This window comes from Panicum virgatum, chromosome 5N (genome assembly GCF_016808335.1).
Source record: "Panicum virgatum strain AP13 chromosome 5N, P.virgatum_v5, whole genome shotgun sequence".
NCBI lineage: Eukaryota > Viridiplantae > Streptophyta > Magnoliopsida > Poales > Poaceae > Panicum > Panicum virgatum.
In genome coordinates, this window is record NC_053149.1 from 53,134,107 (window position 1) to 53,275,000 (window position 140,894).

A 140,894-nucleotide genomic window follows, 5' to 3' on the forward strand; every position below is an offset into this window, starting at 1 on the left:
GTAGTGAGAGCATCACAATCTTGATCAGGCTTGATTCTTTGGTAGTGCTCTGAATTCTTCATCCAACATGAGCAGGAATGTGGACAACTGGTACAATTTTCCAATCGCTTTGACATGACTCCTCATGATGAACTAGTAGCTCCATTCTTCAGATGGCTTGGATAGGCATTAGGACACGTGGCACGAATCATCTAAATAACTTTGAATCAGAAGATATACTTTGAAATCCAAGTCAAGAGATGAATTCAAAGTGATATTTATTTGGAGACAAAGGAGAGTGAGTCATGAATCAGGGAAAAGGAGTAGTTGACCTAGGGTCGGGCATCAAACAGAAAACTGTCAAGGAGAAACTAGGTTAATATACAAAGACTGAGAATTTTACATTTGCAAAAATAAAGAGGTGCAAATGAAAAGAGGGTCAGGTGGAACAAGTGAATTGTCAAGGCTGATTAAGAAAATGAAATGGTTAAGGAGAGAGAGTATCCAATGGAGAGGGTTGAGGAATAAGTAAGAAATAAATTTTTATATCAAAGGAAACCTTAGAACACGGCCATTGCTAATTAGGCTTACGTCCTACAGTCGATACAGCTCTGATACTACTTCTGTCACATCCAGTTTTAAGGAGAAAACCGAATGCATATCTATATGTATGCCAGGACCAAGTTTCATACATATAGAGACATCATAAGTGAATAATCAGTAACAGTATCACGTAAAAGAGAATTACAACAAATAGAAGATTATCAGAGTTATACAGCTTATCCTGGAAATGGAGACTCCAAACTTCACAGGCAATCGACTGGGGGTTGCGTACGCCTAGAACTCAGCAACATCTTCAACAGACTTCATACATCTTTCCTTCTGAGCAGCAGTAAGCAAGGGTGAGTACACTTATGGTTGGTACTCAGCAAGGCCGCAAGAAATAACCAGAAAATAATTTAAATCCATCTTTAAGTTTATTAATCATGTGAGGGTCCAAGCCGCTCTTGACCGTGAGCACGGCTAACCGGTTAGTTTTAACTCTGCAGAGGTTGTACACTTTCACCACAATTCGCGTAAAAGTTCCGAAGAACTTTGAACCCAACCACGCAATGTGCTAGCTAGGCACAATACCACACTTCCGAGGTGTGATTGCATAGGGACGCTACGAGGCCTTTACAAAGATTCACTAACCCGTGACAATCCGCTAAGATTTCAAGCCAAAGTGGTCATAACACTGTCCTAATGAGGTGGTACCTTGCCAAAGGACCATTAAACAATACCAATTGCCCCAAGAGGACCGAGCTATACCCCATCGATGCATCCCCTCTTGCCCTTTCGGTAAGATTGTCACAAGCTAGAGTCTCTAATTAATCAGCCAAGACCAGAGCCATGTAGTATTGTGGTTGTACGGTTTTCTTGGGTGGTTCTCCATGTTCCAATTAAATCATCATAATACTCTTGTAAATAAGCATAGGCAGAAAGATGGTTAGGGTCACTTGCCTTTTTTCAACGATAAGCTACTCTTACTGTTCTTCACTGCTCTTTAGCTTTTGCTCACTTGCAATTCTTGATTCTTCAAGCTTCAACAACGATCCTTCTACTCGAAGCAATCATCAGGCAAACATACAAAGCAACAACAAGCACAGCTAAGAATAATACACCAAAACAAAAGAAAGGCACGCACTAAAAGATAGGGCTCGTTGCTACGATTACGAGGATGCAAGAAACGCGGAAAACGGAGCTACAGTTGAAAAGATACAACTATCGTAATATTTGTGTTATAGTAGAAAAAAAAACTAAAAGATTTATTTATTTCAATTAAAAACCACATGTAAAGAACATTTAAAAGAAATATGTTTGATTATAATTAACTCACATTATATTTGCATTTTATAAAATTGAAGTAAAACTTAGTCAATTTTTATATATAATTGTCTATGTAGAAATTAAACTAATTTAAACAATTAATTAGAGAACAAATATGTGAGAGCATCTAAACACACAACTTTAGAATTTGGTTGAACTAAGAAAATTAATAACATATTTAAGTTGTCATTAATTAAATTATCATTATCATTAATTATAAAAACGGGAGTAAACATCTAATTAGTTTTTTTTAATCAGAAAAATTAGATGAGAGATTATTAATCAAATTAAATCTATATTTAATTTTATAAAAGGAACTAGGGTACAACAACACTACTAAACCGAAGCTTACGCTAAAACAAAACTAACGCAACAAGAACGAACTGAAACCGATCTAAAACGGCGAATCTATGGGCAAAATGGTGATCTAGGGACTTATTCACGATTAAACGTAGACGTGAAGGGCTAGCATATAGCTTTTGCAAGGCACATGCAACAGTGCTCGTCAAAAGATTAAAGGCTAGGGTCAAATCTGCAAAAGAGATGGGCTTGAGCTGAACCGCAGGGACCTAATCTTCAGAGGGGTTAACTGAGAACTCGCCAAGACACAAAGAATACAAGCCTAATTACCTTGTCTCGTAGGGGCCTCCTGGCAAAAGCTTGAAGACACAGGCATGGCGGACGGAGATTGTGGCCTTCCTGCTCGCCGGCGTTCTGGTGCAAGGGAAGCTCCGGTGAGAGGGGGAAAACAGAGAGGAGGCGGAGGAGGTCTCGTGGAGGCGCTCACCCGCGTACGAAGAGGCCGGACTTCGGCCGGAATCCGGTCAGCGGCGACCGGTCCAGGAGCTGCACGCGACGGCGGTGATTTCTGCAGGGGGCGATGGGGGCCGGCCAAACAGGATTGGCCAGATGTGGGGAAACTCGTGGCGGCATCAAATTCATCCGACGGGCGACAAGCACAGGTACACAGAGGTGGCGGCGCTCAGCAACTCTGCTGCAGCGGCGATGACTCGCGAGTGGCCTTCTCCAGGGAAGGAGACGGCTCGTCGTGGTGCAGTGCAGGGCCGGTGCGTGACAGCCTGAAGGTGAGGCGCGGCGGGAGGCTTGGGCGCGCGGCTCTCCCTGGTGACATCGCTAGGTAGGGGCGGCGTGCAGGCGTAGAGGGCGGAACACGGCAGCAGAGGGACGCGCGGGGCACGCAGGCTCGGCCGAAAGGGCGATGACGCCGACTGTGCAGGAGGAACGGGGGCTCGTCTCGTGGAGGCCTAGGGCCGGCGATGCCAGGGGAGGTCGCAGGGGGTTTTGGCCTCGGGATTTATAGGGCGCAGTGCCCTGGCTCGGGATGGCATGCACGCCAAGGAGGCGGTGACGCCGTGCAGCACACAGACTCTATCGAAGCTGGCTGCTGATGGGCTGAGCAGGTTCGTTTGGTGCTGGGCTGGATCTCCGAGGTGGGCCGCGGAGAGAAGAAACGATGGAGAGATAAGGCTCGAGCGGGCTACACCTTTTATAAGACACGGATGGTTGGGCTCGTGTGACGTGCAAACCGAGGATCATAATGTCGATCAGCTATCTTCGACAAGAAAGCAAACTTCTTGAAGGAAGGAATAAGGCAAACGACGAAAACAAGAGTGTTTGCTTTGGTAGATCACGAGAAGCTTCGGATGCACTTTTTGTGGTGGAAACACGATGGATGATGAGATCGTGGCCATGGCCAAGCTCAAGCTTGTGCGCGGCACGATTCTGGAATTTAGGGTGGATTGAGCCAAAAACAGATTGCCTGAGGTAAAAAAAATGAATTTGTTTTTCAGGACATATTTTCAGGCTTAACATAAATCTAGAACAGTCTAGATAACTATTTTAAATTAAACCCCGAAAAAATATAATCCGAAGATCCGAAAATTTTCCAACAATTGCTGAAGATAGTTCGGGACACAAGAGTCCAAATAAAATATTTGAAACTCTTGAAAAAGATTTTAGAGCCATTCAAATAAATGAAATTAGCTCACAGGAAAAATGAGAATAATTTTAAGAAAAAACTGAAAAATTCTTGAAAAACCCTAAAGATGGCAGAACATATTCTAAAAGATACTCACAATCCAAAATTAAATATTTTGGAGTGTGACATTTGCTGAGTGCAAAAGGATCTTTGCCGAGTGTATTTGGCACTCGGCAAAGCACGCGAGTCGGATAGTGATAAGATCTTAGCCAAGGTGGGGGAACATTAATTATCATTGCTCTCTCATTTGTCAGCTTCAAGGTTATCTCCTGGTGCATGATGATATCATGGACAACTCCCAGACACGACGTGGAAAGCCTTGCTGGTTCAGGGTGCCTCTGGTCAGATGAGAATACATTAGCTCTATTTGGTGTACCAAATCATTTCGGGAACGTAATTTTTACGATGCCTGTATCAGGGCTTTAATTACCTGAGAAGGATTCAACAATGTCGACTGCATCTGTTAAAAATTGACTTTCATGCCACATGTTTCTATTTGATCTCTCTTTAAGAAACTTATTTTATGATGCCAGTATTGTATCAAGGCTTTTATTGCCGGAGAAGGATTCAATGTCGACTGCATCCGTTAAAAATTGACTTCCATGCCACATGTTTCAATTTGATTTCTCTCTTAAGAAACCATGCATCCAACTAGGTAGCAAGCTCTTACTTTAATACATTAGAAACTATAAGAATGTATAACTGTTTGAAGTGTGTTATCAATTTTAGATAGAAGATAAAGGTTGACAAAAGTAAGCAAAATTGGATTCACAATTTCAGAGGCACATATGTATTTATTGTGCAATATATATTTAACTAGGTTTAAACAAATATAGATTAAACTGTACCAATCTAGAAACAATTAATGCCAACAACATCTCTAATGGATATTACACATCATAAGAAATCTTGCAATATTGGTTTCATAATTTTTGGATTAACAGAGAATTAATTATGCAATTAACAAGATAAAACACATTTAATAAACTAGAAAATAATATAGTTATTTTTGGAGTAAACATATTTTTAACAGGAACAGAACATCAAGACAAAATGAACAAATTTGTTTCACATCAGTCGGAGCTATATTCAATTTTATATAAATTATGCAATATAGGATATGCTTATGCACTGAAACAAACTAGTCTGCTACTGTGCTGCTACAGTACTTGCGGATCGTCTGCAGTATAAGTTTGGGATGGGCTCTAGAAACAACTTGGTTCTGTGTAAAATTTGGAAGTGAAGCGTGGACCCTCCGTGTGGAGGGGTGGACCGTCCGGCTCTAAAAGGCGAACAAGATTTATGGGTTCGGAGCTCCGATCAATGGACTACGGACCGTCCGCTGGCCAACAGCAAACCATCCATGGTTCGGAGGTCCGATCTAAGGACTTGGGTACGCGGTTCGGAGGTCCGATCTAAGGACTTGGGTTCGGAGGTCCGGTCGGCGGATAGCGGACCGTCCACTGGCCAACCGTGGACCGTCCAGAGATTTGGAGGTCTGATCAACGGACTTAGGTTCGGTCGATGAACTGCGGACCGTCCGCTGGCCAACCGTAGACCGTCCGCCTCACATTTTCCAGGAAGGTCTAAGAATGTACAGAAACATTGTTGATTGGGTCGTGTGACTAGCGGACCGTCCGGCCATGGTGGGCGAACCGTCCGTGCCACGGCCGAGGCTCACCGGCATGTTCGCCGCCGCCGATTCGAGCCATGGTTTGGGATGGGGTTTGTTCCTAGAGGTTCCTGGGAGTGTGGGGACTTCATTTTGGCAACTAAATCTCACATGCTTTAAGGTTTCAAAGCTCTAGGTCAACAACGATGAAAGTGCTCTAGGTGTCTTCATGGCTTCCAAACCTTGGGCAATGGGAATAGATCAGGGATTGGGTGAGCTCACTGGCGACAAGTGAAACATCGGCAAGGGCTTCAAGATGGTAGAGAGATCTTGGTGAAGCTCGAGCTCGTCCTTCTTGCTTGAAGCTTGAGGAAGAAGAACAAGTTGGGGAAGATCTTGGGGAAACTCCTTGCTCCAAGGAAGAAGATGAAGTAGAGGTGGTGCAGCTCGTCGACGTCGTACTCCGACGTCCTCCGACGAAGCTCCGGCGAGGTGAAAGTTCTTTAATGGTGGAGAATGCAGTGAAGCTCCTCCAAGACTTGAGAGAGAGAGAGAGAGAGTGAAGTTTGAGTGAATGGGGAGGGAGGGAGAGAGCAATGGTGGGAAGAGAAAGTTGGGCTGACGTGTGGGGCCTGAGGGGGGGTACGTGGCGCACAAGTTCTGCGCGCAAGACACGCACCAGGGCGCACTAGCGGACCGTCCGCGAGTGAGGCGTGGACCATCATGGGGTGTTGACGTGGCAAGGAATTGACTCGGTTGTGGTTGACCAAAGGCAGTCGTGCTAATGAACTGCAGACAGTCAGCCATATAGGAGCGGACAATCCGCCTCTATAATTTTGAAAGGGACTTAGCCTTACAGTTTTATCAATCCTAAGTGCAATCTAATCATGTTTAATGCTTGATGATGCTTATGATGATATGTTTAATCTTTTAATTAACCTAGGGCTGTTACAGTTAAGATGGTGAACAAATGTCGAAAATGTGGCAATACTTCATTTATATGTGATGGCACCTGACACCCTATTTTTGCATACATATTTTGTTTGCTAACGTCGTCCTTTTGACAATGGTATGAGTCCAGGAGGTGTTCCGTGCCGTGAGTACGAGAGTGAGAGGTACAACAAACTGATTGCTGACATCAAGGCCCAGCCAAACAAGGCTGTTCAGAATGTTTTGAAGTCCTTCCTCCACAAGATCCACAAGAGGGATAAGTAGACCCAGCTCATTAAGAAGCTGCTCCATCGATGCTTGCATATATAAAGTTACTATAAGATTGATGCTGTACTTGTACTATGTTGCTATATATGTGTTACACTTCCTTATTGTAACTACTAGAAAACGGCTCATTCGTCCGTGGCCTTTAGTACCGGGCATATTTTGGTCCGGTACTAACGTTGCCCCGGGATCATTTTAGTACCGGGTATAAATTTGAACGTCCCCTGAGTCATTTTAGTACCGGCCCAAGACACCGGCCGGTACTAAATGTCGTCTTTTAGTACCGGTCGGTATTTTGAGCCGGTACTAAAATGGCGCGGTCATTTAGTACCGGCCCAAGACACCGGCCGGTACTAAACATTTAGTACCGGCCGGTGTCTTGGGCCGGTACTAAATGATCCTCTACTTACTTCAAAAGGAATGTATCTTCTACCCAATCACATGTGGTGCATAGATAGGATGGTAAGGAAGCTACGCGCGAGGCTAGAGGTCGAGGGTTCGAATCCTCGCGCACGCGCATTTACGCGTGAAAAATTCGCGTGACTTGTGAGTGGAGAGTGATTGGCATGAAGAGCATTATACTCAAGTTTTCTCAGTTAAGTAGAGCATTGATCTGTTGATATTCCGAAATTGTGCTCTTCTACTATCTACTCTATCATTATCTATTATGTTCTAAGAACTGCTTTGCTTTTGTTGTATATTTAGTTTCAGGTGTTTTTGAGCCACAAATTTTGGTTTCGGCATAAGAATGCATCACAATTTTACTTTTGGTTTCGGCATAAGAATGCATCACAATTTTCTATCTTCTGGAATCGATTCTGAATTTGTAATTCAGCTTTCTGCAGTGAAATATTTGATAAGTTCATTAAATTTTGTGAATGGTACGACAATATTTGAGGGCGAGCACGATATTGTCACTGAGGAGGACCTAGAACATCTGCTTCAACTTTTAGATAACAAGGAGAGTGGGGATACAGCGTGGCAGAATTTGATGGAGCGCACAACCTCCAACATGACCTACAAAGCCTGGCGGCATGAGCCTGAGGTTTGTTTTGCCTGTGGGATTTTTGAAAAAGAGAAATAGATACTAAGAATTTAGAATATTATAAAACGTACAGCTATTATGAATATGAGGTGGCATATTCAGCAATGCAGCATTATACACACCGTGTGTCTGTTTTAAGTGTTTACTGTGTTCTTTGTTAGATTCCTAGAATTTTCCTTAATGAATCTGCATAATCTGAAAGAAGAGCAGATGAAGAAGTAGAAATGAGAGGCAATACATCAGCTTTTCAACTGAAACTGGAATGCAGAATGCTGAGACTACATAGTTTGATCACTTTTTTTCCCTGTTACTTAATGTACATAAATTGGCATGAAATAATTAGAAATTCGCAGTAAAACCTGTATCATGACTAAATCTGTTATCATAATACCTTCATGCATACCTAATGAGTTTATCTTAAATGTATTTAGGAGGGACCTATAATGTATTGCAGTCGAACTATTTTTGAGGATGCTACTCCTGAACTGGTTAGAGATTTCTTCTGGGATGGTGATTTTCGTCTTAAGTGGGATCCCATGCTTGCATATTCAAAAACTTTGGGTGAGTTCCCTCAGAATGGAACCACGATTGTCCACTGGATAGAAAAGGTTGTGCCTTGGGTACCTTCATGTTAAGCTTCACAGTTACAGCTTGTTGTTTGTTTTCCAGTTCCCGTTTCTTTTGCAGTGACCTACGCCTAGGCGTTCGGGGTGGATCCGGAGAAGGTGCTTCAAGCCGAGAAGCAAGCGGCAGCTGACCGTGTTTTGATACCCAGTAGTTACGCTATTAACTGTGCTTTTTTTGCGATATACTTGAATTCAATGTCTACTTGGCTAGACATTGTTACCGAGCTCAATATTTTTGTTGTATAATTTTGGGGCTTAACTCTGTAAATTGAAGGATGCTTGTATATATGTTATCTAGATTCCTTGATGAGTAATAAATAACTGAAGGGCAATTCTCAAATGCTCTTGGAATTCCTTTTTTTCAAAAGAGTTAATTTTGGTGTAGTGAACAACTTTTGGGTTTCAGGTGTTTTTGAAACTTGGAATTCCTTTTCTCAAATGTTCTTGGAATTCCTATTTCTCAGATGTGAAGCAGACTATCTGCTCCCTCAGGGCGGACCGTCCGCTGTTCAAGACTTTCGGACTTCCAAACGTCTTGAACAGCGAACTGTCCGTCGCAAGGAAGCGGACGGTCCGCTACTTGACCTTGCCACCAAGGCTTATCTTTCTGACTTGTATTTTTTTATCCATAGCGTTAGCACGGACATCCTTACTAGTATGCGGATAACATCATGAACTGTAATGCTACTTATTACTATTATTATTATTATAGCACCGCATGGTGGCGGTAGAATCTTGCACGCAGGATCGGTACACGTTGAGCCCCCTCTTATTTTTTTTTTGTTTCGTGACGCGCTTAATTAATTTGCCGCACTAATTTTGACAGCTGCGTGCAACAACTCTCGGAGTGGTACAGCGCCAGACGTGTCACGGTGTCAGGCGTACGGAGGAAACGTCAGAGGCGTCAAGGAGCATCGGTTGATTACATCCGCGTACAGTACAACGACGCGTCAGCTACTACCGTTATTACAAGCAAGGGATGGATCATTGAAGCGATTAGGAGAGTGATCGATGAGTTGGGAGAAAAAAGGAGGGCGAAGAAACAACAGCTTACCAGCACGCGGTATTCTAGTCGTTGCTTGAATGAAACTAACAACACGTCAACACCAGCCTGAAAAAGCAGAAACTGCCGCTGGAGCTGGATGTCGATCCCTCGCCGAATCATTCGTCCGTGGTCTTTAATACCGGGCATATTTTGGTCCGATACTAATGTTGTCTCGGAGTCATTTTAGTACCAGGTACAAATTTGAACGTCTCCTGAGCCATTTTAGTACCGGCCCAAGACACCGACTGGTACTAAATGTCGCCTTTTAGTGCCGGTCGGTGTTTTGAGCCGGTACTAAAATAGCACGGTCATCTAATAACTCTGCAAGCTACTAATACTTTGCACGCGACGCGTGAATCGGCCAGGCTGAGGCCATGCAAACGACAGATTTTAAGCTCTGGTGGGGTGGAGAGGGGTGAGAAGCTAGTTCTCTCTGCTTCCAACTCTTCTTCTCGTTCCATTTCTTCTACTCGACTCCTCTCTCGTCTCCTCCCGCACCCACACGACGTGAGGTGAGCAAGAGCTCCGCGAACTCCAAGGGCACAATAATGGCGACGGCGGGGGCGGTGGATGGCAAAGGCACCGGCGGCACCGATAAGATGGCTGCGTTGAAGGTGATATACAACAAGCTCCAGGCGGAGGTGCTCGAGGACCACGCCATCGAGGTCACTCACGAGTCAGCCATCCAGTGGATCGACCGCGTAATGCTCGATTCCTCTCCCTTGACTTTACATTTTTATCTATATATACGGGTGTTTGCTTGATTTGACATAGTGGATGAGGGATCGAAACTGGCGACCAAGGGGGTGAATGGGAGCCGATCAAAATTTCTCTCGAAATCGATCCGTCGACCTATATCCCAAAATTCACCGCAAGTCCTCAAACTAGGGTATGAAATAATAGCTATGGACTAGCTTTCTCCTTGCGAAAAGCCCTAGGAAGCTACGCGGAAGCAAAAAAGTCAATACGATGCAAATCGCAGAACTCGACTGCCTGGACCGGTCTGACCGGTGCAACGGACCGGTCTGACCGGTCGTGGCCTGAACAGGTCTTGACCGGTCTGACCGGTCTTGCCGTCCGGTCTGACCGGTGCCACCCAAAAAAACCCGTGAACAAGACTTAAAAAGAGGAATCTCGAGCAAACGAAGTCCAAATCCAGTGAAACATGGAGGGTACCTCCGCAACTAACCTGCGAACATATCTCCAAGAGATCTTTCACAAAAGATCAATGAAACTTGAGAATTTGAGGGAAGATCAAGAAGGATTGGGGTTTTCTCAAGAACTCAAAAACTTCAATTCGTAGGAACTCGTGATTCCAGAGGGTTTGGCACGAGGATAAGGGCACGGGAATCACTACAATGAGCTCTACGAACCGTCGCGATCAAGTGCATAAAAAACGAAACAAAAATCCATTACAAAAGAGCACAAGAGGGACGAGATTGAATTGATTCAAAAGCGCAGAGGGCCCAAGGAGGATGGGCCTCCTTTCCCAATCAAATCCAATACAAAGTCTCATAAATCCATAATCAAATCCTACTCTAAAGAGAAGAACGGGGGGAGAGAGACACAGGAGCGGCGGCCTGGAGGAACAAGCAATCCATGGACAAGTTACAAAAGCCGCACTAACCTAATACAAGTGAAGGGGTATTTATACCCGCGGAGACCGGTCAAACCGGTTCCATGGACCGGTCAGACCGGTTGGTTAGACCGGTCAGACCGGTGCCAGGGACCGGTCAGACCGGTTGGTCTGCAGATTCTCCCTGTACACGATCTCATCTGACGGTTGAGGTTCTTTCTTCGCAATGAAGTCTTCTCCACGATGCCGTCATCTTGATGAAGATCTGGTCCACGGTTTTGGAAGGTCCTTGAAACCCGGGTAGATGGCCGGTTTTGAGAAAACCGTCAAAACTCCTCGCGCGGGAAGATTCCCGCCTCCACGCCGTGGCCCTAGACGCCGTTCCCGCCTCGGTCTTCTGACGGCCCTAGACGCCGCCCGACGCCCGTCACCTCCTCGCCCGCAGCGAGGCCCTAGACGACGTCGACGCCCGTCGCCTCCGTCAGTCCCGAGACCGGCGCCCGTGCCTCCACGACTTGGCGTCTTCAACCGCCGTTTGCCTGCTTGGTTTTGTGGCGCAAACCAAGAAACCCGCCTTCCGTCGCCGCTTGCGCCCTTGATTCAGGAGTGGACGCCACAGCTGCCGCCCGGCCCGAGCTCCTGTCCCGGCTGCCCTTCACCGCCGTCCACCGCATGGTCCATCGGCCACAGCACCTCCACGGCAGCTCTCCGTCGACACTTGACGCCCGTGTACCTGCAACCAAAGACCAAGCACACGGCGCAATCTCTACAGAGTCGCGACTACACCACGGTTAGTCCACTCCACGTGTTGACCACCCGTCAACACCTAACGCTCCACACGGGCACTGAAGAAGGAAACACAAGAACATAAACAAAACGCACACATAGCGGTTAGCCTGACACAAACACGAGCCAAAATCAAACTAACACGCCAAAACCTCCATGTCATCACGACAATCACTCATCACAATATATGAGGTCAAGGTACTTGTCAACTTGACCTCTCAATCTCACCCTTGATGAGTGCATTGTCGAAAAGATGACATGAAAGCAAGAACAACCCAAGCGAGTGCCCAAAAGCCAGATAAAATCCAAGAACAAGGCCACTCGACATGAGTAAGGATCCAGAAGACTCCACAGAAAAACTGCTTGGCTCCCAAAGAAAAGGATCACAGCTCAATGTCGCCAAGGAGTCAAAGGACATCTTCGAAAGACCTAAGAAGTAAAACACTCAAACCAATTTCGACAAGCGTTGTCAATCACTCATCACCAAACAAACCAAAGTATTTATTGACATGGTTTGGAACATTTCTCCCCCTTGATGAGTGACTTGACACGAATCAAGCACAAAGAAATGGTTTGAAGTGCAAAAACCCAAAAATCTCATCCAAATGATCAAAAGCCAAAGAAAGGTCAAGAAGGATCACACAGAATGAGACAAACCAAAGCCAAAAATCGGTCCCCAAAGACATGGGCAACGGCTTTACGCAACCGATCAACAAAGCATGACCCCTCAAGAAAGAAGCAGAGCTCAACACAGTCATGCAATGGCAAAACACTGGTTCCTCCAGAAAGAGGCAAAGGCTCAACACAACCAATGCGAGAGCATGCAAAAGCTCAAACTCCCCCAAAATGCTCAACCTCTCACAATATGCACAACTCCCCATGAGTGCAGCACTCAATCTGTCAACTCCCCCTGGATAAATGCTCAACCTGAATGCCTACTCCCCCTCAAAACATGCTATGCAATGAATGCTGTAAAGAGGGTGTACGTGAAACATTCAGGCATACAAAGATATGATCATCGAGTGATAGGCATGTGTGCTTCATAAACAGGAACTGAATCAAGCTCAACAGGATATATCAATCAAGTCTAGAGCTAGCAAGTTCAGTTCAGCAAAAAATAAAAGCATCACCCATGATGTAGCAACAACAAGTAGGAGAAAGAAAGCGGTGCTAGTCAAACTCATACAAGGTGATCCAAAGCAACCATTATATTTTATCACGAATTAATTTTGCATATCAAAACTTATCAAGTAAGTGATTTTGCCAGGGGTTGAAAGCTTGTCATACTTTACTTAGCAACGAGGCCAAGGCTATGCCAAAGGCAGTCAGAAGCTTAAGGCACTCGCTTCAGTCATGCACAGCCTTGCCCGGGTTCTCACTAGTGCTATGTGAGCCGTCCCGAAAGCTCGATCAGTGGGACAAGCAATCCCACCTGGATCTTTTCATTCCATTTCAGACATATTTTGAACAAATTTAACAATTTTAGCTCATGTCAAAGAATACAAGCCACACTAGCATGAATGAGATAGCAAAGCACATCAATACATCCTATCATGCTAGTAGCCAAGACAGGGTGACCATATTTTCAGATTTTCAAATCAAAAAGCTTATGTCAGATGATATGACATATACTGTGGAGCAAGCTATACATGATCGAGTCTAAGAAGCTACACTAGCAAGCACTAGAAGATCATAACAGTGTATACAAGAATGACAGTGCAGTGAAGCAATGCAAAATGCAAACATATACAATACATATGCGCAATGCAACTAACCAAGCTAAAACTACGAGAAAGATAAAGACAAGCCAAAAGCTAAGCAAATGAAGCACTCAGCAAAAACATAGACTCAAAGACACACAGGACTAGACCAAAATAGATCCAACTGAGTACCATGAAAAGGTAACAATCAGAAAACCACAAGTCTATCCTGGGAAGAAATCGTACAAGTCAAACACTTATATACCTCGATGAAGATCCCGATGGACCTAGAGCATAGCAAGCTCGAGGTCACCTCCCATGCGTCCTCAGCGGGTCCACCTCCTGTTCGACCAAATCCATATAGTCGAAGTAGGAAGTGGATGGAGCCTGCAGCCTGCGCAGTAACTCCAGACCATCATCAGCACCTGAGGTAGAGCTCCCCCTCACCAGACTGGGACCTATGTGACAGAACCGCCCAAATTAAACCGGCTTAAGTGCGCTAACTATCATCTTAATTGTTAATCCAGTTGCCGCGCACTTAAAACGGTGTAATCCGGCAGCCTGCTGGGTTAAGGATCGAAAAACACTGGAAGTCTCGCACGAAGACGAGCACAGATGATTACAAGCAGACAAAAATTCTCAAATTTAATTTACAAAGCAGAGCTTTACAAAATGAGTTTTAAACAAATTATCAGAGTTCAACACGCAGCGGAATTTAAATAAAAGTTTAGTTTAAAAACCACCATAACTACGATGACGTGAGGACGTCGCATCGAGCCCACCAATGTAAATCCTGGTTAGCTCCAACCAGCAGCAGCTACCTGAAAACAGGGTAACAACAAACCCTGAGTATACTAATACTCAGCAAGGCTTACCCGACTAGTGGTATATACTTAGCCGACTCCTAGAAATGCAAAGCTTTTTGGCTCTGGAGTTATTTTGCTCAAAAGCTACTAATAGTGGATCATTACTTTCAATATTTTAGCTCAAATTTATCATACAAATACCAACTAGGTTTGTCTGAATATCTAGAGCACGCATGGTTGATCACATTATCTTTTTAGAGTATCACACTCATATCTCATAATCTCAACTTTCCAATCTCATTTCAATCTTTTACTACGATGTGACGCAGTGACCAAGGTTCTCTTAACCGAGAGAGACGGCGAATCGATCCGATTTGACCTTGCAAGGTGGACCTAACTCACACGACACATGCAGACCACGCCGGGCCACACGCGTCAACTAACCCCATCATTACCCCGATGTCTGAATCACGCCTGCCAAAACCCGGGTGAAGGGTCCCTCATAGCGAACTCCCAGAGAACTAGGAGGCGACATACACTCCAACACCCGCCATCATTCCACTCCCAGAGTAGCAGGTTGCGATTCAAAGTATCGTTGCAAATCAGGTATTTAGCTTACCGGTTTCGACTACCTCCTACTTCCGGCATGTGGTTAGTACTGTTCAAACTCGGTCAGCAGGGCTAACAACGGTACGGTCCTCAATCGACCCAGGCGGAGGCTTACTTTCCATCCATTCCATATCCAAAACCAAAATCATCTCCGCCCAGTCTCCATTTCTCTTTCCTCATTGATTCATTCTCAAGCCACATTGCCATAAGTAACAAGATCTTAAATCTCGCGAGTGACAGGAATCACTCGACTTCTACCGAGATCCTACTTAGCAGAGCATTTTTAACGACATCTGCATACTAGTATAGACCCTCAGGTACCTAGGGAGAACATGCATACTAGAGTTCCATACAACTCCTAGAACGTAAATGCGCAAATACTTAAATAAACATTGAATACTCAAATTAGGGGTTATGCTCCGGGGCTTGCCTGGGTTTGACACAAAGTCAGTTAGTTAGCTTGTAGTCTTACACCGGCTTGACATCATCCCAGTCCAAGCATGCACTCCAGTCGGTCCTTCCGTCTTCTGGATTGGTCCACCCGGGCACCATCTTCTGGCTCGGCTTCAACATTGCCCTCCGGTTCCACGTGTCGCACATCTAGTGTACCTAGATGATATGCAACGATGCAAATGCAATGCGATTAAAGGAAAGACATGACTGGGCAATCATTTATCGAGTAAACACAACAAACAAACTCAAAATGCAAAAGAGTTGGTGCTGCAACACGAGAGTTCACTCAAGTATTTTAGCCTGAAGTGTTTCCTACTAAAAAGCATTGCTAGCTTGCTTATAAAAAGCTAAGCAAGGATATAAAGCAAGAAAGAACAATTTATTTAACCAACAAGGCATAAAAGTAAAATAAATACAAGCAACCCATGAACTAGTTCTCGCGAGGTTTACATAACTTATACAGGACTAACTTATATTGTTGGAATTAACAAGCAACCATGATTTTCCAGCATTTATTGATAACATGAGGTAATTAAATTTAACCATAACATGACATACAAGTTAACTTAACTCAAATCATTGCAAGCACTCACCAATAAGAATTTGCCAAACATGTCTAGTCAAACAAGAGTTAATATACTTCACCCAGAAATGAAATAACTTGATGGATTGAAACATGCAGAAAAGAATGGCTTAGCAATACTTTTGGAAAGTGAAAGATATAGCTAGAAATTAAACAAATGCAAAAACTTAAATTGAGGACATGATCTAGCAACCAAAATTTACCAGCATGATGAGCTATTGATAAAGCATGCAACAATATTTTGCCAACATTTATTGACAAAAGAAAACATTTAATTTAGCCCTAGCAAGACAAACTGAACAAAAATAGATTTACACACATGTGCATAGCTTTTGAACATGAAATTTTTACAGCGAACTAAGCATGCCAAGAGTAAACTACTGCATAAATTTCATAATTTTTCGACTTCAAAACTGTAGATATTAAATAAACAAGCTAAAACAAGCATTATTCATGATTAAATCAAAAAATCACAGAAACATTAAACAACCAGCATGTTAAATATTTTTCCTAAGTTATACATGCCAAAACAAAACTAACCCAACTGGTTTTACATTTTTACCATTTTTCTACTATTTACTATGCATTTTCAAAGCTTGCAACCACTTAAATTAACATTTAAACTAGAGCAAAAACTATTTAGAAACTGAAGATCAACCTGTAAGGAAAGTTGTAGATCTTAGAACAAGGAATCCAACAAATTTTAGTTTACATTTTTTTATTTTTTTATGATTTACTACGATTTTCCAAAGTTTCAGCCAAAGATTTCAAAAAGGTCCAGCGCGACACTATTCACCTGAGTCTTGGTTTGTGCAGTTAGCCCCCTGAAAAAGTTTCAATTGTTGCGTGGAGCCCCTGGTCGCCATTACAGTGAGCATGAGCTCACAGAGCTCCACGGGAATGGCGCTCTCGGCCTCCATTCTCGAAGCCGAGGGCATGGGGAGAGAGAGTGGAGAGTGAGGAGGTTCCATTTAGGTGACTCGGAGCACGGGGAAAGGGGTGGAAGATGGTCGGCCATGAGCGGCCATTATTGCCTCCACGGGAGCTCATGGGGATGTCTGCTCCGGCAGAGAAATGGAAGGGCGCCTGTTGGGGTGGGTAGAGGAGGGAGTGTGGGTGCTTACCAAGGCCTCGAATCCGGCGGGGAATGGCCGGAGGAAGGAGCTTGATGTTGGGGGCGGAGCAGTAGCTCTAGCGGCCCACAGATTGCCGATTCCGGTCAGGGTAGAGCACGGCCGGGCCTGCTGCTGCGCGGTGGAGGTGGAGGATGATGTTGGGGAGGCACCCGCGGAAAGAACCGGAGGGGGACGCGATTGGGGATGGCCGGCACAGCAGCAGCTCTGCTCGGCTCTCGTCTGCGCGAGGAGGAGACGACGCCGTGGACGACTTGAACACGAAACATGCTGGCTGGTTCGGGAGACTTCGGAAAGAAATATCTGGACCCATAAACTGTACCCGATTAGCACTAATGATCAAGTTAAGCTCCCAATTAATCCTAATTAAGGTAAATAACACACGGGGTGTTACAACCTAGCACAAGACAAAGCTAGACACCAACAAGAGGAAGCCAAGTACTAAGAGAAAACAAGCTCAAGCATATGGTTAGGCGTTAGTCAGGCTACACAAGCATAGAGATACCAATAGAAAATCTAGGTGGATACCAAGACAAAAGATACCCCTAGAACAATCCTAAGGCACTCAACAGTATGAACCACTGTAGCAAGACGATATGAAGGAGATACTTGAGCTAGCCACTAGAACTAAGGAGCAAAAGCTACACAAATAGAGAATGTACAAAGAACTCAAAGGATAAACTCAAATATACATAGGATACAAAAGCCACCATGGGCTATCCATCAGCCTTGGAGAACCATCAAGTCTTGATCAAACCTGCATAAGACTAAGATCCATGGAGCACTTGTTCTCCAAGCCACCAACCTGCATCACCAACGAGACATAGGGGGAGCAAACGTCTCGACACTGGGGTTAGCAAAGTGAGAAGCAAACCAGTGACGAGCCATTTTCTCTACAGAAGGGTAAGCAAAGTCAGGCAAAGCATATCCCCTGCCCCGTCTACCGCGAGGCTGACGAACACCACCGCGAGGAAAGCGTGGTGCATCGTAACCTCCTCCAAAGCCTCGGTCCCGTGGTCCATAGCCGTACTGAAAACGACCAGGAGCATGACCGGCAAAGCGACCACCCGCTGGAGCACGGTAACCACCACCGTCTCCCTGACCTCCACCTACACGGCACGCCCTAGCATCTTGCCTACCACCACGCCGAGGAGGACCATGCACCCGAGCAGAGTACATGTCCGCGTTCCGTCTCTCCTGCTCACGCCTCACAGCCCGCTTTCTTCTGAAGCAAAACTCCTCCAGGTGACCTTTCCTGTCACAGTACTCGCAGTGGTACCTCACCTCACGCTTGGGAGGTGGAGTCCTAGCCTGCGGACGGGGAGGAGCAGCCCCCTTCTTCTGAGCAACATGGGCTGCGGCAGCAGGGAGCGTATCGAGGGAATTCTTCAGCTCATTGGGCTTTGGAACCCAAACTTGCTTCTACGGAGGTGCTTTCAGTGGTTCTTTAAGCACACCATCCGCGGGGTCAACAAGCGAAGGCTGTGTGCTCGTACTAGCAGTATTTCCAGCAGCCTTGCCGATTTTACCATACAACTTGTCAAAGTCTGACTTCGTGTATGTGTAACCGACCCCAAACCCATCACCACGCTTGAACTGCTTGATCATCATGCCCAACTGCGGCTCACTAGCAGAAACCCAACTAAGAATCGCCCTAAGATAGGTATTCTCATTCTCCAAGTTGGCTTTCTCTACCGCAAGATTATCCAAATCAGAGATCAAACCAGGGCAAACAGAGCAGTCAATAGGTGGGCTAGACTCCACGACCTTAGTCTTCCCCAAAGACTTAATCAAGGCGTTCTTCTCATCTAACTCCGACCTAAGCATGGGACAAAACTTACAAGCACCAAGCAGAACTGGCCTAGACTTCATCTCCTCAAGCTCGCACACAACAGTAGCAAACTTGGACTGCAACGAAGCTAGATCGGACTTAAAGATAGGACACTCATCACATTCAAGCACATCACTAACAATGGGAGCGTCCTTAACCAGTTCAAGTTTATGCTTGGCCTCAGCAAGCTCATGAGACACGTCAGCAAGCGAAATCTTAGCAACATCTAAGTTCGCAATGTTCTCATCATGCTTGGCACGGAGAGCAACAAGATCGTTCATGTGAGATATGCAGCCAGCGCACTCATCCTCACTAGATTTCTCCCTAGCACAAGCCAGCTCAGCCCTAAGCTTTCTACGCTCTCTAGCTGCTTCCTTAAGCAGCCTTTTCTGGTTGTCGAGAGCAGCATACAACTCCCTAACCTCTGTATCTAGCAGGTCGATCGTGGAGTTTACCTCTGAATTGCTCTCGGATCCAGGAGAAGATTCGGCGTGCGTCAGTGTAGCATGTCCACCAGAAGACTCGAGCACCATCTGCTTCGTCCGCCATGGTGCAGAAACCTTTGCGCCGACCAGCCGCCAAGCACAGGCTGATGAAGCCGGTGGCTTCCTTGTCCCGCTTCTTCTTCTTCTTGACGTCGTCGTCGGAGGTCGGTGAAGAAGAGCGGTCGGTGTCGGAGCTCTTGTCGAGGTCGCTGAGCTGTGCCAGAAAAGCCTTCTCCTGCTTCTTGGCCTTGTACTAGAAGCGCTTCTTGAGTGACTCCTTGTCGAAGCGTCCTCCCCGGTCACGACTGCGGTGCTTGTGGCACCGACGCTCCTTGTTGGAGCCTCCCTCATCGCGGTCGCGGTGGCGGTAGTAGTCGAAGTGGTTGTTCTGGCCACCGCCGAACTTCTTGGGGCAATCGGCGATGAAGTGGTTCAAATCGCCGCAGTTGTAGCACCCGGGGTTCTTCTTCCTCTGCCTGTTGTAGTAGACGCGCTGGAACTTGCTGATGAGGAGGCACAAGTCGTCATCGCCCAGCGTCTCCAGCTGCTCATCTGTAACAGAAGGCAAAGAGGCAAGAGAAAAGCCAAGAGCAGAGTTAGCGTTAGAGTTCGATCCACCTGGGCCTGTCCCAAGAGCGATGCTCTTGGAAGGAGGGGCACCATTGAGCTTGGCTCGTGTCTGGTTATACACCTCCGTGGCCTTGAGCTTGCTGAACAGCTCGTTCACGGTCAGAGTCTCATAACCAGCAGACTCAATGATCGTATTCACCTTGAGATCCCACACAGAGCGGTCAAGTGCATAGAGTAGCTTGAGGGCCTTCTCATGCTCTGTGTACTCAAGGGCGTCAGCAGATCTGTTCGCATTGACTTTGTTCACAATCGATTGAAACCGACTGAACATATCGCCAATGCTCTCACCCGGCCCCTGTGTGAAGTTCTCGTATTCATGCCGGTGAGTCTCAAACAGTCTGGCCTTCACCTGAGGTGTGCCCTCGTGGTAGTTCTCAAGGCACGTCCAAACTTTGTGGGCTTCCTGAAAACCCTGGACGCGTGAGAACTCCGCACGAGAAATGCCAGCGATCAAGGCATTGACAGCTTTGGTGTTAGCCTCGTGCTCGGACACCTGAAGAGGTGTGGTCCGAATGGCAAGCACCTCGTAAGCCTGGTTCCTGGTAATATCCCAGACCTCGGCTCCCATGCTCTGCAAGAATACTTTCATGCGAACCTTCCAGTAGGCATAGTCCTCGCATGCAAACACGGGAATCTTACCAAGACTCGCCATGGTCGCCAAGTGGTTTTCGAGCCGGTTAAGGTACTGAAAACCTCAACCTTGCTCTGATACCAATTGAGGGACCGAAACTGGCGACCAGAGGGGGGGGGTGAATGGGAGCCGATCAAAATTTCTCTCGAAATCGATCTGTCGGCCTATATCCCAAAATTCACTGCAAGCCCTCAACCTAGGGTATGAAATAATAGCTATGGACTAGCTTTCTCCTTGCGAAAAGACCTAGGAAGTCAATACGATGCAAATCGCAGAACTCGACTGCCTGGACCGGTCTGACCGGTGCAACGGACCGGTCTGACTAGTCGTGGCCTGAACAGGTCTTGACCGGTCTGACCGGTCTTGCCGTCCGGTCTGACTGGTGCCACCCAGAAAAACCCGTGAACAAGACTTCAAAAGAGGAATCTCGAGCAAATGAAGTCCAAATCCAGTGAAACTTGGAGGGTACCTCCACAACTAACCTGCGAACATATCCCCAAGAGATCTTTCCCAAAAGATCAATGAAACTTGAGAATTTGAGGGAAGATCAAGAAGGATTGGGGTTTTCTCAAGAACTCAATAACTTCAATTCGTAGGAACTCGTGATTCCAGAGGGTTTGGCACGAGGCTAGGAGCACGGGAATCACTACAAAGAGCTCTACGAACCGTCGCGATCAAGTGCATAAAAAATGAAACGAAAATCCATTACAAAAGAGCACAAGAGGGACGGGATTGGATTGATTCAAAAGCCCAGAGGGCACAAGGAGGATGGGGCCTCATTTTCCAATCAAATCCAATACAAAGTCTCACAAATCCATAATCAAATCATACTCTAAAGAGAAGAACGGGGGGGGAGAGACACAGGGGCGGCGGCCTGGAGGAACAAGCAATCCACGGACAAGTTACAAAAGCGGCACTAACCTAATACAAGTGAAGGGGTATTTATACCCGCGGAGACCGGTCAGACCAGTTCCATGGACCGGTCAGACCGGTTGGTTAGACCGGTCAGACCGGTGCCAGGGACCGGTTGGTCTGCAGATTCTCCATGTACACGATCTCATCTGACGGCTGAGGTTCTTTCTTCGCAACGAAGTCTTCTCCACGATGCCGCCATATTGATGAAGATTTGTTCCACGGTTTTGGAAGGTCCTTGAAACCCGGGTAGATGGCCGGTTTTGAGAAAACCACCAAAACTCCTCGCGCGGGAAGATTCCCGCCTGCACGACATGGCCCTAGACGCCGTTCCCGCCTCGGCCTTCTGACGGCCCTAGACGCCGCCCGACGCCCGTCACCTCCTCGCCCACAGCGAGGCCCTAGACGCCGTCGACGCCCATCGCCTCCATCAGTCCCGAGACCGACGCCCGTGCCTCCACGACTTGGCGTCTTCAACCGCCATCTGCCTGCTTGGTTTTGTGGCGCAAACCAAGAAACCCGCCTTCTATCGCCGCTTGCGCCCTTGATTCAGGAGTGGACGCCACAGCTGCCGCCCGGCCCGAGCTCCTGTCCCGGCTGCCCTTCACCGCCGTCCACCGCACGGTCCATCGGCCACAGCACCTCCACGGCAGCTCTCCGTCGACACTTGATGCCCGTGTACCTGCAACCAAAGACCAAGCACACGACGCAATCTCCACAGAGTCGCGACTACACCACGGTTAGTCCACTCCACGTGTTGACCACCCGTCAACACCTAACGCTCCACACGGGCACTGAAGAAGGAAACACAAGAACATAAACAAAACGCACACACATCGGTTAGCCTGACACAAACACGAGCCAAAATCAAGCTAACACGCCAAAACCTCTAAGTCATCACGACAATCACTCATCACAATATATGAGGTCAAGGTACTTGTCAACTTGACCTCTCAGTGGACGAGACCACGAGAGCTACATTCTTACTTTATCTTACTATTATTAATTGGAGACATCTTTAGAGTCTCCACATAAAGCCACCTAGAATCCTAAATGAACAATCTAAAAAAATAGAGAAATTCTATAAATTCTCACAAAAATCAGAAACATCCTATCCAACAACTCTAATTATAATAACCATCGGATTTGTTATCTTTTCTAATAAATTACCCACCTCTGTCATTATAAAGATAGACTAAAATAACCTCCCTAAACATGTATCTAAATTACCCACATCTGCCATTACAAAAAATCTAAAGTAATCCTCTAATCTTTGTGTAAATTACCCACCTATGCCATTGTAAAAATAATACAAATACCCCCTATATTTTGTACATAAATTATCCAATTATGTCATTATTATTACAAGTTAAATTACTCCTAAATCTGAATCTAAATTATATAATTATAATAAAATATTAAATTGCACCAATATAAAATTCTAAATTACTATTTCTATCATTATTAATATATTATTTATATTATTGTTTTATAAAAATACTACCCAAGATATATGTCACTATATATTCATGTACGATGGAAGAGGTAAGAATATCAATTCACAAACAAATAGATAATATATATCGAATGCTTATGGAGGTGTGATGTAAAATGAAAATCTATTATAATTAGATAATGATAAATTTATATTTTAGAGTATATGTTAGAATATTTAATAGATGAAAAAAAGATGTGAGATAGATAATTATAATTATTGACCTTATTCTTATATTAATTCTAATTAGTTCGTGCGGGAGCACGGGTTGATAGACTAGTAAGCTAAAAAAAATTCGACTGGAGGGTACGATGATGGTCCCATCATATTTTTATTAAGAGAAAGCAACTAGCTTTCCGGTCGAGAAAACCTCCGAAACCTTAGCCGCACTAGTGAGGGGGATTTTTTTTAACCACAGCCTGAAATTCGCTCCTACAGGGAGTCAAACCCAAGATCTAAGGAGTGCTACTAGAACTACCTAACCAATTCAGCTACAGGCCCATTCGCAGAGCTACAATAAGCTTGTGTTAATGCTTTAGTTTATCTTTATTTGTGATGATGTCCTACTTGTAGCTTATTTTCTTCAATCTGAGAATAATGGGTTACTAGCTTTGGTAACAATTTTTTGACTTATTTACGCCAACTGGACCAGATGATGGATTATAATGTGCTCGGAGGAAAGTGCAACCGACTGCTCTCTGTCATTGATACCTATAATATACTGAAGGGTGCTGATGTTATCAGCCAAGAAGAGACATTTCTTGCTTGCACCCTTGGTTGGTGTATGGAATGGGTATTATTACTTCCCGATGGTTTTATTTTCAAGCTTGTTTGTCGAATGGTACGTAATAGCTCAATCTAAACTGCTAGGTGGGGCCTTTAATTATTATATTTCGTGTTTGCAGCTTCAAGCTGTTTATCTTATGCTCGATGATATTATGGACAACTCCCAGACACGACGTGGCCAGCCTTGCTGGTTTAGGGTGCCTCAGGTCAGATGACGGCGGCAGTTGATTATCTTTTATGTCTGCCAAATTATTTGTATAGTATTTGTTTTGATGGTTGTACCAGTAATGTTACTTAAAAGGATACAGTATGCGCACCCAAATCTGCTTCATTTATTGAGCAAAAACAGCTAACGTTGACATTTCATGTTTCTATTTGGTCTCCCCGTAGTAAGCAACTAATTAATTTTACTGACCAAGTTTCTATTTGTTCTCCTTGTAGGGAACTGATTTATACTACTGCATTTTTGTTTTTCACATATTGTTTAGGGTTTTAACCTACAAACTATGAAACTAATTAATTGAAGCATTTTGTTTGCAATAGGTTGGCCTCATTGCTATAAATGATGCAATTATCCTTCACAACCATGTTCCGCGTATCCTTCGGCGCCACTTCAAAACGAAGCCATATTATGTTGATATCATTGATTTGTTCAATGAGGTAATCATATTTAGTTTTCAGTCACAAGTATATGTTCATGCCAAATTACTAATTGTTACTTATAAAAGATGGATACTCTCTTTATGTTTCTAGGCAGAGTTCAAGGCAGTTTCAAGTCAGTTGTTGGATCTTATCATTACTCATGATGGTAGAAAGGATCTGAATAGATATAACGAAACAATGTAAGTTCATGTAGCACAGTAGTAGTAATACAATTCACACATACTTTGTTTCCTTGAATGATTTATTGCCTTTTGTAATCGACTGTAGTTGAAAAGTATTAACCGCTACATTTGCAATTTTCAAACTGTAAAAATAATTTCTCAACTACAGTCGATTACACATTCAATTTGAAAAATCATGTTTACTTATTGCTAATTCCTTTCAATGATTTGCATTTTACACAGTTACCGCCACATCGCTCAATACAAGACAGCCTACTACTCCTTTTATATTCCTGTAGGTGTTATCATCCTATATGTTTTGTTCAGTTATCTAGATTGTGATGGTAATACATAAGTAGATGTGTGTGGTACTAATATTAATTCCACTTCATTCAAGGTTGCATGTGCTTTGTTGTTGGCTGGTGAGAACCTGGATAACTTTGGTGATGTAAAGAACATTCTCATTGAAATTGGAATATACTTTCAGATCCAGGTAATGTTTCTATTTTTAGTACGTAAAATAATGTGAGTTGTTACATCATAAAACTGCTGCTTAATGATATTCTCAATAGGATGATTATCTAGACTGTTTTGGTGACCCTGAACTCACCGGCAAGGTTAGTTTTTGGATATTTTTCTATACTAATTTAAATGAGTATAACTGCTGGGTTCACTACAATCAAGACCCTGTTTCTTTAGTTCTCTGATCTTATCAGTATCAATTCTTATCACAGATTGGAACTGATATTGAAGAGTCCAAGTGTTCCTGGTTAGTTGTGCAAGCTCTTGAACACACTGATGAGAACCAGAAGAGCATTCTGATTGTAAGTGTTATTTGGTCATTATTTTCACAACAAATAAAATAGAATCTAGCTAAATTAATGTGTGGCCTCATAGGAAAATTATGGAAAGTCTGATCCAGCATGTGTTGCAAAAGTGAAGGACTTGTACAAAGAGCTTAATCTGGAGGTTTGTCTTGAGTCCTGACCATTCTGTAATGTTAATGTTTTTGTATCATTTTCAATTGACTCAACCATATATATAATTTTTAAAATGGACCGACCCAGTGCGTATATATAGTTTGTATATATATATATATCGTGGGTATCAGCGTATGTATGATATGAAAAAGACTCCACCACACAGTGTCGATGATGTCTGAGTAATATTTTCTTTTTATCCATAAAAGTGAAGAACACATTATGGTGCTAACTTGGTTGAAGATGGTGAAACAATATCCAAACTACAGCAAGATCTATTTAATATGGCGGAACATGGCATCCTGTTTTCATACACGTATTTCATTTAATTTACGTTTGTCATCGGAATGATTCCAGTTGGTGTTTCGTGAGTACGAGAGGGAGACCTACATCAAGCTGATCGGTACCATCGAGGCCCAGCTGAACAAGGCCGTTCAGACTCTTTTGAAGTCCTTCCTGCACAAGATCTACAAGAGAGAGAAGTAAACCTAGCTCGTTAAGAAGCTGCTTGATCGATGCTTGCATAAAGTAACTATGCTTGATGTGGTATTTGTACTATGTTGTTTGTTGTTCGGTCTTAAATTTCCTATCATATTGTACGCCGAGCTTATATGTAATAAAGTACATGCTTTCTTGTGGTATGTTTCAGTAAGAATATCTCTGTCATATTCTTAGTTCCTTCATTCTTTTTCATTCTGACTTTTTCCTCTCCAAAATTTGAAGAGATGAACGAACGAAAAGAGTGGATCTTTTGAGCGGCGTGGTGCGCGCACATCCGTCCGATCAGCACGACAGCACCTGAGGGCTGAGACTGGGCCAAGTCACGTAATGGCTGATATGACATGGCTCAATCTCAGCCTCAGTGGCGATCTGATGGTTATGAGTGCCGGTGGACAAGCTCACACTATGGTCATGAAGTTTTTTTGGATGAATGACACGCAAATAGACACTGTGATTGTTGTGACTGGAAGCCTGACAAATTGTGCCTGGCGAGGCATTTTGGCTTCTTACAAATCACTTGGGTGGTAACAAATTTCGATGGTTCCAGCAACTGCAGTTCTTCCTTCAAAACAAATTGATCTCAACAACATTATGTGAGAAAATTCTAGAAGAAACAGGAGACTCATTTCGAACACCATGCTTTTGTGGCATACTCTTTCCGTTCCATAAAAAGCATAATTCTATTTTTTCCAAAGAGATTAGTGTTATTGGCAAGTTACCACAGTAACCTTAGTAATTGTCTTAATCCCACTGATCTAGATATAGATGGTGTTCAATCTCCACAGAGTTAGTTATAACATGAAGACAACTCATTCTAAAAGATGTATTCGAAAGGATAAGCCAGGTAATTTATTGGAAGAATTGCACTCTTTGTGAGATTTTTTTATTTAGTTTTAGAATTATACACATCATCATGGGACCAGAGGCGGAGGCTCCAGGTCTAGAGCCCCTATAAACCCAAAAAAAAACCATGGAGCCCCCCTTGAGCCCCACCCCCCATTTTTGAGAAGAAAAGAGGAGGAAGAAGGATAGGAAGAAGAAATCAACACCCTTTAATCAATTCTAGATCCGCCACTGGACGGAGGGAGAGGGAGTATGACAATAGATCGAAATGGATGGCAACGACAATGGTATCGGGACAAATAATCCAAGCACAACGTGCTGACATACAGTACTCTCTCTCTGATCAGTGTTGCTTGTAAAAGAGAAACCAGTGGTGCCGCATAGGCTAGCAGCGTCTCCAACTCTCGTACGTGCTCCATGGCATGGGGGGGTTCTACTTCGATCTCGCTGAGGGATTAACAAATAAATCTGCATGACAGGAGAGATATACTCGATCCGTCCGCCGGCCACCGCGCCCGCACGCCCCACGACCAGCGGAGCCCCGTCGGACCAGGCAATATGTCCACGCGCTGCAGCATGGTGTTAAACGGACGAGAAGCGCAGGTCGCAAAGGGAAAGTAAATCTGAAAGAAGCCAGGCACTGGGAGTTGGAGACGCTTATTAGTTCCTACTGGCTTCGGCAGATTGATAAATCATACAGGTAGATCTCAGCTCAGCTTGTCAAGAAACTAGTTCGTTTCTTGTCAAAGCACACGCTGACAAAAGGTCTTTCAGTTCGCCGCTCTCTCTCTCTCTCTCTCTCTCTCTCTCTCTCTCTCTCTCTCTCTCTCTCTCTCTCTCTCTCTCTCTTACTGTCACCTGATGAATCCGGTCTATCACATTCTAATTCTCCGGCAGGTGTTCTCCTACCCGGCCGAGACGGTCAGTAAAGGCACCACTGCCTGTGTACAGATCGTTCACATTCTAATTCTTCCTTGGCCCCCAGGTTCGTTGCAATTGGGTTCTTTCCCGTGGTTGAACATTCCGTCGAACAGTTGTGGTGAGGCTCCGAGCTTGGATTTTCTTTCTTGGTTGCTTGCACGGACAGCTCCATGACAGTTTTGTAGTATCCAGTATTTGTTTTAGTTCCATTTGTCACAGACAAGAAGACGACGATTCTCTATTGATGGTTCAAATGGTTTCTCCGTGAGACCTACTCCCAGTCCTGCATGCATATTTATTGGACAGACTTCAATTTTCATTATTTTTTTCAAAACGGAACCGGCATGAGCTTTGCCGTTCATATATTAATACAGAGGAAAAGAGATGTACTCCTAGACGAATTTAATTTCTCGTGCCCCTCTTTTGACGAAATGGGCACTCTCGTCCAACTTACGGTTAGAAAACAAAGGTATATTTAGATAAATTCTTTGTTTTGGGGTTTATATTTCTTTTTGAAAAGATGGGGTTTATATTTCTGTAAATACAGTGCTGATTAGTACTAAGAAAATAAAAAATTGACAAAAGGTATTTTGTCGCTCTCTTTCTCTGTCTTCTGTGACACGTCCATAATAACATTCTACTAATTCTCTGTCACGCGTTCTCACTCCTACCGGAGATGGTCAGTAAAGGCCCCACGGCCGGATCGCATGTGCTCAGCGAAATCAGCCGCGTGCTGGGCGCTCGCGAAGCACGTGTCCACATCCACACAGGTCGGGCCGTCGGGGTACGCGCGCACGGTGGAGTTCTGGCAAGAAAGTTTGCGGGACACGAGGCCGGCGACTAGCAGCCGATGATCGAGACGGCCAGAAACACGAGTACCTTTTGCAGCTAGGCTCGTCGCGGGGCGAAGTGGCACCCGGCAGGCCATGCGCGCGCGTGTGCTGGCCGGCGGTCGTGCCTGCCCACGTTTTTCATCACCTCCCCCGGCCCTCCTCCCAGTGGATGTGGATAGATGTGGAAGTTAGCTAGTACTCCTAGTCCTAGATTGTGAGCTTCGGAACGTCCAAGCGGTGCTGTGTCACTGTGTGTGTGGTGCCAATACCAACCAGGCGGCTCTGAGCTGGCTGAGCAGCAGCAGCCACAGCGACCCAACCAAAAACCAACCCAAGCGGCGGCGACGGCGAGCACATGGAGCGCGTGCGCCTGATATGGGCTCTGTTTGGATACAACAGATAATCTTTAATCCTCCTCTTTTAGTTCCAAATTATTCCTCATGCATCTAAATATATAGGATAAATTTTGAGCTAAAGTGAATTATCCCTCCCAAAATCTTTAGCCCCTCCAAAAAGTGATAATGAGGCTATTTTTACATGATCCCCACAAAAAGATGAGTATGCACACACATCTTGACATGAGAATGGAAGAGAGAGGGTGTGCATTAGACCAATCTCAATGTGGTGTCATTGTAGTGCCATGGACATTAAATATACTGACATGGCAGTCTTATTATGAAGAGAAAGGAGAGAGAGTATCATCACTATGATACTTTTTTGACTCGATTACCTAGTTTACTGACTTGGTAACCGTCGATGACACTCCTATTGAGATTGGCCTTACCCCATGGATTCAAATAACCCACCTTGAGCTAATCCTTAGCCTATTAATTTAAAACTAAATATTATCCCTCAAAATTAACCTTCCAAACATACATGCCCGTGATCGTCGATCGACCCACTGCAAAATCCATCGATCTCCGCATCAAAAAGAAAAATCTGCTGTCGTTTGCCTCTGGAAAAAAAAGGAATAATTCGCAGTTGTTCGGCAGGGGGAGGACATGTCACCTTTCGGGCCCATGAATGCGTTGCTGGGCTGCGTGGCGGAGAGGTGAAGACGACCACGACCACCATTGAATTCGTTCCGGACTCGGGGACGTTGGACGGAGGACGGGCGCGGAGGTCGGATCATCAATGGCCAACTGTTCTCGCCACCAATGCGCGCGCTGACCGACTTGACCGGAAAGCGACGTGGCGACGCCGACGTCCCGCTCGAGGCTTGGCGCTTGTACTCCGGCGCGGCGCATCGCCCCGGCCGCTTGCCCCAGATCGGCAGCGGCATCGGCGCGCGGCCACCGGCCGGCCGCCCTGTATCTCCGCAACTGCCTGCCATGTGCCATCCCCTATCCCCATCCGAATTGAAGCGAACTCTGCAGCCGAGCAACGCTCGGCCGGAAGCCACAGGCCGGAGAGACATGGCGGTGGTGTGCACGGACGACGTCGCCTGTCGATGAAGGCTTGCCATAGGGGCCAAGTTAAGTTCTGGTCAGCAAATTAACGGCCCGAGATTTTGGCCATGGCCATCAAAATGGACTAGAGTGGCCAAAGTAGAGGGTCACTACTGGGGGTATTTAGTTCCCTCCTAAAAATTTTACAACCCGTCACATCAAAGTGAATCTTGTTATATTTAGAAGTATTAAATAAAATATATTTACAAATTTTTTTTACACAAATGAGTTGTAAATCGCGAGACGAATCTAATGAGTCTATTTAATTCATGATTTGCAATAATAATGCTACAGTAACTATCTGCTAATTATGGCTTAAGTAGCCAAAATTGGTGGAGAAAAATGGTCACAGTAACCAAAACTTGGCGTGTCCACACGTACAGGAGCCGACGATACTTTTTATCAGTATATATCAAAACTTGCCAATATATTCTCTTTGCATTGTGATTTTAATTTTGTTTACCAAAAAAGATCAACATGTACAATTAGTGGATCAGGGGTATTTTAGTCAATTGAGTCTCCTTTACCTTTTTTTCATGAATCAAGCTCCAGCCATCTAGCCAAATGTTTTTAGAAGCAATTTTGATTGAACACTGAATGCACTTTCTACTAGTAATAAATGCTAAACGAGGGGAAAAAAGGCACAATAATGCTTTTGTGCATAACAAAAACTTCTTTGATAGGGCCAAAAGTAGAAGACAAAAGTACTATTTATAGAAAAAGAAATAGATAATCCTAAATTCAAAGGTCGACAACAACTATGCCCACTAATATTTCCATTTTGTTGTATCCTTTCTTTTTCTTTAATATATAAACAGTAGGGGATTATCCCTCATGTTTGATAAAAAAATATTTCCATTTTGTATAGGGTTTGTTTGGTTGGATACTAAAATGTTAGCATGCTAAGATATCAGAGTGGCAAAACGTGGCATGCCAATCTTTTTATCAAAATCTTGGCAAGTTTATAATATCACTTTGTTAGGTGGGCTATTTTTTGGTCTTCAACCAAACGAGTGCCAAAAGTTATGAGCTTGCTCATATTTTAGTACGGTATATTTCGGAAGCAAACCAATCAACCCTATAGTCTCAATTGTTGTTCTCTATTTCTGAAATATACATGTTGTTCAGGATGAGTACATTATTTTATTTTAAAAAGAGAGCGGATAACTTTATAATGGGTACACAAGTGCACAAACATGCTTCACGTGCACAAGTGAATGGACACAAAAAATAAAAATGGGTACAAGTAGCGTGGTTCGTATAAACAGCAATGAAGATAGGCAGATGGAACTCCTCGAAGAAGACGAAGGGCTGCCCATACATAAAGTTTGTTTTTTTTTTTGCAAGCAACACCGTTGTGCAACTCAAGCATCACCCACTATTCATCAATCAATCGTATAGTTTTCCATCATGGACATATTCCCATGCTCTTCCCCAACGTGATGATGACGTGGGCCGGCTGCAGATCGACGGCCGGAGAGCTTCAATCTGAATGCGGTCTTGTTGTGCTTGAGCCTTTTTTTTTTTCTTACGAGGATTTGACTTCTTTCTTTCTATTTGGAGTTCGAATGTGCTGGAATCGCTTGAAGATTTGTTTGTAGTGTTCCGCAATCTGTAACTGTTCAGAGAATAAAACGAGTGCCTATGTTCACTTTGGTTTTCTTTCTTCCTTTTATTCCTGGGCAAAAAATTCTGATGGAGAAGAAGAAGGGCGTAGCTTGATTGGAGAGCAAGCCGAGCGTGGCACTGCATGAAACGTTTCCACGAGCCCACAGTTCATCCTCAAAACTCACCCATATTTGTTTGTTTGCATCCGGAAAGTGACTTTTTCCCCCAGCCTGCCACGGCCACCAGCTCGGCAGTTGGCAGGCCGTCGCGGTCCATAAATAAACGTGTGCCCACAAATCTGTTCGCCCGCACCAACCACAATCCCCAGCGCGGCACACGCGCAGCACGCGGCAGCGCGCCTCGCTTCTCCTCCTCCTCAGCTCGCTCCCTCTCCCATACTGCCTCCGCAGAATTCCGCTCCCTCCTCGTCTCCTCCCGCGCCGACGCGAGGTGGGGGAGGGCTCCGACTCCGAGGGCGCAATGGCAACGGCGGGGGTGGCGGTGGCCAACGGCTCCGGCGGCGCCGACACGAGGGCCGCGTTCAAGGAGATATACAGCACGCTCAAGGAGGAGATGCTCGAGGACCCCGCCTTCGAGTTCACCGACGAGTCGCTCCAGTGGATCGACCGCGTAATGCTCTCTTCCTCCGCTTAGTTTTTACCCTGGGTGTTGGCTTGATCTGGTCTGGCGGAGGGGGCCTATATGCTCGCGTAAGAGCTTCGGGGGTTTATTTTTTTACCAGGTTTAGTGGGCTTTCGGTGGTTCCGAGGATTTGACGCCTGACGGTTGAAATTCTCCCAGTTTGCGTGATTACGTGTTAAATAGTTTTAGAATGCTATGGAGAGAGGAGTCGTGTACATAAACACGAAGGATTGATGTTTTTGATCGGTTTAATTAGACTTGTTAGAGTTGGATTATTCAGGAAGTCCGAGCGACAAAGTCTGTTATCTCTTAATCTCTGTCTTTCTCTTACGCACACATTAAAAGGAGACTCAGCAAATATGAAACAAGGGATGTGATTAGGACTTTGGGTTTACTCTAATCTATCTAAAAGGGCCGACCAATTCGTTGCGAAAGGCTTAGCTGTGTTGTGAAATCTGTTAGCGTTTGAGTTGTTGTTCCTGATCCTTGACACATTATGGTTGCTAAGGGGTTTTCTAATATACCATCTAGGACTTCGGTAATTGACTAGTTTTTTGTTTAAGAAAAGTGTGTTGCTGCCTGAACAGAATTAAGTTTAGCATGTCACCTTGTTGTTACTAAAGTTAAGTTGTGTCTCAGTGTCTGACTAAGCCCTGAATCAGGAAGAAATAATAATGATGCTGAATCACTAGTCGTGGTCACAAATTCTTGTCAAACTGTTACCTTATATCAGAGATTATCTTTAGAAAATATTCAGATTGTTCATATGGAAACGATTTCATTTTATTTGAGGAAATACTATCACCATACAAAAAAAATGGTTGCTTAGAACATATGTGCTTGTAAAAACCAAGGTAAGAAATAGCGGGTTAAGATATTTAGCGGAAGCCCTTCTAAAAAGCTAAAAGAGCTATAGCGAAAGCTAAATCATTTAGCGGAATAATAAAATAATCAATAATTACATATAAATTTAGAAGAATCATTGGTCTAACACTCTAAAAATAGACTTAACACATATCTTGATTGTCCAACTATGTCTCCACTGTTTTGTTTATGATCTACTCTAGTTATAATGTTCTTTATTTCTTTTGAATAAATCTTTAGCGGACATAGCAGACATTTATTACCGCTAAATCCTATAAAATCACCTTTAGCGGACATAGCGGTCAAATGTTGTATAGCATAGCGGTAGGTCTCCTAAAAAGCTAATAGCGGGCTATTAGCTGGCTATTTTGTACATTGGTAAAAACTAATATATAAAAAGCATCTCAGGGACCTAGATATCTGAAGTGCTAGAAATTCTGACTAAGTTGTAAAAATCACAAGAAATCTGCCTGTTATTACATTAAGTAAGTCAGTTTCCATTGTTTAAGCAGAGGAACAACTGCAAGTTGAAGGAAAATTTGGAGCGTCACAACATGTCTTAAAGAATGCCATACCTTATACTTTGCTTGGCACTTAGTAGTGAAGTTGACGGATTGCTTCTGTCGCCTGTCCCTTTTGTAAACTACAAGTGTTTTTATTGGTTGTTCACAGTGGATACAAATTGAGCGACTTCACTGGGAAGGTCTTATAACTTATAAGAATCCACCAGTATTCTCATGTTCGTTTGCAGTTTGTGGTCTGCAATCTGCATAAACCGGAAATCCACATAATGAGTTCTATTGTTTCTGATTATATCCTTCTTTTAGTTTCTTCTGTTAAGTTTGTGATACTATAACTAGCTTAGAGAGCTTTTTTTCAACTTTTTTGTTTCGTTTGGAGCAGATGGTTGATTACAATGTGCTCGGAGGAAAGTGCAACCGCGGGCTCTCAGTCATTGATAGCTACAAGATATTGAAGGGTGTCGATGTTCTGAGCAAGGAGGAGACATTTCTGGCCTGCACCCTTGGTTGGTGTATTGAATGGGTAATACTCCCCGACAATGTTGTTTTGAACATGTTTGTTGAATCTTAATAGCATGAAATCTTTTCTAATGTGGTAACCTTAATTATTATTTCCCATTTGTCAGCTTCAAGCTTATTTTCTGGTGCTTGATGATATCATGGACAACTCCCAGACACGACGTGGGCAGCCTTGCTGGTTTAGGGTGCCTCAGGTCAGCTGAGGATCAATTATCTTTTTTGTGCACCAAATTATTTGGGTACGTTATTTTTATGATGGCTGTATCGAGGGCTTACCTGAGAAGGATTCGATGCTGACACCGATTATCGAAGAATTGTTCATCTATTAAAAGTTGACTTCCATGCTGCATGTTTCTATTTGATCTCTTCTTATAAGCAACTTATTTTCATGCCCATTTCTGTTTATTCTCCTCGTAGGGAATGGTTGTATACTAGTGTGTTATTGAGTGCAAACAGATTGTTTTCGGCTTTTAGCCTGCAAACTTTGACACCTATTGCTGGGCTTCTGTTCGCAGGTTGGCCTCATTGCTGTAAATGACGGGATTATCCTTCGCAATCATATTTCACGGATCCTTCAACGCCACTTCAAAGGAAAGCCCTATTATGTTGATCTCATTGATTTGTTCAATGAGGTAATACTATCTTCTGACATAAGCATAGGTTCATGCAAAACTTACTGAATTCTTCTAAACAATGACTGACTCTCTTTTTACATTTGTAGGTTGAGTTCAAGACTGCTTCAGGGCAGTTGTTGGATCTTATCACTACTCATGAGGGTGAAAAGGACCTAAGTAAATATAACTTGACGATGTAAGCATTTAAACACAGCAGCAGTAACGCAATTCACATGCTTTGCTTCCTTGCATGATTTATTGCATATATCTTGGTAACCACATGTAGTAAAAGAAAATCTTTACCACTGCCTGTGTAGTTCCAGAATGAGGTATCATTATTTGTTTGGTACCTGAAACTTGGGATATCATATTTTTTATTGCTATTTTTTTTATTGATTTGCATTTTGCAGTCACCGACGCATTGTTCAGTACAAGACAGCCTACTATTCATTTTATCTCCCTGTAAGAGATATAATTCCATATGTTCCTTTTAATTGGGGATGGTAATCATAGTATTTAACTAGATGTCTCTCGTGACAATATTCTACTACATTCAAGGTTGCATGTGCACTGCTGCTGGCTGGTGAGAACTTGGATAACTTTGGTGATGTAAAGAACATTCTTGTTGAAATGGGAACATATTTTCAAGTCCAGGTAATGATCTTGTTGCTTCTAGGTGGAATGTTATGAATTGTCTGTACTCTATATTGAACTACATCTGATTAATCATATTTCTCTACAGGATGATTATCTAGATTGTTTTGGTGATCCTGAATTCATTGGCAAGGTTAGCACTTGCACCTTTTAGTTTTACTAATTTAAATGGGTGTAACTGTGGGGCAGATTGCAGTCAAGGTCCTATTTTCTTTAGTTTATGTTCTTATCAACATGAACTCTTATCACAGATCGGAACTGATATTGAAGACTACAAGTGTTCTTGGTTAGTTGTGCAAGCTCTTGAACGTACTGATGAGGACCAAAAGAAAATCCTATTTGTAAGTACTTTTACCTTGATCCATTTTCGGAACAAAGAAGATAGTATCTAAACTCTACTCCCCTTATGTCTGGTCAACAGGAAAATTATGGGAAGTCCGATCCAGCATGTGTTGCAAAGGTGAAAGACTTGTACAAAGAGCTTAATCTGGTGGTATGTCCTGACCGTTATGTTCTTATCATTTACAGTGAAGTCAGCATGTAAAATTCACGGATAGCAGCATAAGCCATAATACAGACAGACTCTGTCGCACAGTGTCTCTGACGCCTTAGTGAACAACAATATTCGCGTTATCTATAATAAACTATAAAAATCTAACACCTTATGCAATTGGTTTGGCTCAATATGTTGAAACAACATCCAAATTTTGCGTTTGCCTGTGGCAGAACCTGGCAATTATTTTAATACATTTTCTGTTTCGGTGATGTCCTTCCTCGTTGGCATAAATCCAGGAGGTTTTCCATGAGTACGAGAGGGAGAGTTACAACAAGCTGACGGCCGACATCGAGGCCCAGCCGAACAAGACGGTTCAGACCGTTCTGAAGTCCTTCCTGCACAAGATCTACAAGAGGGACAAGTAGAGCTCAGCTGCGTGTGTGGAGAACCTTTTCCACCTATGCTAGCGACGTTTTCGACGCACTATGCTTTCTGTGTTTCGTGGGTAGCAGCATGTATTTCGTTCACTCTGTACCGTACTAGCGGTTTTATATATGTAATGTAATAAAGCACATGCTCCCGGTTTCACAGGCTTGTGTCGCTAGCATTTTCCCTGTCCCTGCTGTGTTCACCCTGCCCTTTCCATTCTAACAATTTGGGGTGGTGAAAACCCAGGCGCTAAATATTTCTGGTTGCTGTGCTTGAACGCGACGGCCTTGATGTGGTGCCAGGCAGGCACCCAAGGGGTGGTGAGTGGTCAGAACGAGCGGTAGCTCGGACGGTAATGGCTCAAGTGTGCGTCTATATGTGAGTTCAGATACTACAGCTTATACTACAGCTTGTACTCTAGTATAGGATTAAAAAAAAAAGAGGTTTTGAGTGGTAACTGGTGAGGAAAAAGACGGGCGGCAGCTGCACGGTTCTACGGAGCCTCAGGAGGTTGCTGCCCTCAAAAAAAAAAAACAGAGATTGCTGATGTGTCCAACCTGATCTTGGCTGTTTCGGTGGTAACTACTGGTTCGATTGATTCCAGCAAATTGCAGGACTCTTCGAAAGTGGAATGTTCTCTTGGACGGTAGTGCAAGAAGATGCTGGAAGTTTACGACGACGATGAGAAAGGTTCTCCTGCAGCCTTGAGGTGCTCCCCGTGCACCAATGGGTCGAAGCGACTGGTTACGACAACAATGGTGTAGGGCAGACGAGTCCGAGCACGACGAACCGGCGTCTCGTTACTCCGAGCACGACGAACGGCACAGATACATTGATACAGAGCACTTCTCCCGTTGAAACCCTGCTCGGCCATTGTGGTTGATGGTGTGCTGTTGCAGTGAAAACGGTCGGGATAAATCCCGTTCCGTTCCGTCTCGATTTCTACATTTTACACGTTCATTTTCATATTTTCAAACAAATACGGAAATGGTATGAAATACGGGATGTCAAATTCGAAAACGGAACGGAAACGGTTTGGCTTGTATCCCAATCGTTTTTGTATTTCTCGTATTTTATCAGAATATCCCGTTTTTACTAATTCGGTATATACCGTTTTTACTACTATGTGTGGCTATGACTATGAATATTTTAAATCTTCTATCTAAGTGTGGGCTTGTGAGTTGCGGCTATATACTGCACTACTATTGCGTGGCTGTGAACTTGTTTGTGAGGTTGTGAATTATTATCATGGCTTACAATTACTTGTGTTATTATCATTTGTCTATTATTTTCATGTACTCATGTCGGGTTTGTTGGATGATTGGATATTGTACAGGTCGGTGTGTTTCCGTCTTAACTTTTCGTAGACCGTTTGTTTTCGATACGTATCCGTTCGAATTGGTTCGTTTTTTATATTCCGGAAATCCATATTCGTATTCGTGTTCGACTATTCTGTTTTCGATATCGTTTTCGTATTAAAATGTAAAAATGAAAATGTTTTCTTGGCCCTCGTCTCAGGTACATTGATACCGAGATGCGATATTCTGCAAAAGCGTTGATTGATATACCGATTCCACGAGCATATATTGCAATTATTTGAAAATAAATATTATATCGAATTATACAGAATCTTTTTTGCGAAATACAGTAGCTCGTCGATGACGACACTGGAAAGAAACCGAAGCAAAGGTGGCTACTACCTTGTGACATCCCAGAGTTTTAAAATGCTAAGCAAGCAATATTAAATTTGATTTCATGCTTAATAAACAAGAGAATCGCAATTTATGCATTTCTTTTTGGAAAATAACTTATATGTGTGCATATGTATGTGTGTATATGTGCATAGGTCAGGAACCTCAAATAACTTTCACACCAAGGCAAATAGGCATATGAAAATGAATAGATATGTTCACCATGAAAAGAATTGTAAATGTCCAGTTGAACTCTAGGGGTACAAATGATGAAAATCGCATGAAATGATAAGTTGTTTGATTTGTAGTTTTCAAAAATTTAAAATAACCTTTAAACCTTTGCTCGTTTAAACTTGTTCCAGAAATAAAAGTTGTAGGTTTTTAAGTTCTCTACAACTTTCGTATTCGAAGTTTTCTATGTTTCAAAAGGAATTTTTGAGAAAAATTTGAATTTGAATCAGTCAAACTCCTTCTCTCTCTTTCTCTCTACCCTCTCTGTTCTCTCTTCCCTCCCCTGTTTTCTGCCGAGCCGAAGTCGCCGTCGAGTTAAGGCGGCCGGCCACGCACCGTGCTCTCCCTGCGTCCCGTCCTTGGCTCCTCCGCGAAGCCTCTCGGCCTCTCCATGCGGCGCCATCTCCTTGCACGCACGCCGAGGACTGCCGTCGGCGTGCCACGGCGACGAACGAGCCGAGCAGTGCCGTGCACCTTTTCCCCAACCCGCTCGCGCCCTCGCCTGGCTCTCCTCCCTCCCCTTGCTGCGCAAACGGGTCTCCTCCCTCCCCCTCTGCTCGCCTCCCTGCTCCACGCGCCGAGCCGAGCCCTCCGCGGCGTCCAGAGCCGTCGCCGCCTGCCATTTGCGCCGCCCATCCCTAGGCTCCCGCGGAGCTCCCTCCTCCGGCTTTCCTCGCGCCCATCCAACCCCGCAGCTAGCACCCCCACCCTCCGTTGGTGCTCCCCGACCCACTCGCCGCCGCCCAAGCCCGCCGGAACGCCGCCGCCGCAAGCCCAGTCCACCGCCGGCCGCCTCTCTCCGCGGCGCCGCCCGCTCCGGCCATCCCAGCCCCAACCGAGGCCACCCCGAGGTAGAGCTCGCTCTCCTCTTGCTTTTCCCCCACCGGGCCCTCGCCGCCGACGACCCCAAGCACCGGAATCCGGCCGCCCGAAGCTCCCCTGTTTCAAACCCCAGCCCAGGACCTCGGGTTGAAATTCAAGAAAGTCCAGGGGGTTGTTTGAATAGACTGTGACTCAGATGAATAGTGCTGTAGGGACTCCTTTGTAATTTTTAGCTGTAAACTTTGAAATTCAATTGAAATTCGTAGAAAATTCGTAAAATAGAAAACCCAGTTGTTCTGGAATCCTTATGAAAATCTCTATGCAGTAGAATCATAGTATGATGGTTGTTAGTTGAAACTTTTTGCTGGAAAATTAGATTTGTGTTACTAGGTGCATAAAGGCTAGTTGTTTATTCTTTTTCTTAATTATTTCTTGAAGCCTTGTTATGCTCTGAAATTTTTATGGTGGTTTGTTCATGTGACACTAGTGTTGCTATAAAAATTTCGTGGTCAGTTCTCATGTGTAGCTGATTCTTTGATTTAATCCTTGTTTAGTAGACTTTATTTATGATAAATAGTTTATGTTCTTGATAAATCCTGAAAATATTCCTGAGTGTTCATCTAGAGTATATTAGCTTTTCCAGGAAGTTTGAGCTTCAGTTCATGGCTAGATAGGGAGATAAAAATAAATCTTGCTAATCTGTTGTCTGTTTTGTTTATTTTCTCATATTTATTTCTGTGCATAATAAATCATGAAAAATTCACGATAGATATTTTATCCCTCTTTAGACCTACTGTTAAAGTTTGAGTTTCTTTTATGCTCTGGTCTAACCTGTGTAATTCAATCTTGTTTTAGGAGTTGTCTGATTACATGATTTGTTCTGGTTATTTGGCTACAAGTTTTAGGATGAATTTTGTAGGATAGCTAGTTCTGTTTACCTTCTGTTTGAAGTAATTTTTTTGTTGAATTTACTACTATATGTGTGCTGAGTTACTAATTTATTAACTAACCATGATTTAATTGCTATATGAAGCTAATGCCATTTGTTTAGGATGTTAGTATAGCTTTCTTGTGCTGTTAATCATGATGTCTTGTGTAGTTAGATATGTTGAGTTACTACTCTATAAACGATTGCCCAGTAAATTTTGAAGGGAAGTGTTTCACTCTTTCACTTCGGGTTTTGTTTGCTTTACACCGTTATTGTGAAATAATTCATAAATTCTTACCATCACAACGACTTACCCATGTGCATTGCATCTCATATAGATACTACCACTCTCGCTGACGGAACATACGAGCTGGTGCCCGAGTCCGAGAGTGAGCAGCGTGAAGCTCAAGTTAATCTAACTGAAGCTGCGCAAGACCCGAACCCGATTTCGGAAGAACCCAGATCCAGTTACGCCCAGGAAGGCAAGCCCCGGAGCATGTCCTATCTATTTTAAATTTATGCAACTTATTATTGTTTCTATCTACTTGTGCATTTAAGTTACAGGAGTTGATTGGAACCTTAGTTGCATGATCCTAGGTACCTATGCTTGAACACTAGTATGTGTAGGTCGCTAGTTGGCTAGGCTAATGGTTCGGTAGAAGTCGAGTGATTTCCTGTCACTCGCGAGAATTATAGGAGTTGAATGTCTACTACTTTCTGCAACTATAAGGCTCACAGGCGGGGCTGTGGTACTTGTGATGCTCCGTCTGTTTAGTGAAAATGGTTAAGGCCGCAGTGTGTGGTAGTGGTGGTTAAACGTTTGAACATACTAACCACATGCCGAGAAATATGGTAATCGGTAAGCTTAAGTACCTGATTGGCTCGGCAAGTGGACTTTACTCTCATCTTCTTTGAACGTTGTTTCTCATACGCGCACATGCGGGTGCAGAGTCGTCGTACTCTGTAGTCGAGGAAGGTGACCCTGATCCACAACCCGGAAAGAAAAGGGGAAAAGTCGTGTGGGTGACTTGGTTCCCATACGTGTGTGTTAGGTCTGCCTGGTCAGGTTAACAAATTCGATTCGAATCGTCCGCTTCTCACGGTTTGGGACTGCTTAACCCTTTTGCCACATAGAGTAAGAAGTGAAATATGATGATGATGATGAATATGGTTGGATGGATGATAAAAGATAATTGTTTCCCACCATGTATGCTATTGGATAGATGCTCACCTAGAATGGTTAATTGAACTAGAATTTGGAAGCTAAAATCTAAAATTTAGGATCTACTCTTTACTGCTTTTCGGCAAAACAAACCCCTCAAGCTAAAAGCCTTGCATGTCTAGATTATGGGCTAAGTATATCCTTAGTCGGGTAAGTCTTGCTGAGTATTAGTATACTCAGCCTTGCTTGTGGCTTTGTTTTTCATGTGGAACATCTGAGGTTGTGATTGACGTCATGTACGGGCTTCATCATGACGTCTGGTTTCGACGCTAGACTATCGTTCGTTTTTCGTCAAACTTGAACTCTGTTGTCTTTTTATAAATTCAAACTTGGTTTGTAATAATAATTCAATTTCATACTCTGTGCTGTAAAATGTATGGAATGTTGCATTCTCTAGACTGCTTTGTCGATCCTGTTCAAGTGGTTTAATCGGGATTTTACCCGACAGCACTGCCGGATTACTCTGTTTTAAGTGCGTGTTAACCCTGATTGTCGTTTTGATGATGGTTAGCGCACTTAAGCCGGATTAATTTAGGTGGGACTGCCACATACCTCATCAGCCCAACAAGCCGTGCTCATAGCCCATCTAAACACCGCCGGATTTCCAGTGTCTCTGATCGGAAGGAACTCAGGACTTGTTTAGTTGCAAAAACTTTTGGAATTTTGATATTGTAGCACTTTCGTTTGTATTTAGTAATTATTATCCGATCATAGGTTAACTAGGCTCAAAAGATTCGTCTCTCAAATTACAGACAAACTATGTAATTAGTTATTTTATTTAGCTACATTTAATACTTCATGCATACGTTCAAAGATTCGATGTGACGGGAAATCTTGTAAAGTTTTGAAATTTTGGATGCAACTAAACAAGGGCTTAACGACGAATGATGCAGCCCAAGAGACCGGCAATGCACATTCGGGCCCAAATGGGCTCTTTTTTTTATGCAGAATGTTACCTCTCTCTTTTCATGTCCTTTTCGATAATTGGTTATCTTCTTTTATTTTTTCGACAATAGAGGGGCTGTTGGGCTAATCGGTTGTTGGCTGATATTGGCTGAATGTGAACAGTAGCCGCCATCTGCCAACAGTGCTGGGCTTACACTTTTGAAATCAGGCTGATGGCGGCTGATTCCATTCAAAAAACGGCAGCAGTTTATACATTTGAAACTGAACAGCAACACCAACAGATTCAGACTACTCATTACCGCACCAATTATCAAATGAGCCACTAATCACAGCAATTCCAACTAATCATTACCACTTATGACCCCATCCTTAAGGCCTCTACAGTTCGCTACAGCATACATATAAGTAGACAATTTACAAAATTTGTAGCTGTCATGAGTCACTAATGACACAGCTACAGGTCTCACAACTGCATCCATCTCCTAGACAAATTGCCACTGCATTACTTTATAAATTCACCTAATCAAACTAATTTCAAGTAGTACCCATTGTAAGCAGCCAAATTCATCAACCTCTAAAAGGCATCTGCAACCCTCTTCCTCAACCAGCCAGTCCCTCATCCCCATGCTCCCAGCCCCTTCCATACCTCATTCATCAAAATCCTCATCCTCCATGTCCTCCCAGGAACTGCATGTTTACAAATGATTCATTAGTACAAACTTTGGCAGTCAACTAAATATTGATCATAACAGACATATATGTCAACTAATAAACAAGTTTCACATACTTGTTCCCAAGGAGTCCAAGTCCCAGCGTAATCCACTCTCGGACTTCTTTGTGTAGGTGCATCAGGACTCAAAGCTATTGAGGCAATTTGACTCAATTGGCCTAGTCCATCACCTACCCTACGCCTCGGTCGATGTGTAGGCCCTTCCAGCTGATGCACAAAGTTGTGAAGTGCCAGTCCAGCCATTATAAGCTGTGATTGTTTTAGTAGTGGATAATGAGGCACGCGATCCAACATTTGCCACTTCATTTTTGCTTCTCCGAAACTCCGTTCAATAACATTTCTCAGCCTTGAATGGTGCCTGTTGAACAACTCCTCTGCGTTTTGAGGCTTCTTTTTCTTGAACTCCTTCACATGGTACCTCCTTCCTGGATGTGGCGGCATGTAACCATCTTGACAAGTATACCCAGAGTCCACCAAACAATAGCGTCCTGCACACAAATACACACATTTTCATTACAAACCATAAATTGTACATGCATCATGGTTTAATTTTGCAAACAAACCTTTTGGTGGGCGCGGGAACTTGCTATCCATGAGAGCCCTCTGCTTCAACACCCGCATGTCATGCGTTGAACCCTCCGTGCCAACGCCAACATACATGAACATCATATTGTAGTCACAAACACAAATAACATTTTGGCTTCTCCACCCATGCCTATTAGTGAAGTCAGCTTGCACTCTTTCAGGAACACTCACCTCAATTAGCGTCCCATCAAGGGCTCCTATACAACCATCAAACAGAGGTGAGTACTCCGCCAACTCCTCAGGCAATTCTGCATAACTGCTGTCCATCGGCCTAAGCACCGCATCTGCAAAAGGCATCATTGCCTTGAGCACATGTTGCATCATCATGCTGCAAGTTCCCAGTCCCCTCCGCATTCTCTCATGCATTTGCCTCATTGACTTCTTAGTCCCCACAACCCATAGGAACAAGCCTAAAGCTTCTTCTGTTGAGATGTCCCTAGTTCGTTGTAGCCCATAGTAGTTGGTTAAGATATGATGCAACTTGTAGAAGTTCTCAGGCTGCATACGAAAGTTGAGAAAACATTTGTTTTGATTACTCAGCACGTTGTTTACCCACTGTCGGCTGGTGAGGTCCGGCACAAGCACATGTTTGAATGTTGGCGGTGCCGGGGCCATCATCGCAGACATTGCATAACCTACCGCCAGAGCAGCATTTGCCAATTCATTGAAACTATTCTCGCTAGAATTGTCACTATTTTCATCATAACTGTGATTGATATGGTGCTCCATGATTGTTCTGCCTTCACAAAATGTACTTATGATTTTAATTGTACTAAACAAAAACATCAGAAAATGTACTTCCGAAATCACAGAACATCAGAAACTAACAGCATGTATTCTTCAGAAAAATGTGACCACAAGAACAGCTGGGGCTGGGGGTCACACATACAAACCACAGGAACAGCTGTGACCAAATCAAGCTCAAGAGATAATGTAACTGTACTAATGTTGTATATAACGGAAAAACTGTACTAATGCTTTCTATCAAGGATTCAGGGGACATATACTGCACCTTAAAGCAAAACAACCATACGTACTGTTGTGTCAATACCTGAAGTAGCAATTCAGATTTGGAGTTGCAAAGGAAAGCTCTGTGTAACACACGACAAATTGTAATCAAGACAAGTTAGGCAGGAAGTACATGACAAATTAAGCGGGAAATTCAAATCATTTGTAGTAAACACAAGAAATGCAACATTACCTTTAATTATATGGATTTAATTGGTATGCAGCAGCTTCCTGCAAACAAATGCAGTACCCACCGCTTACAGGTTCCATGAGCACCTACAGGTAAACAAATGGAACTATGATCATGTCCTATTTTGTAAAGATGAATTAATATTCCTGTGCACCACCAATATGCATTGTTATATATATGAAAACATGCTCATGGAGTAAGACAACATAGCAGCACGATTATTACAAGGAGTCCAAGTCCGTTAACAGATTCAAAATTATTACACACATAGTTTTGCACAGTACATAACAGAAGCATTTAAACGACAGCTGAAACAAGCCGCAAGGACTACTTCTGGTTCTGGTTCTTAAGCCAGGTGAGCCAAGGAATACGGACTTCTGGGTCAGACATGTTGAGGAACTCTCTACGGAGCACAGAGCTTTCGAACGACTTCAAAGCTGTGAAGTAGAGGTCCGAAGGGATTGGCACACCATCGTCTTCTAAGAGTTGCATTGCTGCATCAACCTCTTCCTGCTCACGGTGGCACGATCCCTAGATGAACTCTGTGCAGCAATGCTGTCCGATATCTTCCCCAACATTTCCCCAACTTCGCAGCACTTCTTATGTGGGCTCTCAACCTCTTGGTCGCCACGGCCCCTTTTGGATCCAGAGTGATAACTGACAGGGCCACTGTGATCGTGCTGCCTCATAACATGAGGAGGTGTTAACGAACCAATGCCACCTCCCGATATGTACGTGCCAGAGTTGGTTACCCGGTCGCCAAAGAGGGCATGTAGTTCATTCAGGAAAGCCGGTGGGTGGGCACGATCTGCAGCAGCGTTACTTGTTTCCTGCAGGTAACATTGGTGTTAGTCTGTGCGTGAAATTATGAATCTTAACATAACAATATAGAACTGAGTGGTAGCAGTATCAGTAGTAGTAAACATACCACGGGCTCCGTACAGTCGTCGGGATCATTAGGCAAGCCGTAATGGATCTGCCAGTACTCTGGTTCAGCTGCTAGGCCCCCTGTGGCCGTGTCCCGTCCGAGACCGGAGGCTGATTGCGCGTCATGCCATTCTTTATACTTCCGTTTTAGAGCATCGAATTTGTTGGTCACTTGCTTGTGTGTGTATTGGGGGGAAGTGTGGATAAATGTTGCGCCATCCCTCCTTAGTTACACCGAACTGGTTCCAATTGGATTTCTGCTTCTCCTCAATGGCAAGTTTCAGCAGAAGAGCTGTCTCTGAGGACTCCCAATGCGCATGATCTCTTGGCATCTGTGGGAACGTGTAACTTGGATTCGATTGTTCCGATACAGTAGAGAGGTACAATAGAAAATGGTACAACGCCGTAACTACAAGTGCACGGAGAAGACGAGTTGACAAATAGATACTTGCCTTGGTTTCTCGCTTCGCTCGTTTGGCACACGAGTTGTACAGAATAGCTTCCGGCGGTGACCACGAAGCTGATGACGAAGGTGCCAGTTTAGAGGACTGTTGAGAAACCACCCGATGGTACCCAGCCTGAGTTCAGGAATTGTAGGCCGCCTGCACGCACAAGTTATAACAGCTTATGATGAAAAAAACAAAGTGGTATGTTGTGCTTTAACAATTCTATTGTTGTGCATCACTGAATCATTGAAACAATGACAGTAACTAGAGGGCAAAATGAAGTAACCTGTTCACTGAATCATTTCAGGACAAATATTTGTTACAGAAGATGCTGTAGTGGTATTGCATTGAGCTTACCCATGTTCCCACAGATTTTTTGCTGATTTTGTTCTTCTACGTGCCCAATTTAATTTCAATTATGCGAAGTTACATGTGCAAATCCTAATTTCATGGATATAACATGTATCTTATATGTGATGAATATGTTACTCTAAAGATACCAACGCATGCCCCTCTTGGGCTCCCCTAAACAGTCTGAATCATATTGTGGGAAAGGAACCTGGACCCGGTGGCGGCGACGGCTGGGGAGGCGGAAGCTTGTCTCGTCGAGGTCGCCGGATGGGCTGATGGAGGAACTCGAGAGGGAGCCGCGGAGATGTCCGACCTCTTGCCGCCGCTCCCGACGGCCGCCGCCTGTGCGCCGGCGACGAACTACCCCGCCTCCCTAGATCTGCCGCAGGAGGCCGACCCCGCGAACTCCGGTGGAGGGAACGACGGCAGTGTGGGGAGGGCGTGTTGGGGCTCGAAGGGAGATGCGCCGGCGACTCGAGTGCCTGCCGAGGCGGTCGTGACGGGCGCCGCAGGGCTCGCCGTGGCGCAGCGGCGGGCGGGTGCTCCTTGGGGGATCCATTGCGGTGGCCGCCGGGCCGTCAGTCCAGGGGCATCCCTACATGGATCCGCAACAGGGGGCCAACAGCAACGACGGAAGGAGGGCGACGCCGGGCAAGGAGGTGGAGGGAACTACGGCGACGATGGGAGAGAGGCGATTTTTTTTTTCTTACGTCGGGGAGATGCGGGGGAGCCTGTAAGGAGAAGGGGCGGCTGCTGATGGGAGGAGGAGGGCCGGCTGCCGAACGGCTGGGCTGATAAGCCCATCGGCAATCAGCCGACTTCAGCCCAGACCGATCAGCCGAACAGCCCCGGAGTTTTCTTTTATAATGTTTGAAGGTTCAAGGGACACGTAGCTTGCCACTAAAGAATAGCATTGTTAAGTACTCGAATAAATTTAAGAAAATGTGAGCACTTATATTGAATCGAAGACTTAAAATGGGATAGCTAGATCCCCTCCAACAAATCATATTATACCCGGATGCTTCTTTAGTAGAAATTATCATGACATGTTAGAAAACCGTTGTCCTCATTAAGATTTTGGACTTCCTGTTCTCATTGGTAACACCGAAACAGGTGGTTCACATCTACTTATTTCATGGGCAACACGTACAGATGAAACTGTATAAAACATTTCATTTCTCTCATAATCAGAAAACATCATCAAATGAGGACTTGGGATTCATGCTGCGTACATGCTGCATCTGCCTGAATTGCCTCGAGTAGGTCAGCAAGTGCTCAGCCAGCTAAAGAGCAGATCCACATCGGACAGCATCCAGGCCCCACCGTCCAGTGGGACGCGAGAAAACCATCACCCGGATCCCTGCCCCCCTCCTCACCCTCTCCACTTCCGTTTTCCCGATCCTTGCGTCGCGGCTCCGATCCACCGCAGCACCGCACCGCCGCGAGCACGTCGGGTGCCGGTGCGGCAGGCGAGATCCGAGGACACCCCCTCCCCCGCGTCCCCCCCGAATGGCCGCCGCCGGCCGCAGATAGAGAGAGGCGCAGGCGGCGCGTGCAGATCCAGATCCGGTGGGCGGGCGTGGACGAGATCGCCCCCACCGCGATGGCGGGCGCGGTGTCCGCGCTCTTCCTGCTGGACATCAAGGGCCGCGTCCTCGTCTGGCGCGACTACCGCGGCGACGTCTCCGCGCTCCAGGCCGAGCGCTTCTTCACCAAGCTCCTCGACAAGGAGGTGAGTGACCGATCAGCCCGCCCGGGCCTAACCTGCTCTCTGCTCCTGAGATCTGCCCGGTCGTGGTGCTGAGTTCCTGCGGAATGGGTAGGGCGACGCGGAAGTGCACTCGCCGGTGGTCTACGACGACGCCGGCGTCACGTACATGTTCATCCAGCACAACAACGTCTTCCTCCTCACCGCAGCCCGCCAGAATTGCAACGCGGCCAGCATTCTCCTCTTCCTTCACCGCGTCGTGGATGTGCGTGCCCTTGCCTCCCTGTTTGCTGAGATATGGTGATGACATTGTAGCGCCCGGTTTGTTCATGCGACTTGTGCGTGAGCGCAGGTGTTCAAGCACTACTTCGAGGAGTTGGAGGAGGAGTCGCTCAGAGATAACTTTGTCGTTGTGGTAAGCAAATGCTCAAGCACTACTTCTGTTTCATGCTAGATTGCTGGGAGTTTGACACAATAGGGTGCCATTTTGTGTGTACAGTATGAGTTGCTTGATGAGATGATGGATTTTGGGTACCCACAATACACGGAGGCGAAGATCTTGAGCGAGTTCATCAAGACAGATGCGTATAGGATGGAGGTCTCACAGAGGCCACCCATGGCTGTGACAAATGCAGTGTCATGGAGAAGTGAGGGGATCCGGTACAAGAAGAATGAAGTATGCTGATTTTCTATCTACTGTCTCTTTTGATGCAGGCAGACAGTTCTGTTATAGTACTTTACAAACCACCACACTTCGTTTCTGCAGGTCTTCTTGGATGTGGTGGAGAGTGTTAACATTCTAGTTAACAGCAATGGGCAGATTGTGAGATCAGATGTCGTTGGGGCACTGAAGATGAGAACATATTTGAGGTGAGTTTGCATTCTCCGTTGCATAAAAAGATTTAAGAGACCATATTACTAAACACGAAAGAATAAAAGCTGCTGATCATTGGATCTCACGACTGTATAAGTATGTCACTCATTAGTTAATCCCTTGTTGAATACCATTATTCAGACTAGCAAGCGGTGTATTGATAGGATTTTTAGAAAACTTGTTGCATTGGTTGTTATGTGCAAATTTGGTCCTGATATTGACAGATTTTACGCTGGATAGGGATAAGGTCCCTCTTTGTTATGATGTACTCCCTCCGTCCCAAAGTAATTGTCCAATTGGAAAATTTCAGACGCATTACTAGTAGTGGAAAATGACCATGTTACCCCTAATTAACTATAGCAGTTATGATTGGAAACAGCACTGTTTATTTGGTTCCCTAGATCCTCAAGAAATGAAAATGCATTAGAACCGGAAAAGTAACATCTACTTGAGCTTTTGATTGGCTCCATGCACTTCTCTATACAATTTTTTCATGTTATTTGATATTTTTTTAATTAGATGGATTTTGCTACAATCTAAAATAACACACTTTGTGGGACAAAATTTGAAGGCTAAACGAACAATTATTTTGGGATGGAGGGAGTAGAGATTAGTGATTGATAGTAATGAATTTTAAATTGTTAGGATGTTACATGTCCGATGTTACTAGATCTGAATCCAGTTAATTTTTCTTGCTACCTAATTTGCTCAATCTTTAAATGGGGTATGTATCACGTTGGTCTATTTGGCTTTCACTTTCGATGGGACCTGCTTGTAACTTCTATCATACAGTAATTGCTTCAATTTTGATGTCTTTGCTTTTGAAAGGTTGCATGAATTCATAGCTTTGAAGACTCTTCGTTTTTTATTTTCTTTACAAGCTATGGATGATTTTGTTATACTTAGGCAGTTCTACATGGTGTAACCATGTAAGCCTTGAATAAGTCATATAGAGCAACAATGAATATCTTGGGCTTGCCCAATAATGCAATTATATTGTAGAGCTGGAATTTAATTACCATTTTAGCTATTTTGATATAAATTTTCATTGCTAAGGCTATTGTTTATGCTGACTTTAATTTAGCAGAAATGTACTATTATGTTGGGGATATATATGTTGTCTAATTAGAGCTATAAAATTTATTTCTCCTGATTAGATCTAATTAGAGCTATAAATTTTATTACTGCTGTACATACTTGTATGTGAACTAGAAGTGCTATAGATAATATGAAGCAAGTTAACTAAAGTTGAAATCTCAATCAGCAGTCACTAACTAACAATAGAACTTCAAAAGGAAGGGTTAGATGTGGTTTACCAGGTTGTGAGTATACTACAGAGGAAGTTGGCTAGCTGTGAGGTTGTAATTTATTTATGTATTTTGTACATCCAGTATTCAGATAAAGAGATGACTTATCGTATAGCGAAGTGAGATAAACTTTAAGGCGCACGTGCATTATTTGCGCTCGTAATGTTCGTACTGCACCAGATTCTTATTAGTATGGTATTCAGTTAATAGATGTTGGTTGTGTTTCTGTTTTAAAATTTTGAGATTAGCTGGAGACTCTTGGCCTACTTTAAAATTAATATGTATGTTAGTTGAATGATTTTTTTTACTGATTTTACAGAATTTGATGTATTCTGTTTCATAATATTGAAAGCCAACCTGTCAACTAGGCTTTGAACTAATCATTTTATGCTGTTACACTTGATATGGTTACCATTGGTGTTCTCCTTGCATTAAGATATGCTTACCATCTGTTAATCTGAACCCCTAACAATGAGATATTTTGGAACAGTGGGATGCCAGAGTGCAAACTTGGCTTGAATGATAGGGTTCTTTTGGAGGCTCAAGGCCGAGCAACTAAAGGAAAGGCAATAGACCTTGATGATATCAAATTTCATCAGTAAGCAAATGGCATTGCTCTTTTGTTTATCAAACCAGCATTACTACTCAAGCATGACCATTCTCCCTTTTTTTTGTTTAGGTGTGTACGTTTGGCTAGATTTGAGAATGATAGAACTATATCTTTCATACCTCCTGATGGAGCTTTTGATCTAATGACGTACAGGCTTAGCACTCAGGTTCTCTTCCTGATCAACTATGGTATGCTTTAGACATGTGAAATGCATTTGTTTCATCGTTTTTCACATGCCTATCTTCATTGGATATCCTTTAGGTGAAACCTCTTATCTGGGTGGAAGCACAAATTGAGAAGCATTCTAGAAGCCGTATAGAACTCATGGTGAAGGCAAGGAGTCAGTTCAAGGAAAGGAGGTGAGTGCTGTTTTATAATAGCAAGATTTGCATGTCTTACAGGTGTGGGCTATTTCAAAGGATGGGTTTCCTTTTTGTGCATTTGCAGCACAGCAACAAATGTTGAAATTGAAGTGCCTGTTCCTTCAGACGCCACAAACCCAAATATAAGAACTTCAATGGGTTCTGCTGCATATGCCCCTGAGAGAGATGCAATGGTCTGGAAAGTAAAATCATTTCCTGGTGGCAAGGTAACTACTACCTGAAATTTGTTCTTTGTTTCTGTTCTTTGCTGCTACGAGGTGTGCTAATGTACTGAAGCTATTACTCTAGGAATACATGTGCAGAGCGGAATTTAGTCTTCCTAGCATAACAGCTGAAGAAGGGGCCCAAGAAAAGAAGGCGCCAATAAGAGTGAAATTTGAGATACCATATTTCACTGTATCAGGCATTCAGGTGATACATTTGATGTTTGTAGTTTGTGTTTCTAATATTCTATCTGTGGGGTTTTCCCTGGAGTCTTCAGTCTGTGAATGGTTCGTTATCCTGTATATTATGCAGGTTCGGTACCTGAAGATAATTGAAAAGAGTGGTTACCAGGCACTTCCCTGGGTTAGATACATTACAATGGCCGGCGAATATGAGCTGAGACTTATATGAGTTCTCTCTTTTCTGGCTGCTGGGAAACATGGATGATACCGCAAGACCCTGAAGACACATATTTGCCCTATATCCAGCCATCAGTTGGCATTGAATGTAGCATGGAAGTTTTTCTCCTTAAATGCCATACAAGGTTTCCCCCCTGTGGTTTGTTGTTCATCTTGTTAGGCACACCTTACCATGGTTCCTGTAAGTTACCCATCAAGTATAGCTTTAGAAAAAAAAGGAAACTTTCACTTTTCAGTTCACTTGTATTATTATTGATTTATTTTTGTGGGTACCAAACTTGTTCCTTTTGTATTACACGGAAAATTTGAGCTGATTTGAGTTCGATGAAACACATCTTGTCATAAATGAGTGGTAACTCTGAAATATAGATTGAAACAGAGCTGTGTTCGCTTTTTCAGCCAACCAGCCAGCAGTACTATTCTCTCATACTAAATCAGCACCAGCTACTAGTCAGTCAGCAGTATTGTTCTCTCATAACAAATCAGCACCAGCCATCAGCCACAGTCAAGCGAACACAGCGATGGCCGAGCAGAGCCACAGTCAAGCGAACACAGCGATGGCCGAGCAGGGCTTCAACGGGAGAAGTGCTCTTCTATTGTAGCCATGGAAAAACAAAGAAAACCAACCGAAACTTTTGAAGACTTAATTAATTCCAAATGATTATTTATTTTTATTTGAGATGTTTTTGCCATGGTGGCTTTGTTTGGTACAAATGGGGCAAGGTCCTGCGGCAGCTTCATCCGCCACATGTCAAGGGAGATGAAGGAGCTGGGAGGGGAAGCAGGAGGGATGACTTCGAGTGCTGCATCAGCGTCGCGGTCAAGCAGGGGATGCAGCCGACGAGCCAGCTGCGGTGGTGGATGGAGTCCGTGGAATCGTTGGAGGGAGCCGGCCGAGCTCATGGAGCCTTTGGTGCGCCTACCAGATCAGCAAGAGGGCCGATGTGATCAATCAGCTTCGGTTGCCATTGCAGGAGAAGGCAACCAACAAGGACCGAGCGGCCGCCCTGTTCATGGGCGCTGTTCCAAGGAAAAGCAGCTGGAGCGGAGCAGCTTGTCGGGTCAAGCTCGGAGATGCGGGCGTACGCCGAGGAGCTGGCCAAAAACTGCGGGGGCTTGCCCTGTGCGCTCGTCAGCGCAATGGCGAGTACAAGCGAACGGTGCAGGAGGCTCGCCGCATCCGCGCAGCTCGATCGGCGGCTGCACCTGTCCCGGTGCCAAGGCCTGGAGGGCATCAGGCTGCCGGGCGGGGCGCTCTGGGCGAACATGGTAGTGGCTCCGCGTCTCCAGCTGCGCGCTGCCAGACCAGCAGTTACATCAACAGCTTGCCACTAACCATTGTCCGGAGCAAATGAAGTTGGAATGTTAGCGTTTGTTTTGTCAGAACATGCAGTTGCTAACATGCATTGTCAAAGCACGCGCTTTTAATTCCTTTCCAGTTCCTCATTTCTTCTTTTGTTTTTTATAAACACGTGGACATTCACATACATACACGGACGCACAAACATACGACATCCACATTCTCCATGGTTACTCTCCATGGTTAGAAGATACTAATCCGACCTCAACTACAATTGTGTTTCATTTCTTCAGTCCCAAAGACGCCTACGCACTGAACCTCCCCATCCCCATGGCAAATGTACAAGAGAGCAATAATGTGCTCTAGCAGATGTCCACACGTGTCTGTCCAGCTATGGCTGCTCCTTGATGATGGCTGCCAGGTCGAGGCAGTTGCTGACGAGGCGGCTGATGTGGCGCTGCGCCCCGGGTATGGGCGACTGCAGCTCCGGCCGCTCGTCGAAGATGTCCTCGCAGTCGGTGGAGAAGGTGCCCGCCGCCGACAGCTCCGTCATGAGGTCCGCGCTGCTGCCGCCGCTCCTCAGCGTGTCCCGCGTGCTCCTCAGCGAGTCCACCAGCGACGCGTAGCTCTCCCTGCACGACTGCAGCGACGACGCCATCCCGTCGCCCTTGTCGCCGCCCGACCGCATCGCCGCGTCCAGCTTCATCGCCGCCATCGCCGCCTTCACCGCCGTGATCCGCAGCGACGTGTCCAGCAGCTGCTCCGGCGTCGCCACCCCGGGCAGCGTCGCCATCGTCGTGCACAACGTCTTGTAGTGCATCTACACGCATGCCATGCCATCACGCATGCATAAGCAATGCAATCTGTATGGACTTATTGGTCGATCTCTACAAAGCTTCGTGCGCGCGCGCGCTACCTGTTGGCATAGCGCCATGAGTTCGTCGTGGCCGGCGGTGGCGAACAGGCGACGGCCGTCGGAGGCGGGGGCGGGGGCGGGGGCGGCCGCGGTGGGGTCGTTGAAGACGATGGGGTGGACCACGCGGGCACCGACGGAATTCAAAGACGCCGCCGAGGCGGCGACTAGAATCAGAGCGGCGATGATGTGTCGGAATCGGAACATTGCTTGGTCCTTGGAAATGAGGAATGAGCGTGAGCAAAACAAGAGAGACGAGAGCGTAAGAGAGGCTATAAACGGGAGCCGTTCGTGTCCGGAAAAATGGTGCTGGTGTGGTATTGACTGCAAGTGAAGATTGGCCGTAAATTTTTTTTGGTTGCTCTGGCTGGCTAGCCTTCATTGTAGGTCGCTCCACCCTAGCATTCCTGCATTTGGTTCCGCGGTTCTTATTTGGTGTATATGGAGCAGACGAAAAACTTACATGAAACATTCTTTGGCCCATATGCATTGCAACAGGACAAGATCATACATTCGTAATTACATTCCTAGCTATCCATTTTCTGGCTCCAAAGAAATTCTAGATAGGTTAATTTGATCCAACCAGCTCCTCTACTTCAAAGCATCTTCTATTTTATGGTATCATCAGAATGATTAAACCATCTGCAAGATTCTGCCACTAGGGCACTAGGCAGCCGGCACATACTTCAACACGGATCAAATAAAGAGTAACTAGTACACACAAATTAAATCAAAGTCGTCTCTACTAGTTGATATATAATAAACAGTGTTGAAACGGAATCTTGAATCTTCGTAGGTCAGAGCAAGGGCACCACTGTAGGACGTACCAGGGACGCATCTAGGAGCATGGGATTGGTCAGGAACTCCGCAGCCAGCAACCGAGTTGCCACGTTCAGCTGCTGGGGTCACCGGTTACCGGTATGATGGAGTTGAAGGCCAGGGCCATCCCCATCGAGTCCGTTGGCCGGGCAGTGGCAACTAGCTAGGAACCAATTGGATTCATTCCAGGCAAAGTTTGACATTTTGGCAGCAGCAAGTTGGCATCTACTAATATCTACCTTAGCTGTTGTTATCTATCACAAACATCCAGAGGAAAACTTGTCACTAAAGGACCTGCGAGCAGGAAACATCAGGCCTGAACTAATAGTTACAGTCTGAACTAGAGTAGTCACGAAAAGAACGGATAGAGCCGCATGCATCCATGTTCTCGCAAGATGCTTTTGACAACGGCAACGGCAAATTGGCCGCTTGCATTGCATGTCGAACCAGCCGATTTGCTAGACCATGACAAGTCCGTCTTCTTCAACCTGCACGCAGTTTCGTCATAGATCAATCAATCCATGTTCCTACCCGCCACTGAATGTCCAATATCGTCTGCATCTCCGTACATTAGTATTCCTGTGAACAGCAATCTCGGGTAGCTGTCTGAAAGACTAGTTTGCATTGATTTGTCGAATTCACATAGCTAAATGAATTACTTCCAGATAGACGACAATGATACACATTATGTCAATGCTCAAATAAATTCAGGATGATCAGGCATGGTTGATGGTGGCATGTGTAGCTAAATAGCTAATACTAATTGTCATTTCCAAATGCATGAAACCGCTCCATGACATCCATGCATGCATATGATGTGTGGCGCGATAGTTTCATAAACGCCCTCGGTTCCTTTTTGTGCCCAGTAGGCCAGTATCAATCAGAATCCAACTCTGAATAGGTCAGGCACATTAGCAGAAAGCCAAGGAGGTTAGTTATGCGAGATCCCAAAGTCAGCTGGAGAATACGCCATGTTCTAACTGACGAAACCCCGCAGTCCGCGGGGGTGGCACAGCTATTACTTCAACTTGGCTGCGAGAGCTTCTTAGATAATGGAAAATCCGGCCTCGACCAATCACAAATGATGGTCCACAGCCAACAGAAAGTGCAGCACATAGGCTGCTCAGCAAACGCTAGTTCAACCGACCTAACAAAGTTCAAAGATAGACTCTGCAGGCTCTTAACAACGCTAAGACTCTGAACTCAGCTAACAGCCACAGTTACTTCAAACGGTTCCTGAAATTCCATCCTCCTCTAGCGAACAGCTCCAGTACCAGACCTTCTAACTGTTGCCACTTGTTCTTCAGAAAATTTTTCTCTTCCTCTTTAGATAGTTGCGACTAGAACCTGATCCAGTATGTCCCCTGAAAATAACCTACAAATACGAGTTAGGACTTGGCTATGAGCTAGTTGCTACAAGCGCAAAAGATTCTTGATTTGTTAGTTTGAGATAAAAAAATACAGAGTTGGGTGCCTCCGTTCCTTAGAGTCTCAAAAGAAGAGTTGGGTGCCTCCGTTCCTTGAGTCTCAAAAGAAAATTAAGTTCCCATCCAGTACTACAAGCTTGCCTAGTTGCCTGTTTATTTACATACATATAGGGCAACCATCAGTTCATAGCACTCTTTTGTTATTCCAAGCAAGCTCAAGTCAATGCTTCATAACAAATATCCTAGGAAATGTACATTTCATTAAACCTCGTTTATCTCCTCGACAATGAAATAAAGGTTAGAAATTTTCATGATGATGTAATACCTGATCAAATTGGATGTTAGAATAGTTGAAATCAAATAATAAAAACAGAAAACAGCAAGGCAGATAACCTAGTTATTTTCCTAACTATAGTAATTAATTTTGTGTTTAGCTAAACCGTTTGCACTTTTTTACAGGTGAAGCAGCTCGAGGGTTTTGGTATGTTCTCCTGTATCCATGTTGTGAATAAATTGGAGTGTAAATTGGTGATCTTTAGATGCACCTCCAACCCTCTTTACTCCAAATATTTTTGCTAATTCTTCAAAATTTAGTAATAGTACAAAAAATTAAACTAAAGAGGGTTGGACGTGTACCTAAGGTCACCAATTTGCACCCCTAGAATAAACTCCATAGAATCAAATGAGAAGCTTTTATTCCAATTCAGACGGCATCTACTCGTCTGACTGAAATCTGTTCCAACATAACTACTGCAGCCCTTTGCTCAGGATTGTTTAAAGTAGTTTTGCCCTTTAAGAACCCAGAGGTCACGGTAGATAAAAAATAATGTCATTTTTTTTGCATATGTACAAACGCAGCGTTAGTTGATTAGCCATATATGCGAGGATTATACCATGCTTGTCTAGTTGCATCGGTGAACCTGGACTCTGTTTCATGTAAATCCAAAATCTAAGAGTTCTCTAGCTGTTGTCCGTGCGTTGTTGCAACTATGCGCACACGTAGTTTCCAACCCGTAGTAGAGGATCTCCAACTCCTTATGAGGAATATTTTCATTTGGTGAAGCGTTATCCCAGTGGAATATATATAGTATTCCCATCTTGCTGAAAACGATATGCTGGTGTCCTGTTTTTTCTCCCTTGTAGCAAAAAGTATATGCTGGAGTCTTTAGGCTGTCATAATCTTAGCTGTGGTAGGCCCATGGAAATTAAAGCCACTTAGTTTGATCTTTTCAAACGTATCATTGGTGTGACCACCAGTAGTCTAACATCTTTAATTGCGCCTCCGAGCCCCTTGTGAGATTTTCTTCATTTTTGGATGTCATTTGGACGCATGTACCTGTTTCTAGCGAAACAGCGGCTAGCTCCAATTCCACTGTTTCACAAGTAGTCTCTCCATCCCAAATTATTAGTCGGCTTTTCTAGATGTATAATTTTTACTATGTATCAAGATATATATCATATATCTAGGTGCATAATAAAATCAATCAATATATCTAAAAATACATTAATAATTTGGGACGGATGGAGTATAGAAAACAACAGAACAAGTAATAATCCTGAAAACTTCAATGGTAGGATCAGTCACACACAACCGGACCATGTGATGTTTCTTGAAAGATTAACCCGGCCTAGAAGAAGATAAGAGACAAGTGGCACAACAGCAGCATCCATCTGTTATCTTATTATTTTTCCAACAAACGGAGCCTCCACGTTCGCTCTTAAGACTTAGAAATTCTCATGATAATCGGAGAAAAATAGAAAAATAAAAATTACTCACCACTGCCATTATAATAAAAATTAGCCTAAAAATACCTGTGTGCCTAATTAAAAATTACCCACCAATGCCATTATGAAAAATTAAATATAAAATACCATTTAGCTATGTATCAGTTACAAACATATTATTAATAAAAACTAAAGCTAACAATAATCAGTCAAAATAAAAAAATAAGAATAATTATATGCATGATATTATTAAAGCTCAGCAAATCAAATTGTTATTATAGGTAGAACATATTTGAATTGTTTCAACCAACAAGAAGAAATAATTTACGATAATGAATAGGATGAAGTATGGTAACAAATAGTATAATCTAAGAAGGATATAATGACATACAAATTTTTGAATTTTCAATACTAGCTGCATAAATGTATGGGCTATACGCCTAGTTGTATCGTGTTCTAGGATATGGAAATTTTCCTCCGAAAAATTGTCCAAAAAAGGTTCTTTTTGGGTAGCAAAAAGCGTCGATGCTTGTTGCACGATGGTCGACGGCACTTGAGCTCGGTGCGGCATGGGGAATCCGCAGTCCCACACCAATTCCTCGAAGGATTCCTCGGATCCCCCCAAGGAAGTGACGTGGCCTCCAAGGTCAGAGGTCAGAATCTTCCTCTCCAACCAGGCTTGTCCACCCCGACAGCGACATCAACCAGCTCCGCTAGCTGCTCGCTGCGCTTTCCAACAAAAGCTCCCCATCCCCGGAGAGCCGCGACTCGCGACAGCAATGGTGACGGAGCACACCGCGGCCGTGCGCGCCGGCCTTCCACTGGCACCGTAAGATCGGCCCACCTCGTTGCTTCAAAATCTTTAATCTTTTCCTCGTTGCCCCCTCGCCGTCCCCAACCATCGCCGCCGCGACCGGAGCTGCCAGCTCCAAGCACTCCGCCGCGCTATATATACTCGCTCGCAGCGCCGCAGCATCAGCGCAGCCACGTATCGGCAGCGAGTTTGGGAGCAAGAGCAAGAGCGGGAGACGCTGAGAAGCAGGCAGGCGGCCGGCCGGCCGGCGACATGGCGGAGGGGGAGTTGAAGCCGGCGGCGATGGAGGTGGAGGGTGCGGATCCGGAGGCGGCGGCGTCCAAGCCGCGGTTCCGGATGCCGGTGGACTCGGACAACAAGGCCACCGAGTTCTGGCTCTTCTCCTTGGCGAGGCCGCACATGAGCGCCTTCCACCTCTCGTGGTTCTCCTTCTTCTGCTGCTTCCTCTCCACCTTCGCGGCGCCGCCGCTGCTGCCGCTCATCCGCGACACGCTCGGGCTCACGGCCACGGACATCGGCAACGCCGGGATCGCGTCCGTGTCCGGCGCCGTCTTCGCGCGTGTCGCCCTGGGCACGGCGTGCGACCTGGTCGGGCCCCGCCTGGCGTCCGCCTCCATCATCCTCCTCACCACGCCCGCCGTGAACTGCTCGGCCATCATCGACTCGGCGTCGTCCTACCTCCTCGTGCGCTTCTTCACGGGGTTCTCGCTGGCGTCGTTCGTGTCCACGCAGTTCTGGATGAGCTCCATGTTCTCGCCGCCCAAGGTGGGGCTGGCCAACGGCGTCGCCGGCGGGTGGGGCAACCTCGGCGGCGGCGCCGTGCAGCTGCTCATGCCGCTCGTGTTCGAGGCCATCCGCAAGATCGGGAGCACGCCGTTCACGGCGTGGCGCGTGGCCTTCTTCATCCCGGGCCTGATGCAGACGTGCTCCGCCATCGCGGTGCTGGCGTTCGGGCAGGACATGCCCGACGGCAACTACCGGAAGCTGCACAAGTCCGGCGACATGCACAAGGACAGCTTCGGCAACGTGTTCCGCCACGCCGTCACCAACTACCGCGGCTGGATCCTGGCGCTCACCTACGGCTACTGCTTCGGCGTGGAGCTCGCCGTGGACAACATCATCGCGCAGTACTTCTTCGACCGGTTCGGCGTGAAGCTCCGCACCGCCGGGTTCATCGCCGCCAGCTTCGGGATGGCCAACCTCGTCTCCCGCCCCGGCGGCGGGCTCCTGTCGGACTGGCTCTCCAGCCGGTTCGGCATGCGCGGCCGGCTGTGGGGGCTGTGGGTGGTGCAGACCATCGGGGGCGTCCTGTGCGTGGTGCTGGGCGTGGTGGACTACTCCTTCGGCGCGTCCGTGGCCGTCATGATCCTCTTCTCCTTCTTCGTGCAGGCGGCCTGCGGACTGACCTTCGGCATCGTGCCGTTCGTCTCGCGGCGGTCGCTGGGGCTGGTCTCCGGCATGACCGGCGGCGGCGGCAACGTCGGCGCCGTGCTGACGCAGCTCATCTTCTTCCACGGGTCCAAGTACAGGACGGAGACGGGGATCAAGTACATGGGGCAATGGGGCTCATGACCATCGCGTGCACGCTGCCCATCACGCTCATCTACTTCCCGCAGTGGGGCGGCATGTTCGTGGGGCCGCGGCCGGGGGCGACGGCGGAGGACTACTACAACCGGGAGTGGACGGCGGAGGAGCGCGACAAGGGGTACAACACCGGCAGCGTGCGGTTCGCGGAGAACAGCGTGCGCGAGGGGGGGAGGTCGGCCAGCCAGTCCAAGCACACTGTCCCCGTCGAGTGAAAGGCAGCGTATGCCTTTGGAGCTGCTCGTATCGTATAGTCAGGGGCAGGTCGCTCTCGTGATCTCCAACGATAGTTACTGTTGGTGAATCGTGGTGCCGGCCACCCTTGAAATTGGTTGTGTGCTGTTTCACTGTGTATTTGTGCAGCCATGTGGTAAATTCTGCTTGATAATTGATGAAGGAAAAGCTGGTGACGAGTTTCGGTAAAGAGAGATGATGAGTGGTATTACAAGTGCAAGGGATTTGTTTATTTGTGACAAAACAAGATGCTTGCAAGAGTGTAAATAGATTAAAGGTTGTTTTAATATACATATCAATGTTTTAAATCTCCGGCTAAGCCTCTTAGCTGCCAGCCTTTCGAGCAGCTAAGGAAAGGCTATAGCTACAGTTAAGCCATTTAGCTGTTTTGGAAAGTTTGGAGAAAAAAACACCTATGTCATACAGGAATAAACGACTATAACATTCAGTCCTGGAGACCAATACCATAAAGGTACTTAAAAGTTAACATATCCAGTAGTCATTACAAGACAGAGAACACTTGACAACATAAGCATTTCATAGTGCATATATGACACTTGCCCACAGGAACATTGCTCCTGTCCGGGACTATTAGCAAAAGGACAACATAGAGTTCAGATCAGTCGTCAGGAGACAACACAGCTAAGCGGCTAAATGAAGATCTAATTTAGCGGCTATCTCCCGCTAAGCACTGCTATTAGCGGCAGCTAAACCATAGCGTTAAATGTGAACTATCCTAGCTGCTTCCCTCCCAGCAGCTATCTCGGGCTATAGCGGAAGCTATAGTCGGAGATTTAAAATATTGATACACATATATACCAAATCCTCCTATGTATGATATGCTCGCTAAAGAAGTCCTGTGTTAAGTTGGCACCGTATCCTATGAAAACTAAAGTCTTTGTGCAAATTTTGGAAACTCCAACAGAGACCACTGGATCCCCATCGAGGGCACCGGTCAGATCTGGGGTAATTTACATTTAGGCGTCCGCCCTCACCCCACCGGTGCCTGGTTCTTTTGCGCATCCCCACCTCCGTTCCGTTCCATTACGTTCCGTCTGGGCATTTCCTCTCCCTCCGCGCGAGCGCATCTTCCCGATCGAGCTCTTCCGCCGGCGGACTCCACAGCACCTCCGGCCTCCAACGCCTCCCTCGGGCTGCCGCCTCCCTTAGTTTGCCGCCGCCTGCCTAGGGCCGCCGCCGCCGCCGTCAGGCCGCCGCCGCCGTCGGGCTGCCGCCTCCCTCGGTCCGCCGCCTCCTCCGTCGGGCCGCAGGCTTCTGTCTCGAGTCGCCGCCTTCCTCGAGCCGCCGCCGTGTCTGCTTCTGCTAGCTGAACCTCAACGGGAAATGCGTACTAGCAATTGAACAGCATCAGAAGTCTCCACCAAATGTGTTGTCATTTGAAATAATTTAGATTGAATTGTGTTCAGTCCATTTGTAAAAGAAGAATTGATGAGATTTAATTGTGTTGTGTCATTTGAAGTGATTTAGCTTGAATTGTACTCTGTCTTTTGATAATGAGAATGACTCAAGTGCAAACCAGATTGTTGCTTGTGGTGACAGTTTGATACAGGTTCTGAATGAGTGAATTTAGATAATGAGATTGAGTCAACATACTATCAGTTCTTGTATTAATTGTCAAATATTGACAATCCATCGCTGAAAGGCATGGTGCCTTGGCTAATTATACACATCTAGATATTCATGCATACATGCAGCAGCAAGATGTCGAATACAGAAAGCAAAATGGGTGATGTAGTCCTTGCAATATATAGCATCCTGAATTCCTAGTTTACAAGCACCGTGGATGCAACTACTGCTTGTAAGATTTGGCTGATCAAAGCGCAATTAGCCTGCAAAATTATTGACGACAACCTCCCATATCAGAACATCACCGCAAGAGAGTGCTGACTAAACATTACTCCCAAAATTGAACGAAGCCAGAATATTTCAGTCCAATACAGCACAAAACAAACAATCATACACATCTAGAAAGGCATGGTTTGCACTCTCTTGTATTAATTGTCAAATATTGATGGCAAACATTGCAGGTTTTCAGATTCTGTACAGAATCATTGCAGGTTGCAGAAATGAAAACAATTTCACATTCAGTTCACAGAATGACAGGAAAAAATGACAAATGTGTCTCCTTCACAATTCACATTCAGTAAATGAGTCCAACTATTCTGAAACTGATAGTAAAGCAGACTCAAATACAAATATGGTTCACAACTCACATTGAAATAATTATTACAGATTGACTCACCTAGTAGCAATAAGCTTACACAAACTTGAAATGTAAAAGCATCCACCTAGTAGCAATAAGCTTACAGAACATTGTTTGGGCAATTGCGTGCATCATGATCCACTAGTTGCTTGCATTTTCGACACTTCCTTTTTTTTAGGCTCCTTCTTCTCCTTGCTCTTCCTTGAGAAATATTGTTCGACTGCCTCATCATGCACTTGTTCTATCCTTGGAGGCATCCACTGCAATTACCGCCAAAAAAGGACATCAGTATTTGAAGGTTGTCAGATGAAATATGCCATCAGAAACAAATTCTGATCAATATTGCAATATGAAAGTATTCAGGTTGTTGACATTTTAGGAACTTGTATGACTGGATTTGCTGAGGAACACAGATTTGAATGCCTTTTGCCCTTTCCAGCATAGAGGCAGCTCAGGATCTAACACATGTTTAAGTGATTTGCTGAGACCACCCTTGAGCTGCAAGGTCAGAGTACCATTAGTTTACTGTTTGTTTCCTTAAAAATTCATGGGAATTGGAACACAAATGACTGAAATATACCACAGAGACAACAGCTTGGTATGGCTGGGCAGTAAAGTAGGTATAGGTGCTACCACTGTCAAATACGACCTCCATAGGCTTTACGCCTAGCGAACGTCCATCAAACTGCAGCGTTCCTGAGCCAGCTGAGTAGCAGTTCCTGGAAAAAACAATGTTGTATAATGTGTCAAAACAAATGAAGAAAGGCCCTCAGTATTTCAATTCAATTGTTATACTTGACCTGAGTTCATTCATTCAGTTGTTATACATTAAGAGGCCTTTCTCAAGCAGTGGATTGTAGCAGTAACAGGCGATGAGGGGGCTGGCGACCCAGGCGGCGGAGGGGGGCGGCGACCCGAGGGAGGTGGCGGCGACCCGAGGGAGGCGGTGGAGGGCGGCGGCGACCTGAGGGAGGCGGTGGAGGGCGGCGGAGGAAACCCTAGGCGGCGGCGCCTGGGGGAGACGAAGCGCCATGCCCTGCGCGAGGCCTAAACGGAGACGAACGGAGGGGCGGCGCTGCTGGAGCTCGTACGAGGTCGGCGGCACCTAGGGCAGGCACTTGAACGGCGGCGCGCCTAGAGCTCCAACGGCGGCGCCTAGGAGCGATCCGCATGATGGGGCGGAGGGAGACGGAACGGCAGCTAACGGTGAGTGGGGTTACGGATGACGGGTTTTTTTTTCGAAAATTGCAGGCCAGGTGGGGTTGAGGGCGGGCGCCTAAATGAAAAAAAAAATCCCCAACTCTGATCGGTCTCTTCGGATGGGGATCCAGTGATCTCTGTTGGTATTTCTAAAGTTTACAAAAGATCTTTGGTTTTTATAGGATATGGTGCCATATAAGTTATTGTCTGTTGTGGTAATTTCTGTGTGAAGTAAAAGCTTGTGACGATTTCGGCAAAGAACGTGACGCTATAAGGAATTGTTTATTTGATAGGTGATTTGTTTGTTTCCTTATATATAAATTAGCTTTTTTGTATTCCTAGATCAATATTACATAAAAAAAGTCATATCAGTACAATTTTAAACTTTAGCACATATTAGCACTTATATCTTGAATAAAATTTTTGAATCTTGCCTAAAGTTTAGCCACCTCGTTAGCACATTTGTTTGGATGGACTAGTGCTAAAATTTAACATTTTTGGATATTAGCACTTGAATCCAAACACCCCGAAATCATTTGCTAATTTTCACATCCCTGCGTCCATGTATATATCATGTTTCTTCTTTTTTTAAGATTTTGCTTCTTTTTTTGAGTGGTATATACCATGTTTCTGAAAAATACAGGATTGGACACCCGATGTGGACAGATAGCAGCAGCGGGTTCGGACCTCGGACAACAGACGGAAATCCTACCGGGCCTGTCCAGCGCACTACCTCGTTCTCTCAGCCCAATCACGGCCTGGATCAAATATACAATGGCAGAGCGGGCCCCGCAGTGAGACCCAGGCCACTACACGCCTTTGCATCATCATCACACCGAAGCACCAAACGGACCGGGCCAAGCCGAGCCCACCGTCCGCTCCACCTGCTTCCGTTCCGCCCAATCGCCCACAGCCCACTACTGCGCCACTGCAGTCTGCAGATAACACAACGGAAGGCGGACGCCGATGGCCGCCGTGGCAAGCCCCGCCCTCCGGCTCCGCCCGAGGGGCGCCTACCCGTCAGCGCCCGCCTCCTCCGCCTGTCCTCGCTGCCGATTCGGCTCCCTTGCTTACTCCTGTTCCAAGGCAATTCCTCCCCTCCTCCTCCTACTCCTCAAACACCTAGAAATTATCTCCTGATTGCTGCTTGTTTGGTATAGTAGTTTGTTTGGGCATGAATTTGGTAGTTTTTTCTGGTTATTTCATTTGGTGCCCGCTCGTAGAATCCCTCGTAACTTATACATATGATCCAGCCGAAAGGAAGACTCAAATCTCTCTTGGTGCGGTGGCCACATGGCAACGAGTCTCATGAAATTTTAGAGAGAGCAAAGAACATCCAGAGTTTGCTTCACATGCCCACAGTCACAAGTGCCTAGTCTATACTCCATATAGTACCTGTGTAATTCTGCATGATATTAACTTGAAGAGATGATTAATTTTTTTTTGATTTAGTTATATACTTTGTACTGACAAGTGTACTTCTATGGCTTATGTATCTCAGTTTGCGAGGCCGTTTCCAGTTCAGAGAGTCAATGGAAGTGCGACGCAGCATTTAGGTACTCTAAAAGGTACCCATCTGCTTTTCTGGAAGCGCTTTGCTGAATTCGAGTAGTAATTTGTGCTGATCTTTTACTACACGCTAACAGGCCAAGTTTTAAGCAGAGCCGACAACCATGATGGAAGGTTTCATGTTAAGCCTCCTATATGCTTTGCTGCTACCGATAAGCAGGAGCCAGTCGTTTCACTTGCATCGGACACGCCGGTTTCCCAAGAGACAGAAAGTGGTGCTAAAGTGGCCTCTGCATCTGAAAGCTCCTCCTACTTCACTGGCAGAGGTGCTGGGAAACCAGGATTCATCTCGTTTCAAGGAAGCAGCCTCCAAAAGACAACTGTGGAGAGTGTGCCACATCCTGGCAAGGAAGCATCTAGATTAGTATGGTTTATTGGCCCTACTATCCTTGTGTCGTCCTTGGTTCTTCCATCTCTTTACTTGCGCAAAGTACTCTCTGCCGTGTTTGAGGATTCCTTGTTGACAGGTATGCTTTCTTTGATAGTTTCAGGATGACGGTGTTTCCTTTGTACATTATGGTTGTTTCAATAATCATGATAATTTCTCTCACGTATTCATCAATTGCAGACTTCCAGTAGTAAACTTAGATATGTGCATCTCTAGTTCCATGTAGTAGTAATAATAGATGAAAAACAGTATGCTGTTTACCCTATCATATTCTCTCTCTTTTTAGCATTCGTTTGTGGACAAAAGGCACATATAAGTAATTAATAATTATAGTAAATACAAGAGAGAGGTTGGTCCCACATTGCCCATTGCTCGATATCTTGCAGACCGCCTCCCCCCAAATACTACTCATAGTGTCACCATATATGGCCTAAATGATCCTTGGCATCTTTTACATAATTCAGTTGTTACAATTTGACGTATTTACTAAAGAAGATCAGCAATATCACCTTCCACACTCAGACAAATGCATTACTTGATGGATTTCTTATTCTTGTTTGCAGACTTTCTTATACTATTCTTTACCGAGGCTTTGTTTTATGGAGGAGTTGCAATTTTTGTCTTCTTGATTGATAAAGTCTGGAGACCTCTGCAGCAAGTGGCACCAAAGAGTTACATTTGGTCAAAATCCAGATTTTTCTGTATTTCCTCAGTTACAACGATGGTTCTGAGCTTGATAATACCACTTTTAACAATGGGCATGGTGTGGCCCTGGACTGGACCAGCAGCATCAGCGACTCTTGTTCCTTACTTGGTTGGACTTGTTGTACAGTTTGCATTCGAACAGTATGCACGGCATCGGAAGTCACCTTCTTGGCCAGTTATCCCTATTATCTTCAAGGTAACTTTTGTTCTTAAATTCATCATGGTATGATTGCATCGCAAATTGAGTGTGTTGTTATTTGTGCTTTCTGGTTATAGTCAAGTTTGGATAGGTGCAAAGCATAGATCCTTTTATTCCATGTTTTTAGTCTGATCTGATCAATCATACCTGTTGTTTGGGTTTTGGGACTTGGAAGTTATCAGTGTATCTTTTTTTTTTTAGTAAAAAGTTATCAGTGTATCAAGTAATTCTGGGGAAGCATTTTGAAGAATTTGAATGGCAGCCCCCGTGTCAAGGAAATGTGGAAAATAAGAAATATAGTCCACTGAAGTAGTCTAGTGGATAAGTTTATGATATTTTATTTATGCAAAATACGGACAAATGATGCTCTGTTGTTCATCCTTTGGACATGTTCAGTCGCAAAGACCAAAACAGCAAAACATTTGAGGCTTTTGGAAAGCCATTCGTTGGTAAGCCAATAATGACTCTGTTTGTGTTGATCTAAAAATTTCTGTCCAAAGGGTTTAAAGACAACAAGAAAAATTTGAAAATGAGATATCCGGATTCCTTGTTAGTCTGTAGATCTGTGATATTAGCATCTTGCTACCCCCATCTAAGGTAAAGGTGCATGCATTGTTTTCAAGCATGGTTAGTAATGAGCATGACTCTCCATGCAATGCTGTTTCTCATCTGGACGATCAAGCAATTGCATGTTTATGTTTTATATGGATGGATTAGCACTTAAATGTTACATGATGCTCTCAATAAGTTCTGAGCATATGTTTTTCCTCCTGCTTCCAGGTGTACAGGCTTCACCAACTGAACCGGGCAGCTCAGCTGGTGACGGCACTCACATTTTCTGTCAGAGGAACAGAGACAACAAATCAAACTCTGGCTATCATGAACTCATTAGGAGCATTACTCACTGTTCTTCAAATTCTTGGCGTTATCTGTGTATGGTCTCTCTCAAGCTTTCTGATGAGGTTTCTTCCCTCTTCAGACATTCCAGATCCCTGACTTCTTGCAGCTTTGGTAGAAACTCTGGAACATGGGGGTAGCTTCCCTACTGTAAGTTCGTTTACACAGAGTCGGTTGACATGTTTGCAAGGTTTACATTGCTTTAGGGCTTCTTGATGCACTCAGCGGCTGATTAACTGCAGAGAAATTGTTCAATTGGTAGGAATGATGCTGTATTCGAATAATCAGCAAAATAAGATGTCTGAGCTGTGCACACTGTAGAATGTTGATGCATAGCAGGACGTGTTTCCATCCTCTTCTTGTGGATCAATTTTGTCGGCATGTATATGTAGTGCTCCACCAGACCCTTGCAAAAACACATGTAAAAATAGAATTCACAAGCTGATGGCAACCCAGTATATCATTGGGCATTTAGACACTCCCTGTCGATGTGCTAGGATACAGTGGAGTTGAATCCAGATAATTCAGATTTCTCTGTCTGTCTCCCATTTTTGTATTAGTAATTCCTCCTTTCCCTTTGGAAAACATACTTCAGGTATGCTACTGGATTCAGTTTTCCCTGAATTAGGTGCGCCATAAAACTGAATCGCCTTTTTCTGTGATGATTTTGCTGCTTTTCGCCGGTAAAATGTCTTTAGTTTACACATGGCAGGGCTTGCAGCATGTGGCGACATAGATTAAAAAAAGCATCTTCTGCGAATATGCTTTTTTTGTTTTCAGATTTTTGCTATCCTAGCGTTCGCTTGATTGGGAGGGGGGGGGGGGGGTTAAAAGTTCCAATAATGCCGACCCATTGTGTGCATCAGCTTTACCCTTGCAAAGCCTATGAATCGTATCTATCAAGACATCAAATTTTCATCCCAGCGCTGAGTTAGTGTTTTTTAGAAGGTTTTTGTGCTTTATACAATCACCTCCTAACAAACAGCAGGTTTCTTTTTCTTAAAGAATGGAGCCAAATCGTTTTCACGGCATCGTCCACGCCATGTTTTGAGCTGTTAGCAGTTCTTTTTTTTTTACTTTCACTGTAAGCAGTAGTTTATTCTTCAGATGCGAACGTAGCAATCGTATTTCATTTCAACTCTGTTCACACTTGCATCTAGCAGTGTTATCTGTTCATCCTAGAAGACAGTTTAGGCTCTTGAAACACGTCATATACCCACCATAAACTTGCAGCTCCAAGGACCTTCTGGCTCGATAAGAAAACAGAACCCACCACAAAATGGCAGGACTTTTTTTGAAAACCAAAATGATAGGACCTTCCAAAGCAGAAAAGGAGTCTGTTACAAAGGGGGGTAAACAGAATCACGTGATGTGCGCTCGCCTCATCTAGAGGATTGGAGGCATAACTCCAAGCCTCTAGCAGAGTGAAGCATGCGCTTCGCCAAGTAGCCCATCCTTAGACCGACTCCAACGGTTCGCGGCTGCGGATCGGCATTCGCCCGGGACGCGGAGCGTGGGGCCCGCCCTTTGGGAAAGAAGAACCGCGGCCTCCTTCCAGCGGCTTGCGGAACGGCCGTCGCATCCCCGTCCACTCCGCCGCCGGCCGTTGGTTCCCGCGTGAACCTTGAAGGCGACGAGGGGTTCCGGTGGACGACGGCGTCGCGCCGGCGCGTACAGCCCCTAGCCGGAATCAAGATCCTGCCGGCGCTGCAGCACTCCCGATGGCGCCCTCGGGTCGTCGTCCCCAAATCGGTCTGACAGCTCCTTCCCGGCGGCGCTCTCCCCCCACCCCCAAAATCGTTCCTTCTCTATTCCAACTCCACCACGGAGGTATGCATCGATGCTCCCCAAAAATCGCTCCTCCTCAAAAAAACGTACCAGCGGGAGATGAGATCGAGAGGGGCGAGTCGAGGAGCACCTGCTGCAGATGGTGCCGGAGCAGTGGAAGATCCAGCGCTGGGGGTGAAGAAGACCTCGTGCGCCGCCGGCTCTTGCAGCTGCTTCTCCGTCCGCCGGAGAAGCGGTGGGGGTGGTCCATCCGCGCCGGATCTCCGTCCGCGCCAGTGGTGGTGGTGGCGGTGCTCCGTCCGCCCGAGATGCACCAGAGAGGGAGAAGGGGAGGACGGGAGCGACAGTTGGGATGGGAGGCCGGGGGGGGGGCTCGCGCGGATCTGCGGGACGGGAGGGAGGTACCCCGTTTTTCCGAGACGCAATGGGCAATCCGTTGGGCGCGTGAACAGTGCGCCCAGCGTCCCATTTACCGCGGCGGGGACGGGATGGGAAGCCCGCTGGAGTCGGTCTTATGTGCAAAAGGTGGCCGGGTTGCCCAGACGAGATTCGTCACAGCCGGATTGGAAGTTTTTGCACCAGCAACACAGACACAAAAGTGTTCCACCAAAACAACAGCCACAAAGGAGAAGAAAATGAAGTTCAAAACACCACTTAAAGAACAAACCATGGTGAAGAAACACAGAGCTCGCTAGCTCACTGCAACTGCAAGAGAGCACGGCCTCAACCGTACACGCGAAAGAACACAAGAGATACGAGGGAAAAAATCCAATTCCCAGCTACTACTCTCTACCAAGAACGGCGCACTGGAGGTGTAGCTGAAACTCTGAGCTCGTCTTGCCTTTTATAGGGAGGCTGCCCTGCCCATCTCCTCTTTGGGGAAATGGTTTGCTCTTCAGGATTGGTTCGCTAGGGTTTCGGGCGGGCAGCCCGGGCAGCGGGCAGTGCGCCAATTGGCAATAAATTATGAGAGGCCGTGTTTAGTTCCCTGCGTTGTAAACGCAAAAAAATTTTTGCGACAGAATCTTGCTAGCCATCTGCCCCTTCTGGCGCCTTGTAGACTCCAGGGTGTCGCTGACAGTGCAGACGTGTCGTAATCCTGTACATCAACCAGTAGGTACTTGCTAGCCATGCCCATGTACGCTAACCTGACAGTACTAGTGGCAGAAGATCACAATAAAATGTTACTAGGTGTGTTGCCTTAAGCGACTGTCAGATTTTATTTATCTCCTCTCTTTTTCCTTCGGAGGAAACTGTCAAGGGTTAAACTCATTCTTGATTTGAGACCAATTTTAGTGAGAATGTTATTTATGAGCATTAAATATGTTGATATGATATAAGAGAGAAAGGAAAGTATTATAGAATGTGCATGACACTCCTCTAACTCGGTTAATAATTTTAGTAACCGTGACACTGGTCCAACTGGTACTCGGAGATTCAGAATATAGTGGCATCATTTGGTTTTCCTTGAGTAATGATAATAAATCTGTAAGGGCCAGTAGTGGATGTGGATGAACTGGAAGACCTCGACATTCGGCCCATACAGATCACGGTGTTCGTTGGTTGTTTCGTTCGCAGTCTCCCGCTCCCGCGGAAACATCGACACACGCTTTGTCCGTCCGGCGTCGCAGTCCGTGCGATTGGCTCCGAGAACCTTGATATTGATGTACTATTGAAGAAAGAATTGTAGTAGTACAATACTAGAATATCCACGCCTTGATTGACTGATGTTTAGGTTTCCACGGTACGGGACCCTGGAACTCGTGAAAATTCAACCGATCTAGACCCAGACGAAGTCGTGCAAGTTGCAAAATGCTTTCGGAAATCACGAACAGCGCTGCTTAATGGTTGTAGACCGGTGACCTTGTTACTAGTAATTCTACATATAAATCCCTCCATCTACATATAAATGGCTTAAACTTTGACAAAAATTATATAGACATGTAATAATATTCACGATACAAAAATCCAAGTCCATTCGAAAATTTCTTAGAAGTTACATAAAATTGATCATGGACCAATAGAGATTTTCTTTTAGCTCATGGTTTTTTTCTAACAATGTTTAAGTCATGGCAAAGGAGCAAATTATTACTCCCCGCAGTGATGATAAAACGATGACGTTTTAGTTTGTCTGCACTGCAATTGAGTTTCACACAAACAAATTAAATAGTGTACACAAACAAATTAAATAGTGTGACGTGTTAGGTTGCGGGTAGACCAAGATTGGACATCATAGTCTGGCAAAAAAAAAAGAATAGAGATTGGACATCATAGTATGAGTTGATTTGTCGAGACCAGTTTCTTAATCGGAGTTGCGTTTAAAACCGTGTCAAATTCACCCGTTTGTGACAAAGTGATAGTAGGTCTCGAGTTTTGGAGGAATCCGTTTGCCTTTATTCTCGAATTCTTGGGGCGCTGCACGTATAGCTTCTAACAATTTTCGGCAGCTGCATTTTGTGTTCAATAAATTACCAGCTGCATTCTCGCGGGCTAATAAAAACTCTCACTTCTCAGCACTGAACTTCCAAGTCAAAAAGAAGACAAGGACATGCTGGAATCTCGCGATCAAATTGGCGGTTACAAAAGATGGTAACTGGATTATGGTCATCTTTTTCTTGTCCGGCTTTGGGCGTGTTACAAAAGATGCGTTGGAATCTTGTTAATTTGAAGTACTAAATGAAGTCTATTTACAAAACTTTTTGGGTTGTAAATCGCGAGACGAATCTAATGATGAAAATTAATCCATAATTATCGGATGGTTACTGTAGCATCACTGTTGCAAATCATGGATTAATTAGTCTCATTAGATTCGTCTCGCGATTTATAGCCCATCCATGCAAACAGTTTTGTAAATAGACTTCATTTAGTACTCCATATATGTGTCTAAATATTCGATGTGATATTTTTTTTTTGCGTTTACAAAGTTTACGGGTTGTGATCTAAACAGGGCCTTTGTTTGCAAGTTTGCAAATCAGGGATTGATTGATCTGATTCGATTTGATTCGGTGCGCGGCCGTGCGTCAGTGTGGGCCCCTCGCCCCAACGGCGAGCGCCAGCTCATCGAGCCCCACCGGCGAGCACGCGAGGATGGCGCGGCCCAGCGGCTCGGCCTGCCCGGCGGGCGCGCACGGCACCCACTCCCACCGCGCCACGGCGGTGGCCTTCCCTCCCTCCCTCCCGAAGCTCGTAGAGCACCGCGCCGCGCGACGGCTCGGCCGCATTGTACACGTACCCACCCGTGGCGTTGCCGCAAACCCCGATGGACAACGGCTCGGGGTCGATGTCGTCGGGATCCTCTTCGTCGTCGACGTCGTCCTCGCGAGGGAACAGCCTGTCCGACAGCTCCGGCGGCATTGCATCGCTCGACACGGAAGGGATCGGCTCCAGAGTGTCGCCGTCCACCTCCCACGCCTGGATCACGGCCGTGCACTCTGCTTCCTTGTCTGCCCGCTTCGCCCCGAACAGAAGGAGCCGCTCGTCGGCGCCGGCGCTGGCGCGGCCGGGCGCGACGCCCCACGCGGTGACGGCGGGGTCGGGCCCGAGGCGACGGGTGGGGCCCCACAGCCGCTTCGCCGGGTCGAACCAGCTCGCCCACCCGGTGGCCCTCTCCACCAGGTACACCCGCTGGTCCGTGGCCGCCGCCGAGAGCCACGTCGCGGAGGCCGAGTCCCTGAGCGCGTCGGGCATGGGCTCGCAGGGCGCCCACCCGCCGCCCTCGTGGACCTCCACCACCGCGTCGTCCTCGCCCTCCGCCAGCGCGAGCCGGCACGCGCCGCCCAGCGCGACGACGCGGCCGCCCACGGCCGCGAGCACCGGATCGACGCGCCACACGCGGGGCGCCCCCATGGCGACGCACGCGGCCGCCCCGAGCGGATCCCCCGCGACGGCGAGGCCCGAGAGCGAGAGCGCGCAGACGCGGTCCCCGCGCGCGCCGCGCACGAGGCGGACGTGCGACGGCGCGGCGTGGCGCGGCGCCGGAACGGCGAGCCAGGCACCCGCGCACGGGTCGTAGGCCGCGGCGCAGCGGCGGCCCCCGCGTGCCTGGACGTGGACCACGAGCCAGGGCAGGCGGCGCGGGCGGCGGCGCAGCGCGGCGCGCACCGCGCGGAGCCACTCCCGCGAGACCCGCGCCGCGGCGGCGAGGTCCGGCGCGGGCACCCGCTCCACCACCGACTCGAGCACGTCGCCGTAGAGGTACGCCGCCGCGAGCTGCGGCGCGGCGCCGGCCTCGCGCGCGCCCTGGTGGCGCCGGTGCTTGTTGAGGTCGTGAGCTCGGACGCCGACGCCCATTGCCTTCCGCCCGCGAGGCTTGGGCTTCGCTAGCACGCAGCTCAGCAGTGATCGCAGCAAGTTTCGCTTCTTCTTGCTCTTAAGCGGGGTGCCACTGTGCCAGGGCCAGGCTCTTAAGCGGAGCGTGTCTTTGGGTGGAAAAACCACGAGCGGACGAGCGGCGCCGTGGGGGTCAAATGAAGTGGGGGATAAGGGCATGGGCCCCGGGGGATGGGCCTTGCTTGGATAACTGCTAGTACAGCATGAAAACGACGTTAAGACTTATCGTTTTGACAGAGAGAATTCAGAAATCGGAAAACGTTAGCATCGTTGTGATCGATCGTGCTCGTAGTGTAAATTAATTAGTATTTCACTAATAATATGCAGTGGTTGGACTTAGAGTATCTCCAACAGATTACTTATCTTTATACCCTATATATTTTGAGTGAATTTCACGGTAGGTCTTTTAACTATTAGCGAGATCCTATCTAGGTCCATCAACTTCTAAAATAGTCATTTAGGTCCATGATCTAGTTAAGGGTCCAAGTGGAGGTCCCCACGCTACCACGGATGCTAGATTTGCCTAGGTGGCTTGTCCCGTGGAGTGGCGGGAGTTTTGGCGCCATTGGTAGGCTCCCCAACAGAACTCCTTCCGTGTAATCGAAAAAAAATTCAGAACGCCTTCCCCTCTCTATCTCTCCCCATCTGCTCGAATGAATGATGGCCTGAATGAATGCAAGTACTAGCTGATCATTTGAAATTAAGTCACAATTTTGCCACAAACATCTGGTATTGTTGCATATTCATCAGTTTGAGCTGAATGTAACAAAAGAGGCACCATTTCCATATACAAAAGACAATTATCATCCACTAAAGATGTTTGCAGGTGTATATAACTGCACAAAAGACAACTATCATCCACGAAAAGTTGGCCAGCCTTCATCTTGGACCTGGATCATTTATGTCCTGGTCTAGCCTTGTATTTCTTGGCTGATGGTGCTGTACCCTTCTTTTTCGTTGGTGGTTCTGTAGCCTTCTTCTTAGCTGATGGCCTTGACACCCTTCCAGATTTGGTTGCTGTAGTAAGTGGAGCTAGCCTTGCTGATGGAATGTTGGAGAGGATGTAAGCACTATCAGGTAATGGGACAGGTATATTGTCCGGCCTTCTGCATTGTGTGGCCTAAAAAAACATAAATAATTAGGTTGTATGACAAACTAACAATAATCTGAAAAATACTGCAATTGCATAGCTCTTGTTGCATTTGAGACACCATGGGAATTGTATGCTGTGACAATATTTCTTGACTTGTTGGGTCAGGTTGATGAGCCTCCTATAAGTTGTTCAGACTTGGTTAAAATGAAGAAAATTGATTTAACAAATTGACTTGCAGAACATGTTAGAAAACTACCTGGGTAATGACTTGTTCTTCAATAGTTTCAGACCATCCAGGATCAGCACATGGAGTTGGGTTCTTTTTATTCTTATGTACTGGTGGGAATCCAGCCTTCTTTTTTTCACAAGTGGCTATGTTGTGCCCAGTATCCAGACAATGGCTGCAGTGGATTATGATACCATGTTTTGACAATTTATTTCCATTGCTGCCATGTACCTCATGTGGTGTCTTCCTTCTTTCTTTTGGTGGCCTCCCAACCCTTTTCTCATATACTGGTGGTAGAATTTCTAGACCTCACACTTTCACCCACTTTCTCTTGTCATTGCATGGCCATATGTTGGATCCGTATGCCTGTATGAATGCTTGGATGGTGTAGCAGTGAGGGAGCAGTGGCGGACCCAGCAGGGTAGCACGGTAGTCCTAGGACTACCCTAAATTTTGTGATTTCATTTAGTACTTATTAATAATTTAACAAATTTTTATGTAAAATATAGGAAATATTAACACATGTACTTGTTTGGACTACCCAAGATTAAAATCTTGGTTCCGCCACTGTGAGGGAGTACTGATTCCTAGGGGGTTCTTTCATGCCTCAAGCAAGAAATTGCATGGCTGCAAGGTATTCCTGCAGTTGGAGTAGTCGTAGTTGTCGCCTTGCTGTTTCTGCTGGCTGTTGGCGAGACGCTGACGCCTGAAAGCCCTCTTCTGGCTAAGCAGGCGATGACGCTCGTAAAGATCTTCAGCTAGGTGCCGCTCTTCCAATTGCATAGTGACCGTCACTGCTGTAGGAGGTGCAGGAGGATCTTGCTTGGTAGTAGCTTGGGCTTCTGTGATCGTGTGGGGAGTAGTTTCGATGTTGTCGGAAAGATACTCATCGAAATTATCAGAATTGTAGTCGTCAAGATTGAGACGCTCCGTGGAGTCATCCTTAGGTTCCTGGACCTCGGAGATGCGAACCATGAGGATTTCACGGCAAAGGTCTTGAATCTCTTGGTTTTGCTTGCTTGAGGACGGGTCTAGTGGAGTGCTCTGCTGGAAGGGTAGATCTGTTGGCCAAGAGCCGGAAGCGTTAGGATCTTGTGTCTCCTTCAAGCACACTATCCGTCCTTGTGGTGTTGCATATATGACCAAGTTTGGGAGGGAGTCTTGATCAGACTTAGAATTCTTAGTCGAGTTGGACTCGACTTGTTTGCTATACTAGATTAGGTCATCCAGCTCGTGCTCTGAGTTGGAAGAGTACTCGGAGTCGGAATCGGTTAGTCCACCGATTTTAGAATATGTGTGCTTTGGGTGAGCAAGAAGCGGGATGCCCATCTCTACGCGGAGGGCGTTCTCGTTCATCCAATGTAGCCATGATTGCGTGGGAGTCAGTTCCTCAGACTTCTTAATCTAGGGTTTGTCGAAAATTGACTTGTTGGATTGTTCTGCAGCTTTGGCTTTTCTTTTTTTGATTTTGGCCAGTTCACAAAGGGCGTCAGCATGCTGGGGTGGATTGGCCATAGTATCCATGAACAAGTTGACTCTATCTGATCAGTCTTCGAGATCGTCGAATGGTTCAAAGTTGTCGAGGCCGTTCATGAACTGATCAAAGTCCTGATCGAAAGAGGACTCAACTGGTTCAGGAATCCGAATGTGAGCAGGTTTCGGTGAAGAGTTCTGAGGTTTCCTGGAGAAAGACGGTCCCATCCGAACAAGCCGGGGGTTTGTCTTTCCAGATCCCCCGCGGATTCCTCCTCCCGATTTCTGCTTCGTATTTTGCAGAGTGCCTTCGACCATCTTAATGCAGTCGGCGAGCTTTGAATCTACTCGATCGATCCCTGAGAGTATATCACCCGACCGTTCCTGTGGTGGGTTCAATGCTTCTGGGTACTGCTGTACTTTAGATGGGCCAAGGGTGGATTCTGCAAGTTTGATGCATCCCTCTATTGATCGCGAAACTCGATCTACTCCGTCGAGTAGTTCTGAGTTGTTGATCTTTGGGCGTTTGATCAATTTGAGATAAGTCACGTATTTTCTGAGGGTTTCGGAAAAGTGAGGTTTTTCGGAATCAGAGTTTGCACCGAACTCCGCTGACCCGAGAGTTCGAGTCGGAGGTGACATGTTTTCTGCGTTGTCCGAACTGAGTTCGAGTAGAACTCCGTTTTCGTCGAGATCCACAGTTTCGCGGATTTCGTCGAGTTGGGAAGTGGTTTTCGTTTTAGGCAAGTTGGGCGTGACAAGGTGGCTGGAGAAGCCGCCCGATCCGTCAGCCGTGCATGCCCAGGAACCGAAAACAAGGGTTGTGCCCTCGGGCATGCTGTTGGCGTCGCTTGATCCGGCCATCGAATTCGCCGATGAACTTGCCGAATCCCCTACCTGGCGCGCCAGGTGTCGGTGTTTACCGCCAAGCCTGCTCAGGGATACCCTTAGCAGTAAGGTTTGTAGGTAGGGATCGACTGCTCTGGAACTCGATGGTGCAAGGAACACAAAGATTTAGATAGGTTCGGGCCGCGAGTTGCGTAATATCCTACGTCCTGTGTGGTTGTTTGTATTGTCTTAGGTGTTAATGGTGTTTTGAGGAGGTCCCTGCCCACCCTTATATATCCGGGGGACAGGGTTACATGGAAAGTCCTAGCCGAGTATATTTGGAGTCATACTACAACTCAATCGGGTAGTTTTATTTGTACTGCGGTTAGTTCTACGCCTATTCGGGTAGTTACAAGAAAGATAAGGCACATCCATGAGCTATCCCTTACTCTAGAACATTCTATGCCTATAAACAATCCCGCTGCTCCGGATCTGACACGCATCCCCTACCAACCGATTGTCGCCGTCTTGGCAAACCCGTCCTGCCTCGCCTCTCCCTTCTCACCCTAACTGATAATGCTCGAGTTGAGGATGGGAGATTAAAAAATAGAGTTTGCTCGAGGGGCTGCCTTCATTTTTCTGCTTACAGAGCCTTCACAAGTGCACCTCATATGGCCTTATGTCCACGCTGGACAAGCCACCTAGGCAAATCTAGCCTCCGTGGTGGTGTTGGGATCTCCACTTGGACCCCTTAACTAGATCGTGGATCTAAACGACCATTTTAGAAGTTGATGGACCTACATAGGACCTCGCTAATAGTTAAAGGATCTACAGTGAAATTCACTCATATATTTTCTCTATCTCCACCAATAATATTTTTACGTTTTCAGTAGCAAGTACTGCAGCAGATTACTCAAAGGATAGTTGGAGGGAGGAATCCCCTGCATTTGAGTAGGAGGGAGTTGTATTTTGATGATCACTAAAATATTTTGCTATTAGAAATGAAATTGTAGTGTGCTGGAGCACATCCTATTACTAAATTGATGAGAGGGATAGGTGATATGCTAGAGATGCTCTTAGCTCGTCTCGCTACTAGTGAATAACCAGACGCTGCTAAACAACGTAGCAGCCGTGTGAGTGTGACTCGATCAGGATGTACTATATGGATGCAGATACGATCACCATCGCGATGGCTAGACACGCACCAGCAGGTTTTGCGATCGCCGGTGGGTGGTGTCCCCTACTGAATGATGAGAACGATAAGATATTTATGGGTGCAGACGTGCAGTGACGATCGTAGATGTTAGACGACTTGAAGACCCAAGCGGGCCTGAAACACGCTAGGCTAGTGATAACAATATCAAATCTTGAAAGGCTGCTGGATTGAGATCCAAATATCAAAATCTCTCCCTGGCGAGCTAATAGTTCTGGTGAGACATCATCAGCATGATCCCCCACCAGCGCGCACATTTTCCTTCTTATTTCTCTCCTTTTTTTTCCCTTTAGTTTTGCCAAGCTATGGCGCCACAATTCCCGCGATAACAGCATGCATGCGTTCCGTAATGCAGATAAGTATCCGCACTTATCCAACGGATAAACAAGTCATTCTAATAAATTTCAAAATTTGTTCAAAAGACAAATCATTTTACCTTATCTAGGAAGTACATATGTATGCAAGAAGTAATTAGTGTCAAATATGGATAATGAATAGAAACAAATATGATTATTTACTTTCTTATTAATTTGTCCTACACTTTTTAGAAGGACTTGTTTTGGGGACGGAGGAAAGGTATGCCACACATGGAATGCCAGTTTAGAACTAGTTGAGCGGCTGACCATGTGTTTTTAATTTTTTTCTTTTGAACTAAAAACAATGTGATTTTTATCTAAAGAAAAGACCATATGTTTTCGAGGCGACTGCGTCCATGGTCTGCTGCGGCAGCAGCGCTGGTTGTTGAAGCCGCCAAAGCTTTTGTCCATGTGCATCGAGCAAAAGTCAGCTTTGTAGTTGCTGGTCTGGTGACTGTTTGCGTTGGTCAGGCCGGCCGAAAACCAACTCAGATCGATCATCGATGCGAAAGCCGAAAGCAACGACACTCGATCGCTGCAGCTCTTCTTCGTCCATCGACCATCGGGTCGGGTGTCCGCGCCACAGTACCATGATAACCATTTTGTCAATCCATCATGTGATGTTTCTATACGTTAGGCCAATACCAATATGAGTGTTTAGTTTTATTAAAATTAGTAAAGTGACCCGCACATTTGCATGGTTAGTATTGATATTCTAAATATATCTTGCATTTTTATTTAATTATTATTCATAAATGTAAATTTTTGTCTTCACATGCTACTTGTTTCAGTAATCAAAAGTGCTTCTCTGCTGTTAGTATAGTGGTGCCTTTTTTTGCCTATATCTTTTTTTGTCAGTGATGTGGCCGCATGGCAAACGCACAGCTCTAATTCTGTCACTGCATATCTCCTCGATTTTATACTGTCATTCGCTAGTAAAAGTAGTAACATGTTCCTTATCTACCAGTCCTTGCAGTAATATTGCCCACTGTTCAGTTCAACTAATGCAGTTTTTCTTTTGCTAGCTTACATACTTTATGATTCTCTTGGTCGTATGTTGCTATTACGTTTAATTCTGTCATCTGTTGCATGGCGTCATGCCTCCATGGCCTAGTTTCTGTTGGGGAACAATCGATCTAAATTTCTTGCTTTTTGGAAGCCAACAAATCTCCATAGTGCAGCGCACAAGATTCTGTTCAGAATTTCAGCAACCTATATTCATGTTCAAGTTTGATGAGCTTACTATACCAATCAAAGGCCTAATCAATATTGTCCTGATTCCTAATCTTCTTGTGGTGTTAATTTTTTTTTTGAGCTTGTGGTGTTAATTGTGAGGTGCGGTAGTATCTTGTAGCAATGTCGGCAATAATTTTTTTGGAGTAATGTCAAGGACCCTCCCTCGAAAAGGACAGAGATATAGGAGGATTGCGAAAAAGAATTAAGTTGGACGTGCAGTGGCCTTATTCTTGCATTGGACCTGCGGACATGCACGCTCATACATCACAAGTAGGCAGTAGGTGATAGACATTCTCCAGACTCCACAGAGGATGAAAAAACTTGCAGCGCGGCGCTTACCCTTCCTCGTAGCCTCCAACTCTGTGATCCGCATCACTGGCCCAACTTTGGCAACCCTCTCATCATGATCACTACAGGTCAGGTGTTAGTCTAATATAGTGCAACGCCTAAAATTATCTTATTTATTTTGACTAATAATAATATAATTGTGATGATGCATTTAGAATTTTTTAATATAATAAGATACACATGTGGCAAACATGTTAATTGTTTGTATAGCTAGTATTCTATAGTATGCACGATATGTAGCTTGATATTCAAAATGATGGATATATTTTATATTTATAAATAAAAATATATTTTAATGGTATTGGCGTGTAATTTTTAAACATGTATAGATATTTTAGACTATTTTTTTAATGGCAGTGGTGGATAATTTTAATTTCTTTTATTTTCTACGATTAACGTGGAAATTTCTAAACCTTGAGAGCGAATGTGGAGGCTTTGTTTGTTGGCCAAATAATAAGATAATAGATTCGAGATATTTTGATGACTTGGCCAAAGATAATAAAAAAGAAAAGAAATTATTTCAAGTATATGGTTCAATTATCGTCTCAATCAGAGAAGTTGCCTTAGTGCAGTTGGCTAGTGTCTTTGGAAGAGCTAGCGAACCAGAGTTCAAATCTTGATTCCTTATATTTGTTTAGGTGGGGTATTAAGGGGTTGTTTGGTTGTCCACCACACTTTGTTACACTTAAGGTTAGGCAAGTGTGATAAGTGTGGCAAAAAATTTGGCCACCACACATTTCTTGCCTAAGGGAATCTTGCCACATTTTTTCTTGTCTATGATATGTAGAGCCCAAAAAAATCTTACCTAAACTTAGTTACCAACCAAATACCTACTAACTTGGTCAAATTTGCCTAAGGTTAGGTGTGGCAAAGTGTGGCTAGCAACCAAACACCCCCTTAATATATACCTCGTCTCAATCTGTAATTGTTCTGAATCAAAACTTATGATATTCAATATAGCATTTGGTTAACTACACCAAGCATTAGAAACACGTGAGACGTTGGATTAGTTTGGGGAATGGCTGAGATAAAAATCATTCCGCCACCTTAAACCGCCTTTGTGCCTGCTCTTTCTTGTTTTTTTAAAATAGAGTAGAATAATATATTGAAAGAACTATTATTTCATGTCTTTTGCAAATGTAACATGCACTTTTAGGGGCTGCTTGGTTCGCAGCCATCATTTGCCCAACCACACGCGCCACAGTGTAACGTCCCGCCTCCCCGAGGCCGGGCCCGCTTACATCTGGCTGCTTTCTAGACATAGATTGTCCTCACATATCAACACCAGTCTTTTCTGCACACTTTGTCCTCACTCGTGCGCACCCGGAAAGAACTTCCCGGTTGGTCACCCATCCCCAAATTTCTCCGGGCCAAGCACGCTTAACCTCGGAGTTTTTTGGAAACCGGCTTCCGAAAAAGAAGTTGCAACTTGTTGGTATGAATATCCTATTAAGTTCTGGGCCGGGGTGTCACACACAGCCACCCACTATGGCTCGCCATGCATCTTGTGGCGGCCAAAATCACTGCTACACGCCACACTCCGCCACACTGCAAAACAATAAGTAGGAGAAGAAAAACGACAGGAGTGTGAATTTGTGGCAGCCGCAGCCAAAAGATGAACCAAACAGTTGCCATGGCTCTGTGGCTTCCCGAACCTTACGCAGGCAAAGTGTGGTCGCAAACCAAGCAGCCCCTTAGAAACATCAATGTAGAATTACCATTAGGATTGGCCTAGATTGTGGAGTTCCTTGGCCGCGCAAGAGTACGGCCACTATTGGGGAGTAATTAACATTACTGTGAAAATTACAATTTGTGAATCAATCATGGCGTAATCAATCAATCCGGCCGGCGGCGCCTTGTCGCTTCCAGAAAACATAAGCTTCCAATAATCGAATAATAACTAGAAAGGCTGGCGCGGCAAAGCCGTGCCCGTCGTGGAGGTGGCCAGTTGCCTAGGCCGATACGTTTGTAAATTTAATGCACCAATCTGAGACTATATGGGCTCTTGATTTTGATTTTGATGGACTAAAACACAAAATCTCTTGATGATGAATCAGCAAGATCAAATTCATATGCTGCAAGCAGCAATTAATTGGACAAGAGAAGGAATATAGAGAAATCATTTAGAGAAGTTTGAAAAAGGAAAGGCCCATTAAAATAAATATAGAGGTAGCATATAATGTGTTTTTCATTAATTAATAAAAATGACTATCAAGCAGTGACCGACATACCTCAAAGCTGGAAAGATAGTAGAGTATAACCAATTTTGAAGTGTCAGAATAGCAATTTGTCACTAAAGAGCAGTCCTTGAAATTGTTCCTACTTCCATCATTTCGAAAAGCCAACGAAACTGAATCTTTAAATATTTATAAACCATTCAATAAGCCTAAGCCAAGTTAAATCGGTTACTCAATTATACTTTATCTAATAAACTTGAAATTTTTACCACACCACCTCATGCACTGAGTAGCCTACCATAAAATGAAAATTACAAAAGGAGCACAGGAACTGAGGAACTACAGATATGAATTAAACCTTAAAAACCATAGATGCACATATACAGCAAAACCTTTCTAGAAAACATCAGATATTTAGTAGCTATTGCATAGATCAAATCATAAGGAATCTAACAAAATTGTCTATGAATTAGTACCGGTATTCAAAGTTTCAGCTGATTATATACATTGGTTATCTGCACCATCCCAGTTCAACTACCTTCCTGGTAGCTTATCCTATCGAGATACAGCTTGGGGCTAAGGTTTGATGCATGCTAACACATGGTACTGCATGTACAAGCTTGTATTATTAAACGAATTTTTTTTTGCATGTAGGCAAAATGAATGGATAACTCTCTATGCAGATTTTTTAAGAAACAATTAGGTCTTTTTAAGTTGCAGTAGTTTGACAAATAATCATAGAGAAAGTTGTAATGCAAAATAAAAAAAATCAATTGAGCATTTTAGCACCATTATGTACTCATGATACATGAATATCATGACCTGAAATGTTCTGAAAATACAATAAGCATGCACTAAGAAAATGATATCAGGACTGATATGGATTTTTTGTGAATATCAGTTGGTTGCGATTGTGTGTACAGCACATTTAGCATGAAAGTCAACACTCAAAGGAAACATCTTCACTATAAGAGGACATCAGAATCCGATGTAAATGAAAGAGAATCTAGGTGAAAGATGACTCTGATGTATGTAGAAGAGGAAATTAGAAAGATGTTTTAGTGTTGAAAATTCTTAACATTCTCAGCAAACTTGCATGATGTTCTCTGAATCAGAGCACAATAGCACATGTATATTTTAAATTTGCTTTACAAATACTACTTGTCTACTACTCCGAAAAATTCTTCCTTTGTATTGAGCACCTTACCTTGTAGGCATTTCGTCAAGCAGCTGGTAGGCATCATATATGCCAGCCGCTTCTATTGCCAGGGGCGCTGGACGCCTGGACCAAACGCTTTAGTTGCCAGAGGAAGCAGGGGTTTCGAGGAGCTGCATGGCGTTGTGTGTCCCGAGCAGGGGCGGCATAGCGTTGGCAGTTCACACTGGCATTAGAACCGTTGTTGGAGCTCGCAGGCTGGCGCCGTGGCGGGCTATAAGCACGGCGAAGGGAAGGCCAGCAACATCGTGCTGCAAGAGTTCGAGGTAGTGACGGTGGTGGCGAATTCGGCGAGCGGCGGTACCTGCTCATGTAGCAGTGGGGGCGTGCGCACCTCGCGCGGCCTGAGCGGTGGCGTCCACACCCGTCGTGGTTGCTCACCAGCGCGGGCGTGGCCGGCTCTCCGGTGTGGGATACGGCCGACGGTGATGTGCAACTTCATATGCTCAGGCAGGGGCGAGGGGGCAGAGAAGATGCGGACCGCGAAGGTTCGTGATGGATCGGTTATTTTTTATCGGGTGGGAGATCCAAACCGACCCGTATTGGACGGACCAGATCGCATGAGCGCTCGATCTAACGGCTAGAGAGTTAACAGGCGACGTGGCCCTATCGGACGCCCGCGATTTGGTGCAGGAATCGTATTTAGAGATTACTTCCGAGTAAGTATCTGCCGAAACCTCAAAATGAGTAAGTATCTGCCGATAATGGATCGGAGCCGCAGCTCCGGCCCGCTACTTGCGCTTGTTCTTGGAGGCGAAGCGGAGGACGAGGTAGAAGAGGACGCGGTAGAAGACGGCCCAGCCGAGGAGGTAGAGCACCATCCACCACTTGCGGTCCTCGACGGTGCTGATGCCCAGCTGCCGGAGGATGTCGTCGCCGGTGAGCCTGATGGGGTCCGTGGCGAACACCCGGTCCCCGTCGAACTCGTTCATCAGCAGGCCCTCGTACGGGTACTTCATCGTCGAGATGGTGTTCATCCACTTCCACGCCAGCGGGATGCTGTGGCTGCTCAGGAAGTAGCCGCAGAAGAGGAAGAAGAGCGCCGTGAACGCGATCACCGCCGCGTACCTGCATCACCATTCACGATGGCCCGCTCTGTCAGACTGTGTCACACATGCTAGCTTAGCTGGGCCGTTGTTTGGTATCTATGGGCTTTGTTAAATGCTTCTACAGTCCGGCCCACTTAATGAGTTCAGCTGATTATGGTGGATTGGGCAAGAAAGATTGTGAAATTAAAATCGAAACCGGCCGGAAATGTTGTTACCCGAGGATGAAGTTGGGCACGACGGAGCTGATGAAGACGACGAAGGAGTTGGTGGAGAGCAGGGACGCGTAGAGCATGACGAGGAAGTAGAGGAACTGGCCGTGGAGCTTGAGCGCGAACCAGACGATGGCGGCGTAGGTGGCGGACTGGAGCAGGAGGAACGGGAGGTAGGTGATGAGCCCGGCGACGACGTAGGCGGAGGCGCGGTACGCGTTGTGCGACGTCTCCCTGATGAAGATGAAGCGCTCCTGGATGAAGGCCGGCACGGCGTCGTTGGAGGAGAAGAAGAAGACGCAGACGGTGAAGATGAAGAAGCTCAGGCGGTTGGTGATGCCCTGCGGGGTGTCCTTGGGCTTGGTGAACATGGTGGCCATCAGGAACCCCATCACCGTCAGCACCATCAGCCGGGACAGGAACAGCTCCGGCGTGCGCCAGATGTTGGTGAAGTTGCGCCGCATCAGCACCCACACCTCCCCGACGTACGAGTTGGCGAACTTGCCGCGGTGGCCCAGCGTGTTGATGCCCACGCCGGGGGCGCCCGTCGCGTTCGCGCCCGCGCGGTGCGCCGGCGTCAGGTAGTCGTCCTCGTTCACCGTGCACGCGCTGCTCAGCGGCGTCGGCGTGCCCATCACGATCTCCGGCGTGTACCTGTGGTTGTGGCTGTGGTGGGCACCCGATGACAGGCCTGCCGGGTTGTGCTGCGACCTCCCGTGCTGGTCCTTGTGCTTGGGGCGCCGGGACGGCGTCAGCTGCACGCCGCTCCACGGAGACCTGGAGTGCTGGCTCCTCATGCTGTGGTCGAAGTCCTCGCCGCCGGCGCCGAGGCCCATGGTCGGCGTCTGGGCGATGCTGGACACGGTGGAGAGCCCCCCCTCGGCCCCGTAGGTGGCGGTGAGCTTGGGCGGCTTGAGGCCGGTGAGGCAGAACTCGGCGAGCGCCTTGACGCCGAACTCCGACTGCTCGTACTCCTGGATGACGTCGAGGAGGTGCTCGATGGAGTTCTCCCCCCTGGGCACCTTGCGCCCCATGCGGGCGAGGTGCGCGGTCACCTCCTTGGGCCCGCCGCTGTACATGAGCTGCCCGCGCGCCAGGATGACGAGGTGGTCCAGCAGGAGCAGGATGCGCGACGACGGCTGGTGGATGGTCAGCACCACGGTGCTCCCGGCGCACGCGATGTCGTGCACCTTCTCGATCACGCTGTGCGCGCTCGTCGAGTCCAGCCCCGACGTCGGCTCGTCCAGGAACAGCAGCGCCGGCCCGTGGATGATGTCCACGCCGATCGAGACACGCCGGCGCTCGCCGCCGGACACCCCCCTCGTGCCCTCATCGCCGATGTACGTGTTCCTCGACGACTGCAGCAGCGTGCCATTGATGTCGTCAGGAATTCATCCAATTCATGCGTGCTCTGTTTTGAAGGCGGAGTGGCCTGGTAACTACTCACGGTGAGGCCCAGCTGCTCGATGAGGTTCTCGACGCGGAGCTTCTTGTCGGAGGCGGAGACGGAGGAGCCGAGGCGGAAGTCGGCGGCGAACATGAGCGTCTCGTAGACGGTGAGCATCGGGAAGAGGCGGTCGTCCTGCATGACGTAGGCCGACGAGCGCTTGATGAGGCTGGGGCTCATCTCGACGCCGTCGAGCGCGACGCGGCCGTCGAGGCTGGCGATGCGCCCCGCCAGCGCGTCCAGGAAGGTGGACTTGCCGGCGCCGCTGGGGCCCATGACGGCCGTGACGCAGCCCTTGGGCGCGTACCCGGTGATCTGGTGCAGCAGGTCCACGTCCTTCTTCTCCCACTCCCCGCCGGCGCCGCGCTGCTTCTTGACGACCGTGTACGTGAGGCTGGTGAACTCCAGCCCGCCCGTGAAGCCGAACCGCCCCGCCTTCTCCGGCTGCTGCCGCGCCATGTCGATCACCGTCTCCAGGCGGTGGCCGCCGGCGTGCCGGCCATTGTGCTGCTGCTGGTGCGCCATGCCGTGCCGTGCACCGGTCTGGTCGCCTATGAATTTTGTTGCCATGCAGCCCGTACGCATATAAAAGCGCTAGCTTCTCGCCTGCGTGTCACTTCCAGCTTCGGTAATTTGTCCGGTTGGTAGGTACCCGGCGCCGGGCGACAGAAATGAGGGTGCGCGATGCAGCGTGTCATCGGAGTGAACGTTTGTGGCGGTCAGTTTGTTTGGACCGTCGATGGTGACTGGGGGCAGCTTGTCATCGACAGTATCATGGCGAGGTCAAGACAAAACACGGGTGTGGCAAGGCTTCTAGAAATGGTACGGTGAGCTCTGTCTTTGGGTTGTGCGATTATATTCTGCGAGCAAGAGAGCTGGTTCCATGCTATCTATGTTCTGTTCAGAAGTTACAGTCCAGAGCACTTCTGATTAAAGTGGAATGACTGCCGCGGGAAAACAAAAAACATCATGAAGTGTTGCTTTTGCCTGTCACTGAACAGAGAGATCTAAAAAAAAAAAACTGAACACAGAGGTGTGCCCCTTCAGCCCTCAAGGTTGTCAACTTGTCATACTGAATTCAAAAACACATTTGATCTTACTCCCTCCCTAAAATATAATGCACTTTGGTTTGTCCTTCAGCATTTTCTTCTTTGAGAATCCTAATCCCTCTGCAGAACGGTCAAAGTCCAAACGCAATGCAGCCTAGCATTACCAAGGCCCAGCCCAATTCGGCACCGTGCGGTAGGGGAGAAGAGGAGAGGAGGCCGAGGATAACGGACACGTCGCGGATTCACGGCCACCGCAGAAACCGAGCGAGGAAAAAAAACCCGGCTCCCTCCGTCCAGAAAGGTCAGAACTCGGAGGCGCTCGCTCGCTCTGCCTGCCGCACGGCACGCCGTTTCTTCTCAAATCACGAGATGAGATAGCCGGCGAACGATCAGAACCCCCAATGGCGCCATCCGCTGCCACCACCACCAGCTCCTCCGCGCGCCTCCTCCTCGCCTCGCCCCAGTCCCGGCCCGCTCTCCTCGGGCTCCGCGGCTGCGGCCGCCGCAGCACCGTGGGGCTGGCGCGCCGAGGCGGCGGGTGCGCGCGCCGCCTGCGGGTCGTTCGGCGCGGCGCCGTGGACGAGGAGGCCGGGGCCAACACGCGGGGGCAGCAGCAGGAGGCGGCGGAGGCGGAGGCAATCGAGGACCCGGCGCCCGGCCGCGACCTCGTAACGCTCGCCGCCTGCCTCGTCGGCCTCCTCACTGGCGTCTCCGTCGTGCTCTTCAACCTCTCGGTACGGTACCCACCTCGCGAGGTCAACCATGGTTTGATCGGTTGGTTTGGTACCCAGACAGTCAGACCTGCGTGGATAAGGTAGTTTGACATTTTGAAGTATGGAATTGAATTGGTTCGAGGCAAGGCAACTGAACAGCTATTTGATCATGTATAACGTGCTTCGGAATTCTGATCCCTAGAGTTGCTGAATCACTTCGCCATGCTATTCAGTTACTTACATTTTGTTCTGGCAAGTCCTCAGACTTCAAAAGTATTAGTTTCCCTTTGATCACTGACTTGAACATGTTGGGTGCATTTTAGTACTGAAGAATTAGTTTTCAATTCTCGTGCTGTCCATTTAAGTTCCTCAAGCTACATCCTGTAGGCTGTAGTCCTGCGATTTAAGATGAAGCCTTTTTGTTTGTGCTATAGGTTCATGAAATACGTGACATTTTCTGGGATGGTATTCCTTCACGAGGCGCTTCATGGCTGAGGGAAGAACCGATCGGTGAAGTCTGGCAGAGAGTGATATTTGTTCCAGTCAGCGGAGGTGTTATAGTAGGAGGATTGAACGCATTAAGAAGTTCTGTCAAGACTAACTCAAATGGCCCTATGTCCAAGGTAAAGGGTGCAATTAGGCCACTCTTGAAAGCTGTGGCAGCATCTTTCACACTTGGAACTGGCAATTCTTTGGGTCCTGAGGGTCCCAGTGTGGAGATTGGTTCTTCAATAGCCAAAGGATTTGGAAATTTGTTTGACTGGGAGGGTGGGAAAAAGCTATCTCTTGTGGCAGCTGGATCAGCAGCTGGAATTTCATCAGGTAACTCTTACTACCTGGAGCATGAGCACTGTATGTTGTAGACATTTGTGCCGCATGCATAATAAATTTAAAATGCAGTGAATGTTTTCTCTATTTCTTCTTGTCCATGGCAAATGATTGTCACCAACCTAACATCTCAGCATCAATCCTTTTTCTTTAGCAACACCACATCAATATTTCATGTCCTTGACCTATTGTAGATTATTTCCCCTAAATTTTCTCATTGTGATGCTGGTGTATGATAATTTTGAACCACTAATTATGAATAGATTAGTATGCTGATAGCTATACATGATGTATTGGTTCATTGGTTGCATAATGTATGCGACATTTACTCTGTAGATTGCATTAGATTCACCTTCCATGGATACTTAAAATGCTCCACAACTCAACATGTCGATGCAGTTTTCTGTCTTCTTTCTGATTTCATTTTACTTATATTTCAGGTGATTGCCTTGTATTTTAGGTTTTAATGCTGCTGTTGCTGGGTGCTTTTTTGCGGTGGAATCTGTTTTGTGGCCTTCTTCTACGGATTCCTCATCCCTTGCCAACTCAACACCGATGGTGATACTCAGTTCAGTGATAGCATCTGTTGTTTCAGAAATTGGTCTAGGTTCCGATCCCGCCTTCACTGTTCCAGATTATGATTTTCGCTCCCCAACAGGTACTTCGTTATAATTGAGATTTTAGCACTGTTGATAACTGCGTTTTATGAAACTTCTAATGGTGAAGATGTTTTAACCATTTGCTGTTTCATACCTCTCTCTAAATAACTTTAGATGTCAAATAAAGTAGGTATGTGCAACTGTTGATGTCAAAAGTTACTAAAACATGACACAAAATGTAATATTGCTGTAATCTAGCTGATTTTTGGATTACTATGTTAATTTGTTTCGAACTGCATATGCTCTTGTCTTCCTGATAATTGAGTTGGGGAATCAGGGAATGGTGTACATTATCTCTGAGAGCACACAAACTCCTTTATCCATCCAAGTTTGCCAAAACGTCCCTTACAGTTATAGAATTCCTTTACAGTCCTGATGGTAGGTTAGTTATGGTGTCTATTTTATGATATCCTCTTTTTACATTTTGTTTTTCGTGCTCCAGAGATTGAAAGTATGAGGATATTTACATGACTTCATAAATGTCAGAACTTCCTCTATATCTTTTGCTGGGTGTCTTCTGTGGATTGGTGTCAATCACATTATCAAGATGTACATCACTTACTATGGAAGCAGTTGAGAGATTACAAAGGGCAACAGGATTACCAAAGGCTGCATCGCCTGCATTAGGTGGCCTTATTGTTGGTCTCCTAGCACTCATGTACCCTGAAGTATTGTATTGGGGCTTTGAAAATGTTGATATCTTGCTGGAATCACGACCATTTACAAGCGGCCTCTCTGCGACTATACTGGTCCAGCTCATTGGAGTGAAAATATTAGCAACATCTTTGTGCAGAGCTTTTGGATTGGTTGGTGGTTACTATGCACCATCTCTTTTTATTGGTGCAGCCACAGGGATGGCATATGGCAAGTTCATGAGGTTTACATTCACTGGTCCTGAAGCACTCTTGCATATCCCTTTCCTAGATGTGGCATCACCTCAAGCATATGGCCTGGTAACATGCCTACCAATTCAGCTCTTTCATCTGCATTTTTCTTCTTCTTCTCAAATATGTTAATAACTATCTTTTTACAGTGTTATATTATTATTTTCTGTATTCCAAATATTAAACTAGTTTTCTACTCCTTGTCTCAATTTACGCATTATAACCTTGGATGACAATATTAAACTAGTTTTCTACTCCTTGTCTCAATTTACGCATTATAACCTTTGATGAAAATATTAAGCAAAGAATATTATAATTTCTTGTGTTTTCTTCCTTTTTGTTTAATCTTCACAGGTGGGTATGGCAGCTACCCTTGCTGGTGTATGCAAGGTGCCTCTGACATCGGCGCTCCTACTTTTTGAGCTTACACATGACTATCGTATAGTTCTACCTTTGCTTGGGGCTGTTGGGTTATCATCTTGGATTGCTTCTCCTCAAAGGTTCTCTAAAAGCATTAGGAGTAAGCTGGATTCTCTGGAGGAGAAATCAAGTCTTGCTCAACAGGAAAACAGCTTGCCCACTCAAAACAAACAAGTCAGATACATGGATACGGCTGATTCATCTCAAGAATTATGTAAAATTGAAAGCTCCCTTTGTGTCTATGATGCCAATGATGAGAATATGTTCGAGAATCTTTCTGTTGCAGAGGTCATGAAAACTAACTATTTTTCAGTCTCAATGACAACTCCATTAGTTGAGGCACTAGATCTTATGCTTGCAGAGAAGCAGCCCTTTGTTATGGTCACTGAGAATAACCGGTCTGTAATAGGCTTGCTAGCACTAAAAAATATCCAAGATTTCTGCCGAGCTGCAAATGATACAAGGGCACAAGATGAGGTGAGATGTGATTTGGAATTCTGCAGAGTACATAGGTTAGGGAAGCTAAAGGTCAAGTTCTTTTTTAGGATCTATAGATATTTTGTCGTCTCAACACAGTGATCATGCATTATTGTCTTACCTATGAACTTTCACCAGTTTTGTTAGATATAACCAACTTACAGGGTAATTGCATCCATGCCAACTCTGGATTGTAGCTAGCATCTAGTAGGGAGTTGAGCATTCTAAGCCATACTACAACCCAGATACACCAAACAAATAGCTTTTTAATAAATTATACCTGATACGATAAGTTTAATATTCACAATGTGTCAAACAAAAATTGTCAAGTTTGTTTAGTTCTTGTGAACACGACAATCTTTGTATCTCCAAGTTTCTCTGGTTTATGCATACTTCCAAGTTTTTCTTTAAGAAATAAAATGAATTTCTTGTTTGTTCGGTGAGATCGAATAGTAATTTATAGGATGTCTAATTTTAGGTAACATTTATTGCCAGATGGTCATATTTGTTAACTGATTGGGAGTTTGCTCAATCTTGGTGCAGGTAAAGGAATTCCTGGTATCTCATGTTTACCAAGCAGGCAAGTGTAAATCATGCTCTGTGACTCCTCAGATGCCACTTACTACTGCAGAGAAGATTATGGATTCTTATGGTGTGGATCACCTTCCTGTGGTCTCTGAACCTGCTAATCTTCAGGACAGCGGACTTTTGATAGGTTTTGTAGATAGAGAATGCATCACCATCGCTCGAAGGTAATTGTAGAATTCTTCTAAAATTGAATGTAGTATTGCTTGTATTTCAGTTGCCAATTTATACTAATGGTGTTCTTATGACTTCCATATGCTGTTCTCATTCAGAGCCATGGCAATGAAAGAATTTTTCAGATCTACATATGAGATTGGAAAGGATGAGAGATCTAGCACGGAAGGGAGGAGATATGATGATACATGAGCACTTGCTACTTCGCAAGCTGTATGATATTTTACAGCTTGGATAATTGCAGGTGCAGCCTGCAAACCTGGCCTGGTTTCATGTGGCATCTGTTCTATAACTGGTCAAGGCTAAGGCTTCAATCACGTTGGTTTGCTAACTTCAGAATCTGATCCAGATGTGCGGTTAAGGAGGGCCTCTATTTTTTTTCCTGATGAAAGTATCTCCCTTACCACCACCCATGTATGCATAGTTTTGTCGCACTTGTGCGTTGCAATTTCCCGATCATTGTAATTGATAAGCTGAACAATTAGCTTCTGGGAACTGAACAAGGTCGGTTTTTGTTACGTTTCTATTCTTGTTTCCACGTTTTGAGTAACCAAATAAAATCGAAATACAGAAGAGGTTGAAAAAGCATTCATGAGCTTGATTTGCTATCAGTGTCCTGTGACCGTGCCCCGTGCGCCAGGGCCGGCATTCTGTACTTGTCCAATTACATGAGTTAAAATGGGGACTACAAAATTCGGCGCTGGTCAAGATTAGTACACTGACCGACCTACTATATAATTGATTCTCTAAGTTTTTGCAAATCAAAATTAGAATATTCTAAGGGCACGAAATTGCTGCTTCAATGTATGACCAGTGATTGGTCTCAAAATCAACTCAGAGATGTAGGCTTTCTAAAGAGACATTTCAATTACATTTATTTTTTCATGGCAAGTTGAGGGCAGGGCATTCTGCTGCCGTACGAATGGGAGAATTTTATTTTCTTCTGCATAGTTGGATAAGAACTGCAAAGAACTGTCAGGGGGTCGATGTCCAGTCCAACCTTGTTACAATTATTAACTCTGGAAAAATGTAGCTAATCATGTTTCGGTCATGGATTAAACAGGAGCTTATTTGTATCTATACGCACGAATAAGAATAAGGAGGCAACATGAAAGGGACATGATTATACATGCAGTTAATACCCCTATCAAGATTACAATTTTCCAACATAGGGATTAACAGGGCTGCAGGACATACTTTTTTTTTTGAGGGGTCGCAGGACATACTTGTCGTCAAGTTGTGATTTGTAGCTAGTACTACGGGCGATTCTAAAGATACGAGAACAAAACAAAGATACAAGTTAGAATGTTCAGAATCATTCAGCAAAAAGTGTCGACTGCTAGCACGTCGCCCAAACGTTTCAAGTACATGGGTGACTAGGCGATTGATGCTTTCCTATGATGGAATCCGAACATAAAACCACTGCGAGTTAGGAGAATTGTGAAGAACAGCGCACGAACCGATCCATTACTTTTCTGTATTCCGTGGTCTCTGATGATCATGCATGTAGATATCCTCTAACTTGCTATCACGAGTTCACGACGAGACCGATCGAAGCTATAGCTACTAACAGCAAGAAGCTTACAGGATTAAGTATAGCATAGCATGTAGCATCATAACCAGAGCTTACACGCCGGCCCGCCTTGCCGTCGCCGAACTCGATCGTCAGCGTCGTCGCCGGGCCTTGCCACCGGCGCCGCGGGCCGCCGGCGGCTGCTTGTCCTTGCCGAAGATGCCGCAGAAGCCGCAGGCCGCGACGCGCGGGGACGGCGGGTCCAGCGCCGGCTGCACGTGGCCAGCCCTGTACCCGCCGTGGCCGCCGGATCCGCTCCTCCGCTGCTGCCGCGTCGCCCCGGCCGGCGGCTTGGCGGGCTCGCCCGACGCCGGCCGGTGCTTGTCCTCCCACACCGTCCCCGACGACCCGGACCGCCGGAACGTCTCGCTCGATCGCTGCAGCCCCGCCATGCCGTCCGCTGAGCTCTCGCTCGCTACCTCTTCCGCCTCTTGCCGCCGCCCGCGCGCGGCCGGCGCAGCGCCTATATACACACGGCTGCAGCTGGCGTGGACCGGAGCTGGGTGATCGGAGTCAAATCAAAATCATGTGGTAAGGAGAAGCAAGGGCGGATCAAAGTTTCTTCTTCGCCTGTGCGGGCTGCGGCTGACCGACCTGCGATGGATCAAAGTCCGGACTGACTGAACAGGTGGAGACGCGTTCAGGTGATGGGTGACCCGCTCGCTGCTCTCGCTCGCTTGGGTTGCTTATTAGCCTCGTCGATCACCCGACGTTGAATGGTTTTTTTTAATCGTCTTCAGGAGCCGGTCGTGACGCCGGTTTCTGTTTATTCAAACCGCGCAAGTACGACATGGGATCTCATTCTATTACAGTTTATTTTTTTAAGGGAAAACAATGTTTACATGGTGACTGAAGTTGTGGTGTGGAATGATTGGTACGTGTAAAGATGGACGGACGCGCCACGGGAGTAGGAAGGAGCGCGAAGTGACAGCGTGATACTGATGGATAGCATGCTGGGACAAATGGGCCGACGTTGGGGATGAAGAGCAGGAGAGTGAGAACGGAATCATGCTTACACAACGATGCTAATCAGTAGAAGTACTCGATCTGTTCCCGTCATGATCGCCGCAGGCCGTAGCTACAAATACAACACGCTGACGAAATGCGGTTTTTTCTTTTTTATATTTAAAAAAAATTAAAATTTCAAAAATATATGTCGGTTTTGGAAAATTTCAAAAATATACCCCGGTGGCCCTATGGGGGGCGACAGGGCTCAAATGTAATTTTTTTTTCTTCAAATTTGCAACGAAGTCCCTGGAGAAAAAAAAAGAGGGGGGCCTGTCGCCCATTGGGGGGGCGACAGGCCCCTGTCGCCCACCCAGGGGCGACAGGCCAGTGGGCCGCCAGGGGGGCCGGTCGCCCCTCCTGCGGGCGACAGGGGGGGCCTGTCGCCCCCCCCCCCCCCCACGGGCGACCGGGTCAGCCTCCCATATAAGGCCCCCTCATTCCCTCCCCTCGTTCCCTCCTCTCATTTGACCTCAAAAAATCCAAAAAAATCCAGAAAAAAGAGAGGGGTGAGAAGAAGGGAAGCGGCGAAGCTCTGCCGAATTCCGCACTTGTGATCTACCGGTAACTTTCGTATAAATTCGTTGATATTGTATAACAATTTAATTTAATTAGCAGATTAGCTGAATTAGATTTGGTGCTTTAGAACACTGGTTTAGTATTACAATTTGAGTACTATTACAGACTTTTTCAAATAAAATAATTATATATTAGAATAGAATTATGATAGTACCTTATTGATATTGCAGTATAAGACAATAGAATTATAACAGTACCTATATTTTCACGCATCGATTTGGTATACGATATGTGCATTGCTTAAATTATGGTTTGTTATTTGGCGCACCACACTATAGCGCCAATGTCTTCGTCAGGATCAACCTACATTCCGTGGAGCAAGTGTAAAGCCACCGTACCCAAAGGAATTAATGTGCCAATGTGCTTCTGCGGTTCGTTATGCAAGTTCATGCAATCTGAGGTTTTAGGAGATGACTACGGCATGAGGTTCTTTATGTGTGAGAACTACGAATATGATCCACCTAAGCGATATGGCAAAGACCGGGCCAAGGTAGCAGGATAACATACGCTATTTTTCTATATGACCTAACATTGAATTATGATTCTAACTTGTGTTGGACAAAGTCTCCTCCGCCTCTTTGTGATTTTATGCAGTGGTTCGACACCGTGCAGTCGCAGCAGGCAAAGGACATTGTGGAACAAAAAGCAAGATGGGCCGCAGAACGTTGGCGCCGAATGAAGCACGAGGAACAGCAAGAGGAGAAGCGCAACAAAGAGCAAGAAGAGATCCGCAAGAGGATGGAGGAGGTGGATCGTAAGGCGGCGGCCGAACGTGAAGCTGACAGGGATAGAAAGCGAGAGAGGGCACGCCGTGCGAAGGAAGCCGGGCCCGAAGCAATTAGGAAGGGCAAATATCCTAGGTGCACTCAGTAGAGTAGTACCATGTAATCCCGGCATTTTACATTCCATAAGGCATGGTACGTTTAGATGCAACAAGAAATTATCTTGTCGCGTGCACATGCCACTGCAATTAGTTGTTTATGTTTTAAGTTAAGAGCTTAACTCTGTGTGTTGTAGCCTTTACCATTAATTTGCAGTTGTAGCCGGGAGTCTATGAAATCTTTGAACTTTTCCTTAATATTTTCGGAGCTTTTCATGTCACTAGAATACTAAAAAACACACATTAATATAACGATAAGAATTAAGAACTAAGAAATACATCAGGGTCTGCTGCTAAAAAGCTCAGCACGGCGATCACAGGTTTCCCAAATGTCGCATTATTTGCCTAGACATACGTGACAAAAGACGACAACCTAATAGCAGTGCTCTTCCAACATTTCAAAAAGATGTGACAACACGGCAACCACACCAGCTCACCTTCAAAGCATTCTCTCTGGCGAGGACGACGGACCTGTCATTCTACAGCGAAGGTCTGTGGCGTGTAGTGGGGAAGGCGGCATCTAGGCGCGATCGACCGAGCGGTAGTAATGCAGTGCTGTGAGTCTGCATGCACAGAGATGCATCGAGTAGTGAAATTATGACGATTAGGCCGGTGCCCTGCAGTGTTCCGGGCGATGGGATATGTCGGGGCAGTGCAATAATCACGAGTGAGGGCTGTAGAGCGTGCAAGTGCTGAAGTCATGAGCAGTGAGACGTCGTGTCGTTGTTTAAAGTGGGAGGAGTGAGCGGTGTTGAGCGTGCGAGGGTACAAATCAAGAGCAACGAGAGGTCGTGTCCGTGTTTAAAGTGGTACGAGTGAGCGCTGTGGAGCGTGCGAATACTATAGGCTTTTCATGTTCATTTACACTCCACACTCCGGTTATCAGACCTTTGTGCGCCTATAAATACTCACCAGTTTGTGAACTCCCAGCACCACTCAAACACCAAAGCTTATTGTATACCCAATGTCTGGAGGTGGGTCTAGCGGGAAGAATTACTATGGTTTTGGGAAAGGAAAAGGGGGAAGAAAGGGAGACCCCATAATATGGGAGGGGCCTCTTGGACCTGATTCCTTTCCGGAACCAGTGTTTGAGTTTCCGCCACAGCACAAGAGTGAATTTACCAATGAAACTCCTCTTCGACAATACGATAACCGTAGAGAACCGTGGCCAAAATGCAGACATGGTGAGGACTGCTTAGTGCAGATGTGCACCGACGGGATGGATGGCGGTCGGCGTTTCTTTAAATGTTCACACGCATGGGTAATACTTGGTTGTTTCATTTCTTTATCTTCAAGGAGACACCTTACCTGGAATTTGTTTTGCAGTCTTCCGATGCTCCAGAAAACTGTGGTTTTACTAGGTGGGTAGATCCTGCACCAATTGATTCTGTTCAGGAGTTCATCGAGTACCTCCAGATAAAGATCTTTGATCTGGAATGTAAGGTGAACCATTATGAGGAAGTGAGCGAGGCTAACAAAGACGACGAAGTTGATGATACCAGCAATGCAGCCGGTTCACAGGATGAACCATGCACTATTCCTTACTGCAACTGCCCTTGTCACAAGAAGAAGGGCCATGCGCCTCCGGCACCACCGCCTGCACCACCTGCAATGGGTGGATACTGCGGAGAAGGCTCAACACAGTTTGCTACGTGGGGGTACGGCTACTAGGACTACCCTAGTGCTAGTGACATGCTGCATCATTATGTTTATTCTGTTTTTTTTTAAATTACCTAAGGCATGTTAGGTTAGTCCGGAATCTGTTTACCGTAGTTTGCAACGGGTTCTGACGTGCCACTGCATGTGTGATGTGTGTTTCATTATCGTTGTATTATGATGTAAAATTTGGTGGTTCACATTATTACTTCTCGTCACCCCTCTCTTTTTTTCTGAATTTTTAGTCTCAAATGACAAAGGGAATGGCGGCGAATGGTGGCCAGGGTTTAAGCAATAACGGAAGCAGCAGCAATTAGTGGATTCATGTTGAGTTCCTCGTGTCAAAAAAAAAAGAAATGGTTAAGGATAAAATCAACCAAGAAATTATTACTTCGAACTTCTAAGCTCTATTGGTAGAAGTAACTAATAAGTACAAATAAATGATAATCGAAATCGTCCGAATTGCTTCGAGATCTCGTTTTTAGTTTCTAATCATTATAGGTTTGTGAAATCTGCATCTACCAGACATCCGCGCTGACAAAAAAGTTTATAGTTCGAAATCACATGAAAAGTAGTTTCTCTAGTGTCATCCTTTAGAGGCCGCATCGCTCACCAAAATTGACATCCGACACCTTCCGTAAATTTCATGATAATTCGAACTCGATTTCCAAATCCTTCTGCAAATATATCACAATAAATCTTCGGACGCTGGAGGAATTTTATGAAATTCAATAGGCTTTGTTGGCCACACAGGACCCTGTCGCCCCTGGGGTGGGCGACAGGGGCCTGTCGCCCCCCCAACGGGCGACAGGCCCCCCTCTTTTTTTTTTCTCCAGGGACTTCGTTGCAAATTTGAAAAAAAAATTACATTTGAGCCCTATCGCCCCCCATAGGGCGACCGGGGTATATTTTTGAAATTTTCCAAAATCGACATATATTTTTGAAATTTTATTTTTTTTTAAATATAAAAAAGAAAAAACCGCTGACGAAATTAACGCGGTGACGGGATGGGGATGGGGATGAGGAAGAAATTGCACGTTGTTGGACTCGGAGGCCGTAGTAAGGCCCATTTCCATGTTGTGCTTCGGTGGATCTGGACTGTTGTGAGTGCATGGCAACGCAACGGGCCCTCTTTTGAGTCCAAATGAGGCCCAATCTTCGACTAGGTGCTCACGAACCACTCGTTTCGTCTTGTCGACCAGGTGCTCACGAAATTGCAAATAATCCCCGTACTGCGGGGCCGGCCGGACTCAAACCCGTTCAACTCTCCTGCGAATCCAAATGGAAACGACCCAGCGAAATGGCAGATACCCACCAACGCCAAAACCATCAGGACGAGCAACAAGACCAATAATGAATGAATGATCCGGCCGGAGAACAATCCCAAGAGCTGTTAGTAGGGTACGGTGCTCACCAGCATCCCTGCACGCGCTTTACGACCAAGTAGCCATGCCGGCCGCCGCCTGCACTCCCGGCGGGCATCGGCATCCACATCAACTCCACCCGTGCCACCACTTCCCCTGCTGCTTGCTATATATACGCTGCACGGCCTGCGATCCCCAGCAACAACGACAACCAAGACAAGGACCCAAGAGAGCAGTTTGCGATCACCCATCGATCTGATGGCCTCCGCTACTCGCTCCTCCCTCGTGCTCCGCGCGCTGCTGCTGCTCGCGGCGGCCGTCGCCGGCGCGCTCTCGGACCCGACGCCGCTCCAGGACTTCTGCGTGGCGGACCCGCAGGCCGCGGCGCCGCTGGCGTGCAAGCCGGCGTCCGCCGTGGTGGACGACGACTTCTTCTCCGGCGCCATCGCGTCCGCGGCCAGCACCGCGAACCCGTTCGGCGTCAACTCCACGCGCGCCACCGTGTCCACGTTCCCGGGGCTCAACACGCTGGGCGTCTCCATCACGCGCGTCGACCTCGCGCCGGGCGGCCTCAACCCGCCGCACTCGCACCCGCGCGCCTCCGAGCTCGTCATGGTGCTCAGGGGCGAGGTCATGGTCGGCTTCACGTCGTCGGCCAACCGCCTCTACTCCAAGGTGGTCAGGGAGAACGAGCTCTTCGTCGTGCCCCGCGGCCTGCAGCACTTCCAGCTCAACACCGGCGCCGGCGACGCCGTCTTCGTGGCCATGTTCGACAGCCAGTCGCCCGGCGTGGTCACGCCCACGTTCGCCATGTTCGCCACCAAGCCGGCCATGCCCACGGAGGTGCTCACCAAGACGTTCCTCATGGAAGAGGACGAGGTCAGCGCCATGAAATCCAGGTTCGCCGGCTTCTGACATTAAATATCACCAATCCAACAGCAGTTTCTGCTGCTAATTTATCGCATTCAGTCACGTCAGTGTGCGGGCATTCATTTGTTTTTTTATTAAAAGATAATTCTCTGTTTCTGAAATCTCTTTTTATACACATTTGTGCTTCCGCCAAATTGTAAACTACATATAATGCTCTCAAAATGTAACCTGAATGTAAATGTACGTGTCAATATAATATATATGCATTGAGAGACGAACTCACGACTTCATATAGTATTATAGTGTAGTGATATAGACCAACTGATCCAGACCTTCTAGGCTTCAGCAACTGAGAAATCATTCTGTTTCGTCTTGAACATTTGAAATACACAATTCTCTTGCGTATTTGATAAAAAAAAGACGTGCCCAGTCTCACGTACATATCATTTCAGCCAGCAGTTAGAGTAATCTTTACACGCTATGATCCGGAGACCATGCGCGTTGACGTCCATCGCCGGCAGGCCGACTGGGGTCGATAATAATCTGTTGCGTGGCCACCATGCACCTTGTGACGAGAGAGCTCGACTGGCACGGCCCAGAGCAAGCCTAGGACTAGGAGACTTTGATCGTGTTGTCTGTGAGGCACGGATGGCAAGTCGAGACTCGAGAGACGCCCATCGTCGCGCGCGCCGGGGCTCAACATCCAGTCTAGGGGCAGGAAGACGTCCTCGAGCTGCTCCTGCTCAAGCAATCCTCTGATCGAGGAGCCGAGCGGCTCTCTCCGTCTCCGCTGCATCTCCTAGCTTCCCTGCGCGACCGGGTAATTGAAGAGGCGCTTCCGTAAAATACCACCAGCCAATTCCTGCTGACCTACGTTCCTGGCCGCGGATGTGCGATCCAACGGTTCAAAATCGGAGTTTGGATGGCGATCCAAACTCGGGAGCCGGCTGAACGAAATCTTAAATATTAGGATCCGTTTTGCAAAATATATAGCTGTTGTCATTTTGCCTCGGCTCATTCAATTCCGTGCGGCCGTGTGGGCACTTCGCAACTTTATGATTTTCAAGGAACTTAACAAATTTTGGATAGGGGATACTGTCCAAGTTCCTATGACCCAATTGACCTTGTTACATCTACCCCAAATAAATACTTCACCATCACCTGAAAATGTTGAGTCAACTTTAAGCTTGATTTCGAGATATAGAGTAAAATTGTAATGTGAATCAAAGAAATAACACATGGATAATTTCTTCGGGAACTTATGGAAAGTTCAACTTGAACGTCTGATGAGTTTAACTCAACTGATGTAATCATTCAACTGCTCAACGCTCCACCAGGAGCCCTATGCCAGCGGGTCGCCCGAGGGTTGAAGCTTTATATTAGCGAGCCAACGGCAAAGCATCCACCATCCCCCCCACCAAGCGAGGCCAGATCCGGCGGACTGTGTCCGGTGACGCCTCACGCCTATGTCGCCGCAGCACTTCCCCGGCCGCGTCTTCGCGCCTCACGGCTGCCGTCGTTGCCGCTCTCCACCGGACCGCCACCACGCCGCCCGGCTGCAGCAAACCGCACAAGCTTCCCGCACGGTCGAATCGCTGCAGCACGGCCGCGGCCCGCCCAACGGTGAGGCCGAGAACGGCATGGGGTTAATTAAATTAATTTTTAGACAATTTTATTTTCTCGTTGCACTTCAAGCATGATTTCATTCTGCACTTTGACCTCATACTTGTAACGATCGCATCTAGTGGCTAGTGCCTAATCGATGAACATCATTTCCATAAGGTTCTGCCTATTGCTGCGGGAACAAGATTTTAGATGTCCAGGTGTAGTCTCACATATTAACATTGTTTCGTGCGAAGTGTTTCAAGATTGGAGTGAAAAACTCTGGCCACATAAGACAATAAAATGTACCATATGTTACACTTATTAATGGATAACGCGTTGCATGCTCATATATAGTTAGTCTTGATACCCCTCACCAATGAATTAATGTCTGGTGTTTAGTAAGTACTTTATTGGTCCCTTCTTATAAAAAAATATTATACAAAGGAATAATACTTCCAAAATTGCGTGGTAGTCTAGCCAATGCAGAGCTAAAATGTCGTACCTCCCTGATCCTCGTTTGTCACACACATGCCCCATTGTTTTTGCAGCAATGCTCAAGCAAGGTAATATAAATGACACTTGGTTGTAAAACTAAGATATTTATTAGGGTCAATAACATCATCTTCTCAAGCAAGTAATATAGATGATACTTGTGATCGTAACATTAAGATGATCAGGTAAATCAAAAATTACGCACATGTGAATTCGTTACCACTCAGATGTAAGGCTGGACGAAAAATTCGTAACTCGCTAGCTCGCTCGACTGGCTCATTAATGGCTCGACTTGAGCTCAAGCTCGTTTTATAATGAGCCAGCTTGATTTATATCAAGCCAGCTCGAGCTGGCTCGCGAGCTGCTCACGAACCATAACGAGCCAAATTAATTCTCAAGTCAGCAACTGAAATTGGCTCGGCTCATATGGCCATACATGGCTCGCGAGCTGCTCACGAGCCATAACGAGCCAAATTAATTCTCAAGTCAGCAACTGAAATTGGCTTGGCTCATATGGCCATACATCCCTCATCAGCTCGGCCCAGCCTAATTGTGAAACCATAACCTTATACACACACCACCAGGCAGTCCACACCACTTATTTTGCTTAGTTCTTAAGTTCTGTATGGATGAATGGGTGATGTTTAAACTGTATCATTATGACTATCGTGGACTCATCGTCATGGTTGTGGTGGGCTGGCTGGACAAAAACTTGGTGGAGTTGTGGATCAATTGATGGATGGATTATATTCTCCATTGTTAAAATTATATGTATTTTGTGTTTTTGCTTTTTATAATCTCCCTGTACTATGGTTTTATGATTTGGATCACAAGACAAATGAGCTAGCTTGAGCTTTTTAGCCAGCCGAGCCGAGCCGAGCCGAGCTAGTCTGCTGCCTCATTTGTATAACAAGCCAAGCCAGTGTGTTAACGAGACGAGCTGTAATGAGCCGAGCTGGCTCGATATGCAGGCCTACTCAGATGCGTGGAGCAAACTGGATGTGCTATATGCTACTCCCTCCGCTTCAAATTGCAAGTCATTCCAATTTTTTTTGGAGAGTCGAACTATTTTTATGTTTGACCAAAATTATAGAAAAAATTATAAAGATTTATAGCACCAGATAGATATGCTATGAAAGTATATTTAATGAAAATTTAATGATACTTATTTGGTATTATAAATATTAGTACTTTATTGTATAAATATGGTTAAACTTGAAAATTCTTTGCTCTCCAAGAAAATTGAAATGACCTACAATTTAAAACGACGGAGGGAGTAGGTAATGTAGCCCTGCTTGGACGTGCTAATAATGTCAACTGCTAAAGTTTAGCACCAATTAGCTCATTTTGCCTATCTAATATTTTGTCCTTGCGTTTTTACTTGTCTAAACTTTTTGAAAGTGTTAATGCTAAAATTTAGCACTTTTGTGTATAAGCACTAGGATTCAAATAGGATATAGTCTCCAAGATCATATAGACCGTCCATGCATATTTCTTATAGCGCATTGCTCATGACTAGAAAATTAACTAACACATATGAAAGTACTTTGAAGTAAAAGTCTATATATAAAAACTCTAGACTAATCTATTATATTAATAAGGGAGTGTTAGAAGAAGCTAAAAGAAGCCATCACGTTCGCCGAGAGGGTCTAGAAATTCCCACGTTAATCTAAAAAAAAGAAAAAAATTTGCACCGTCGGATTTTATGAAGATCTAACGGTCTTAAATAGCTCAAGAGTTTATATCAAATAACTAGCTAATTTTGGAATTAAGTAACTAATTTTGGGGTTTAAAAATTAAGAAAAATGGGACATGATCAAAGAGTTCGTGTTGAATACGATCAGCAAATAGCTCAAAAAGACAATATCGAATACGATTAGTAAATAGCTAGATTCAAAATTAAAAGAGCCTTGTATTGGCCGGCCCCAGAGAAAAACACACGCATGAACAGTCCATGTGCGTGACGTTGGGTGCGTGTACTCGGATGAGGTCCGATCCTATCCCAACAGGCGGTAGATAAATAGGTGTAGTGCCCGATATCGATTGCCTTTCCGTGTGCCACACAGAAGTGTGTGCTCGAAAGGACTCTGCGTTGGAGCATAGATTCATGTGGATTGATTCGTGGAACATACAGGAGGAAAATTGATAGTACTCCTACATGAGTGCCATCATTTGCTACAAAAGTTTGACCAAAAATTCCATATTGAATATGAGCAATAAATAGATAAGTTTAAAAATAGAAAAGTATAAAGAAATAGTCAATTTGTATGGCGATTAAGAAGAAAAATAGCTAACTAAATAGTAAAAGACAAATACAAATAATAAATAACAAAATTTGAGATAAAAAGAAATTACAAGTTCATAAATATTTCATGTCAAATATGATTAATAAAGGTAAATCTAGAGTTAAAATTAATAAAATCAGTAGTTAATATGTGTATGAATTTTGAAAAAAATAGCTAAATAAAATTAAGTTTCAAATATAATTAATCTATTTGTCCAAAATATAGGTCGTTTTTATTTTTATGGGTTTACTGATTTTGCTATGCATCTAGGCATACATTATATCTAGGTACATAGAAAATACTATGATTCTAAAAAAGCTAAAACGACCTACATTTTAGAATGATGGAGGATACCAATAAAGGAGTGTTAAAATAATCCATCATGTTCAACAAGAGTGTCGAGAATTCCCACATTAATCTAATTTAGAAAAGAGAAGAATTTACAACGTTGTAATTTATGAAGATCTAAAGATCTAACTAATTAGAAAATTTTAGAATTTAAAGAATAAGGAAAATCAGGATATATATATATATATATATATATATATATATATATATATATATATATATGACCATAATGTTCATGCTAGACCTGACCATGGGCCACCCGACTTGACTAACCCAATCTGACCGATGTATAGGTTGGGCTCAAGTCAAAATTTTCAACCTGCTACATTGGGCATGAGCCAAATATTTTGAGTCGAAGCTCCCGAAAAAATATGACCAAATCTAACCCAATCTGAAAATTATACATGAAAATAAGGTTGTACCCCGACTGACCCGACCGACTTGACCATGTGCGGGTTGATCTCGAGCCGACTAATCCGGTCTGGTGGTCGGGTCGAGCTCAGGCAGAAGGAAGAAAACAACGATTTTTTTTACCTGAGCTAAAATTGATAAATTAAATATTTATCAACATAAATATTCAATACCTATACATAAACATGGCAACTTCAAAATTGATGATTGATATGAATACCTATACATGGAAAGCTGCAGGTACTACTCTAGGAGAGTGAACCAAAGATAAATAAAATGATGAATACATCTCTTTGGCAAACTAAAAAATATTGTTAAAAAATACTAGCTACCCGCGCTATTAGCACGGGCCACCTTGCTAGTTTTAACTAATCGAAGGTTAAAACGTTCAAAATTCAAACAGCTAGCACAATGTTCCAGAGTTCCACTATCGAGTCGAATTCGAATGCCACAAAATCATGTACAGAAACAGCTGGCCGCAAGCATTATCACACTCTGACCCTGGCTTGCCAAACGGCGGCCGGGCGTGGCCAGGGCATCAGATTGCAGCCGACCGCGACCATCGACCATCGATGCACTGTACGTACGCACGCAGGCATGCTTCCCGCGCGCATCACCCTGCGTCTGTACCCGTGCCCACCGCTGCGCGCGCGTGCAGCCGTGAGCCGTCTCGCGCTTGCATTGGGCACGCGCCGGCCGGCACGGCGCGAGTTCCGTTGCCATGCCCAACGGCTAGACATCGTCGTCTCCGCCAGGAACGCCATCTCCGGCGCGGCGGTGCGCTCCGCGGCTCCGGAGAAAGATCACGTGTGTGGTTGCTGCGGGGCTCAAAAAAAGATTCGGCCGTTCAAACCTGTTTCCTGGCGAGCCTGCAAAAGCTGAGCGTTTTTTCTCATCTGATCTTCTGAAAAAGTAAAGTGCAGAGAGCTCGTTGCTGTCGGCCCAAAGGGTAGGCGCATGGTGGCGCCGGCTGGCCGCAATCACGCAAGCCGCTCGGGATCGGTGGTGCCCGAGGCTGATTCGCTGGGCCGGGACACGCGGCGATCCCCGTACGTGATGCACCAGCAACCTGCCGCCGAAGACGCAGGCACCAGGCAGAGGCAGCCACCGTGTCTGTGCATGCGCAGGCCAATGGGTAGAGCACGCATTTTGCACATCATCTCGCCACCTCGATTGGCCATCTCCAGGAAGTTGTTTTTTTTTTGAACGGCATCGGGGGGTGAGAAACCCCACCTACTATTCATTGATTTGTAAGGTTTGTTACAAGCTTAACCTCGGCATTCCGAGGGGTGAGACGTACATGAGAGAGTTAGAGAGAAGCAAAGAGAGAAACTAGGTAAGACAGCCCGCCATCCACTCACGCCAAGCACGAACTTCAGATCGAAGCTTCCTAAACCGGCAGCTCCAAGCATCAACATCATGCAGCACTTTCCTGAGAAGAGCAATCGGAGAGATGGCACTCTGGTCGAAAATCAGTGCATTACGCGCCTTCCAAACGTGCCAGAGAATTAGGAGAAGCATATCAACCTGCACTGCTTTCGGAAGATCATGAGACAAGACAAGTTCCCAAGGCCTTCTGAAGACATCACCATGGAAACATATCTGCAGCAGGTCCCAGACCCCCCTAGCAGCACTGCAGTCCCAAAAGATGTGTGCATCTGTTTCCAGCACCCCAGGACATTGCTCACACCAGGAGTCATCCAAGGTTCTGATATTCCGGTGGTAGAGATGAGCACGGGTGTTGAGACGGCCATGGAAGAGGAGCCACGCAAAGAACTTAATCTTGGTTGGCAGTTTGATATCCCAAATCCGCGAAACATCCGCCGGAATAGTTGGGCCCTGAAGTACCAAGTAAGCGTCACTGGTGGTAAAGGGGCTCCTATTAAGTGTCATGAGAGTGCGAACATCAGGCTTGCCCTGGAGAGTGATCTGTGCAAGACAGTCAGAGAGGATCAGAAATTCATCCTCGGCTGCACGCGTGAGGCGGGGGTGCAGAGAGGATCGGAGGCCTGAAGTCACGACTGTCCGAACGGCGACCTCTTTCTGAATGCAGTGGGAGAACAGAATGGGAAAGGTTTCAGAGAGTGGTGAGTTCAGGATCCAATTGTCGAGCCAAAATGATGTGCGAGCGCCATCACCAAGCAGGACAGAGGTGAGGCCGCGGTACCGAGGGAGTTCCTCCTTCACAATAGAGCAGAGATAAGAACCGGGAGTGCCCGTGAGACATGGCCCGGCGTGGGACAGAAACCACGACTTCCAAGGAAGCTCATCTGGCACATGTAACTTGTGGACGAACTTCATAAGCATGCAGTGATTCATGTTAGCCAAACTTTTGATGCCAAGACCACCACATTCGCGCGGCCGACAAACACGGTCCCAAGCGACAAGACAGTTAGCACCGGAGCACGCGTCCTCACCAGTCCAGAGGAACGCACGGCGTTTGGCGTCAAGAATCTCACACACACCTTTTGGTAGGAGGATGGAGGACATGTAGTATATGGGGAGGCTACCAAGGACGGCATTTACCAGCACGATCCGGCCACCATAACTAAGCAGTCGCGCCTTCCACCCAGCTAAGAATCTATCGAAGGAGTCAAGAAGAGGTTGGTAGTCAGCAGGACGAAGTTTTTTGGGTGAAAGAGGGAGACCAAGATAGGTTTGAGGGAAGGATGACAGTGTGCAACCAAGGACATTTGCCATGGCGGAAGCAACATCTGGAGGCACATTCATCGGGATAAAAGTGGATTTGTGAAAGTTTATGGTGAGACCGGTTGCCAGAGAAAAGTTCTCCAAGATTTGTTTCAAAGTTTGCATAGAGCCAACGTCTCCCCTAGTGAGAATAAGAGTGTCGTCCGCATATTGGAGAACGGGACAAGGGAGGGAGGGATCAACAGGATGACACAAGTCGCCAGCCCGGGAGGCTTTAGAAATGAGCTTTTGCAGCACGTCTGCAACTATGATGAACAAGTAGGGAGAGAGGGGGTCACCTTGACGGAGACCACGGCGACAGGTGATCCAGCGACCCGGAACGCCATTCAGTAACACAGAAGTTTTGCCACTGGAAAGAATGTTTGACACCCACAGCCTCCATCTTTCGTCGAATCCACGCGCACCGAGGATCTTGTCCAAGCTGGACCATTCGACAGAATCAAAGGCTTTCTTGAAATCTAACTTCAGAACTGCAGTGGGCACTTTCCTCTTTGAACAGCAGCTCAGCAGGTCAGCGGCATACACAAAATTCTCTGCGATGCTTCTCCCATGAACAAAACCGGTTTGGTCAGCGTCCACAATGAGAGGGATAAAGGGTTTTAGCCGGTTGACCATCACCTTGGAGAAGAGCTTCATGGGACAATTTTGCAGAGAGATGGGGCGAAAGCCGTCAGCGGAACGAACTCCTTCCTTTTTTGGGATGAGGACCAATAGAGCTCGATTCAGACCATCCATGTTCAAAGACCCATCAAAGAAACTATTAAATAGCTGCTGCACTTCAAGACAAAGTGAAGGCCAAAACTTTCTGTAAAAGGAAGGACCAAATCCATCAGGCCCAGGGCTTGAACGAGTGTCCATAGCAAAAAGGGCGTGAGTGATTTCAGTCAGCGTGAAGGGTTCAGAAAGGGGAGCCGAGGAGAGGTCCAAATTGGGGTAGAGATCCTGGAGGTCGAAATGCCACATTGTGGTGCATGAACTCCCCAACAAATTCAGGTAGAAGTCATGCAGAATGGAGCTCTTAGCATTATGTGAAGTAGCAGCAAGGCCATCGACCTCAAGACAGGCAATGGTGTTGTGCCGACGCCGTCCAGAAGCTGCAGCGTGAAAGAAACGGGAGTTCTCATCCCAATCCAAAGCTAACCGAGTGTTGAAACGTTGACGCCAAAACTCAAGTTTTTCAGAGTGGATAGCTTGCAAGCTCCGCACAGCAAGGCAACGGAGAGCAGCTTCAGAGGCATGCAGCGGTCGTTCTTCTTCAAGAAGGTCAAGGGCGTCGATGAGAATCTTAGTGTCACCCTCGCGTTGCACCAAAGGACGCTGGCGTCGGGACCAAGAGCGGCAAGCGGTACGGCAACGTTTCAACCTAAGCACAAAAGTTTTTGCGGGGCAACCGTGGAGAGGTTGGTCGAGCACCGATTGCACCACCATGGGAAACTGACTGTTGAGGAGCCAAGAATTTTCGAAACGAAAGCAAACACTTCGAGGCACACGCGTGCAAGCACAGGCTAGGAGTGGAACATGATCCGAAGCAAAGCGGGTCAGGGAAGAAAGAGTAGTGTTTGGGAAACAAGCGTCCCAATCAAGATTTACGAAGCATCTGTCCAAGCGCACTAGAGTAGGATTGACCCGACGGTTGCTCCATGTGTATGCCCGATCCACCAGGGGGATCTCGACCAGGGCGATGGAGCTGATGAGATCATTGAAGCGAGTAGCATCAGACCAGTTGAAGGAACCAGTGTTTTTTGTCAGCAGGACTCCGAGTGAGGTTGTGGAAACTTCATTTCCATGCATGGGCAGATGGGCTTCATGCTACTCGATCGATCGGTTGACCGAGCTCAAAATTCAAATATGGTATTTGTACTCTAGTCGCATGCAACTCGTTACAACTTGGTGTGACTTTGGTCGGACAAGGCCACTCCATGCATGCCATCAAATAGAGAATATAATAATAAAACAAAAGAATGCACATTAATGTTCTTCTGCTCATCCTCTCTGCCTTTTCCTCCCACACCTTGATCAAGTAGGCCCAGCAGGCAGCAGGGAGCATACAATGCAACTGGAATACCACTGTACCGAGTCAGGGAGAAGAGTAAACTTCAGATTCAGACAACTCTTCTCGCTCATAAACCTTCAGGGAGATGCTTTTTTTTTTTTAAAAAAATTGAAACTCGGCCACACTTTCGAAGAACGCTGCAAGGCTTCTTTCCCCCCTTTGTTTGTCGTTGCACCGAACGGAATCAAAGCGGTTGGGCTTTGGGGGCTGGCTTGTCCCCTGGTGCGTGGGCCCGGCCTGCTGACAGTACTGTCCATCACCTGCACATAATTAGCTTGGCGCCCAAGCAAAAGTAGAGTCACCGTGTGCGTGAACCATGCTTGGCGCCCAAGCAAAAGTAGGAGCCTGATCCGGAGGGTCCGAGGGGGTGCCAGGTGGCACACTGATGAGATTACTCCAAGCGCAAAGCCTCTGATTAATTACTACTTCGATGGACGAGCTAAGAAAATTTCATCAGATGGAGAGAAATTAAAACACCAGAAAGAAATCATATAGGGGATATTATTGTCTCTTCTACTCTCTCTCGCTCCCTTCCTCCAAACCTTGATTAAGTATGCCCACCAACTTGATTGTCGAAACATTGTTAATACAAAATGCCCTAAAAAAATGTAGGGATCGGAGAATACCACTGCGATCCATGAGTGAGCTGAGAAAAATAACTTTTACTTCAAGCAGATTAATTAAGAAGGAAGAAACAAGTGTTCTTCTCCCTTCATTCAAACGTTAAAATTTCAGGCGCAAAGGATCCCCTTTGCAAAAAAGACTCGAGGTTGTTTGGCTTATCTAGGTTTGGTTTGTTTCGGCTTGTTTCCTCTCACAGAACACTATTCATTCTACCAGTCCTATACTATTCATGTGGTCAGCCGAACAGGACCGAAACACCGGGAACTCAGTTCGAACGAGCGTGACGATGCGAGGCTCAGGCTTTGGCTCCAGGATCCTTTTCCATTCTTTGTCGTGGCTTCGAACGGAATCAGAGCCGTTGGCCGAGGGGGCTCCTCCTGCCTGCCCCTGCAGGAGCCTCTCCTTTCTGCTTGTTGATCTCGTGCACGCACGTCCAGTCCAACGCGTACTTGGGGAGCCGGCAGCCGCCCCGGCGGACGGGCTAGCTCTACGCCGCTCGCCGGCCGGGCGCGCACGGCGGCCGGCGTCCGTGCACCCACGCCGATCCACGCACCGCGTGCGCTAGCAAAATGTTCCAGAGTTCCACGATGGGATCGGACGCCACAATATCGTGCACAGAAACAGCTGGCCGCAAGCAACATCCCATCCCGGTGGCAGGGCGCCTGCGCAGTCTGCCAGTGCCAGCCATCCTGTGGCAGCAAAGTACAGGAGGGAGAGAGGGTGTGTTTAGGAAAATAGCCATCTACTTGCTCATAAACAAGGGACTGCGGTGGAAAACTCGAACGAAGGAGGGACTTTTCTGATACAAAGCCATCCCCTGGCTATATAACCACCCCCTTGCCGGGCAGGCACACCACCCACTTCTTCTTCCTCTCGCCTCGCCTCTGCCTGCGCTCCCAACAAACCAGCAGCGCACCCATGGCGTCCTTGGTCGCTCGCTCCGCCGCCGCCGCCGCCGCCTCCCTTCCGTCCGGCCGCGCTGGCCTCCTCGGCTCCGGGAGGCTGGCTCTGGTGCCGGCTCTCCCCGGCCACGGCCCACGGCGCGCCGCTCGTGCTCGCCGGCCGGAGGGTCGGGGCGGGCCACGGCGGGGTGCTCACGGTGCAGTTCGTGGTTAGTCCCTTGGTTTTTTGCGGTGTTTTCTGGGACGGGTAGGTCAGTCGGTGTGTGCGGCTGGGTTCTATGCGCTTGCTCTTGCATGCATCTCCTTCCTTCTTCGATCGTGTTCCTCTTCCTGTCGATTGAGGTCGCGCTTGTATGTGCGTGCCGCTGCCGCCTCATGGCAGGGTAGTACTAGCAACTAGCAAGAGGTGCGCAGCAGCGCAGGGATGTTGTGCCTTTCCTGTTCTTTCGTTCTTGGTTTCTAGATCCCGTCACCTGCCTTTTCTTTTTCTGTCAAGGCTCTCTCAGCACTCAGCGCTTCGTTACGGAGACTAAAGCGATTCCTGCTTATCTTTCTTTTTTCTTGATGGAAGAAATTGCATGAACTCTCTTCCCTTTCTGCTTGATTTTTCTCGGTTTTTCTCCGAAAGAAGGGTGACGCTCGCGTGCACGACGCACCGTATAGTACCCACCTCGATCAGTACTGTATTGTTGCAAAGATTTTCTGGGGGTTTATTTCTGTTTCAGTGTACTTTCCGCTTCTCTCTCTCTCCTCCAACTTGTTCTTAATGAAAACTGTGTAAATAATTTCTATTATAATCTTCTCTGAAACTTATGCTGATCTCTGTTCATTTTCCTTTTTGCCAATTCAGTCGATCTCCTCCATATGATAGGGTGGGAGCCTTTTGGTCTGCCTCTGATGATTCTTTCTCACCAGGTTGCTCTTCTTTTCCCCCCTCGTTTTGCTTTGCAAGGACCCGGACCTGGCCTGAGATGTGCTCCTATCGCGTGCATCTCCTGTTTGTTCTTCTTCGTGTTTCTCTTCCATTCGTTCGAGATCGTGCTTGTATGTGTATGCCGCCTCATGGCAGAGGAGCTTGGTAGCAACTAGCTTGGCAGATGTGTTTTTCCTGTTGTTTCGTTCTTGATTTCTAGATCCCGTTTTCCCATGCCTTCTCTTTATCTGTTAAGGGACTTAAGGCTCTATCAGCGATCAGCCCTTCGTTACGGGAACTAAAGCGATTCCTGCTTCTCTTCTTTTTTTTTCTTGATGGAAGAAACGGCATGAACTCTTCCCTTTCTGCTTGATTTTTTATCAGTAGTATATTGTTGCAAAGATTTTCTGTTTTTTTAATTTCTGTTTCAATGTGTTCTCCGCTTCTTCTCTCTTTTCAATCTTGTTCTTAGTGAAAACTATATAAAGAATTTTTACTTTCTTCTCTGGCCTCTGTTCATTTGTCCTTCCAATCTTTCTGACCATGCTGTTCTTTTTCTCTTTTTTTTTTGTTTGTAAGGCCCCGGCCAGAGATGTCAAGGTTGCCTGTGCTAATCCGGGCACGGATCCTGACAGCATGGGAGACTTCTCCGGTGTAAGTTCAAACGCGTATCTTCCTTTCCGTTTGAACCTTTTGTGGCGTTTGAATATCTATGTTTGATTGAACTCTGTTTTCTCAGGAGGAACTGGTGAAGAATCTCGAGGAGTCGAGGAGCAAGATGTTTACGACTCCCCGCGTCTACCACTCCCCGCTGACCGATGACGAGGCCTGGGTGCGGGAAGCCCTGGAGGACGTCGCAGACCAAGGATACGCGCTCCTCCTACAAGTGGCTGATTGCCTCAGGCCTGCGCCCAAGACTCGCCTGTACGAGGTAAAAATCGATCGCCCCCTCACCCCTGACTGATCCTTGGTTGCGTCTCCCCTGTCCGCCCCTTCCTCTGATGGTTTAGTGTCCAACGTGTGTGTGCAGCTTCTCTTTACAGTTGGTGATAGGCTTAACTTCGTGAGCCGAGGGGGTGCTGCTTATTCGTTGGGCCTCTCCTTCTTCGTGATCAGGAGTTTGGATGAGCTGCGCAGAATTGTGTCGTCAGCGTGCGGCAAGTCCCTCCCTCTCACTGCGACTCTAGTCCGTTTGGAGAACACCCCTTTGGAGAACACCGTCGAGAACGAGGTAAATTTTGAATTCTAACTGTCATTAAATCCACCAATACTTCGCGTGCATGCAACTAATGAGGCTTGGTTTGGATGCAGATGGTCTCGTTGGTGCAGCACTTCTACGAGACCGTCGAGTATGATGTGAGGGCAATGCTAACCATCGAGTGATCCACCGTCAAGAGCGGCATCGACAACATGATGGCTTGTGTTTGTCGTTGCTGTCGGTGTTGATCGGCCTGAATTCTATCTCGGTTTCTACTCTACTTTGGTGCGTTCTAGTAGCTGTTAGATTAGAAGTAGTGCTTTGCAATGTGTCTCGTCTGCTGTCGTTAGTCTATCCAGGCCGTGTGTTGTTGGTCCATGGGCTCATCTATCAGTCCTACTAGCTACTAGCGAATTCGGCCCTTGTTGGTCAAGCAGACTGCTTATGTTTGTTTCATGCCGTACTCTGTTGTCCACTACTGGATTATGAATCATATTATAATGGAAAAAGTCCATATTTCAACCTCGAACTGTCTTGAGCGTCCGAGTTTCAACCCCATATTACGAAACCGGGTATCCTCCACCCCTGAACTTTGAATACCGGACAAAAAACCCCCCTGGGCCAAAACCGGGTGGTTTCTATCCTAGTCAGCCGCACACGTCATCCGCAATGGAGATATGTCTTGCTGAAGAGAGATCAAAGCTGGATAAATCTCTTGCAGAGCTGGACATGCAGAGCCGTAGTTTTTTTAGTTGCTGTTGTTGTAGGATGTTGTAGGATTGATGTTTAGCAACTGAGAAGTTGTTTAGTCGAAGCTAATGGAAATTCCAAACCACTATCCTTTTGTTGTAATGTAAGCGAACCCTAATGTGCAATGGATGGCATTTTCTTCTGGACATGATAATTGCTTTTGTGCATCAAAAGGGCAAAGCAACTCTTAACAAACAGGTAGTGCATAGCAAACAAGTTGTTGGGACGAATTAGTTCTCACACACAACCACACAGCATGTTGTTGGACACAACCACACAAACAAGCATGTTCTTGGACACAACGACACAACATGTTCTTGGACACAACCACACGACAGTACATGGTCTTAGGCCCTATTACACTTTTTTGTTTGAACCTGCAACATAACTGCTAGGAGGAAGCATAAGATACTCTTGAAACTTGGCAGGTGTTGTTTTCTTCCTTTTCACTGGTTCCGTGGCTTCCACCTTTGCATGTGCCTTTCCTGAAGAGACCTGAACTGTGACACTTGAGCTTGTCTGTGATAGGGGAACTTGGGCATGAAGCTTAATTGTAGCAGTTCCTCCTCTTTGAGTTTCCACTGTAGCCATGGCTGAGGTCTTTGTCACATTCGACTTCTTGCTTTTAGAGCTCTGAAACGCAAATGTTAATGCTACTGTCATTTAATATAATTGAATTCTTAATCGAAATTGCATGTGTTATTAGAATAGAAAAATCAATGAAATTACCTGAGAACTATCTGTTGGTACACTAGTATCTGATTGCCTCTGTCTTTTGCTGCTAACAACTTGACCACTGGCTGCACTGTTCTGTGCACTTGAGACCACTATCATTGCATTTGGTGCTGCTGCAGAAGCAGTTGTGGCAGGAGTAGGCGCTGGAGTAGATCCTGGATTAGAAGAAGCTGTCTTTTTGTTGCAAGTGGTCCTATTGTGGCCAACACCTTTACATATCTTGCACCTAATAGCAGTTCCAACCCTACACATCCTGGTTGGCTTAGGTTTTTCAGTTGATTCCCTCCTCCTTTCCTTCTTCGGCCGTCCAAGCATCCTCACATATGGGGGGCTTCAGGCTTTTCTCTTTCTGACACATGCCAACTATGCATGCCCTCAACTGGAATGAGGTAGTGGTTATATGTTTTCTTGAACTCAGCAACTCTGAAACATGGTGCTATGTACTCATCTAATGTATGTGTCTTGAAATAAATGCAACTGATTGCATGAGGACATGGTAGCCCTGAGAGTTGCCAAGACCTACAGGAACATGTCTTCTCCACTAGATCTACTGCCCATCTGTGGTCCCAGTGTACTACCTCATACTTGTCATTTCCATTGCACACTGCATGGCAGAAACCAGAGCTGCTGATATAAGAGTTGATATTCTTCAGGATGTTAGGACAGATATCAGTGTTCCATCTGTCAAGCTTGGTGATGTTTTCTTGGATCCTAATCATGACCTTCCTCCTAATCATCTCCAGCATGGTAATGATTGGATAGAACCTTGCCTCGACGATCCACTTGTTGAAGGACTCACACAGATTATTGTCTACCGAGTCACAGTTAGAACCTAATTTGAACCAAGCTCGACTCCAGTGAATAGGGTCAGTGTTCATGACAGCTGCTGCTCCCTCTCTAGTATGTTGTGCAAGCTTTGCCCTAGCTAGGTTGAACAGCATTGGACAAGAAGCTTTGGCACACCTCCACCACTTCTTCTGCCACTCCTTCTTCTTATATTTCTTTCTCCAGTTTGCATAAATGTGCCTTGCACAGTTCCTATGCTCTGCCATTGGGGCCCAGTGATGTACTGCATTGATAATTCCCTGAAAAAGGTAAAGAAAGTATACACATATAAGAATGAACATGGTAAAGAAAGTATGTACTGATGATATGTATTGATAATTCTCTGCCTCAAAGTCACTCTCGTAGGCAATTGAATCTTGTGTACTTGAGGCATCTACATAAATATCAGCAACACAACCATCGTCTGTGGCATTGCTCACATCCATACATGCATTGTCATCCACCAGAGCTCGAAGTCCATTGCTCAATTCCTTTCCAGGCATTAACCAGTGCATCATCATGCCATCAGCTACATCACAGTGATCCTTTAGATGTCCAAAAAATTCTGGCAGTGAAACCTTGTCTCTGTCAATGTATGTCATTCCCTCTGTCCCCCCACAGTAAAATAGCTGCTTCCAATTCTGAATGAACTCCCCATAAAAATGAAACCTAACTTGCAATGTCCCAAGCACATCCATATTGTTTCTGCGGGCACAAAACCAAGGACAAACTCAAGATCCTGAGCAATGCTTTTCTTAATCCCAAACCCTACATTCCTCTAGATAACCTAGGAGATCTTGTGGAAGAACGGAATTGCTATAAGAACCGGATAGGAACTCACCGAGATGTGCGCACCCTTCAAGACCTGAAGCACGGTCGCCGGCGCAGGGTGCCAGGCTTCCTGCCGCCGCCGCCAACGGCTTCGACGACACGGCTCCGCCGCCAACCGCGCCGCGCTCCGCCGCCGCCGCCAAAGGTTAGGGTTTGGGATTTGGGAGAGGACAGTGTCGAGCGGCGGGATGGCTCAGGGGGGCGACGGGGTTATATGCGCCCGTTCTTTGTGCTGACTCAGCCGCCCAGGATGACTTGTGCGGCTGACTAGGACAGAAACCACCCGGTTTTGGCCCAGGGGGGTTTTTTGTCCGGTATTCAGAGTTCAGGGGTGGAGGATACCCGGTTTCGTAATATGGGGTTGAAACTCAGGCGCTTAAGACAGTTCGAGGTTGAAATATGGACTTTTTCCTATTATAATTTCTGCAATTCTGCAACCAGTGCTATTGGTTTTCTGCAATGCCTGTCTATTTGGCTGGGATGGTTTCCTCTTGTGCTTGCAAGTTGCAATTGTTAAAGGTCAACCCGCGGATCTGCATTCTGTTAGTGAATTTTAGTACATCCCAGTATGCTCTGGAATCAGCATTCAGTCATACCGTTTCTGAAAATCAGTGTCATCGTATCCTTCAGTTTTTGTTTTCTGGAATGCCTGTATATTCGTCTGAGATGGTCTTTTCCTTGCGCACTTGTTAAAGGTGAACCCGCGAGTGATTGTGATTGTGATTGTTATGGTCTTTTTCTGGGATGGTCTTTAATTATCTGAGATGCTTTATGCATTGTGATTGTGTCTCTGAATCGTTGTTCCCAGACCCCTGCATGCTCTGCGCCGCCTGCTGTCAGTCCCTGCTCATGATACTTGACACTTTTAATAGATGGTTAGGAGGTACACACCTATCTTCCTGAACGTAGCAAAGGATGCATATAATAAAGATAATCAAGATAGACACTCTTCTCTGGTTTCTAGATGCTCCAAGAGGCTTGGGTGCAGTCTGCCATATCTTGGTTCAAGATACAATTGGTATCCTCATAGATAGCCGTCTGAAGAACAGTATGAACAGTAACTGTTGCCCATTCCAACAAGTTCGACAAGAGGTTGAACTGCTTGAATGAAGAACTAACGGTGTCTGCAGAAGACACGGGAATCAAACACATGGTACATGTACATCTTGGTTTGCTATAATGCCGCTGTTAATTATTTTCCTTCCTAATGATATGCTGCTCGACCTGCGTCCCTTTGCCCATGCTCTAACTGTACTACCTCCCTTCAGCAGTTTTGTTTGTGTCAAGCGAACATTCAGTTTTGCCACTTTATTAATTAGATCATGATATATATATATATATATATATATATATATATATATAGCACCAACAAGCAGAGAAAACTAACAGAATCGGAGACGGGGAAACAATGAGGAGGTTGGTAGGTGGTAGCACCAACATGCAAAGCAGCACAGGAGTATCGCTGTTCTCTCCGTTCATCACGGCCGGCGTCTTTTGCTCTCCACGGCCGTGTTCATCACCCAGCCTGCATAGCCGAATTGAATCAATACACTTCAGAACGCACGCAACCATGCAGCAGTTTTACTTCAAACGATTACGGCGAATCGTTAGCGTGTGCTCTGTCACCTGCAGCGGGATCGTGCTCTGTCCTCCTCCTTGTACCAAGACGAGACCTGTTTGCCCCTCATCGTGCTATGTTCCAAACTGGATCGTGCCGAGGTACCTGGCGCGACCACAGCAGACGGTGCACGTACGCATCACGCTACTCTACGGTTTTACTTGCGGCCACGTGCGCGCCGGCCGGCACGGCGAGCTGCATGCCAGGCGACCACGGCGAGACATCGCCTCCGCCGGGAACGTACGCCATCTCCGGGCGCCGAGTTGCCAGTGCTGTCCGGAGAAGATCACGGGGTCGCCGGAGGGCCCAACAGAATCGGCCGTTCAAACCTGCTGCCTGGCGAGCCTGCAAAGCCGAGCGCTATTTCTGATCTGATCTTCTCAAAAAGTAAAGTGCAGTGTGTGTCGCTGTAGTCCCAAAGGCGCGGCGGCCAGAGGGTCCGGACCTTTGCAAACTTTGCAGCTGCTTGCCTTCTCCGATCGAGACAAACTGGGAAGATCCCGTGCACGAAGATAGGAGAGGGCCTCAATCATGCCGGCCGCTCGGGATCGGGACACTTCTCCGATCTACCGGTGGTGCCCGAGGCTGATACCGTCGGACACGTGGCAATCCCGATGCATCAGCAGCAACCAGCCAAGCGCCCAAGTCCCCGGACAGGATTTGGCATGGTAGAGTGGAGGCGGATGGGCCGGCCGGCCGTGTCGCCGCTGCCACGCTGGTGAGTCCACCCGAATATCAGTCCGCTGTGCTTACATGAACACCAGTAGAAAACAAACCAAAGGTCCACCCTAAAAGTACCGGTATCGATTCATCTTCATACCGGTATTTTTGGGGTTGATAGAATCTATGGATGAGCCTTACGTACCGGTTGGTGTTACCAATCGGTACCTAAGGCTCACCATAGGTACCGGATGATAACTTTTACATTAGTACCTACCAACCGGTACCTTAAGAGCCCATCCAAGGGTTACTTCAAAAAGAAAATATTTCTCTTCTCATCACAAGTGATGTGTAGGTGAGATGGTAAAAAAGATGTACGTGATGCAAGAGGTCCCAAGTTCGAATCCCTGCCACGTCCCCAAACTTTTAAAGTGCAAGTCCTCGAACTTACTAATATAATTGGTGCTATATAGATCCAAATCTTCATCACTTACATTAAACTGTCCGAGTGGTATGCTAACTGAATGATGTCAGGATCTGACATATGGGACCTGCTTGTCACCAGGGTCAATGGCCCCACCTACCATAGGGACAGATGCATAGCAGTGCTTTGATCGTCGAGCGCTCGTCGCGGATTCCGGCGATAGGAGCACCACCATCAGTCTCCTCTCGATCTCTTGCATATAACCATGGAATTTGGGGGGCGGGGGGGGGGGGGGGGGGGGCGGTGTCCAAACACAGCCCAGAGCTTGTGCATCGGCGAAGCGGGGCGTACGACGGCGCTAGCGGCTGGGCAGCGGCCCGTTCGGCACTGTCGATGAAGACGAGGCAGGGGGACTATAGGTGTCTGCGTATACCTGGGCTCGGGTTTTGGGGCACGGAAAGGGAGGCAAGGGGAGCGGGCTTGGGCGCAATGACGACGCGGCGGCCGGCAGGTTGCGAGCCGAGCGGGTCCACGGCCAGAGTGACCATGCGAAGCCGCGGCTCACTGAGGCGCGGCTCAGGGACAAACAGAGGTGACCTGCGACGGGTGCATAACGGCCAGAGGTGGGGGTTTGACGGTGAGCAGAAACTTCGGATGGCTCCAATGGCAGCCGCCATCACCGGAATCGATTTCTGTTGGGGTGGAGCTCGGCCAGGGTTTGAGGAAGGTGGAGGATGTGGTGGGGGAGGTTTGGGCGCGAGGAATCGAAGAGAGATGATATGTGGCCGGCGGATTTGGCCCCTCCCCTCACAGGCCGCAGCCGCCGCGCATCGCCCGTGGCCGCCGCCAGTACAGGCTAGTGCAGCACATGTTGCGCAGGCCGCTGCCGCGCCTCTCTCGTAGCCACCGCCGCGCGAGGTAGAGAGAGATTGGAGTGCCTACTTCCCTGCACAGGCCACCACCACCGTGCCACGCCCATGGCCGCCGCTTAGAGAGAGGAGGGGGAGGGAGGGAGATAGAGGAAGAGCTGACAAGCAGGTTCCACATGTCAGGTCCATGTCAATGCCCAGTCAGCATGTCACTCTGACTGTTTAATGTAAATTATGAAGATATGGACCTATATGATACAGTTAGCAAGTTTTAGACTTGAAAATACAGTTTAGAAGTTTGAGGACCTAGATAACATAGCCCGACAAGTTGATGTACCGCCCATGTATTTTACTCCACAGAACAAATTGCACGCGATCACCAAGATTCTTTCACTTGTTTATAGCACTCTCCTGGATTGGAAACTCGCAAGCAGGATGGAAATCCACTGCCGGTGAATCCTAGTTTATTGAAGGTTGGCCAATATACCGTATACCGCTCAAAATAAATTCAAATTTTAATTTGTTAGGAAATCTGTTCTAAAATTCACTTTTTGGTTGAAAATTTCATTTCGGGCAGATCACGCCTTTTGCACATCATCTCGTCCATGCATCTCCAGTGTGGAAACCTTTTATTTCCATCGATCATGGGCTTCATGTTACTTCGTTGACTGAGTTCAAATCCAAATGTGGTATTTGTACTCTCTTGCTGCAACTCGCAACTCGCAACAGCATGTTGACTTGGCGCATATTAATTGTAAAGTAACAAAAAGGATACCTTTAGTTTGTATGGTCATAGAAAAACATGCCAAAAATTAACTTACTCAGTTCTTGTTTGCTAGCATCAAACTCTGGGAACTTTTATTTTTCGAATCATCCAAAGTATTATTTTTTGAATGGTCACGGGGAAGCATCACCACCTGAATTGCATTGATAAGGTGTGGCGTAACCACAATATCAACGACCTCATTTTTAGGAAAAATGAGGCAAAATCCTACAACACACGATCACCTAGCTTGACTAGATCTCAACCAATACCACGTCCCAGCACAAGGATGAATATAATTTGGCATACATCGTTTTGCTAACTGGGCTAACTCATGGGCTACCTTGTTGCACTCTCTTCTAATTTTACACACTTTTACCTCTGCTATTGCAGACATAGCAGACTTTATTACTTTCACAATGTTGGAGAAACTCGTTTTGCACAAGGATGGATATAATTTGTTGTATAACCACGAAAACAGCACCATAACCCAGCACAAGGGTGAAATTGTGGCTTAACCATTGATAACAACCCCAAATCCTATGGGTGGTAACGTGAATGGTTATGGTGGCCTCTTCATAATTTAACTTAGTACTTATAAATTTTTAGTTTAAAATTATATAAAATTAGAGTCTGATCTTTAAATTATTTAAGCAAAATTTTAAGACCCTTTACCACCTAGTACTCAGATCAGTTCGATTCAGAGTAACTGATGTGGGACCCTACATTCCATGTCATCGATCGATGTGGGAGATACTGCATTGACCGAAATATGCATTGCTTGTTTGCGGAAATCGTAACAGCCATTAGCTAGCATACAAGTATAAGTTGATATGGGCCTATTTGGATCCAGGTGCTAAAAATTAGCCCTCCTCCTTTGCCTCTTTTAGCCCCAATGGATCCAAACAAGTGGAGGCTATTTGGGGCTAAAGTGAATTAGCCCCTCCAAAAGATGCTTATTAGAGCTAAATTGGCTTTTCTCCTCACCTCCCATGCATGGAAGGTAAAGCCAATAATTGGAATGTGTACTTTAGTCCTTAAATTAGTCCATGGATGCAAACAATTCTAGGGGCTAAACTTTAGAGAGGTAATTAAATGACTAATCTTTAGTTCTCAATTTAGCCCAAGGGCTAAAGAATCAAACAGAGCCCAAGACAATTGACACTGATCGATTAGCTGTTAATCTGATGGTAATTAGTTCATTAATCTTGTCCCACTAATTCCTCGCAAAAAAATCTTGTCCGACTAATGAGCAATTGTCGGTAGGTTTCGAGTGTGGTCAATCTATCTATAAGACCAGTCTCAGTGGAAGTGTCATAATAGTATCATGAGCAATAGTGGTGGAGCCAGACCAAAGAATTAGAGGGGGCCAGCCTTTGATAATTGAGGTGCTAAATCAATGAACAGTGCCAAAATTATTGTTCATCTAATGGTACTTTTGCATGCCAAGAGAGGGCCATGGCCCACTTTGGCCGACACCTAGCTCCGCCAGTGTTGAGCATTAAATTGACTGACATGACAAAGTTTTTATAAAGAGAGAGGATGGAGGGTGTGATGGAATGTGATAGGAGTGTCATCATCATAACACTCATTCGGCTCGATTAACTAGTTTAGGGTTTTGATAATTGTGTCTATGACAATCACTGAAATTGGCCTAATTCGCTGTGTGCTTAACTATTTCCTCCGTTAACAAACATGGACTCTTTCCGTAGGCGTTGGTCAGCCAGCCTCCAGCAGTCCGGCATATATACGACGATCGACATAGGGACTAGCCTCCAGCAGTCCGGCATAAAATTAATATAAGAATAAAATCAATAATTATAATTACGTATCTCACGCTCTTTTTCATCAATTAAATATTCGAACACATGCTCCAAAATATATATTTATTATTATTTAGTTGCAATAGATTTCATTTTGCATCCCACCTCCACATTATTTAATACATATATATTTAGTTGAACTATTTGTTTGTAAATTAGTAGTCTTATCTCTTCCATCATACATAAATACATGGTGACACATTGTGGGTAATATTTTTTATATAAACAATAATATTAGTAATGATAAAAATTATAATTAAGATTTTTATATTGATATAGTAATATTTTATTATAATTATATAATTCAAATTCAGATTTAGGAGTAATTTAACTTCTGATAATGATATAATTGGATTATTTATATGCAAATTTAGGGGGCTATTTTCATTATAATGGCATAGGTGGGTAATTTACACGAAGATTAGGGGTTACTTTAGATTTCTTTATAATAGCATAAGTGGGTAATTTAGATACATGTTTAGGGGGTTACATTAGTCTATTTTTATAATAGAAGAGGTGGGTAATTTATAAGGAAAGATAACAGATCCAATAGCTATTATAATTAGAGTTGTTAGATTGATGGCTAGATATTTCTGATTTTGTGAGAATTTATAGAATTTCTCTATCTTTTTAGATTGTCCACCTAGGATCCTAGGTGGCTTCATGTGGAGACTTCAAAGGAGCCTCTAATTAGTACATGGCGACACACCCTGGGTAGTATTTTTATATAAACAATAATATTAGTAATGAGAGAAATTGTAATTAAGACTTTATATTAATATTTTAATATTTTATTATAATTATATAATCTAAATTCAGATTTAGGAGTAATTTAACTTCTAATAATGATATAATTGGATTATTTATATGCAAATTTAGGGGGCTATTTGTATTATAATAGCGTAGGTGGGTAATTTATACGAAGATTAGGGGTTACTTTAGATTTTTTTTATAATGACATAGTTGGGTAATTTAGATATATGTTTAGGGGGTTATTTAGTCTATTTTTATAATGGCAGAGGTGAGTGATTTATAAGAAAAGATAACAAATCCAATGGTTATTATAATTAGAGTTGTTAGATTGATGGCTAGATGTTTCTGATTTTTGTGAAAATTTATAGGCTCTCTCTATTTTTTAGAGTATTCACCTAGGATTCTAGATGACTTTATGTGAAGACTTCAAAGGAGACTCCAATTAGTAATAGTAAGATTAGAGAAGAAGAAGAGCTGGGCACCGCCACGCCACGTATATGCAATGCAATGCATGCTTCGCGAAAGATGTCCACTGCCAACCAATCCGGTCCAAACTGCATACATATATTTGGCTAATACTTCGTTCGTTCCCAGGCGATCTGAAACCGCACAAGTCGACGATACGCTAGCTACTATACCCCGGCCGTCGCCAGGCAACATGGCCGCCGCGCTCCCGCTCCGCGCCTCCTGCTGGTCGCCACTGCCAGCCATCGCCCCGGCGCGCCGTATTCGTAGCGCGCCACCGATTCGCGGGGTCATGCATGGGCGGGGGGCTCCGGTTAGGATGAAGGCCCGCCCGCGCCACATGTTCCTCCCCCATTGCCAGAAGCAGAAGCAGCAGGGTGCCGACGATCAGGACCCGGAGCCACAGGACGAGGGCGGCGAACCAGACGCTCCAGACGCGGTATGTATGACGTGCAGCAGCTCTCAATATTTTCAGCAAATTCACCATGCCATCATGCTGTACCTATCGGCCGGTCTTGTTGCTTCAGGTGGACGGGGGAAAGCTCTTACGCGAGGAGCTAAACAAGCGCCGCGCCGCGATTAGAGCATGGAGGGGCGAGGTGAGTTTTGATCGCAATGGTAGTCAGTCCCCCTTTTTTTTTCTAGCTATAATTGGTTGATTACTTTGTAGCATCTCGAAGAGTAATCGGGTTCAAATTAAAATCATCAAAAAATGCTTTGGTAGACAATACAGACAGGGTGGCTAGATGTGTGTATGCAAATCGTATAACTTCCCACACTTGGCAACAACAAAATAAAAAAAAACCCTCTAGACCTGGAGGGATGTACGCATTATTATCAGTAAACAAAGTCAAAGGAACATCAGTAAACCTCAACTAGCCCACCCAAATATTCATTTGAGCTTCCCGATTTGCTTAAAGATCTTTTATGGTGCGACTGGTGGCGTGGCGTTGGCGCTGCCGAAGCTATGGGCCGGCAATGGGAGAGCGCAGTAGTACTAGGCATCAATCATCAAGAAAGAAAGAGAACTATATGACGGCTGGTCAAGAAACCGCGAGAGCTTAGATGCAAGGAAGGAGAATTGGGATGTTTAAGGGCCACATGGATGAATAGAAATCAGGTGGGGGATTCTCTCCCCCTCCGTTGACCCCTAAAAAAAATCCCATCGAGTCCTTTTATCTAGGTACCCTTATGTTAAGTACCACTTACCTCCATACTCCTGAAAATGGAATTCGCACCTTTATACCCTCGCATTTAGTTTTGTTTACCTCTATGCCTTTCTGGACGGAATGAGTACTAACGGAGGCTAACGGAGTTGGGAAAAGACAATTTTGCTCTTATCTGAAGGAGGTGTTTCCCTCAAGTGTTTTTTTTAACCTGTATACCCTTTTATAAACTTGATTTTAACCTGTATACTCTTATGACTATTTAAACAGTTGGAGGTGCAGTCTGCCCGTGTAGCCTTTTTTGTTTTTAATTTCAAATATAATGAAAAGAAAAAAATTAGAAATTAAAAAACATACATCATTTTGAAATCCTGATGGGCCGCCGTTATTCACTTAACTACAGATCTGGTTTTGCTTTGTTGATTATCGGCTCTCCGATGATAACCCGGAGGTCAGATCCCATTATTTTGTTTATTCGTCTCAATTGGAGGTCATTAAAGTTTAACAATGTCACTAAAAATTCAGTTTGAATTATCAACTGGAAGTAGCAGGCTGGCGCAGCCTCCCCACGCGGCCAGCAGCAACCCCCCCCCCCCCCCCAGGCCACGCGGCCAGCAGCAGAAGCTAGGCGCGGCCCCCTAGGCCAAGCGGCCAGCAGGAGCGGCTGGCCGCTCGGTCAGCAGCAGGGCGCAGGCCCCCGGCGACCTCCGCGCGCGCTCCGCAGCAGGATGGCGCAGGCCCCGCGCGCGCTCCGCGGGTGGGCGAGGGCGACCCTGCGCGCACCTCCTGGCTGCCGGCGGCGGCGCCCTACGGCGGCCGGCAGGGCGGATCTGCTAGGGTTTGGGGGAGGTGGCGGGTGATGGCTTTCCTCTATCCTGTGCACATTCGAGAGAGAGAAAGAAGTAGCTAGTAATGGAAGGGTAAGGGTAAAGATAAAGATAAACAGACATATCTGGTGTAAATCACAACTTCGTAAAAATCCGTGCAAATCATAGCAAAAAAATCATCTAAATTCACCAAAAAATCACACATATATATGATATGATGATATATAATTTTGTAAAATATCTTATCTAAACTCGATTTGGTTTGTGAGATATAAAAATAACAAATTTCAAGCCAGAAAGTTGTCTAGATAATTTGTTAGAAATTTGTTATTTTTATATCTCACAAACGAAGTCGAGTTTTGACAAGATATTTTACAAGGTTGTGTATCATCATATCATCTACATGTGTGATTTTTTGGTGAATTTAGACGATTTTTTTGTCGTAGTTTGCATGAGTTTTCACGAAGTCTGTGGTTTGCACTAATATGTTCCCAAAGATAAAATAGTCATTTTACCTAGTAGGTCCTACCTGTCAGAGCTTCTCTATCGTTAAATTTTAACGGAACATAGACGGAAGGGTGCACAGGTAAACAAAACTAAACACGAGGATATAGAGGTGCGAATTCATTTTTAGGGGTATAGAAGTCAAAAGTACTTAACATAAGGGTATGTAGGTAAATGACTATTCCATTAAGCTCTCCCGACTGTGGTGGAATCATATGAAAGAGAAGCCCAGCTTAGCTATTATGTTATAATTTGGTTCTATTATTAATTTCTTGTTGCTTTCATAGCCGCCGGAGGCCCCTGATATGTTTATTAAGGAGAAGGACAAAATTTCTAATAAGTACGTGAGAGGAATGCCTTTTTTGGATGTCGAAACTCTGGTGAGTCTCTTTTTATGTTGGAAACCTGCTTGAAATGTTTTGTATACACAAACTATTCGATGCTAACACTAAACTTTCTGATAATTATGTATATTCAATTTATCATAAATTTAATTTGTTTCAAACAAAGCAAAATATTTAGGAGGATACAAGCCGTCTTAGTGTGTGTGGTGGGAGTACAGGTTTCTCCTACACCTACTAGGCTACCACCTGACTGAGATTTCTATACTACCTAATCCAGCCTTTCTACTGCAAATAAATATGTTCTAAAAGTTTTCTTTGCTCTAATCTTTTAGTTTTGCTATCTTTGTTTCTCATTGGTTGGTTTGTCCTCTCTACATGCAACTCAACTTATCTCTTCAGTTCATATATTAATATTGCAATTTCTTACTGCAAGGTTATGAAAAAAGAAATCCAATAGCTATTTTCTTTTATTTTCATCTTAACCTAATTGAATAGTAAATACGTACTATAATGGAGCGTTGAATCCAAAATAATCAAGTATCATTGCTGAACTTGCGCAACACTTTTCTCTGCATTATATAGTGGAGCTCACCCCTGAAATAATGTATCTTCAATGGTCCACTAGTTGAATATTATCCAACTTAGTTGAAACCACCACTAAACTAGAAGTAAAACATGGCTCCTAAACTAGTGAAATATCATAATAATCGAAAGCTGAACAGTATATGTTGATTGCTACAAACTTTTCTGATTGTTCCAAAACTATATTGCATTTATCCATACTAAATATTTAGCATTTATTTGATATTTTTTTTTGATGTTCCGATCCAGACTTAATTCCTACAGTATATATTGCGTTGTCCACATGTAACATATATTTTTTTACTTCCCTACATGATGTCATCTTACGTTGAAACTAATGCAATATTGGTTAGTTTAAGTAGAGCTGCGTTGTCATAATGAACTTTTCAAACGGATGGAAAAGATTTATCAGATATAAAAGATACTATCTCAATCTGATTTTCAAACATCATGTCAATATGCTTGAAAATCAGAAGTAGCTTCCCTTTCTTGTATCATGAGCAAGTTCAAATAATCAACAAGCTCACTTTTCTCTCGTTTGGCGATTCTAGAATGTAAACGCCACGATATTGGCACGAACAATCTTTTCAAGATCAAAAAAAGCTCTGGATTTAGCTTCCAAGGTCATGGTAAGTTGGCTGCAGCTACAATATTTTCCTCCTTTATTTATATGTAGATTTCATGTGTCATTTAATTAACTATGTTGAAATGATTCATCAGGACATTGCAGGCTCAAGCCTTCATGCTACAAAAATTTCTCAACAGACAACAAACCAGGTAAGTTTTACGTTACTATCAGGTCCATGGCACTTTTGAATTGAATGACAATGGTGCACATGTTGTTCATTTCTTCTTTAAATATAGATGGTCCGGGCATACACATCTCTCTTCTGTAATATTGCTGAGGACGCATACCATGGGAGAGTTAAGATGGAAGCAATCATCTCCTTTCTTGATGCTCTTAGAGGCTTAAGCGCAGTCTGTCATATTTTGGTAGAAGATATAGTGGCTGAGGTCGAAGATGGTTTTATAAAAAATACTATCACCTATTGTATGGATAAACATTCCCAAGAGTTTGATAACAAGGTGAATAACTTAAAAGATCAATTCACGTTGGCTACCAAAGTTCATCCACACAAGGTACACTTTTTTGCTCAATGGATTTGCTTGTGGCCACTTAATGCTAATTTTTCCTTAATAATATTATGATTATCATTTTGCTCGTATTTTAACATGTTATCATGCATGATTCCCTCCAGCAAATAGTGATACAGATACTCTACGGTGGGACAGCATGTGCAGCTTCATATGTTTACCAGATGACTGAATGTCACAAGGCTGCGTTACCTCACATTGGAGGTTAATTAAATTAATTTTCATACAATTTCATTTTCTCATTGCACGATTCAAGCGTGATTTCATTCTGCACTTTGACATCATACTTGTAATGATCGCATCTAGTGCCTAATTGATGCAGGAAGATCATATACATGAGGTTTTGCCTATTGCTGCGGGAACAAGATGTCCAGGAGTAGTCTCACTTTGCTTCGCGCGAAGTGTTTCAATATTAGAGAGAAAAACTTTGGCCACATAAGACAATAAAATGTACCATATGTTACACTTACTAATGGATAACGTTGCATGTTCATATATAGTTAGTTTTGATACTCCCACCCATTAATTAATATCTGGGGTTTAATTAGTAAGTACTTCATTGGTCCCTTCTTATCAAAATATTATAGAAAGGACCAATACTTCCAAAACTGTGTGGTAGCAGTCAATGCAGGACTAGAATGTTGTAGTAGTACCTCGCTGATCCTCGTTTGTCACACACACATGCCACATTGTTTTTGCGGCAATGCTCGAGCGTCGCACGGACGGACGCGGCGGGGACGATGCCCGAGCTGCAGCGTCCGAGCGTGATCCGGCCGGTTCCCTGTGGCCCACACACAAGCTCTAACGCAACGCGCGTCTCGATGCTCGCTCGCTAGAACGGTGGCGCTGCCGCGGTGCGGCGGTGCCGCCTCCGGGGAGTCCGGGCACCGACTCCCACGCGTTGGCATCGGCGTCCATGAGCGAGGGTGAGCGGGCCGCAGCGGTGCAGCGCCCCTGCCCTGTGACCGGCGTCTCGCAAGGCCTTGCAGCAATGCAGCCTTTCCTTTTTTTTTAAGAAAAAGAAAGGCTTGCAGCCTTGCTACTCCTTGCTATGCTAGTACGTTGTAATCTCTCTGTTCCCTCTTCCATGCCACTGTTCATCATCCCCCAATGGCCCAATCCCCCTCTCGGCTCTAGGCTCTCAGTCACACACACAGCTGCTGCCCCTGCATGAAAACAGAAAGCACTGGCAGAGAACTGTGCCAGATACTGTAGACAAGGCAAATTACAAACCAAACGGGCCAGTCCAGACCCGGCTGGCCGCCCACGCCCAGTCCAGCTCTGCCCACACCCACCCATGCCCACCACCAGCGACAGAGCTGCAAGCAAGAAGCATTCAAGAAATTAACGGACGGGTTTTCTTTCTCATCTCGTCTCGCTGCCGCGCCGAGGGCCGAGGCACATGCCGCATGCCCACTCACTGCCTGGTGCCTGCCTCCGCCGCCGTCGCCTCTCCCGTCCGTCTCCACGCCGGCCCGTTCTCGATCGCTGCCGCCGGTGGCACAGTGTCACGCGTCAAGAAATGACCAGAGCATATCGGTCGCCGCCGCCGGCATCCATGGCGATTGCATCTGTGTCTGTCCGCGTAACCTTGCCCCCAACTGGCGGTCTGCATCGCAATTGCACGGCATGGGGTCAAGGAAACTGCAGCAAGACAGCTTTCAAAAAAACTGCAGCAAGACGACTACGGTTCCATCTCCCAAAAGCATTTCTTGTTTTCTCGCCGAGAATTCTGCGTCTCCTGTTGCGATCCCCATAGTGGCGGGGGCATAGCTTCATCACTTTTGCAGGGAGGAGCTGCTGCTGCATCTGGATGCACGAAGAATTCGAGGATTGCATCTCCAAACGAGCACGATCGCGTGCAGCCATGCACCCGGTTCTGATGGGACGCGAGGGCAAGACCTGTGCCGCGTGGGCAGAAATCTTTTGCGTGGTCTCGCAGTCGCAGCCAGGGTGGACAGCTTTCCATTTTCGTGTCTAACTACTCGTTGTCGTTGCAAGACCTCGCTGGCCTAACCTTTTTGACCGGCTTGTAGGGTAAAAGTCAACCCCCTCCTCAGCTTTTGCATCGCATGGTGCCAAAGCCTTAATTAAGATGGTGCCAAAGCCTCTCATAATCATTAGCACAGTTTTACAATTTTCTATACATGTTATGTATTTTCTTAGAGAAATGAAAATACATACTTTGTACAGCCGGCATCCTGTGTGCTGAGTGATTGCTTCAAGTATTATGATCAGTGATCACCCGTTCACAGTATAGGTATGTTGGTGCACCACATTCGCGCTACAAACAAATGTAATTATGTAAGGGAATATGTCTAGTGCAAACCACAACCTTGTGAAAACTTATGCAAACTACGGCAAAAAAGTCGTCTAAATTCGCCAAAAAAATCACACATGTAGATGATATGATGATACACAACCTTGTAAAATATTTTGTCCAAACTCGACTTCGTTTGTGAGATATAAAAACAACAATTTTCAAGTTAGAAAGCTGTTCAGATGATTTTTTTACAAATTTGTTATTTTTATATCTCACAAACGAAGTCTAGTTTGAACAAGATATTTTACAAGATTATGTATCATCATATCATCTACATGTGTGATTTTTTGTGTGAATTTAGATGATTTTTTTTGCCGTGGTTTGCACGGATTTTCACGAAGATTGCGGTTTGCACCAGATATGTTCCCATCATGTAACATATGAGGCGAACCACAAATGCCAATTTAATTAAAAGCTCACTGCTCTTCATTCGGTTTAATTGTCATAAATTACTAAAATGGTATCTGTAGACAATAATAATCTAAAATACATGGTAATTGAAACTGAAAAAGAGTAAATAAGGTTAAGAGAGCCATTGTGGGATATTGAAATACGGGCAAATTGACAGGTGCCATTGCGAATATCTGAGCTTGGACATATATATACTATGTGCTATTACAGTTCACCTAATTCCATTTGCCATTACAATTCCTTCATCTACCTTGTCCATCATTTTCTATATCTTTGATGTTGCTGGGCTGACCATAGATCAACATGCAGCTATAGTAATTTCATACGGACCAAAAATGCTTGCAAAAGCGCTTCCTCCACCTCTGTAACGTGCAGATCCCACATGTCATCTTTTTCATATTTTATTCCACGTGGCACTTCTCGCAGGATGAGCAAACCATGGTGGATTGGTGGTCTCGATCAGGGGCGCCGCTGCAGGGATCCATCGGTGTTATCGGAAATCGCAGAGGAAGACGTGTAGAGGCCTCGATCGGCTTCCTCATTCCCCGTCCTCGACCTCCTTGTGCCAATAGCCGACACCGCCCTTGCTGTTAGTGGCTTCACATCTGCATTGCGCCTTGTGCACTCGAGCATGCGTCGCCCGTAGGGTCGCGTGCTCCTCCACGGACGGCAGGGGGCCAGGACCATCAGCGTCGCCAAACAGGCCCTGAAGCCTTGTCCTTTTCTACACCGCTGCTGCCACGCGAGCTGATCTTGTTCATGGGCACACTCGAAACAGCCAACATGGTGCGGATGCAATGCGGGGTAGCTAGCCACCCGAGCTCCTCATGGCGGTGACGCGCACATTGGTGGTCTCGCCCCGCGGTACGGTGTGGGTGCCTGCTGCTCCCTGGTTGGGGAGGGAAGGATAGAGGTATGGGATGACGCATAGGACCCACACATTATTTAGTGGATACAGAAGAGCTGTATAGTATGGTATTTTTGCTCATACGAAAATATAAAAACCTGCGCACGGGCACAACGCACAACGGCCTCGAAGGCAGAGAAAGTGTGGCTTGTCCTCTATGGTGTGGGCCCTGCTGTCAGTGACCATGAGCAAGTTAGCTTGACGTCCAAGCAAAAAGAACCATGGCCCATGAGGGAGGGAGATATAGGATTCTGATCATTAGTGCCTCTTTAGTGCATGGACCCTGCTGACAATGTTCAGGAAAGGAGCTCTTTATGGAGTTAGTCTTAAACTCTTAATCCACTCCATCCGTTCTTAAATACGCCTTTACTGTTGATCTTAAAACGCAAAATGTTGAGCACATAGGGTGCCAAATTGGCAAATACTAGCATCAAGCAGAAGAAAACTGCTCGCCTTGCAGCGCGCGTGTGACGACGGTGCGATCGTGATTTCCCTCTTTGTTCGTTGCATCAAACTGAATCAAAGCGGCTAGGGGTCTCCTATCCCCCTTCTGGCCCTGCACATTTAAGGAGTGCAGCTTCTGTTTGGTAGCCGCTACTGCTACTCAGCATGTCGATCTCACGCCGCGCAATCCAGGGCCACCGTGTGGAGCCGGCAGCCCGCCCGCGCCCGGCCTCTACAGTCTACACTGCACGCGCCGGCGTGGCGTGCACTTGCTAGTACTAGTCGTGCAGCGATGGAATGGAACGCCACGACCAACAAGTCGTGTTCAGAACCGGCCGGCAGCATCGCGCCGGTGGCAGTCTGCCACCCCTGCTGCAGGAAGCACCAGGACTTTGCTGCAAACTGCCAAGCTGATAATGATATGCATAACCTCTACCTTTTTCTTTTTGGGACTAGAAGTGAAAAGAGAAGCCAGTAGCTTTGAACGCTCGCCGTTGCGGTCTCGTACAACAAACCGCAATATCTTAATTAGTTTCAAAATAAATAAGAGGGTTTCTTTTCAAAATTATAAAACGTAATTTTGCTTGACATAACCATAAAAAAAATTGCTTGACATCTGGATTTCAAACTTGCTTGAAACATGGGGTTTGGAGACAGGCATAACGATGGAATCATGATGATGAAGAAGCAGGTGAGATGGTTCGGCGGCTCGGCTTGGACCTGCAGGAGCTAGGAGGCAGAGGTACCTTCTTTCTGCTCTGTTGATCTCGTGCACGCACGCCAAGGCCAACGCGTACGTGGAGCCAGCAGCCTCCCCGGGCGCGCACGGCGGCTGGCGACCGGGCATCCACGCACGGCGTGCGGCCGTGCGCTAGCAAAATGTTCCAGGGTTCCACTACGTAATCGAACGCCACAAAATCGTGTACAGAAACAGCTGGCCGCAAGCATCATCCCATCCCGGTGGCAGGGCGCCTGTGCTCTCTGCTGGCCAGACCGGAACAAGTACAGAAAGGAGGGTGTCTTCCAGAAAATAGCAACATACTTGTTCACGGAGAAAGGACTGCAGTGGAAAACGGAGGGTTTGGTTTGTTCCTAAAAGATTGATTTTGACAGCTAATTAGAGTATTAAATAAAGTCAGTTTAGAGCAACTCTAACAGTTTGATTTTCTCTTTTCCCCTTTCCACCTTTTCTCAATATAAGAGATTGATGGTGAAAAAACTTGCTTCAACAGATTGATTTTTCATCTTCCTTTCCCCTTTATTTTTTCTCAATCCCCAATAATATTTCCCCAATCCCCAATAGAAAGGGGGAGACGGCCGCGTCTCTCTTTCCTCGTTGCTTCCTCGTCCCGCCGTCACCTCAGAGTGCCTAATTCACCCCCTCCCCCTTTTAGGCTAGAGCACCCGATCGCTTTCAGGAGGCCTGGTGGAGGTCGCAACCATCCACATCCGACAAGAATGGGTCGGGAATGGAATGGGGCAGGTGTCCCCCGTCCTTGCTCGGTGGGGCGGTGCGACGTGAGTGGATGAAGGCGTCCGATTTGTGGATGGGGCGCCGGATGTCTATCCCTAGCATCATCATCTATTATATTAATAAGGGAGTGTTAGAAAAAGTTAAAAGAAGCCACCACGTTTGCCGAGAGGGTCTAGAAATTCCCACGTTAATATAAAAAAAAGGATGTGCACCGTCGGATTTTATGAAGATCTAACGGTCCAGAATAACACCAAGAGTCCATATCAACTACTACTATATATATTAAAATTTTAAAATAAGGAAATTGATAGCTGATTTCTACGTGGGAAAGCAAATAATTAAATAATAGAGAGCCCATAGCAAATAACTGACCTATAAATCACTAACAAAAATCAGATAAGAAAGAGAAAAATTGTACACCATTGATATCTATGGATTTAAATTGTATCGATGGACAAAAGAAATATGTAGAGGAAATAGATTTCTTCTATAAATAATGCAGTCCTCGGTTTAAAGGCAAAAGAAGGAAACAGGGCTGGTGCCCATGTAAAACATTTTTTTCAAGAGACGGTACTTACATCCAAGGTCTAGAAACTCAGTTTCAGAAAAGACTACACATGGTCAGGGAGACTGCTGGTGCGTGTTATTTTGCTCCTAGATACAAAATTGAATGAAGCAGAAGCTATTAATGTTTAGGTCGATAGAAACAATTCAAATAGTATATTCAATATGGTTAATAAATAGCTAAACATTTTGTGCATATCAAATATTGTAAGAAAAAATTGGTTCGTATCCGATATGATAAAGCAAAATAGTGTCAATCTAATCTAAAATATCAATTAAAAAAGACAAATAATAATTGATCAAGATTGTAAACATAGGTACTGCCACAAACAAAAAAAAATGCTAAGAGCGGATTCTACGGATATTGGTTTCAAGAATTCTTATCGATGATGTCGGTGATGATACTGATACATGAAGTGGAGTGTAACCCGCGTTTGATGACTGAAAGCCGCACAGGATCAGATCAGCAGTGGAAATTGAGTAGGAAAAAAATCTACGTCGTATAACAATACATCTCATTTACAATAAAACACTCGTGGGTCTATCAACAACAATTATATTAGCTCAATGTCTCAGATGATTTATATTTTGAACCTCTCTGATGCATTAAGTCAAGCTAAGAGGCCAAACCATAGTCAGTCAGGCTAAATCTGCGTAAGAGTTTTTTTCAAGGGATGGTACTTACATCCAAAGTCTAGAAACTCAGTTTCAGAAAAAACCACGCATGGTCAGGGAGACTACTTATGCATGTTATTTTGCTCCTAGATACGAAACGGAATGACGCAGAAGGTATTAATGCTTAGGTCGATAAAAATAATTCAAATAGTATATCAAATATGATTAATAAATAGCTAAACATTTTGTACATATCAAATATTGTAAGAAAGAATTGGTTCTTATCCAATATGACAAGGAAAAAAAGTGTCAATCTAATCTAAATAAAGGAGACAAATAATAATTAATCAATATTGTAAACATACGTATTGCCACAAACAAAAGAAAATGCTAAGAGCAGATTCTACGGACATTGGTTTCAAGAATTCTCATCGATAATGTCGGTGATGATACCGATACATGAAGTAGAGTGTAACTTGCATCTGACGACTGACAGCCACAAGGGATCAGATCAGCGGTGGAAATTGAGTAGAAAAAAAAAGCTACATCGGATAACAATACATGTCACTTACAATAAAACACTCACAGGGCCTATCAACAGCAATTGTATTAGCTCAATGTCTCGGATGATTTCTATTTTGCACCTCTCCGGTGCATTAAGCCAAACTAAGAGGCCAAACCATAGTCAGTCAGGCTGATTCTGCGTAAGAGCATTTTTTTTCAAGGGTTGGTACTTACATCCAAGGTCTAGAAACTTAGTTTTAGAAAAGACTACGCATGGTCACGGAGAGTGCTGGTGTGTGTTATTTTGCTCCTAGATACAAAACTGAATGACGTAGAAGCTATTAATGCTTAGATCCATAAAAACAATTCAAATAGTATATTAAATATGGTTAATAAATAGCTAAACATTTTGTACTTGTAAGAAAAAATCGGTTCGTATCCAATATGACAAGGAAAAAAGTGTCAATCTAATCTAAATATCAATTAAAGGAGATAAATAATAATTGATCGAGATTGTAAACATACGTACTGCCACAAACAAAAAAGACGCTAAGAGCAGATTCTACGGACATTGGTTTCAAGAATTCTCATTGATGATGTCGGTGATGATACTGATACATGAAGTAGAGTGCAACTCACGTCTGACGACTGACAGCCACACGCCGGCCCACAGGATTAGATCACCAGTGAAAATTTAGTAGGAAAAAAAAACTATGTCGGATAACAATACATGTCACTTACAATAAAACACTCACAGGGCCTACCAACAACAATTATATTAGCTCAATGTCTCAGATGATTTCTATTTTAAACCTCTCCGATGCATTAAGCCAAGCTAAGAGGGCAAACTATAGTCAGTAGGCTGAATCTGCGTAAGAGCATTTTTTTCAAGGGATGGTACTTACATCCAAGGTCTAGAAACTCAGTTTCATAAAAGACTACACATGGTCGGGAGAGTGCTGGTGCGTGTTATTTTGCTCCTAGATACAAAATTGAATGACGCATAAGCTATTAATGCTTAGGTCGTAAAAATAATTCAAATAGTATGTTAAATATGGTTAAATAGCTAAACATTTTGTACATATAAAATACTGTGAGAAAAAATTGGTTCGTACCCAATATGATAAGGAAAAAAGTGTCCATCTAATCTAAATATCATCACGTTGTCATAGGTTTATGGGATTGAATTCTCGACTGAATACATAGGTACGAACCAATTTTTTATGTATACCAAATACATAAAAAATGATACATAAAAAATTGTTCGCTCGCGAACGAGAGGTACGGTAAATAAAATACCAAATACATATATTCTATTAAGTTAAAAGTATTAAAAAATAAATAAAATACTAGCTACCCGCGCTATTAGCGCGGGCCATCTTGCTAGTTATTTTATTATTTGGCCAACAAACGGAGCCTCCACGTTCGCTCTCAAGGTTTAGAAATTCTCACGTTAATCGGAGAAAAATAGAAAAATACAAATTACCCACTACTGCCATTACAATAAAAAATAGCCTAAAATACCCGTATGCCTAATTAAAAATTACCCACCCATGCCATTATGAAAAAATAAATATAAAATATCATTTAGCTATGTATCAGTTACAAATATATTATTAATAAAAACTAAAGCTAACAACAATCAATCAAAATAAAAATAAAATAAGAATAATTATATGCATAATATTGGTAAAGCTCAACAAATCAAATTGTTATTATAGTTAGATCATATTTGAATTGTTTTAGCCAAAAATAAAAAAATAATTTATGATAATTAACAGGGTGATGTATGGTAACAAATAGTATAATTTTTTAAAAATTATAAGGATACAACGACATGCAGATTTTTTATTTTTCAATACTAGCCGCGCAAATGCGCGGGCCATACGCCTAGTTGTTAAAATATAATATCGTTAAAAACTGTAGGAATGGAGAACACCACACACTGCCATTCGGGAGAAAAATATCTTTAACTTTAGGAAGATTAAGAAGGAAGAAACAGCTGTTCTTCTCTATTCCAAACGTTAAAGTTTCGAGCACATAGGATCCCGTTTGCAAAAAGAAACATCAACAACTCCTCGCGTTCGAACATGCCGTGCGTGGCGATGCGAGGCTCAGGCTTTGGCTGCAGGGTCCTTCTTTTCCATTCTTTGTCGTGGCATCGAACGGAATCAGTCAATTAGAGCCGTTGGCCGGGGAGCCCTCCGCCTGTCCTGCACCTGCAGCAGAGCCAGGAAGCAGCTTCTTTCTGCTGCGCACACATGCCAAGGCGGCAAGGCCACCGCGTTCGTGGTCCCGGCAACCGCCCCGGCCGGCCTCTACGCCGCACGCCGGGCGTGCACGGGCGGCGGCCAGCGCCCATCCACGCCCAGGGTGCACCAGTAGTAGCTAGTTCGAACGAACCACCAAGAAAAATGCTGCGACGTTGCCGCTGGTCATCCACGTCCGCGCGCCATGGAATCGAGCGTGCACGACTCGTGGTCGTGCTCGCACGCAGCAGCACCCAACCCGGGTGCAGCGAAGGGAACGCCATGAGATCGTGTATAGATCAGATCAAACGGCGGGGCAAGCCGCAAGTGTCACGCCAGTGGCATGGCCACCAGTGCAGCTTGCCTGGCACCCTCTGGCAGGAACCAGCAGGGTTTGTTTTTCTTTTTTGAAAAATTGACCAGCAGGGAGGGTGTCTTTTAGAAAATAGCCATGTACTTTCTCGTAAAGCAGGTACTGCTGTGGTGAATTTATAACATTGCAGGGACGTTTCTGGCATGAAGAGCCGTCCGGGCTATATAAGCATTCCTCCCCTACCACCGGCCGGGCAGGCACCACCAAGTTACTCTCTGCGGCTCTCCCAACAAACCAGCACCCATGGCATCCATGGTCGCTGGCGCTGCCACCACCGCCTCCCTTCCATCTGCCTGCGCTCGCCGCCTCGACTTCGGGGGCCTGCCTCTGGCGCGGGCTCTCCGCGGCCACGGCGCGCTCGTGCTCGCCGGCTAGAGGGTCGGGGCAGGCCACGGCGGGGTCCTCGAGGCGCAGTTCATGGTTAGTCCCTTGGTTGTTGTGGTGTTTTGTGGACCAAATCGGTGTGGCTGGGTTCTACTTCTATGGGCGAGACTTAATCGCCGCCTGGTGATCTCAGTTGTCGTTCCCGAAGTGCATCTACGCAAAACCTACGCCACCGTGGTCATGGCCGGTGGTCAGGGCGCTCGCCGTAGTGACCACGCTCATGGCCGTCGTCCGCGTGGGAGCGCTGGTGCGCCTAGAAGGGGCGCGATTTACTAGGCCGAGGCGCGGTCGACCTTGCTGCTGGAGGGTGCGGCAGCTATGGTCTGCAGGGCTCTGGAGGACGAGGCGCAAATCAACGCGGCTCGAGCACTGGCCATGGTGGCAAGCAGGCTGCCAGAAGTGAGGGCAAAAAAACCCATAATGCCCCCCAGTCCTTTCCTGGTCACGGTGGTCGTGGACAGGGCGGACGGTGTAGGGGCCGGGGGCTCGGGGTTGAAGAGGAAGGGCTGTTGGTGCAATTCAGAAGAATACCTCTGCCGATATTGCACCACAAGTTGATCGGCCACTACAGGGCAAGCAAAAGAGGAAACACAAGGAAGAGACTGCTATCAAGCTAGATTGTACTATCTGCTCTGAGGAACACTACACTAGTAAATGTCCTCAACTCAGTGGTCCTAAGCCGACGGTATCTTACTGTGGTGCAGCCACTGATGGTCTTGGTTTCTTCAGTATTCAAGCTGCGAGGCCGTTTCATATTGTTCAGACCGCAAGTGCAAATGTCTCTGCTTTGATCACAGTTGACGAGGGGGCAATTTCTGCTGATTTGCTTAGGTCTAAGCTTGCGAGGATTATTCCAATGCAGTGGGACTGGACAGTGCAGGAACACGGAGATAATTCCTACCTTGTTCCGTTTCCTTCGAAGGAAGAACTTGAGAGAATGGTTGCCATTCGTACTATCACCACCAAAAACAGGGAGGGAGTCCTGATTTTTTAGGAGTTTGATGTGGAAGTAAAGGCTATCAAGGTTTTGGACCAAGTGTGGCTCACTGTGACTAATGTTCCTACTCCCCTCCGGTCTTTCTTGCCTCTGTGGGCGGTGGGGTCGGTGGTGGTTGCTACTCAGAAGGTGGACATGCACCATCTTCATCTTACAGGGGAAGTTCGCATTCTGGCGGCAGTGTTGAATGTCAAGGATATCCCAAAGCAGGCAGATATCTGCGTCAATAGGAGCATTTATAGAGTGTACTTTAAAGCTGATGAAGTGG

General features: G+C 45.8%; 10 protein-coding genes, 2 long non-coding RNA genes and 2 pseudogenes across 15 annotated transcripts; 9 read left to right on the forward strand and 5 right to left on the reverse strand.

The window, feature by feature from the left end:
- The first annotated feature begins 7,525 nt into the window (after positions 1–7,525).
- LOC120675455 lies at positions 7,526–8,264 on the forward strand. The gene is made up of 2 exons (XR_005675363.1): positions 7,526–7,719; positions 8,151–8,264. It is a non-coding gene; the product is annotated as an uncharacterized LOC120675455 (long non-coding RNA).
- Positions 8,265–9,716: 1,452 nt separating this feature from the next.
- LOC120675362 (farnesyl pyrophosphate synthase-like) lies at positions 9,717–26,261 on the forward strand. The gene is made up of 11 exons (XM_039956565.1): positions 9,717–10,091; positions 23,673–23,813; positions 23,926–24,012; positions 24,350–24,466; positions 24,560–24,648; positions 24,874–24,925; positions 25,028–25,123; positions 25,203–25,247; positions 25,365–25,454; positions 25,528–25,599; positions 25,968–26,261. Exons 1-11 carry the CDS (start codon positions 9,939–9,941, stop codon positions 26,094–26,096), a joined length of 1,071 nt encoding a protein of 356 aa, XP_039812499.1. The 5' UTR covers positions 9,717–9,938; the 3' UTR covers positions 26,097–26,261.
- A 5,800-nt stretch (positions 26,262–32,061) lies between these two features.
- Positions 32,062–36,668, forward strand: LOC120675363 (farnesyl pyrophosphate synthase-like). 2 transcript variants are annotated; one of them, XM_039956566.1, is made up of 11 exons: positions 32,062–32,394; positions 34,174–34,314; positions 34,418–34,504; positions 34,826–34,942; positions 35,032–35,120; positions 35,335–35,386; positions 35,483–35,578; positions 35,667–35,711; positions 35,830–35,919; positions 36,000–36,071; positions 36,371–36,668. In XM_039956566.1, the coding sequence occupies exons 1-11, from the start codon at positions 32,245–32,247 to the stop codon at positions 36,497–36,499; spliced, it is 1,068 nt and encodes a 355-aa protein (XP_039812500.1). In that variant the 5' UTR covers positions 32,062–32,244; the 3' UTR covers positions 36,500–36,668. The 2 variants fall into 2 exon arrangements, with proteins under 2 accessions (XP_039812500.1, XP_039812501.1); XM_039956567.1 differs by having other exon boundaries at positions 36,341–36,474.
- Positions 36,669–47,854: 11,186 nt separating this feature from the next.
- Positions 47,855–52,391, forward strand: LOC120675342 (AP-1 complex subunit mu-2). The gene is made up of 11 exons (XM_039956530.1): positions 47,855–48,272; positions 48,364–48,513; positions 48,601–48,663; positions 48,748–48,924; positions 49,015–49,118; positions 50,920–51,027; positions 51,109–51,205; positions 51,301–51,398; positions 51,487–51,628; positions 51,711–51,833; positions 51,939–52,391. Exons 1-11 carry the CDS (start codon positions 48,144–48,146, stop codon positions 52,035–52,037), a joined length of 1,290 nt encoding a protein of 429 aa, XP_039812464.1. The 5' UTR covers positions 47,855–48,143; the 3' UTR covers positions 52,038–52,391.
- Positions 52,392–53,464: 1,073 nt separating this feature from the next.
- LOC120675407 lies at positions 53,465–54,672 on the reverse strand. The gene is made up of 2 exons (XM_039956626.1): positions 54,262–54,672; positions 53,465–54,165 (listed from the first exon to the last, which is right to left on the reverse strand). The coding sequence occupies exons 1-2, from the start codon at positions 54,463–54,465 to the stop codon at positions 53,737–53,739; spliced, it is 633 nt and encodes a 210-aa protein (XP_039812560.1). The 5' UTR covers positions 54,466–54,672; the 3' UTR covers positions 53,465–53,736.
- A 4,182-nt stretch (positions 54,673–58,854) lies between these two features.
- Positions 58,855–61,169, forward strand: LOC120675327 (annotated as a pseudogene).
- A 3,965-nt stretch (positions 61,170–65,134) lies between these two features.
- On the forward strand, positions 65,135–68,579 carry LOC120675356. 2 transcript variants are annotated; one of them, XM_039956559.1, is made up of 5 exons: positions 65,135–65,371; positions 65,787–65,853; positions 65,932–66,321; positions 66,806–67,143; positions 67,927–68,579. In XM_039956559.1, exons 1-5 carry the CDS (start codon positions 65,252–65,254, stop codon positions 68,140–68,142), a joined length of 1,131 nt encoding a protein of 376 aa, XP_039812493.1. In that variant the 5' UTR covers positions 65,135–65,251; the 3' UTR covers positions 68,143–68,579. The 2 variants fall into 2 exon arrangements, with proteins under 2 accessions (XP_039812493.1, XP_039812494.1); XM_039956560.1 differs by having other exon boundaries at positions 65,201–65,371; positions 65,787–65,841; positions 67,927–68,397.
- Positions 67,775–70,745, reverse strand: LOC120675441. Its single transcript, XR_005675346.1, has 2 exons — positions 69,962–70,745; positions 67,775–68,449 (listed from the first exon to the last, which is right to left on the reverse strand). It is a non-coding gene; the product is annotated as an uncharacterized LOC120675441 (long non-coding RNA).
- A 1,462-nt stretch (positions 70,746–72,207) lies between these two features.
- On the reverse strand, positions 72,208–74,320 carry LOC120675332 (annotated as a pseudogene).
- Positions 74,321–84,956: 10,636 nt separating this feature from the next.
- LOC120674933 (ABC transporter G family member STR2-like) lies at positions 84,957–87,556 on the reverse strand. Its single transcript, XM_039956030.1, has 3 exons — positions 87,032–87,556; positions 85,591–86,942; positions 84,957–85,394 (listed from the first exon to the last, which is right to left on the reverse strand). The coding sequence occupies exons 1-3, from the start codon at positions 87,554–87,556 to the stop codon at positions 85,058–85,060; spliced, it is 2,214 nt and encodes a 737-aa protein (XP_039811964.1). The 3' UTR covers positions 84,957–85,057.
- A 753-nt stretch (positions 87,557–88,309) lies between these two features.
- Positions 88,310–93,408, forward strand: LOC120675311 (chloride channel protein CLC-e-like). 2 transcript variants are annotated; one of them, XM_039956483.1, is made up of 7 exons: positions 88,310–88,814; positions 89,228–89,615; positions 90,082–90,279; positions 90,767–91,233; positions 91,519–92,061; positions 92,605–92,813; positions 92,919–93,408. In XM_039956483.1, the coding sequence occupies exons 1-7, from the start codon at positions 88,482–88,484 to the stop codon at positions 93,010–93,012; spliced, it is 2,232 nt and encodes a 743-aa protein (XP_039812417.1). In that variant the 5' UTR covers positions 88,310–88,481; the 3' UTR covers positions 93,013–93,408. The 2 variants fall into 2 exon arrangements, with proteins under 2 accessions (XP_039812417.1, XP_039812418.1); XM_039956484.1 differs by having other exon boundaries at positions 90,118–90,279.
- A 510-nt stretch (positions 93,409–93,918) lies between these two features.
- Positions 93,919–95,114, reverse strand: LOC120675427 (MAPK kinase substrate protein At1g80180-like). The gene is made up of 2 exons (XM_039956649.1): positions 94,988–95,114; positions 93,919–94,892 (listed from the first exon to the last, which is right to left on the reverse strand). The coding sequence occupies exon 2, from the start codon at positions 94,783–94,785 to the stop codon at positions 94,486–94,488; it is 300 nt and encodes a 99-aa protein (XP_039812583.1). The 5' UTR covers positions 94,786–94,892; positions 94,988–95,114; the 3' UTR covers positions 93,919–94,485.
- Positions 95,115–100,135: 5,021 nt separating this feature from the next.
- LOC120675404 (germin-like protein 1-2) lies at positions 100,136–100,792 on the forward strand. The gene has a single exon (XM_039956623.1). It carries the CDS (start codon positions 100,136–100,138, stop codon positions 100,790–100,792), a length of 657 nt encoding a protein of 218 aa, XP_039812557.1.
- A 12,641-nt stretch (positions 100,793–113,433) lies between these two features.
- LOC120675413 lies at positions 113,434–114,762 on the forward strand. The gene is made up of 4 exons (XM_039956632.1): positions 113,434–113,743; positions 113,829–114,020; positions 114,120–114,320; positions 114,401–114,762. Exons 1-4 carry the CDS (start codon positions 113,633–113,635, stop codon positions 114,470–114,472), a joined length of 576 nt encoding a protein of 191 aa, XP_039812566.1. The 5' UTR covers positions 113,434–113,632; the 3' UTR covers positions 114,473–114,762.
- Positions 114,763–140,894: the final 26,132 nt, after the last annotated feature.

What these genes read in the sequence shown, in the direction of transcription:
- LOC120675362 (XM_039956565.1), top strand. Translation starts at nt 9,939, where the DNA reads ATGGCGACGGCGGGGGCGGTGGATGGCAAAGGCACCGGCGGCACCGAT. An exon ending in AATAGATATAACGAAACAAT is followed by an intron (nt 24,649 to 24,873) that starts GTAAGTTCATGT and finishes CATTTTACACAG; the next exon opens with TTACCGCCACATCGCTCAAT. An exon ending in ACCCTGAACTCACCGGCAAG is followed by an intron (nt 25,248 to 25,364) that starts GTTAGTTTTTGG and finishes TTCTTATCACAG; the next exon opens with ATTGGAACTGATATTGAAGA.
- LOC120675363 (XM_039956566.1), top strand. Translation starts at nt 32,245, where the DNA reads ATGGCAACGGCGGGGGTGGCGGTGGCCAACGGCTCCGGCGGCGCCGAC. An exon ending in TCATTGATTTGTTCAATGAG is followed by an intron (nt 34,943 to 35,031) that starts GTAATACTATCT and finishes TTACATTTGTAG; the next exon opens with GTTGAGTTCAAGACTGCTTC. An exon ending in AGTAAATATAACTTGACGAT is followed by an intron (nt 35,121 to 35,334) that starts GTAAGCATTTAA and finishes TGCATTTTGCAG; the next exon opens with TCACCGACGCATTGTTCAGT.
- LOC120675342 (XM_039956530.1), top strand. Translation starts at nt 48,144, where the DNA reads ATGGCGGGCGCGGTGTCCGCGCTCTTCCTGCTGGACATCAAGGGCCGC. An exon ending in GATGATATCAAATTTCATCA is followed by an intron (nt 51,028 to 51,108) that starts GTAAGCAAATGG and finishes TTTTTTGTTTAG; the next exon opens with GTGTGTACGTTTGGCTAGAT. An exon ending in AGTCAGTTCAAGGAAAGGAG is followed by an intron (nt 51,399 to 51,486) that starts GTGAGTGCTGTT and finishes GTGCATTTGCAG; the next exon opens with CACAGCAACAAATGTTGAAA.
- LOC120675407 (XM_039956626.1), bottom strand. Translation starts at nt 54,465, where the DNA reads ATGTTCCGATTCCGACACATCATCGCCGCTCTGATTCTAGTCGCCGCC. An exon ending in TCATGGCGCTATGCCAACAG is followed by an intron (nt 54,166 to 54,261) that starts GTAGCGCGCGCG and finishes GCATGCGTGTAG; the next exon opens with ATGCACTACAAGACGTTGTG.
- LOC120675356 (XM_039956559.1), top strand. Translation starts at nt 65,252, where the DNA reads ATGGCCGCCGTGGCAAGCCCCGCCCTCCGGCTCCGCCCGAGGGGCGCC. An exon ending in TGAGGATTCCTTGTTGACAG is followed by an intron (nt 66,322 to 66,805) that starts GTATGCTTTCTT and finishes TCTTGTTTGCAG; the next exon opens with ACTTTCTTATACTATTCTTT. An exon ending in TTATCCCTATTATCTTCAAG is followed by an intron (nt 67,144 to 67,926) that starts GTAACTTTTGTT and finishes TCCTGCTTCCAG; the next exon opens with GTGTACAGGCTTCACCAACT.
- LOC120674933 (XM_039956030.1), bottom strand. Translation starts at nt 87,556, where the DNA reads ATGGCGCACCAGCAGCAGCACAATGGCCGGCACGCCGGCGGCCACCGC. An exon ending in TCGAGCAGCTGGGCCTCACC is followed by an intron (nt 86,943 to 87,031) that starts GTGAGTAGTTAC and finishes ACGCTGCTGCAG; the next exon opens with TCGTCGAGGAACACGTACAT. An exon ending in GTGCCCAACTTCATCCTCGG is followed by an intron (nt 85,395 to 85,590) that starts GTAACAACATTT and finishes ATGGTGATGCAG; the next exon opens with GTACGCGGCGGTGATCGCGT.
- LOC120675311 (XM_039956483.1), top strand. Translation starts at nt 88,482, where the DNA reads ATGGCGCCATCCGCTGCCACCACCACCAGCTCCTCCGCGCGCCTCCTC. An exon ending in TCGTGCTCTTCAACCTCTCG is followed by an intron (nt 88,815 to 89,227) that starts GTACGGTACCCA and finishes TTTGTGCTATAG; the next exon opens with GTTCATGAAATACGTGACAT. An exon ending in AGCAGCTGGAATTTCATCAG is followed by an intron (nt 89,616 to 90,081) that starts GTAACTCTTACT and finishes CTTGTATTTTAG; the next exon opens with GTTTTAATGCTGCTGTTGCT.
- LOC120675427 (XM_039956649.1), bottom strand. Translation starts at nt 94,785, where the DNA reads ATGGCGGGGCTGCAGCGATCGAGCGAGACGTTCCGGCGGTCCGGGTCG.
- LOC120675404 (XM_039956623.1), top strand. Translation starts at nt 100,136, where the DNA reads ATGGCCTCCGCTACTCGCTCCTCCCTCGTGCTCCGCGCGCTGCTGCTG.
- LOC120675413 (XM_039956632.1), top strand. Translation starts at nt 113,633, where the DNA reads ATGCTGTTCTTTTTCTCTTTTTTTTTTGTTTGTAAGGCCCCGGCCAGA. An exon ending in GCATGGGAGACTTCTCCGGT is followed by an intron (nt 113,744 to 113,828) that starts GTAAGTTCAAAC and finishes CTGTTTTCTCAG; the next exon opens with GAGGAACTGGTGAAGAATCT. An exon ending in AGAACACCGTCGAGAACGAG is followed by an intron (nt 114,321 to 114,400) that starts GTAAATTTTGAA and finishes GTTTGGATGCAG; the next exon opens with ATGGTCTCGTTGGTGCAGCA.